Source organism: Elaeis guineensis, chromosome 16 (assembly GCF_000442705.2).
Source record: "Elaeis guineensis isolate ETL-2024a chromosome 16, EG11, whole genome shotgun sequence".
Taxonomy (NCBI): domain Eukaryota; kingdom Viridiplantae; phylum Streptophyta; class Magnoliopsida; order Arecales; family Arecaceae; genus Elaeis; species Elaeis guineensis.
In genome coordinates this window covers 41,332,509-41,452,352 of record NC_026008.2, presented here as the reverse complement: position 1 = coordinate 41,452,352, position 119,844 = coordinate 41,332,509, and the positions used below count along the sequence as shown (strand labels likewise).

Sequence of the window (119,844 nt, the reverse complement as noted above, 5' to 3'; positions counted from 1 at the left end):
ATGGGGCCGGGGAGGGGGTCGGTCGGGGAGGGAGGCAGGGAAGAAAAAAAGTGAAAAAATAAATAAATATGGAAGAGAAGGAAGGAAAGAAATGGAGAAAAAAAATATTAATCAAATATTTTATTATTTAATTAATAAAAATAAAATTTGGATCATGATTTGAATTAAATCGAGGTCGGGATCCGGATCGAGATCTCGATTCGGATTGGGATCCAGATCGAAATCTGATCAGGATTCGAGTTGGGATCCGGGTCGCGGGGGTGACATGGGGTCGGGGAGGGGGTAGGCCGATGGAGAGGGATGCAGGGGTGGGGTTGGATGATCAGGGGCGACACGGGGGCGGGGATGGGGTCGGGGGGCGGTCGGGGGCGATATGGGACTGGAGAGAGGGTTGGCTGGGGAGGGAGGAAGGTTGGCCAGAGAGGGAAGGGAGGAAGGTCGGTCGAAAAGGGAAGAAGGGAAGAAAAAAAAGAAAAAAAAAAGTGAAAAAAAATAAACATGGAATGGAAGGAAGGGAAGAAATGAGGAGAAAAAAAAATAAAAAAAATATTAATCAAATATTTTATTATTTGATTAATAAAAATAAAATCTGGATCATGATCCGAATTAGATTAAGATCGGGATCTGAGTCAAGATCCCGATTCAGATTGGGATCCAGATCGGTATCTGATTAGTATCCGAGCTGGGATCCGGGTCGTGAGGGGTTGGAGAGGGTGGCGACACCATGAGGGGTGGGTCGTGAGGGGTGGATGACGGCAGCAGCACCATGGGAGCGGAGGTCACGAGGGCCGAGTCCGGACGGCACGGGATGGATGATGGCGCCAGCACTGCAGGAGCGAGGGTCATGGACGGTCGAGTCCAAAGCTCGTTTAAAAGAAAAAATATTTATTAAAAAAATATTTTTAAATAAAAAATATTTAAAAAATAAAAAATTATTTATTATTTTTAGGTAAAAATATTTTAAAAAAATAAAAAATTATCGAACCCTCAAGATTGGGTTTCGTGTTATTATTTTATGTTAATATTATTTTACATGCTCAACTATTTATAATTTTTTTTATATTTATTGCATAAATTTTTTAGTATTACCGTTGAAATTTATAAATTTTTTATTATTCTACTAGCACAATGCATATTACTTTTGCTTATTACAATTTAATTATTTTGTGTGCTGTTTTGTATACTTTTATTTATTATAATTAAATATAAAAAATATTTTTATTTAAAAAAAATTACTGAAATTTTTGATAAAAAAATTTTAATGTAGAGTTACTCTTTTTTGATAAATTAGAAATCTATCTTTGAATGTATGTTCAGAGATGGTAGTTAAATTGTATTGAGTCATAGAATTTCATTCAAAAATCAATCTTGATCGAGATCGATTCTTAAATATCTCGTATTCGAATTTTTAAAAAAATAATAATTTTATTATTATTAATATTTGATATTTTATTTTATTATGTGATACTTAGCAGTTATCTGTCCATTGTTCTTCAGATATATGGTGGATAGGGTACATAGTCACTATATTCACATCGTATACTTAGAGAACCATGGAGAGATACTGTCGAAATTTTCATAATAATAAAATAAAATATTGAGTAATAATAATAATAAAATTATTATTTTTCTGAAAGGGATAGTGCCAACCTGCTAGTAATGATTGGAAATGGATATGATCATATATTTTTCCTTCATTAAATTGATGGAAAGAGATTTTTTATATTATTATTCAGTCTATATTCTTTAATGCGTGCTGTTTTGTATAAAATGATCTGTGTCTGGATCCAGATTGGGATTTGATCTAGAATTCGGATCAAAATTTAATCCAAAATCTAGATCGGGATCTAGTTCGGATGAATACCACTAAAATTTTTTTTATTTATAATGATTTTCGTGTTTGTTATTAGATGGATATCAACAAAAGTTGGATGAATATTAGATATATTTTTTTATCTGAATATTGAAAAAAATTTTGAGATTTTATTGAGTTTGTACGGTATAAGGCTGACAATGCTAGTCGGATAAAATATCCATGCAAAAGATGTGTCAATATAGTATATCGTCACATAACACTTGTTGAGAAGCATCTGCTACGTTACAGTATGGATAAGAAGTATATTTGTTAGATATGAAATAGAGAGGATGATCCGAATGAAGTTATGCACGACGATAATGATATTGAAGATGATAGTGATGCTGCTGAACCTGTCGAACATGGTAGTATAGAAGAACTATTAGATGATTTATATTAGGGTGTTTATTCAAATGTACGCATGAGTACTAGTACATCTGAAGACAATTCTAATCATGAACACAATATCTAGCTTGAGATAGAAGGGACTTTTGAACAGTTTGCAAAGTTTGTAAAGGATGCACGAGAGCTACTCTATCCAAATTATGCAAAGTTCTCCAAGTTAGAGTTTTTGATAAAATTACTTCATATTAAAATTGTGAACCGATAAAGTCAAAAATTATTTGATCAAAATTTGACATTGATTAAAGCAGCTCTTCTCGATAAAGAGAGACTTCCGAAATCATATTCTGAAGCAAAAATATATATGCAAAAATTGAGACTTAACTATATTCCTATACGTGCCTGCAAAATGACTATGTATTATTTTATAAGGATAACGAACAGGCAACTGAATATCTAAAATATAATGAGCTTAGGTACAAAACTGATAACAGAAAAAAAAAAAGAAGATACCTCAAAAGATTTTAAGATATTTTTCATTAATTTCAAGACTTCAAAGGTTGATATGTCCACAAAAATAGCTAAAGAAATGAGATGGCATTATGAGCAGTGGATTTTGGAGGAGAACATACTAAGCCACCCGACCGACTCCGTAGTGTGAAAAAATTTTAATATAAAGCATCCGCACTTTGCAAGTGACCCACGTAATATCTGGCTTGATCTAGCAACATATGAATTTAATTCCTTTGGTAATTTAAGTACTTCCTACAGCATGTGGCTTGTGATGCTAGTTATATATAATGTGTCACCTTGAAAGTGCATGAAAGAACCACTTATTGTTATATCACTATTGATTTCAGATTCGAAAGCACCAGGTAATAAAATTGATGATATCTATGATCGTTAATCGATGATCTGAAAGAGCTATGAAAAAATGGAGTATAGACATATGATTTTATGAGTTGAAAAAATTTTAAGCTACATGCTTCGAATTTATGGATCATAAATGATTTTTCTACATATGAAAACTTATCTGGATAGAGTACCAAAGAATATCTGGCATGTCTAATATACAACAATGATGCATCCTCTTTACATTTAAAGCATGGACAGAAAATATGATTCATGGGCCATCGGCAATTTCTACCTGATAATCATTTTTAGAAGATTTGTTATAACCAATACTTTAATGGTAAGTCCGATCGACGTCCGTCACCTAAGGAGTTAAGTGGATCAAAAATTTTAAAACAACTTGAAGTCATTGAAAATGTCCAATTTGAGAAAACATCGGGTACTCACAAGCGGAAGCATACTGAAGCTAAGCTGAATTGGACGAAGCAAAGTATTTTTTCAAACTACCATATTAGAAACAGCTACTACTTCATCATAATCTGGATGTAATACACATTGAAAAGTATATTTGTAATAATATCATCGATACTGTATCGAACATCTCAAGAAAAATAAAAGATAGTATAAAAGCTCGTCTTGATTTGCAGAAAATAAGAATCTGATCAGAGTTGCATTTAGTTCGTCGAGGTAATAGATTTTTTATGTCACCTAGATGTTATTTACTGTTTGACGAGGAAAAGGAGAGCTTCTGTGGATAGTTCAAAATCGTAAAATTTTCTGACGCATATGTTTCAAACGTATCGCGATGTGTTGGAAACAACGACGATAATATTTCTAGCATGAAAAGTCATGACTTCCATATGATGATGTAATGCTTGCTTCCTATGATCATGCGTGGCTATTTGGATGGTGATGTTCAAACTGCATTGATTGAGTTGGAAGTATTTTTTCGAGAACTGTATTGTCAAAAATTGAAGATTAACTTGAAAATTTTGAGAAGGATATCGTGCTCATTCTTTGTAAGCTAGAAAAAAAATTTTCATCATCATTTTTTGATGTTATGGTGCATCTGACTATTCATCTTTCAAAAAAAGCTCTTTTGATCGGATCGATATATTATCGGTGGATGTATCTTATTAAAAGGTAAAAAAATTATACGTACTTTGTCATATTAGTTATAAGATGTAAATATATTTTTAAAATTTAACTTTTTTTTATTTATAAATTTTTGTGTACTTTAAAAAAATATGTGCGCAATAAAGTATGACATGAAGAGTCTATAGCAGAAGCATACGTAGCTACAGAATGTATCACATTCTGCTCGATGTATCTTAATAATATCAAAATAAGATTCAATCGTACAGATCATAACACATATTGTTTAATGTTCTAAGCATCTTAGCATATTATTTAATATTCTAAGTAATTTTTTCATATCGATATAAAAGTAAAAATCATGACTTGTTACAGTGAGCACAAGAGTATACTATGCAAAGAGAATAATACGGATACTGATGATCGATATAAGAAAAAAATTATAAAATGATTTGGTGATCATGTAAGTTGCACTAGTAATACGTTATTTTTAATAATTATAGAAATAACTATTTGAATCAACATAATTTTTTATGTTATGGTGTAGATGAAATATAAGTATTTCAATAAAGAAGAGGGTGCGACCGATGAGTTGTATGATTTAACATGTGGTTCTGATCGAAGGGTTAACCACTACACATCCTGTATTATTGGAGGAATGAGATTTCACACAATGAAGCTTGAGATGCAATGACAAATTCAAAATAATGAGATTGCTACGATAGGATATGAAGGAGAAGAAGAGATTGAATATTATGGTATACTGATAGATATCATAGAATTGAAGTATGGATCTAGTAATTTTGTATTCTTGTTTCAATGTGAATGGTGGGATATTAGCAATAAAAAGATCAGTATTCACATCGATCCATACTTTATCAGTGTAAACTTTGCATAAATATGGTACCAGAATGAGCCGTATATGTTATCAACTCAAACGAAACAAGTAATATATTTGAAGGATCTAAAGTATCGAGGTAATTGGCATGTCATACAAAAAATAATATTTAGAGACATATACGACATACCAACCCAATTAGAGATGAATAAAAATTCAGATTTACATGAAGAGGAAGCTTTTCAAGAGAAAAAATAAACATTAGCCGAGCTTCTTGTGGATGAAGAACTTGTAACAGCTCCTTTGAATAGGGCTGATCTACCATCTAACGAAATTGAAGTTGATTTTGTATTTAATCTTGATGAGTTAGAGGGTGATGATTAGTTCATAAATGACGATGAGATAGAAGACGATACATTAGTCAATTATTGTGATTCGGAGAAAGACCTACACATCGAGAAATATATGAATATTGATAAGTAGATCTATATTCTTTGTTCAATCTTCTCTTGCAATAATAGTATGCGATATAATTCTATTCATTAAAATATAATTTATTTATTATTATTATTATTTAATATTATATTCATTTATATATCAAGAATTGTAAGTATGGCATCAGGAGATAGACGACGACATTCGTATTCGCAGTCTACCCCAAGGTTAAGGCGTTTTCACCCATTTTCATTGTCGCACCAGCTCCATCGCTAGAGGGTCTTGTACTAGCAGGTCCGAGTGAGGCAAGTACGAGTGGTATTATTATATTTTTTATATAATAAAATTTAATTTTTTTTATTTTGATAGCTATCATACTAATAATTTATTTATTATTGTTTCATATCAGTTTTCACCAGTCATGAGGTGAGGGTGAGGTCCATCGAAGAACCTCGCTCTAGAGTGTTGGAGACACGAGCATCCAGGACAGCATCTCCATATTGAGATACCATCCGACTACACTAAGTTCTTAGGGGATGGTGCGAGCTGTGGCAGACCGAGCTGGACATCATATGCCGTAACTATGCCTCCGTGATGCTTTTTGATTGACGTCACATTGTACAAACTCAGAGAGAGATTTTCTACACCCAGTTATAGATAAGATAAATTATACTTTAAATATTTAATTAGCACGATATTCTTCTAATATTTGTTATTGACAGGGTGTATTTGATATTATTGATTTTGAGGAGGATCACATGTGGCGAGCTGTGGACGCTCATTTATCTTTGCATTTCAAAGAGTATCGCCACCGCATCCATCAGTATTGGTACCATGTAATGCAGAATAATGGAATGGAGGTAGCGTGGCAGTAGCCCTATGACAGCATCACTATGGATGATTGGGTTCATATATACTGGCATTACGAGGATCCGGCATATCAGATTACACATCCAAACTTTTTTTTAGAGTTTAATGATTGAATCATTTATTCTTAAATTCAGTTTGTTACCTACTAATTTGACTGCTAACTGTACATGATTGGGTTCATATATACTGGCATTACGAGGATCCGGCATATCAGATTACACATCCAAATTTTTTTTTAGAGTTTAATGATTGAATCATTTATTCTTAAATTCAGTTTGTTACCTACTAATTTGACTGCTAACTGTACAGAGATGATGTGCCAAGAATACCGCGAATCAGACTAGACAGACCATATCACATTGTGGGGGTTCGAGGTCGTTCGCTCGTCATATGGAGCAAATGGTAAGTAATCTCTAATTTATATATTTTAACTCTCTAACTATTTAAAAAAATTTTAATTAATTATTCTCAAATTGTAGAGAGATGCAGAGAGTGACGAGCTTCCTGGTAGGATCGATATCTACTAGCGGATCCACCAGCGACGGTCAGGAGAGTGGACGATGGGGAGTCAGAAGCTTTTTATAAATTTTTTTAATTATTTTTTTTCATTCGTAGTTTGATTTTTAGTACAAAATTAAAATAGCTATAACTTTAATTTTCAGGACCGTATGATAGACATCAGATCTCAACCTACCCCTAAGGGCTCGACCGCACCCACAGATGATGAGATCTGTGATCATGTGCTTGGTATGAAATCTTATTATGTTAGAGATCTAAGGCATGGGATCAGTGCTTATCCTCACGTTCGTCCAGGACTGACATCCATGTTGCCTGTGATGCTCGACTGGCAGAGGTGCAGAGGCAGGCTGAGCAGCGAGCTGATGAGTTGACTGCATGCATCGACGAATACCAGCGGCTTCAAATTCAGATGATGGAGTGGATAGTACAGATGGAGCAAATGATGCAGCTGATGAGGTAGCAGTAGGCCAGTCCGAGCTTTGCGCTTTCCTTCCCCAGCCCGTTCTCCTTCTGCAGATGTCGATATTTGACGGTCTATTTATATAGCTTTTTATTTTTATTTTAGATCTTTTATAATTTTAATTTAATATAATAAAATGATAAAATTTATTTATAGATTTATTGTATGAATTTTTATTTTTATTTTTATTTTATTTTTTAATTTATAAAAAAATATTATAAATATAAATTAAATATATATATTTATAAATTATTTTTTAAAAAAATATGTTTAAATTGTTAGCGATGAAATTATTTTTAATGAAATATTGATCGCCAAAAAATATATTAGCAATGAAAATTGATCGTAAATAATTTTTTTAATAAATTTAAAAATATCAAAATTTTATATTAAATTAATAATGATAAAAATATTTTTATCATAAATAATTAATAATTTATTAGTGGTAAAAATTTACATCAAAAATTATCATATTTGTAACTAAAAATTTACATCACTAATTTTTTTTTAAATTTAATTTTTTATAAAAATTTTTAATTAAATTAATAGTAATAAAAATATTTTCATCGTAACTAATTGATAATTTATTAGCAACTAAAATTTATGTCAAAAATTAAAAATATTTGATATAAAAAATTTATGTCGCTAATATTTTTTAAATTAATTTTTCATAAAAATTTTTAATTAAATTAATTATGATCAAAATATTTTCATCATAAATAATTGATAATTTATTAACGATGAAAATTTACTTCAAAAATTTTTATATTTGTGACAAAAAATTTATGTCACTATATTTTTTTAAATTTAATTTTTATAAAAATTTTTAATTAAATTAATAACGACAATGTGATTCGTCATAAATAATTATTTTTTATTAGCGATGTAATATTTCATCATAAATTATCTTTTTTTAAGACTAAAATTTTTCATCATAAATAGTTTTTAAAAAAAATTTAACAATAAATTTTTTTATCTGTAATATCGATTATTGACAACGAAAATTTTTTTTTCATCATAAAATATTATCAATAACGTCATTATTTACAATGAAATATTAGCGACAATAATTTCATTGCTAATAACTATTACTGACGAAAATTCATTATTAGTGATAAATTTTTTGCATCGCTAATATCTTGTTCTATTGTAGTGTAGGCGACGGTGGGATAACCATCGAGAGGTTACCGGCAAGCTATGGGCGAAGGTGATAGGCAACCGTAGAGTTCCCCACCACAGAGGTAAGCATGAATATGAAAGCGACAAGATTTTTTATTTAATTATAATAAAAAATTAATTTTTTTAATAGGAAATAAAAATTAAACATGTTAACATGTACCATTAATCATGTGGTTATTCATCCAAAGCTATTCAATTTTAAAATGAATTGAAAGAAAAATGCATAGAAGGTACGACTAGGTCCTTGTATACAAAGAAAAATGCATCATAACCATATATTTATTATATTATTTTATTATATTAATATTAGTATAATATAATAATATTATTTCAGTATATTGTTATTATAGTGTAGCATAAAAATTATTATTATAAAATATTGTTAATTTTATTATTTTTATTATAATTTTTTTAAAAAAATATTACTAAGATATGAATACTGAAAATTATTAGGTGACTAGATCCACTGCAGATTTGGGATTAAATGAATCTACCTAATAATTTCATCTTCAGATGAAATAAATCCACTTAGGATGATTCTTCCTTGGATTCATAGTAGACTTGGTCCACTTGATAATTTCTTCATGAATATAGGTTTTTTGTCTAAAAAAATAACTTTCAAACACATTTCTAGTATTCTATAAAGAAAAAAAAGGTATCCATTTCAAGTTGAGCTTTCGTCAAAATTAATTGCTTTAGTAGGCCCTTTTCAACTTTGTAAGAGATTAGAAAATTATTTCAAAATTTTTATCGAATATCTAAAAATAATTTTTATCGAATATCAAAACGGTGGGAAGCATTTATGAGTAGAGGCGATAGGAAACGCAATGGAGCCCCGGCGAAAGAAGGATGCATCTTCCTTTGAAAGCGACCGGCGAAGAATTGTGAACCACGATCCCCAATGGTGCTGAATGATGTGCATGCCTGGGTGGCAGGCCATTATCAATAACCATCAAATCATGCACACCGTATATAATACGACGTGCATTCGTGAACTCCCTTGTTTGATGGCCATCCATTCATGGTTGTAGATTCGTGATCTGCATGGCTGATTGGGATATGGTTCAGCATGTGGTGCAGAGAAAATCAGCGCGCGATCCAATGGTGGATTCGTGCGCGCGAAGAAAGGAAAAAATCCTCTTTCGTGCCAAAGATACAACCCCTAGGTTCTGGGATGATGGCAATTGCTTAGAGTTTAGAGCTGGAGAGGGCCCGGGTTGCCGGTTGCGCGGTTGACTTTGTGCCAACGGAGACGAGAGTCTCGCTTAGGTTGAGCCGAATTATGAATCCGTTGTTTATTCCATGGGTCCACCCAATTGTAGTCACTCCTCTAATCGAGGTGACTTTTCACCACCCGTTGTAGCCATAATATGCTTTTGATACAATTTGATATGAAGTAAGCACCTTACTTCCTCCAGTTGTATTAACAAAGAAAAAAAAAAAAATCTGATCGAGTTAAAATATTTTTTTACATTTTGTTCATTTGCCAGCTTGACTAACTGGTGTCGGTGATTTAGAACAACCAGCAATGGAAGGGTGAACTCAACGAACAACCCTCATGCACTATTAAAAGAAATAGAACTTCGCTTTCGGAGGACCCACCACCCAAGCCCCATCCACCTCAGAGCGAGAAATTAGTGCATGCATCAGGTGCAAGTGAATCAAGATAAATCCCGAAGTAAATGTATGATGAATAGTGTGCAATCGAGAATTGATGAAATACAAGAGGTAGCATAGTGTGTTATTCATCATAAGATTTGATGCGGTCCAATTGCATCCAGTGGATGCAATACAGAGACGACTACATACAAATATTTCCTTTGTCTCTCTACGGATTACATGATGACTAACTATTAGGTGGACCATAGCTCTAGTGTGAAGTCAATCCATCTAATAATTTCATTCTAAGATGGCATGAATTCAAACAAGTCCATCTAGAATAAATTCATCCTAGTTCCTTGATGAATCTGATCCATTCAATAATTTCTTCTATATGCCAATTGGACTGCAAACAAACGACATATCATTTCAAACATTAAATGGCAAAGGACATTTGGGTTGACGAAGTCTTTTGATCTTTCTAACGTTGACGAGCTTTCGTGCGCAATCGGCAACTACTCCAGCCTCGATGGCGTTCCAACCGGAGAAAGCAAAAGGATTTCGTTCCGACACATGACGACGACGCTTGAACTAAAATCCCAGCTATTGCGTGTGGGTCTGTGTATGAATATACAGAACCAGCTATCGTGTGTGAGTCTGTGTGTATATATAACAACCATTAAACGTTGCAAGTTTCTGATACTCGCCATTGTTGGACCCCATCGTATTTTTCTTGTTCCGCCTTCCCCGACCTCCGCGCCCCTTGCCCTCGGCCTCCCTGCCACCCCCAATTTCCCCAATTGATTCTCCCTCCTTCACCTCCGTGCCTCTCTCGACCTCCCAATCACCACTGTCTCCTCCAAACCATCCGTACCACCCTTTGGCCCCGCTCCTGGGTATCCGCCTTGTCGAACCTGATCATGCTGTCTGCCTCGCCAGCACCACCCTCCATCGTACCCCCTCCTCCCCATCTTCGACCGCTTCTACATCCCTTGCCGCATAGGCAACTCCATTGTTCTTTTCTTTTTTTGCACATAAACACACTCTAGGATCTCTCGGATCCGGGCTGCCTATGCACAGTACTCGAAGGTCTTGAGGTAGAGGTCGGCGGCGACGATGGAGGCGACGTGGGTTCGAGCCTGGGAGAGAGAGGCAAGAGGATGGAGGTAGGCAATGCTGCGCTGTGTGTATTCGAACTCTGGCACCTCCCTCCAGTCAACTCGAACTCCGGTCATGCCCATCTTGACCACCATCTTCAAGCCCTCCAGCTGTACCAATAGCAGTGGAAGGGGGGCTTGATCAGTGCAGAGAAGATCAATGCCGTCCAAAGCATTGGCTAAAGACGTTCGTGCCACTAGGGATGAGGAGGAGGAAGGTGTATGGAGATCATAGAGAGAGAGGAAGGGGATAAGGAAACTATGGGAAGAATGAGAGGCGGAAGTTTCGAAGCCAAAAAAAAAAAGCAAAAACAAAAAAGGCATTGCCTTGGGAAAAAATTAAATACTTGGCGGATGGACTACGGAGGCTTTGTCAAGGCAGATACCGCAATTTTAATATATGCGCGCGCGCGTATATATATATATATATATATATATATATATATATATATTAGTTTATCATTTAAAAAAAACAAATGCTGATGGCATCAAATTTGTTAAATACAAACAATATTGATACGGTACGGTAGTAGAAACTAATTTTGTAAAGTTAATGTGTTTGTGAGAAAACTTATGTGGTGTCTAGCATCAATCAAGCAGGAAATAATAACAAAAAAAAAATGCAATGCCGAAAATGAGTGCATGAGGCAGCATGGGGCGAGGTGCTAGTTGTTGCTGGCAATGGCGTATATCAAAGAAGGACCAGGCCCGTGGGACATATACATGGCCAGGAGAGCTGGGCTTTGGTTGAAGCGGGGTAGAAGCCCAATCCAATCAACTCAACCTTGGAGCCCAACCCATCCTTCTGGACCAGTTTTCACTGGGCCTATATCTGTGGGCATGAGTGGGGAGCAGTCACCAGGTAGAGTGAGCCCTAGGCCCATTGAAGTGGGCCCTAACCATGGTGTGCAGTACTCGAGCTCTCCGGCCACCAGAGACCATCCCGACTGGAGGAGAACCTCACTGCCCCACTTTTCTCTTAGTCAGCCTCCACCCCCTTGAGGACCCTCTGGGCAGTGGCCAAAGGAGAGCTTCTTTGAAGCCTCCTATCTTCCTCCACGCATGCAGTTGCCTCTAATGGCCGCGAGGGGTCCTCTGATAACCCCCGACTAGGGGAGGGTAGCCGGTCAGCTATGCCCCCATCTGGTCATGTGGGACTTCCTTCGTGCAGCTATGAGACAGGGATCAAGGACGCATTGGGGAAGGAAGGAGCTCTGGTGGAGGAGACTTTGGAAGTGGGCCACGAAGCTACTGTGGGTAGGCTAAAAACAACCCTATTTGCTATGAGGGAGCAAACTGAGCCAAGTGTTGATTCTATCGATCCATCTGGATTTGGTGACATGGCAATTGTAGAGCCCCGGGACTCGCCATCAACCAACCATTGACTCTCCAATGAAGGTGCTCTTCTAGAACATCTGAGGTGTTGGTAAACCCTCCTTTCACTTGGCTCATAGAAGGATCTGTAATTACATAACCTAAATTTGTGTGCACTTGTTGAGACGAGACTTTATGATTCTAGTCTGGCACGTGCCAGCTATCGCTTCCCAATGAACTAGGGGTTCTATGCTATAGAATCTCAGGGGTTGGCAAGGGGATTATTGTTGTTTGGAGAACTAATGGAGATATGGTGAATGTTTTCCATCGCTATACCCAGCAAGTATCCATTGTCATTTTTGAAATAATTGATCCTGTTTGACTTTTATCTAATGTGTATGCTAGTACTGACTACAGAGAGAGGAGGATTATTTAACAGGAGGTATTGTGTCTGGTTGATCAGAGCATCCCCATTGTAGTTGTCGGTGATTTCAATTGCATCATCAGTTTCCATGAGAAAATAGGAGGGAGCCCTTTTGTGGATGATTTGGAGTTCAGAATATTCAGAGATTTCATTCTCTCCACTAGTCTTGTTAACCTCGGCTTTGTTAGCTCAAGGTTCATCTGGTGCAACAATCGCTAGGAGGGTGTCAGAGTTTGGGAGAGAATTGATAGAGTTCTTGGACAGCCAGCTGAATCCAGAGATTTTCTAATCACTTAGTCTGCCACTTGCCTAAGATAGCCTTAGACCATTGCCCGTACTTCTGATACCTCCCCCTCTTATCACTGTCCATTCTAGTTTGAGAAGTTCTAGCATTTCTACTCTCGATCCTGGGATATTGTGAGGGAAGTCTAGAGTCTTTCGATGAGGGGTGATGCTAGGTACCATGTGACCTAGAGACTCAAGCTGACTAAGCGATGGTTACGGCAGTGGAACAAAGTAGAGGTGGGGGATATCTTTAAAAGGCTCGAGGCTGTAGAGGCCACTATTACAGAGCTCCAGGAGCATGAGGATCAGGAGGGCAGGCTTACCAATTATGACCTAGCCAATCTTTGGGGTAAGCTATTGGAGCACCACTATCTTTTGAGACAATAGGAGATTCTATGGAGGAAGAAATCCAGAGTTCAGTGGATTAGGGATAGAGACTGAAATATGAGATTTTTCCACTAGCCCACAGTTATTTGAAGACTAGGAACCAAATCTATGTAATCAGAGGCGATGATGGGTAGTGGCTGGTCGAGGAGGAGGCTATCAAGTAGGAGATTGTGTACTTCTTTAAATCGAGATGGACCATGCCACTAAGAGGGGGTGGAGTCTTTCAATCAACCCCTCCCAGCATGGTGGTCATGGAGCAGGAGAACAGAGAGCTCATAGGTATCGTGTCTTTTGATGAGGTGTGAGGGGTGGTTTGGTCCATGGTGAAAGATAAGGCCTTGGGGTCTGATGATTTTCCATCGCTCTTCTTCAGATGGTTTTGACCAATCATTCAGACAGAGATGGTGGATGTAGTGTAGGACTTCTTTGCTACTATCCAGATGCCTATTGCTTGGAAGTAAATTTTTATTGCTTTTATGTCGAAAAGATAGGATGCATCTGAGCCGAGTCACTTCAGACCCATTAGCCTGTGTATGACCCTGTACAAGGTGTGTGCCAAACTGATGGCGGGTAAGATGAAGCTGATCTTTCCTCAGCTTATCTGTCTTGAGCAGGAGATTTTCGTTGGTAGCTGCATCTCCGATAATATCCTCATTTCTCATGAGTTTATACATGACCTTCATCGCATCTCCATTCGTAGGTATCTTATGGCTATTAAGCTAGACATGGAGAGGGCGCACGACCGCATGTGCTAGTGATTTCTTCAGCGGACCTTGTAGGGCTTTGGCTTCCGCCCCTATTGGATCAGATGGATCATGATGTGTATCTGTAGCCCTAGCTTTGCTATCCTTATCAGTGGGATGACATCATATTTCTTTTGCTCCATAGTTAGGCTGCGACAAGGTTGTCTATTATCTTCGTATCTTTTTATTTTGTGTTGACAACCACTCATGTGCTCTGCATGCTATGTCTTAGGGGCCGGATATGGATTCTTACCTGTCGACCTTGGGGGCCCAGTCAAGCTCGCATTTGCTCTTTGTAGATGACTACTTGCTGGTGGGCCGGGCTTCTATCCGGAATGCTGCTAACTTCAGGAGGGTGCTAGAGGAGTATTGCTTAGCTTCGGGTCAAAGTGTGAATCTCCTTAATTCCATAATATACTTTAGCTTGAAGATGCTAGCTTAGTTGCGGTAGCAAATCAAGGATGCTCTCAGGGTCATAGAGCATAAGAGGACCCTGCATTACTGAGGGATCCCTATATCCGACCGTAGACTCAAGAGGTCCGAGTGTGTAAAGGTAGAGCAGTTAATTCAGGATCGGCTTGAATATCGATAGGCAAGAGCTCTTTCAATGATGGAAGGAGTCACCCTGGTAAGGTCTATTCTTAATTTCATACCTATCTACTTCCTTTTGAATACTATTCTGCCCAGGACTATGGTGGTTAAGCTCGAGCAACATTTTCGAAGGTTTATGTGGAGATTGAGTCTTGGAGGTGGTGGTGTGCACTATTGGCCTTGTGTACCAGCCACTGATGGAAGATGGCTTGAGGATTCAATTCCTGACTACTAGATGGGAGGCTCTGATTGCTAGACATATAGCTCATTTTTTTCTTGATTCAGACAGTTGGTGGAGTAGAGTGATGAGGGCCAGGTATGATCCTTGGCCTACCATGGGAGAGATCCATGTACCTAGGAGTGGCTCCTACTTATGGAAGAAGATTTGTGCATGGACCCCTAAGGTGATTATCCAAACGAGATGGCTTGTGTGGGATGGTCGGTCCATGAGTGTCCTGTTCGACTCATGGATCGTTGATCCATCGTTGAGTCGTTGGTCGAGATTTATCAGCATAGCGATTCAGGATGAGATGAGGGTCTGTGACCTGCTCACCTAAGGGGGCAAAGGATGGGATGCGAAGATGGTTGCCCAGACTTTTGGTGGCCATTTGGCCGAGCGCATTCTTTCTCTTTTGATCCCTATCTAGAGTATGCAGGATATCGGAGTTTGAAGATCCTCTTACATTCTGAGGGCGGCGACTACCGATCTCTACCATCTGTATCGGAGGGAGAGCACTAGATGCTTGGATATTGGTTGGATATGGCGAACCGGAGTTCACTCATGGGTGAGTCTATTCATATGGAAAGTCGCTTGGGGGTGGCTTCCGACCAGGCTCATTTTGAGGAGGAAAGAGATGGATATCCAGTTTGTTTGCCCGATTTGTAGCATAATGGAGGAAACAGTTGAGCACGCGCTCTTTATATGCCCAAAAGCTTCTCAGGTTTGGTACCTAGTGAGTATGCATAACCTTGCCTTACCGACCGAGGCTCCTGTCCAAGGGTTTCTGGACATGTTGAGACGGTGCTCTAGGGCCACTTCGATGAAGGTTGTTAGTATTAGAGCTGCTTATATTGCCTATCGAATCTAGTTATTTAGGAATAGTGTGATATTTGAGACCAGAAGGTGGTCGACGAGAGTTATTCTGAAGAGAGCTCTGTCCTTGTTGCTGAGATGATAGATTTGACTTTGAAATCTTCTAAGACCTGAGGCTCCCACATTGCTTATGTAGCGATCTGGCGGGTGTTCATCACTTGGGAGTCCCCTCCTCCATCGTATCTCAAGATCAATTTTAATGGTAGTGTCAAGGGAAAGAGTGGAGGCATCGGCTTCATGATCCGAGATTCGGCATCTAGACTTGTTGCAACCAGGGGCACCCATCTCCATGAGCCCTCAGTCCCTATTATGGAGCTCCACGAGGCGTGGGCAAGAATCACTTATGCTTGTCGAACCCTTCATGCCGATCACCTGATTATTGAGAGTGACTCAACCATGGTGATTCATGGATTCAGGAGTGTATGAGAAATGAGGCCGTCCATCCCCTTCTGCGGGATATTATGACTTCTCTCTCTAGTTGTTTGGATCTATCTATCAGACACATCTTTCGAGAGGTGAACTCGATCGCTAATTAGGTGGCTACTTTTGTCACGGAGCACTCGAATCCGTCACTATGGACAGATATGAGTGGTATCCCTAGATCTTTGAAGGATGTTTTGTTTTTTTATGCTTTTAGATGTATTCACACTAGAATTGTATGAACGATCCATTTTATCAAAAAAAAAAAAAAGAAGAGCTTGACCATATCTTATTATTTAATTTTTTTTAGAAAATATGAGGAGAATATATTGAAGCATGAATTTTGAACCTTAATAAAATCAATGAACTATTGAGGAATTCATTATTACATTTCCTTTCTCATGATTGTGTAGAGATCCTAGGATGGTTTTGTGATTACCATATACGGGATCATCATATATAGAAATTTGGAATGTAGTACAATAAATAGGACAAAGAATGTCCTATCATTAAAAATTTATTCATGTTTGATATGGTAGCCACATAATGGTTATCAATTTTCATGTTTAGCAACATAGAGAGATCTATCATTTAATTTCTTTTGTCATATTTTTTCATAGTGACCCATAGAATGGTTTGTGATCACCATGTCAAAAGTAAATACATATTTTACTAAGATCAAAAATGGCCCTTTAACCTTGATCCTAATGGTTGGCAGCATCGAGTCCACCGACCGTATTTTATATCTTCTCTTTATTTTTTTTCATTTAATTTCTTAAATCCAAAAGGAAGAAGGAAAACTGCATCCAGTATGGCAGCTCGATGGGCTCATAGTCCGCCTATCCTAGACAACAGCTGATAACATGTTTGACTATTCGACAAAAAAAGGAGGATGAGGGGGGATGACGATGGGAAAACCATGAGCACATCATCCCCCTTCTTCGCTCCTCTATTTTTTTCAAATACCCTTTTTTCTAGTTTTTCTTTTATTGAATCCGTTATTTTGATTCTAAACCCCTACAAAATCCGAGTTCTGATACCATATGTGTGATTTTTTATGGATACCATGCAAGAGATTAGAACATAAAATCTATAAAAATAAAATAGAAAAGATCAAAGCATATTTTGAGAGCCCTGAGTAGCCACGATGATTGCTATGGTGGGATCTCTCAAGGGAAGAAAGCACAAATGCAAGTAAATCTTCCTCTCATTCTTCTCGCATGTTTCCTCAATGGGATAGCTGCCGCTAGAAGCATTGAACCCTGGATGTTCCAAGATTTCACAACAAACGGATATATGAGTAGAATCGAGACATAATTTAATTACTAATGCTAATGAATCCACCCATTATATAGCCCATTAACCAGTCCAGCCTATACCAATACTTACTGCACCACATGACTAAGACAATAGAGTCAAAAATAATTGTATTGTTACAAATTAATTCTGAGCTCCTTAAATATTCATTCAAATAATAATTTACCCCATATACCTAATCAAATAAAATAAAACCAGCCAATAACCAATGAAAATCCATCTTACGATAATTTCCAACAATTAATGTAGAGTAAATTGTTTGCACGTCACTTCTTTTCGTTAAGAGCTTTATGCATGTTGGAAGTTGCCTCAGTGGTCATCAAAAAGGTGGTTCGATGAGATTCCTCATCATTGGCACTGTTTGTCAGCTTGGGGATTAGATTCGAACTAGTGACCGAACGAAGGACTTAGTTTACACCCCCTCGGCCCTTCCTCCAATCAACCCGTAGTCTTCTTCCTGATGAACAGTGCTGCACATGCAGACCCCGGTAAGAGACCACACATCGGGCCGGCCAGCGCCCATTTCTAGCCTCAACTACCAAGAGCTCTACTAATGTCGACTCATACTTCGCCAGGTCGATACCAGAGTCTCATCCCCTTTTGAGCGTTTCCTTTTCTCAGGGTAGCCTTTCATAAGCCGTATATCTAAAACTTCATTATGTAAACTAGCATGCAAGAATATTTCCAAAAGAGTAGACTATTTGATACTCAAAATGCTGCAATTCTTTGAGTCAAATGTAAGATATTTCTACAGGTGATAATTCAATTTGGCCCATCCATAAATCATCCTATTCATATATTGACAACTAGCTAGGGAAGGTACAGTACATATTTTATATCAAGTACCATTCTATTATACTGTTAAGTACAATACATCGATCTTACCTTATTTTGCCTTATCAATCTACAATTTACAATCTCAAATGCACTTCTTATTAGCCCTGATATTTAGCTCAATAAATTGTAAACACAATGCTCCATTTTATTGCATTATTCAACATCAAGTGCTCTATTTATCATAACTATAATCCATCCCTGGTCACTCTATATTACCAGGACGCATGCGAAGTTTCACCGAGCTGAAGGTTGTGTGCTAGAATATGCTGCATTTGTATATGCTGCATTCGAAGCAGAAGAAGACTTGCTGGATGTCGAAGCTTCTCCGCGAACTCTACTTGTGGCATCTATGAAGATAGGCCTTGTGGGCTGCTGAACAATCCCTCCTTTACTCAGCAGCATCACCACAACCTCGGACATGGTTGGCCTTGCAGCTACTGTGGACTGAGTGCACACTAGAGCTATCTCAATGACTCTCTTCACTTCTTCTGGCTCATATTCATTTGGATCCAAAGATGCATCCACCAACTCAAGCAACATGTCATTCTCATACAGTTGCCATGCCTGTCCAACCAATAGAAAACAGAACTGTAAACATCCATCCACCTAACAGAGAAAAAGTTTCACTACATTAAAATGTACATGGTTAATGTTAAAGCAGCACGTAGTTGTTTTGGGGAAGGGGAGTGATGTTGCCAATCCACCTATGACTCGAGACTAATTCTAAAATCAGTCTTGCTAGCAGCAATTGGCAGAGCTCAGAGGTTTGTAGTCAGGTAAATGAATCCATAAATAAGGCATATGTTCCTCTACATTAACATATTTTACCAAATGACAAGAAAATTTTTGAGGAATAGATTGAAAGAAAACAGAGAATATTTAGTTTTGTAAAGTGATACTGAAGTTGATAATCTCTCTCTGCACCATTTCTTGCTAGTAGATCTACCATAAAATTAGTACATGGATAAATCACAAAGGGTGATGCTCTGAATTAAGTGAACCACTGTGGACTAGTCTTGCCATTGGGAAAGAAGGCATTTTTCATGTCATTGTCAATAACAAGCACCAAAGAGTCAAATCAAAGGAGCTTCAAGGGCAAAAAAGACAATTATTCTACTTCCATCTTACTAAAGTCTAAACACACCTAAGGACTGGTTATAGCAAAAACATAATAATAGATATTGAGCTTTTCCTTAGATGAAGAGTAAGGAGTAGCATATCGAGTGACAGGGAACGACCAATGATTTTTTTTTTTCTAAGCTACATACTATTTATTTTGAAGAAAACAGCCACGTTATACTTGTGAGACCCTACAAAGCAAAAACATGAATATGGGATAACCATCCAACACAACATGGATAAATAGGTGATAGGTATGACCTGTCTTGAAAAAAATAAGAAACAATACTGTGGAGTATGGCACTAAGTATGCATTTGAAGAAGCAGAATTAATTGCGATGCGTTATCTTAGTAACATAGTCACACTTCATGTTATATACAATAACATTTAATTCACAAACTCCATCAGGTCATCATTGTTAAATCTATAGACCACAATACATACTCTATATAGTAAAATCAATATCACAAACTTTAAAATTAACTATCTATATCTAAAAAATTACATATTAAAAAAAAAAAGAATAAAGAAATAAAGCCCTTCAACAAAAGAAGTACCCTGAGTGCATCTAAGAAGTACATAGAGCTAATCCTAATTCTTATAAATAGGACAGCATTGGATACGGCAATGTCATGCAATATAAGTATCAGCGCTTTCATGAGTAAGACCTAATTGATTACTAAAATGTGATAGATTCATAGTTATCCAAGAATCTTTAAATTCTTTCACACTAAATACAGTGCTGACAAGGAAAAGGCAACACACATTCTACCATTTGTACTATGGAAAGTTTGAATAATTCAAAGTGTTACTTATTTTTCAAATTTGACATGCTTCCATCTAAGCTTTGCATTTAACTTATTGACTTTTAAAATCTATTTTGAAAGAATTCATGTGAAACTTAATCTTAAATGATTACATGTCTATATAGTAAAATCAATATCGTGAACTTTAAAATTAACTATCTATATCTGAAAAATTGCGTATTAAAAAAAGAAAGAATAAAGAAATCAAGCCCTTCAACCAAAAAAGTACCCTGAGTGCATCTAAGAAGTACATAGAGCTAATCCTAATTTTTGTAAATAGGATAGCATTGGATACGGCAATGTCATGCAATATACGTATCAGCGCTTTCATGAGTAAGACCTAATTGATTACTGAAATGTGATAGATTAATACTTATCAAAGAATCTTTAAATTCTTTCACACTAAATACAGTGCTGACAAGGAAAAGGCAATCCACATTCTACCATTTGTACTATGGAAAGTTTGAATAATTTGAAGTGTTACTTATTCTTCAAATTTGACATGCCTCCATCTAAGCTTTGCATTTAACTTATTGACTTTTAAAATCTATTTTGAAAGAATTCATGTGACACTTAATTTTAAATGATGAGGTTTCCAACTTGCCAAGTCGGTAAAGTCATTAGAGATTATAACCAATGACCATATGGGAATTCTATCTACACCAATGTAGCTGAGAAGAGAGAACCCCTTCCTTTGCTCAACAAGTGAAAAAGAAAAGAAGAAGAAGAAGAAAAAGAAGAAGAAACCCAGTCCTCCATGACAAAACCACTAGTCTTTTTTTTGAGGTTGAGAAAAAAAAAAACCACTTGTCATTGTCTAATTTTCGATAACAACAACAACCCCATATGACTGGAGAGCAAAGGTTTTGAAGAATAATTACCCATTCGAGAAGGTATTGGGTTACAGGTTCAAGGTTCACATCATTGCTCTTTCGACCACTTATTATTTCCAGGACAACAACGCCATAGCTGTATGTGTCGACTTTCTCAGATAGCTGTCCATGGATTGCATACTCAGGTGCTGTGTAACCCCTGATCAACAATATCACAAATTCTGAAAGCTGAAGATAAAAACCAACTAAAAGTAAAAGATGATGCGAGCTGGTAAATGATGGAAACATTGATGTGGATGAGTAAGATTTCTGACATACAAAGTTCCCGCAAATTTGGTGCTGAGATGACTGTGATCGCCAGGTAGAAGCCTTGCCAATCCAAAATCTGCAATCTTAGGCTGGAAATTGTCATCAAGCAGTATATTGCTCGACTTTATGTCACGATGAATGATGCAGACATGGAATTCCTGATGGAGATATGCTAATCCTCGTGCTATGCCGACAATTATATCAAATCGCTGTTTCCAGTTAAGAATTCCACGTCTGTCACCTGTCAAACAGATGGCACAACTGTCCTTAAACACAAGAAGAAATAATACAAAGAATCACCAGGTAAATATAACAATTCAGTACCATATAAGACTTTATCAAGGCTGCTATTTGCCATGTACTCGTAGACAAGCAGCAGTTCAGGGCCTTTGGTGGAACATCCAAGAAGACGAACTAGATTTCGATGATGAACATTGCTTATAAGCTTAACCTCACTCTGGAAATCTATGTGTACTTTTCTGGCATTAGCTATTGTGAGTTTCTTCACGGCGACCGCTTTACCGTTTTTCAACACACCCTGTACACAGAAAGGCTTGGTTAAAACGCATAACCTAGTTTGGTGATGAATGTCCAGATTTATGATTTATGAAAAAGAAATTATTCAATATATAACTCATTGATTTTTGACAAAAAAGAAGGTTTTTTTCGAGACTTTCTTTCTTTTATATAGGTAATATAATTTTCAGTTGCGCATTCTATAAAGATGGAAAATACCTTCGGTTCCTCTTAAGTGCACCTGACAAGTTGTTGGCCTAACTAAATATTATTACTGGCTTGGCAACTCAATGTTCAACCATGCAACATGTATCACAGCAATTGTCGTGAGTCATACGTTGATCCTTTTGCGAGTTGCAAGATAGGCTCTCTATATTTACACTATGAAAAATGTCATGAATCTACAAAAAAATGATGCCTTTATAACCATGCAGGGACATGTTTTCTTCACCAAGCTAGCATTTCAAATGCTTGTCATCTTACCTTGTATACTTCTCCAAAGCCACCTTCTCCCAATTTGTTTTCTTCACTGAAATTTTTTGTCGCAGCTTTAAGATCCGCATAACGATAATCCACCGGACCTCTTAGCTCAGTTGCCCCCAATATGTCTCCTTCAAAGCCCAATTACTCAATAAATCACCTGAATTCATGAATAAAGACTGCAGAAAAAGAAATCACCAGATCGGAATCCTCACCTCTCTCAATGTTCCCAGGCTTTTTGGATCGTCCAATACAAAGGAATGCGGCAATGGCCAGAAGCAACAGAAACCCAACTCCTCCAGCAATTCCTCCAATGATGGCCCCTTTCTTACTTGAATTCCCTGTAAATTTCCAAAGTCCCACCATTTTATATCCCCACCTTAGACAGACCAGGCTATCCATGTTTATACTGATAATAACGGACATTGTATTGTGACCATTATAACCATTGTATGAGAGCAACTATCATTATTATGATTGTTATCATTATTATTATTATTCACTGTTCATAGAATAAAATAATATAAGCCACCCAAATTCTTCCAAAAAGCTGTAGTCAGCTAAAAATGATTCTTCCATCGTGGAAAAGATTACAAAAAACAATACTAAAAGTAAATCAAAGAATATCGATTTTTATTATTATCATTTATTATTTTCTCATTTAACAGCTATTCTAACAGGTATTATCCAAACCTTGATGAATCCAGAACTGGAGAAATAGAAAAATGGTAGGCATATATCATCACATGGTTCAACAGGTCAGTGTGGTAGATACAAATGGTGCATGGGAATAATAGTAGCAGGGCCCCACGTACTATCTAGCCAATCATTGACTTCCATGTAAGTTAGGATTGATGAATTGAACAGTGGTATGATGGTCATTAGTAGCAGTATTTTTAGAAATAACAATGGCCATTTCTATACCTATCAAACGAAAAGAAGAGAGAAAACTCAATCTCTCTTCAAAATCTAGAAAAATTAAAAAGAAATTCGTAGAAAAATCATTTCTTTTTAATTATTCTTGGAAGTCATGAAAAAAGAAGGATTTTCCTCTTCAAAATTCTGAAAGAAAAAAGAAAGAAATTTGTAAAACTATCGGCTCTTCTATTTTTCGAAGTCATGTAAAAGAAGGAATTTTGTGCACATATTTCTTCCATGCACAAAAATGAAAACATAATTCCTTCATAATATTTTCTCCACACATAAATTAGATTTTTAATGGACTCTTCAAAAACAAAATCTGTTTGTAATATTTTCTGATCAAAAAGGAAATCTACTCGTAATATTTTCTTCATGCAAAATAAAGGAAAAGCCCATGAGTAAATTACCATGCAAAAAAAAAAAAATCACGCACAAGACAAAAAAGTAACAAAAATTAACAAAACCACAAGTACATTAGTGAAAGTAAAAAAATCAACAAAATCATAAGTAAATTGGCGCAAATATATATATATATATATATATATATATATAAGTAGGGAAAAAAAATACTATATTTAATTCTTTCATAATATTTCCTTCAAGAGTAAATTAGATTTTTAGTTGAACTCCTTAAAAAGAAAAATAGAATATTATTCAAAAGCACACAAAAAAAATTGTCAGAAAAACCATGAGTAAATTAGCATACCAAAAAAAAAAAAAATCATACACGAGTAAATTATATAAAAAAGGGAAGTCAAAAATTATATATTCTTTTATTATATATATTTATATTTATATAATATACACCTATTTATTCATTTATTAGTTATTTTTTGTATATCTTATAGCAAAAGTTAACTGCTCCAATATGCCCTCAAAAATACTATAAAAGGTCATCATTATGGAGATCGGGTCGTAAATTTGTATCTTTCACGCGAAGAAAAGATTCATGTGAATCCCAAAACGACCGTTTAAACTAAAGTTTTAAATCCTGTGGGATAGAATTATCCCATTTTTTCATGAAAAGGATGTGCCTCCATCGGGATAGGAGATGTCTCGAGATAATCCGATCAGAATACTTGAACGCTAGCAGGACTCATAGGATGGTATCCTATCCCGACATCCTATTCAGACCTGGATCCTTGGTTTAAACCCAGTTCAAGGCAGAAGTGCACAACGCCAGTAACTCAGTTTTAACAAAGTGAACGTTTTAAGCCCGATTTGAGCTCGGGGTGTTATTGTTGAGACTACGTGTCATCTAAAATATTTTTGTGCAAATAACAAAATCTCAAAGAGGTCACCTGATTTCAAGTAAGGGGCGAGATCGACCGTCTGATTGGCAGGGAAGAAGGCTTTATCCGAGTACCTCATAAAACAGCCCGCATCAATGGCCCTCCCCTCCGCATCAGGCGGACACCCCTTGAGATTCCCGTACGCCACCTGGAGGCAGTCGGCGCACCCGCTCTCGCTCACCGTCATCACGCACTGCGCCACCCCGTACACCCCGCCCTCCTCCGCCGCCGCGAAGTAATCCGCTATCCGCGGCACGGCGGTGCTCAGATCCAGGAGGAGCTCCTCCGCCGCGGAGGAGAAGGCGCCGCCGTCTACGGCGGTGCCGTTACCGCAGAGTTCCCGGTTCCCGGGTTGGGTGGTCTGGCCAAAGAAAGGGGAACTCTCGTAGCGGAGGAAGCAGCCGTCGAAGACGACACGGCCACCGTTGGCGGTGGAGCAGTTGCGGATTCTGAACTCGGCGATGGCAAGGCAGGCTGCGCAGTCGGCGGCGGAGAGGTAGTCGCGGCACTGGAAGAGGGCGTAAACGGGGTCGGAGGCGGAGGTTTGGACCGCGGTGGCGAAGCGGGAGGAGGAGGAGGCGGAGAGGTTGGCGCGGAGGTCGGCGAAGGTGGCGTTAAGGTTAGCAAAGAAGAGAGAAGGGGAGGAGACCTTGTACTGACTGCAGCCGAGGTCTAGGAGGTTGGCCTGGGGGTCACCGGTGACGGTACTCCATACGGCGACGAAGAGGAGGAGGAAGGCGGCGGAGGGCCGGCGTTGCATTGGAAACGAAGGAAAGAAGGAACTAATGTTTCCGGTTTGCCGGCCTCCGTATGGGTTCGAAACGGTGGGGAGCTTTTTATTTGTAGAGGCGGTCGGGAAGGCAATCTTTCGTAAGAAAGAAGGGTCCACCTTCCTTCTCGCGAATCCACCGTTGGATTGTACATCGCACAGATCTTAAAGTCAGATGAAGAAATTATGAACCAGGATCCTGTGTGCACTTGAAAGTGATGTGCATTTTTAGGTGGTCTCCATCAGAAAATAAACGGCTATCAAATAATATACATTCTTGTATGATACAAGCCAAGCGGTTGGTTTAATGGGATTGTTTGGATTTTAGTGCTTCAGAGGGCCCCGATTGCCGGCTGCGTGGTTGACTTCTTGCCAATCGGTTGCCACTGGAAAGGGTTTCTTTTTTTTTGGTAGGAAGGGTTTCTTTGGAACATGAAATTTGAATTTGATTAGAGACGATCAAAGACTTTGCAAGTCAATGCAGCGATAGTACTTCAAATAACTATATATATACAACTAAAATATTTAACATAATTGTATATATAAAATCTTTTACTAACATAATTCAGGTTGATATGTATGCTCCTTGATAATTTAATTAAGTTGTTGAGTTCGATCCCAAATATTAAGCTTGAACAATTTATTTAGAATTGAGTGATCTAAGAACTAATCCAATGATACATCCGTCGCATTAAAAATCGATGATTCTTAAATTCTTTACTAAGTTTCCATCAAATATTAATCTGCATGAATGAGGATGAGCAATTCATGTAACTATAGTATTGGAGTCCTCTTAAGTAGGGATGAAATAAGTATGAATAATATCCATTCGGATCTACTTTTATATCCGAATCAATCCGGATATGAATAGAGATCTGAGAATCTAACTAATATCCGTATTCGTATCTATATATATCAAAGAAAAATTGATATCAATATGGATAGATAACTATCCACTCCGTATCCAAATATCCGAATTTATCTGTGATCCTATATAATTTTATATAGCACTTATTATTTTTTAAAATATATATATAATTATATAAATATATTATTAATTTAATTTATTTTTTATTTAATAATATTTTTGATTATGTAGTTATAAAATTTAATTATCCAATCTATGTTCATAATTATCTATATTTTCAATATCCGAATTGTATTCGTATTCATTTAAAATAAATATGAATATAAATTTTTACATTCAAATAATATTTATATTTATATTTATATTTATTAAATAAAATAAATATAAATATGAATAATACTGATATCCAATCCAGTTTCAATCTTATCCTCGAGTCAAACTCGAGTAGGATGATAAACTTGCACAATATAAAATAATCCCACTCAGGCTTGAACAAATCAGTCATAACAACAATAGAGGAATGCGATAATTGTTTACCAGCAGCCACAATAAAATTCCTATGTGGTCCATAATGGTACAAGCTCCAGTCGCTTTGTCTCCTCCTTTTTGTCCCATCAAAATATATCTTTAATACCCTAAGAGGAGAAGCCACCCACTATTAGAGAACATTTAGTATGCTACCAAGCAGATTATGAAATGCCCAGTTCCTTGACTGAGCATAAAAGGACATAATGGAATTGTGAAAATTCTTGTGACATTCTTAATAGATCATTGATTAAAATGCTGTGAACGAAAGATTCTTTGATTTCTAGCAAATCAGAAGAACCAAGCTATAGATGCGTAGGTTGCTTTAATACCTTTCCCCACTTCAACTTAGTCAAAAAGAATACAAAAGCTCATAATGATGCAGGCATAAAATCTAGTATATGCCAACAGTTACTTGCAAAAGAACATTTATGACATGCTGTGGATGTTCAATAAATTGAGGATTGAGATCACAATATAAATTCTAATTAGAACGAACATCTATATCATGAAGTAGAGTTTCGAATGGCAACTTTAACCAAGCTAGTTTCCACCAGAAAAAACTCATCCGCATTGGTGCCATCAATTTCCATATCCACTAGAATTGGGCATCAACTGGGGCCATTTCACGATGGTTAACGAGCTAGCACATTTCATTTGAAGAAGGATTAGAAGATTCGGAAGAGTTCCACATAACTGATCATATTAATTTCTTCTCTTTTTTTTTAAATACAATGAGAGGTCATAAGACCTCATGAAAGAAAGAAAAATACACAAATTAGTATCTAATAAATCGAATACAAATAGCATCTATTAGAACAAGAAATCTGATGTAATGGGATAACCGAGCTAAAGAATTGAAATCCAAATTACCATGCGAGCTAGTAGGATAATCCGCTGGTTCGTCATTACCGGATCAAAATAATAGGCTAACCAATGCAAAAATCCCATTCCTTTTCATAAGTAATAAATTTAGCCACTTTCATATTTGATAAATCATCATGCGCATTTAAGAAAGCTGGCCAATATCATCATCCAAGATTTCATATATTCAATTAAGTTTATACCACGCCTACATATTTTTGAAAATGATTATGCACCTTAGATCCAAACCTACATATTTTATTCCATATATCATAAGCCTTCCTTGGCTTTATATGGTGCAATTAAGATCCAACGAATTTGTACTTAGTATACACTATTTCTGACCATAAAGAATATGTTTTCAATACCACTTGGATAGCCAATTTGCAAAGCAAAGCATGTTGTTTGGTCTGAAGTATATATAAACCATGTCCTTTTACTTTTAGGCTGGCATATGGTTTCTCAAGAGAGTAGAGGAAGGCTTTTTCTATCAAGTTGATGTCCCCACTAAAAGGTTCTAAACTTATTTTCAAGAGTTTTTAATGAAGATAAACGCATAACCATAGAAGATATAATATAAATGGGGATAAAAGAAAACACTGCATTTGAAAGGATTGTCCTGCATGCTAGAGATAGAACCCTTCACTTCTATCTGGCCAATTTGCTAGAGCAAGCTGGCTATAACACCATCATTAAATTTGTACCAAGTGACTTGAAGATTGCACTAGTTTGAAAATCCATTGCTTAGCTCCATAGGATGGTGAAGATAAATTTTAAAAGTGTTTGCATCCTCTTTGTTGAACTTCCTCTCATTCCGGTTTTTCTTTACAGAAATAAAACATTATCATGCAAATTATCCGGTACATTTTGAAGTGCAAAATAGAGAACTATTGCTGGTACACATCCTATACAAATAGAGTAACATGTGCTGCCGACAATGTTAGGACCACTTCTTAAAATACATGCGTGAGACATTGACTTCTAGAAAAGATTTTTTTTTCTTTTTTTTTTTTTATTTTGAAAAGTTAACTAACTTGTGGTGATAATACTAATTTAGAACAACAAACAATGAAAGATTGGAACCAATAACGAGACTTTGGCATAAAAGAATGATCCCCCTTCCTTCATGCCAATTCACCAATAGATCATCAATCGATCACTTTGAAATTTATGTAAATGGATGAACTGCAGAGTTTGGATTATTTTGAGATTTATGTGATGGACGGTCGAACAGTGGATTCGCATAAAAGGTACAGCTTCAGTTCTAAAAAAAATAGAAACTTCTCTTTCAGAGGGACCATCAACCCATAGCTAGCTGTTTATTGGAGTTTTTCATTTATTCATAATTTTTATTAATTTATGCTTAATCATGACACATTAGGAATCATGACTCCGTAAATTTGCAATGACGCGAAACGGATCTTATCTACCGGACACTATTCCTCTTACCATATACTATGGATATATATATTCCTTTTTTGGTAAGACTTACTATATACTATATGAGCGACAATGGAAAGCCAACGAACGACTTGTCGTTTTAGTCGCATTAAATGCAAAGTAGAGACTTTTGGGTTGACGAAGGCACATTGTTCATCTCGATGCTGACGAGATAACCGTGCGTATTCTGCAGCCATACCGTGCGTCCTCTTTTTTGACACTTGACTATCGAGCTAAAATCCACTATAGCGTTCAACGATCTCACGTGTTGATAAGAGAGGCCGGTAAACTACGATTTTTTGGTTTGAATTCGTTCAACAATAGTGTTGCTTTTTATTGCGGCCAATCGCCTCGCCGTTCGATCATCAAAAAATATATACCTGTAAAAATGAGAAGTTCATATTGATCGAAGACGATTTCGATAGAGACCCTCCGACGATCAAATCAGAGAGGTGACTGGGCAACAATGAAATAAAGGCAGAGAGCTCAATCGAGAGAGGAAGGGAGAGAGGAGCGAGCCTGTGATTTTGGAGTCGAGAAATGGACTGATCCCTTGCACTGTTGCCTTCTCCGATTTATATAGTGGAGCACGGTATGGCGCCGTCATTAATGGCGCGGACAATTGAGGAACTGTCAACTCACTATAGATTGTCAGAGTCGCCGTGAAAGTGTCACGTCGCCGTGGGACTGTCAAATCACCAGGGTTGACAACGCCCTCGGCGAGACAATGCCCCTAGAAGTCCGTGCCGCATGTTGCTGTCAGGACAGACAAACCCTGGCGGCTGTACGGCGATTGGAGGAGCCGACCGACCCTAGGTCGGTGGCCAGCTGAGTGGCGTCGGGCCCCTCCGTTGGTCGGCGAGCCTTGCGTGAGTCAGCCATCAGACTTCTAGGTTCAGTCGGTCGGGAAAAGCATGCCCGGCCGACACATCCTCAGTCGGTTGTAGGCCGTTAATTGGCCAGTGATGGCGCCCGTCGGTCGGTCCCTCTGTCGGTCGGTCGGTCGGTCCCTCCGTCCGTCGGTCGGTCGGTCGGTCGGTGGGTATTCCCCAACAGTTGCCCCCCTCCACTCCTGAGTCAGACGGTGAGCTGGCCGATGTTTTTATTTGGGCAGCAACCCTAGGCGAACAGGAGTGGATTCGTCGTATGCAAAAATCCGACCGTACCGCCGGTTGATACGGTGTCAGACGTCTCATAAATGCCGAGCGATTTGCTGGCGTCAGACGTCTAGTCGGTGTCAGATGTCACATCTTGTCATCGTCAGACGCCACGTCGGCGTCAGGAGTTCGGGTGCCGGACGATTCGGTGTCAGACGATCGGATATCCGGCGCCTTTTGGGAAACGCAGACCGTCGTGGTGCGCTGTCAGGCATCCCATCGGGAACGCGAATCGGCGCAGGCACTTTAATGCGGAACCGCGGCCCCGCTTGCCACGTGTCGGAGGTGGTTGGGCCGCGCCCCCTGCATTTAATGGGGGCGGTGCGGCCGCCCAGGGATGGGGCGCACCGAATCATCAGGCCACCTGAAGCCGCCACATGTCGCACATCCGTGAGGCTTCGGTCGACGCGGAGACATCTCGGCCGTCGGACGGCCCTATATATATAGGACCATCCGGACCCAGGCCCCATTGTTGACATTTTGCTGCAGAAACTCTGTCCGGACGATTTCTCAGTCGTCGTGGGCAGAGCCTTTCCTCCTGCTTCCGGAAGGGTTCGGTGCCGGTTCGTGGTCTTCCCCTCCTCTTCTTCTTCCTCTTCGCTTCTTCCTCTTCTTGTTCGGTTTCGGTGCAATGGCCGGAAATCCGACTCGGGGAGCTCGGTCGGGAAATCCGACTAACGACTCCCGGTCGACTCCGGAAGTTGAGGTTTCCTCGCTTTCGGGGCCGAACGTTGAACGGCTTCGGAAGCAGTATTGCATCCCGGAGCAGTTTCAACTCTCCACCCCAGGGGCCGGCGGTCGGGTTAACAGCCCTCCCCTCGGCCAACTGGCGTTGTATGTCGAAGACCTTCGCGTGGGTCTTCGGCTCCCGATTCCGGAGTTTGTCCGGAATTTGTTGAATTATTACGGACTCTGTCCGGCGCAACTGGCGCCGAACTCCGTCCGTCTCATAATTAGCTTTGCGCTGTTGTGTCAGCTCTTGCCGACCAACCCTCGTATTTCGCTCTTTCGGGCCTTCTTTGTGCTCCGACCCCACCCTAAAGCCCGAGGGTGGTGGCTCTTCAACCCCCGGAAGGGCCTTTCCTTCATCACTGGTCTTCCATCGTCCATCCATGGGTGGAAGAACCAGTTTTTCTTTGTATCATCTTCATCTTCTTGGGGCTTTCCTTCCCACTGGGGCGTGCCCCGAACCGAAGCCAATGACAACAGCCGGGTGGAGGCGGACGACCGGGAGGACTTCCACCGACTCAAAGATATGTCGGTCCTGAAGCAGAGGGAGCTTGTTACCGAACAAGCTCTCTATGACGCCGGCTTGAGCTTGGTCCCCCGACTAGGTATCGCCCGATCCCCTGGTCTTCTTTCCATTCGGTCCTTGGTCCGGTTCTTTGATTAACACTTTTGTCGGTATCGCAGGGACACCTCCAAGAATGCGGCCGTCCGACGCCGAGATTCGGCAATTCGCATCAAGGAAGAGGCCGGCATCGGGGGCAGGACCTTCGCGTCCTCCGAAGAAGCCTGCTCCCGTGGCGCCGACCGTCGAAGCGTCGGTGACCGACCAATCGGAGCCCGTCATAGCGCTCGCGGCTCCGGCAGTGCCTGCGGAGGAGAGGCCGGTGGAAGGAGCGGCCGAAGGAACATCGGCTGCCTCACCGTCGGCGGTGGAGCCGGATGGCGTTCGGGAAATCGAACATCATCCGGCGGCGTCTGTGGCCGCAACGGGGGGTGCTGATTCGACCTCGAGCATCCCCTCGCTGCCGGTCCCGTCGGTCGGGGCGGCCGATCGAGGGAAGGCCCCGATGAACCCCGCGGACGAAATAAGGTCGGGGAGCCAGACTGCGCCGCCAAGCGCACAGTTCTCCGAAGGGGCATCGGCGTTGGCCGACCACAACTTGGCGAGGAGGTTGTGCCAGGGGATCCTCCTCCCGGCCGATGTGGAGTCGTTGAGGTCCCGGCAAGTGACCGAGATGCTGTCCAAGTTCTACCCGACCATGGTCGAGGTAAGCCTTGTTTCGCCTTCTTTTTCCTTAGAATTTTTCTAACTATGTGTTTCTAACGAAACACTTGCGTCGGCAGCTGGTCTACACCATGTCGGAGCTTGAAGCCGGTTACCGGAGGTTTGGGGCCGTCCGGGCGGCTTGGAAGGAGAGGTTGGCGACGGTCGAAGCCGACCGAACGATGTTGGTCGACCACCTTAAGCAGTCGGCCGACCGGGAGGCTAAGTTGGTAGACGAAGTCTCCCGGCTCGGGTCCGAGCTAAGGTCGGCCAAGAAGGAGGCCAGACACAAGGGCCGAGCCGTGCATCGTCTGCGGCACGAGCGGGATGGCGTTGCCGCCGAACTCCAAGGCGAGCGCGAGCAGCTTTGGGTCAGCTTGGAGAACCTTGCCAAAGCTGAGGAGGACTTGTCGGTCGCCCAGGCCGACGCCGACATAGCGAGGGTGGAGGCGGAGTCGGCGAAGGACTCGCTCGGCCAGGCGGAAGAAGAGGCAAGGTCGGCGAGGGAGTCGGCCAGTCGGGCGGTGGAGGACTTCCGGGCCTCCGACCAGTACCGGGAGGAGATGCTCGAGTCGGGCTTCGCCTCGTACCGGGTGGGGTACGAGGACGGTCGGGATGCGGTCCAGGCCTTGTACCCGAAGCTGGACCTCAGCAGCATCGTCCCACCGGGGGTCGAGGAGCAAGCCACCGAGGAGATGGCCGACCAGCCATCGGGAGGCGTCGTCGTGGCAGAGGAAGCCGTCCCGGAGCGAGTGGCGCCGACTGCCAGCCGCCGCCGATCGAAGGTCCTGCTTCGGCCGTCGACCCAGCGCCGATCGTGGTCGACACACCGGTCATCCCCGATCTTCCGTCGGTCCAAGAGATCGACTCAGAAGGATGATCGGGCCTTGCCGACTTTTGTTTCCTTTGTCTTTTTTCTTTTTGGAATACTCGTAATCGGACTTCGACCCGACTTTGTAAACATTCTTTGAACTTTGAATGAAAGCTTCTTTCACTTTATCCTTCGTCTGTTTCTTTCATGTGTGTTGCTGAATGTCTTCGTGAGTCGCTAACTTATGTAAGTCGCTAACCCCCATAGGTCGGTTAGGACGTTCGGCAACTCGTGCCGCCACGAAGGTAGAGTAGGTCCCGACTTTGGATCGGCCTCTGGTAGTCAAGGTTGTCAGTCGGGCACGTCCGTTGAGTCGGGAGCCGACCGACCGTGACAAAGGTTCGGTAGTCGGGTCCCCTCTGACGCGTTCAGTCGAATGTCTTCCGACGCATTCTGTCGAGGGAGCACCGATAAGTCAGACCCCGATACTCTTGTGTCGGGTATCCGTACTGCGCCTCACGATATGCGGTGGTAAGCCGGATATCTTCCGACCGGCCGTAGCCTGGTCGGTGAATCATGAATACGACTGAGGTCGTATTGTGCGATAGACGGTGGTAAGCCGAATATCCCTCGACCGGCCATAGCTCGGTCGGGAGTCGCGACGTCGGTCACGTAGGCATTTCGCCTTTCTTTGGTCGGGGCTTGACCGGCATGTCAGCCGGTGGTATGGCCCGAAAGTTCGACCGTAGAAGGAGTGTCAACTCCCGTTAGTACAGATGCACCGGTCCTTGTAAGGGTCCGATGTGTCGTCGAAGGTCGAAGGAGTGCAACTCCCGTTGACATGGATACATCGGTCCTGGTAAGGGTCCGATTCATCGTCGGTCGTCGAAGGAGTGTCAACTCCCATTCATATGGGTGCACCGGTCCTTGTGAGAGTCCGATGCGTTACCGACGATAAGGTCGTCGGTTTCAGGTGGGTACCAAGTCCAAGTCGGCATGTCGGGGGTTGGGCTTGGTGAGCTCCGTTCGTTAGTCGAAGAGTTAAAACTCCGAGATTTCAAACCGAGTTTGTATTTCGACTGAACAATTACAAAGTTCATCGGTAATACAACTTCAAGTTGTCGGCGTTCCAAGTTCGGAGAATGGGTTTCGTTTCAAGGGTCTCCAGTCGGTAGGCCCTCGGACCATAAGTGTCTGCTACCTTGTAGGGCCCTTCCCAGTTTGGAGCCAACTTTCCTTGGTCCAGAGGCTTCGAGACCTCTGCCTTCCTTAGGACTAAGTCACCAGCCCTGAAAAGCCTCGGTCGGATCTTGGCGTTGTAATACCGAGTGACCTTCTGTCGGTACTAAGCCATGCGAATTTGAGCCTCGTCTCGCAGTTCGGGGAGGAGGTCTAGGTCGGCCCTCCGACTCTCGGAGTTGTCTGGCTCTCGATACCGCTCGACTCTTGAAGACGGCAGTCCAATCTCGAGCGGGATCATCGCCTCCGTCCCGTAGGCTAAGTTGAAAGGCGACTCCCCGATCGGAATGCGGGGGGTCGTTCGGTAAGCCCACAGAACGGAGCCTAGCTCGTCAACCCAGAGGCCTTTGGCTTCGTTTAGTCGGGTCTTGAGTCCGTGGAGCAAGGTCCGGTTGGTCACCTCGACTTCGCCGTTGGACTGTGGGTGCCCGACTGAAGTCAGTCGGTGCGTGATGTGGAACCTGGCGCAGAAGTCCTTGAAGTCTTGGTTGTCGAATTGCCGTCCATTGTCGGTGATGATCGTATGCGGCAACCCGAACCTGAAGATGATGGACTTTTGGATGAAGTCCTCCATCTTCCGCTCGGTGATCTGCGCCAGGGGCTCGGCCTCCACTCATTTGGTGAAGTAGTCGATGGCGACAACTATGAACCTTCTTTGACCCGACGCTGGGGGAAAAGGGCCGAGAATATCGACCCCCCACTGAGCGAAGGGCCATGGAGCAACAATGGGAGCAATTTGACTGGCCGGTTGGTGTTGAATGTTGGCGTACTTTTGACAAGGTTCGCACCTTCGGACCAACTCGGCCGCGTCCTTCCTCATGGTAGGCCAGTAGTAGCCCTGTCGCAGGACTTTGTAAGCCAGGAACTTGCCCCCCAAGTGATTCCCGCAAATTCCTTCGTGAACCTCTCGGAGAGCGTAGTCGCCGTCGGTCGGTCCCAAGCACCTAAGCAAGGGGAGGGAGAACGACCTCTTGTAGAGTCGGCCGTCCATGATTACATATTGTGAGGTCGACCATCGGAGTCGCTTGGCCTCCGTGGGATCCTCGGGGCCGATCCCGTCGGTCAGATACCGAACGATCGGGTCCATCCAGCTTGGTTCGGCCGTCAGCTACTGTACTTCTTCGATCCGATCGACGCTCGGCTGCTCGAGGGTCTCCACGAACGTCCGACCCAAAGAATCGAAGGCCGAAGTCGCCAGTCTGGAGAGTGGGTCGGCACGGGCGTTCTCCGATCTAGGGATGTGAGAAATTTCAAAATACCTGAGGCGTGCCACGAGGACCTTCACTTTCTGAAGGTATTTAACCATGGTCGGATCTCGCACCTCGAATTCGCCCTTAACCTGCCCCACGATCAGCTGAGAGTCGGAGAATGCCCGGAGGCTGTCGACGCCCAGTTCCCTCGCCATCCTCAAGCCAGCGAGGAGTGCCTCGTACTCGGCTTGGTTGTTGGAGGCTTTGAAGTCGAATCGGAGGGCGTACTCGGTGACCACCTCATCCGAATTCGTGAGCAGGAGCCCAGCCCCACTCCCCTGAGCGTTTAAAGCTCCGTCGATGTGCAGTACCCAGGTGGAGACCGGGTCTGGCTCGGAGACCGCGTCTCATCCCGGATCTTCAGCTCCCGACCCTTGGTCGGTTGTCGGGCACTCGACGATGAAGTCGGCCAAGACCTGAGCCTTCAAGGCAGACCGCGGTCGGTACTGAATGTCGAACTCGCTGAGCTTCATCGCCCACTTTGCCAGTCGTCCAGATGTGTCCGGTCGGCGCAATATCGCCCTCAGGGGCTGGTCGGTGAGCACCACTATGGCATGAGCTTGGAAGTATGGACGGAGTCGTTGTGCGGAGACGGTCAGGATGAAGATCATCTTTTTCGTCTCCGAATATCTGGCTTCGGCGACGTGAAGCACCTTGCTGATGTAGTAGATAGGCTGATGGGTTCGGTTCTCATTTTCTCGGACAAGGACCGAACTGATCGCCTCGGAAGATGTGGCCAAATAGAGATACAAGGTTTCCCCGACCTGCGGCTTTACGAGCAGCGATGGGGAAGTCAAGTACTTCTTCAGGTCTTCGAAGACCCGTTGGCATTCATCCGACCAAGAAAAACCATTTGCGTGGTGCAAAGTTTTGAAAAACGGGAGGCACCTTTCAGCTGATCGAGAAATGAATCGGCTGAGAGCGACGATTTTTTCGTTCAGCTGTTGGACCTCCTTCTTGGTGTTCGGATGACGCATGTCGAGGATTGCCTTTATTTTCTCAGGGTTGGCCTCAATCCCTCTCTGAGAAACGAGGAATCCGAGAAATTTCCCTAAGGTCACCCCAAAAGCGCACTTGGTCGGGTTGAGCTTCATTCGGTGTTGTCGAAGGGTGCGGAAGGTTTTCTCGAGATCCCGAACATGATCCGGCATCTGCGCGCTCTTCACCAGCATGTCGTCCACGTATGCCTCCATGTTGCGCCCGATCTGGTCTTTAAAGACCTTATTGATAAGTCGCTGGTAGGTGACGCCGGCGTTCTTCAGTCCGAAGGGCATCACCCGGTAACAGTAGAGGCCCTTGGGAGTCACGAAAGCGGTATGCTCCTCGTCTTCAGGCGCCATCCGGATCTGGTTGTATCCGACGAAGGCGTCCATGAAGCTGAGCAGTCGAAATTCGGACGTCGCGTCCACCAGCTGGTCGATCTTGGAAAGTGAAAAGCTGTCTTTCAGGCAAGCTCGATTGAGGTCGGTATAGTCGATGCAGATCCTCCACTTCCCGTTGGCTTTTTTGACTATGACAACATTGGCGAGCCAATCGGGATACGTGGATTCTCGGATGAAGCCCGCTTCGAGTAGCTTGTCCACTTCTTCGTCGATGGCCCTCTGCCTCTCTGGAGCGAAAGACCTTTTCTTCTGCCTCACCGGCCTCATCGTCGGATCGATGTTGAGTCGGTGGGTTATTGTTTCTGGGGGGATGCCCGACATATCTGCTGCCGACCAAGCAAATATGTCGGCATTGGCCTTCAGCAGCTCCGTCAGTCGTCGTCGCTCGGGGTCGGGCAGTTGAGACCCGACCCAAACTCTCCGATCCGGATTTTCTGCTATCGGGATCGCCACGAGCTGCTCGACCGGCGAACCTCGCTCTTCCTCCTCCCGTTGGTCCAACTTGTCGATTGTCAAGGAGCCCTTCGACTCATCGCTTTGAGCGGAGATCTGGAAGCACCGTCGGGCGAGCTGTTGATCCCTGCGCATCTCTCCGATTCCATTTTTTATCAGGAATCGAACGAGGAGATGGTACGTCGAGACGATCGCTTTGAGGGCGTTCAGTCCGGGTCGTCCAAGGATGGCGTTGTAGGTCGAAGGAACTTGGACGACCGCAAAAGTTAAGTGGACTGTGCTTTGCCGTGGTTCGGTGCCGGCCGTCACGGACAGGGTAATTTCTCCCTCTGTCGTGACGGCTTCTCCGGCAAAGCCGATCAAGGGCATGGAGACCCTCTTAAGTCGGTCGGTTGACAGTCGCATCCGGGAGAAGGTCGAGTAAAACAAAATATTTGTCGAACTTCCATTATCAACAAAAATTTTTTTTACATCATAATTTGCTATTGTTGCTGACACAACAACGGCATCGTCATGGAGAGTTTGGATGCCCCGAACGTCTTCCTCCATAAAAGTGATCACGTCGTCCGGGCGTAGCTTTTTCGTTGGCTCCCCTCCCGCAGACGTCTCCGGGCCCAGCCGCTTGGAGATCATGTTGATGACTCCGACCGTCGGCTGATTAGTCGCCGCTTCTTCAGTCGGCTGAGGTCGTCGATCGGCAACGGGTTGGGTCGACGGACCCTTCCAAAATTTGCCGAGATACCCTCGGCGAATGAGAGCTTCGATCTCATCCTTCAGCTGGATGCACTGCTCGGTGTTGTGGCCGTGGCCTCGGTGAAATCGGCAGTACTTCCGTCGGTCGAGGCCCTTTGCCTTCAGAGGCGGAGGCCGTCGCAGGTATTGTTCCCCCTCAATCTCCATCAGAATCTGTGCACGAGGAGCGGAGAGAGGAGTGTAGGAATCATACCTGGGGCGTGCCGGCCTCGGAGTCTGTTGTCGGGGTGACTTTTGGATTCGTCGGGGTGGTGAGACCCGACTATCGGTCGGGGGTCTGCTGGGTTCGGCGGGTTCCCGACCTTTCCTCCACTTCTCCTTCGGGCCTCTGGGTTCGGCCAAGCGTCGGTCGGATGCCCCTTCATCCATGCGCATATACTTGTAAGCGCGCTCCAGTAGCTCGGCGTACGTCCGGAGGAGGGTCTTGTCCAGAGAGTAGGTGAATCGGGATGCCCTCAGCCCCCGCTTCATGGCTGAGATAGCCATGTCTTCGTTGAGGTCCCGGACCTCAAGCGTGGTCGTGTTGAATCGCGCCACGAAGTGTCGGAGCATCTCATTTTCCCCCTGTTTGAGGGAGAAAAGGCTGTCCGACGTTCGCGGCGGCTTCTGACTGGTGCTGAAGTGGGCCACGAACGAGTGCTCGAGCTGCCCGAAGGAGTGGATACTTTCCGATCGAAGATCGGAGTACCAGGCCCTGGCAGCCTTGCGGAGTGTGACGGGGAAGCCGATGCAAAAAAGAGCGTCGGTTGCCCCTTGGATCGTCATGAGAGCTTTGTAGCTCTCAAGATGGTCGATCGGGTCGGTGGAGCCGTCGTATGGCTCCACGTGCGGCATCTTGAACCGACTGAAAATCGGTTCATCGAGAACTAGTCGGGAGAGAGGTTGGGCGGTCTGGAAGTCGACATCGTTCGAAGACTTCTGGCCGTCCACCTGCAACTGCACGAGCCGGCGGTCGATCTCCTCGAATCGACGCTCGTAGTAGTCCGCCCGTCGGTGCTGGGAGACCCCAGGAGTGGCGTCTCCAGAAGATTCCGAAGGGGAGGCGAACGGCGTTCGCGGCCGCTTCTCCTTCCTCACCCGTTCCAGCAGAGAAGGAGAGGGCTGGTGGGACCGTCGGTCATCGTGCCATGGCCGTCCCTCCTCCTCTCCGTGGGATCGCTGTTGAGGGCGCTCGCGCGGAGGCGACGGGGACCGGCGCGGTCGTCGGCGGCTGCTCCTGGAAAGCATCGGACGGGCCGCCGGCTGTTGCTGGAGGCTCTTGACTGCATTCGTCAGTACGGTCATCTGCCGTACGATGGCCGCGATCTGCGCCTCCGTGGTCACTGCGGGGCGTGGAGAGCTAGGCTCCGCCGCCGACGGTGGCGGGGAGGCCTCTTCCCGGCGGGAAGAGCACCTCGCCGACCCGGTGATCCTCGATCGTTGGGCTCTTATCTTCGTCATCGTGCTCTCCCCTACCTGGTGCACCAATCTGTCGCGGCCAATCACCTCGTCGTCCGATCGCCGGAGAACGTGCACTTGCAAAAATGAGAAGTCCACACTGACCGGAGGCGGCTCCGGCGGGGACTCTCCGACGGTCAAGTCAGAGAGGTGACTGGGCAACAGTGAAATGAAGACAGAGGGCTCAATCGAGGGAGAGAGGGAGAGAGGTGCGAGCCTGTGGTCTCGAGGTCGAGAAGTGGAGAGCCCCTCGCACTGTTGCCTTCCCCAATTTATATAGTGGAGCACGGTATGGCGTGGACAATTGAGGAACTGTCAACTCACTGTAGATTGTCAGAGTCGCCGTGAAAGTGTCACGTCGTCGTGGGGCTGTCAAATCACCAGGGTTGACAACGCCCTCGGCGAGACAATGCCCCTAGAAGTCCGTGCCGCATGTTGCTGTCAGGACTGACAAGCCCTGACGGCTGTACGGCGATTGGAGGAGCCGACCGACCCTAGGTCGGTGGCCAGCTGAGTGACGTCGGGCCCCTCCGTTGGTCGGCGAGCCTTGCGTGAGTCGGCCATCAGATTTCTAGGTTCAGTCGGTCGGAAAAGCATGCCCGGCCGACACATCCTCAGTCGATTGTAGGCCGTTAATTGGCCGGTGATGGCGCCCGTCGGTCGGTCCCTTCGTCCGTCGGTCGGTCGGTCGGTCCCTCCGTCCGTCGGTCGGTCGGTCGGTGGGTATTCCCCAACACTTTTCAAAGATCCTCATACTTTATGTTGGGATGTATGTTTAAAACTCTGTTTTTTTTCTTTCTTTGTTATGTTCTTATGAACCCTGTATTCCACCAAAAAAAAAAAAAAAAAAAGGATCTACGATTATTTGGTTCGATGGTGGCCGGTTGATTGGATTTTTAGTTCGACAAGTTTGGTGATAAGTGCTTAATTTTTCATGGCCTAGTTTTTGATGATGTATATGTAAGCTGAAACCAAGGTTTCCGTGGCACGATAATTCCATCATGACAGCCAGGAATGGAATATTTGGTATGGGGATTGGTTTGTGGAATTTGTGGCTCCCATTCATGCTCTCTCTTTGGACAAAATTCACTATGCTATTTTCTTACATCATGGAACTAATTAATCTTTTGAACGGGATGCGTTTTTTTTTTTTTTTTTGTGTGTGTTCTTCCAAAGATATTAGCATGTCCTCAGAAAGGATCTTATGGTGCTGATGGATACCTTCCACAAAAGTACACTTGATATGACATGGATTAATTTTGTTTTGGTTGTTGAAAAAATAATCAACTTGTATGGGTCCTGTTGGGATAAATCGATCGACTTTCATAAATCGACTGATCTCCAGTGCAGATCGATCGATATCTAATTCTGACCCCACAAACAGACATAATCCTGAAAGCGACTATCGACCGAACATCGACCAAACAGGCCGATACTACTCTCAACCGACCAACCGAACACACCTCACCGACTCAAGATCGGCAAGCGATCGATGTTCGAACACTACAGACAGCAGACTACTTCGACCATCGGTATTTCAGAGTTCTCAACCGATGGTTAACCTCCGACGCACAGTCGGCCGACTCATTCGACTTATCATAACTGTCATGGACGGTTATCCCTTAAATATCACGGCGTAATCTGTGAAAAATAATAACCCACCACGAGATTATAGCCCAATGATTCTACGTCATAAAATGTGGGACCATATCCGATGGTTACAACTATCTTTTCTATAAAAAGATGGTAAGGCAACAGCATCGGTAAGCCACTTTCGAGCTGAGCTCTGCTACTTTTCTCATTCAAAAATATTGTTGTCCAGTTTTTTTCTCTGACTTAAGTATCAGAGGATCCCCGTCGGAGACAACTCCAGTCAGTGTGGACGTTGTTTTGCAGGTTCTCATTCCCGACGACAGACGATGAGGGAGTTGGCCACAACAGATTAGCGTGCTAGGTAGGAGAAAAGACAACTCGCAATGATGAAAATTAGAGCTCAACGGTCAATAGCAACTGGATTAGCGAGGCACTCTTCCCGTCGAGAAAAGGCTCCTCTCTTGCCTCCGGTAGCAGGGCCCAATTTTTCGCGACCCGTGGTCACCACGGACATCCAGATTGCTGCGATCATGCAGCAAATTAACATTCTTACGGAAGTGGTCAGAAGCCTCTAGCAGCAGCAGACCCAGCCACCACAGTCACCGACGGAGTAATCGGTGGCACATTTGATGCCATTCAGGCACAACCACCGTCATCCACGGCAATCTCCATCTCTTCCTCCAGAGCGGCCGTCTCGGCTCTCTCATTGGAACGAGCACGGCACTCGCGGCGCTCTCGACGCGCCACTCACCATTCACGGTGCCCCTCTCTTTCTCAATTAGATCAGATAAGGAAGGAAAAGCGATCGCGAACACCGTCTGCTTCTCCCTCTAACTCATCGGGAGGTTCAACTCCTAGAGTTTTCCACCACTAGCGGCTCGAAGACTACGAATGTAAGTTCGAGAAAATTGACCGCCAACTCGCCCAACCCAAGATGGACAATCAGAAATCTTCAAATGATTTTGATTTCCATGCTGCCCAACCTCTCTCTCGACATGTCTTGGATGAACCGATCCCGACTACGTTCAAGATGCCGCACGTGGAATCCCATGACGGTTCTACCGATCCAGTTGATCATCTTGAGAGCTACAAGGCTCTCATGACAATCCAAAGGACAACCGACACCTTTCTATGCATTGACTTTCCGATCACACTTTGAAAAGCTGCTCGAGCTTGGTACTCCAGGCTTCGATCGGGAAGCATCCACTCTTTCAAACAGTTGAAACATTCTTTTGTGGTCCACTTCAACATCAGTCGGAAGCTGCCGCAAACCTCGGATAGTCTTTTCTCGATCAAACAAGGAGAGACCGAAATACTCCAGAATTTTATGGCCCGATTCAATGCGACCACGCTCGAGGTCAAGGACCTTAACAAAAATATGGCTATCTCGGCCATGAAAAGAGGTCTGAGAGGATCTCTATTTACATATTCTTTGGACAAAACTCTCCCTCAGACGTATGCTGAACTCTTGGAGCACACGTATAAGTACATACGCATGGACGAAGGAGCCTATAACTGGCGTCAAATCGAAAGCAAAGGTCAAAAGAAGAAGCAGAAGAAGAATGGGGCTCTGATCGAATCAAGTAGGCCCCCGACTAAAAAGCGAGCCTCATCCCGATGACGGAGTCCAAGGTCGACGTATAACAGATATGACTCCTATACTCCTCTTTCTGCTCCTCGTGCACAGATCCTCATAGAGATCGAAGGGACAGAATATCTACGGCACCCTCCATCGATGAAAATGAGGAACCCCGATCGAAGAAAGTATTTTCGATTTCACCGTGATTACGATCACGACACCGAACAATGCATCCAGCTCAGGGATGAAATAGAGGCCCTGATACGATGAGGCTACCTCAAAAAATATCAGAGGGATCCACCGACTCAACCACTAGCCAACTGAGGAAGCTGTAAATAATCAGCCGACTGCGAGAGTCGTCAATATGATCTTCGAACGATTGAACTGAGGGATAACTCTCAAAGAAGAGTCGGCGAAATGACAACAACTCAATGTAATAACTTTTTCGAAAGAGAATATTCGGAGAATTCAAACTCCTTACGACGATGCTGTTATTGTTTCGATAATTAGCTAATAAAAGCATGACGGATATTTTATTCTGCTTGACTTCCTTCCGAATGCAACTACTCGAAGAATCAACTGCTTTAGTGTCGACTATATTTCGGTCCTCTTGCAAAAATCGACATCCTGACTATGATTTTAAAGCGACATCAAGTATGCAGGCTTTCACTGTAAAAGTCAGAGGATCGACTATCTCGACACCGAATATACTTCGGCTTTCACTGTAAAAGTCAGAAGATCAACCATCTCGACATCGAATATATTTTGACTTTCACTGTAAAAGTCAGAGGATCGACTATCTTGACACCGATTACATTCAGGTTTCCTTGTAGAACCGACTTATCGACTTCAACTGGAGGGCAGTGCCAGCGATGTAGACTTTCTCCACAAAAGCCACGCTGCCCTCATAGTCGGCTCTCCATTGAAGCAGCTGACTAATTTGCCGACTTAGTATCAACTAAAAAAGGTAAAATGCCAAGATGACCAAGGTCGGATTGGAACTATATCGACATGGCCACGTTCAGTCGAGGGATATTCGGTTTGCCACCGATTATCAAACAATACAACGTATAAACCCGATCAAGCTTCGGATAATGGATATTCGACTTACCATCATTATCCTAACTAAATACGTCGAAAACTATGCGACTAGATTCTACAAAGTCTGCGAAATGGTCGGATCTACGATCTACATTCAGAGATTATTCTACAAATAGACATTGCAGACTCGACGATACAGAGGAGTATTTCAGAAGAGAAGTACTTCTTTCATTATCAAAAAAAAGAGATTATAAAATTGAATCAAAGTCCAATTACATATTTCTTTACAAAAAGAAAAATCAAAGAAAACGCCGACTAATCTTCATCGCCGCCCTTCGCTCCACTGAAGAATCGGCAGGCCCACCTTGAATCGTCTTGTTCGACAAACTCCACCTTCCAGCTCGGGGGATGATATGACTCGAGTTGAGCTGTGAAGATGATTGATCGATCACATTATTCAGCCAACCATATCAACAGCTTGACCCACTCATACAGGAACAGAAAGGGTCTCATCCGGTCGACAACCACACCCTCCTCGTATAAGAGCTAAAGGAGGGCTTCAAATTTTCATCCACCATCAAAGATGACCTTGATCGTGCAGTTGAGACGGGGATGCGAGATATACAGTAATGGGTCGTTGACCCCACCATCGGCACCAAGAGTGAAAAGTTGACATCGGCCCGAAGCACAATGCCACTTCCGAAATCGACCAACAATCGGATTCGAGAACAAGAAAACTCTCGGGCTCGACAGGGAGTCGTTGGCCAGAACCTCTGACCAACCACCCCCTGCAGGAATCTTACCCATTGGAAGAACTATAGAAAATCCAAAGGAACTCAAGAAGAAAACGATAAGAAATATTTTTGCACGAAAGTAGCTCTCTGGCAGAGCTCTCCCACCAGAAGAGATAAAATGAGGGATGGATACCTGGCTGATAGCAGTCCTTTATAAAAAGAAACTCAAAGAGAAAATGACAAGAAAAATTTTTGCACGAAAGCAGCTCTCTGGCAGAGCTCTCCCACCAAAAGAGACAAAATGAGGGATGGATATCTAGTTGACAGCAGTCCTTTATATAGAGGAATGCCCAACAGCCCAGATAAAAGCAGCTAGATCGAGATCACGCCGGATGATGATACGTGGTAGCATCTGGACCCATCATCGACCCAACGGTTCGACGCACCTGCATCAGATTAAACTACGTCACCTCCATCCGCGTGTACAGCTCCGACCCAATAACATCCCGACACGTGATAGAAATCTATATGCCAAAATCAAATCGCACAATGCTGGTTCGTCTTCCCGATATAACGCCTGACGTCGGCTCACCTTTCGCAAATGATGCCTAACACCAAATCTTTCTGTTGATATGACAGCTCAAAGATGCAAAGTGGTTGATCGGCCGTACTCCAAAGAATGTAGCGGCAGAGTCAGGATTCGACATGACAGACAACAACTCCTTTCATCCAAGACAACTGACCACATGACAATGCACACGATGACTCACCATTGGACTCAGATGTGGGGGGGCAACTATTGGGATAAACCGACCGACCCCCGTAAACCGACTGATCTCCAGTGCAGACAGACCGACACCCGACTCTGACCCCACAAACAGACATGATCCTGAAAGCGACTACCGACTAAACATCGATCAAGCAGGCCAACACTACTCTCAACCGACCAACCGAACACACCTCACCAACTCAAGATCAGCAAACTATCGATGTTCGGACACTACAGACAGCGGACTACTTCGACCGTTGGTATTTCAGAGTTCTCAATCGACAGTCAACCTCCGACACATAGTCGGCCGACTTATTCGATATATCATAACTGTCATGGATGGTTATCCCTCAAATATTGCGGCGTAATCCATGAGAAATAATAATCCACTATGAGATTACAGCCCAATGATTCTACGCCATACAATGCGGAACTATATCCGATGGTTACAACTATCTTTTCTATAAAAAGAGAGTAAGGCAACAGCATCGGTAAGCCACTTTCGAGCTGAGCTCTGCCACCTTTATCATTCAAAAATATTGTTGCTCAGTCTCTCTCTCTAATTTAAGCATCGGAGGGTCTCCGTCAGAGACAACTCCAGTCAGTGTGGACGTTATTTTGCAGATTCTCGTTCCTGATGACAGGCGACGAGGGAGTTGGCCACAACAAGTACGTTGCTTTTATTATGATAAAAAATAAATTATTAAAAAAATAGAAGATTGAAAAGTCCTTGCTTGGATTAAGATGCATGAAAACTTCATCCTAAGAACATGATTTACCACTTACATACGGATCTTCCATAATCTTATCTTTCAAATACAATAGTCTTGATTTAGTCCGATCTTTCTCTAACAAGCATAGTAGGTAGGGATGCTTGATCCAAGAGACTTACTTCATATGTCCAGTTAAAAAGAAAAAAAAATAAGAGAATGGAAAAAGAGGAAAAATAAGGTTTATGTCTTAAAAAAATCCCAGACAAAGCACAAAAAGCAAGAGAAAAAAGATCAGTAGTTTTTGGAGTTGTGTTTAAAATAGTCAGATCTAACACTATTTACAGGCCCTATCTAACGGTGGAGAAGATATTATATGATATTTCAGAAACATTATATTTATTTAGGAATCAATATTCTCTTTTAAAAAATTATATCTTAAAAAAATTAATTAAAATAAAATTTAAAATTTTAAAATAATTAAAATTTATAAATAAAAATTTAAATCTTTTTATTTTCTAAATAAAACACCAACTCTTGTCCCTAAAAAAGAAGGCCTCCTATCAGCTTGAGACTTCCACCCCATAAACCTATATTTAATTTTATTTTTTATGTTCAATACGATGAACATTGATCAATTGGATCAAGCCGAATTTTTGTTCAATGTCTGCTATAACTTTTGATAATTTAATACCCTCTTTTTCAATTTCTCAATGGATTTTTTTTTAAAAAATAGGGAAGGGGGATAACTTACTACAAAGGGGATACTCCTTCATCTGCTCAAATGACAGTATGGGTGGTATTCTACTAACTAAAGAGGCCGTTTATGGGTTAAGCTTTTTAAGCAAATTGCTCAAAATTCTCGCACCTTATTTATGGCCCATCAGGAGCCCAACTTGTTATTCAAATAGCAAGCCCAAAACTCAAGCAAACTCAAATTTTGGGCTCCAAGTCTAGACTATGGTCGACCCAACTGCCACGAGTCCACCAACAGACCGATCCCAAAGTAGATCGAAACGCGCCCTGACTATTCCTTCTCACACCCAAATAACAGTAAGATTTTATGATCAGAGCCGTCCAATCGAGCAACGAAAAAAATTTAGTAATCCACCGGATCGTAAACGGTCCAGATCTTCCCGCTGGACCTATAGGTACTTCGGCGCAGCTCTCCATTTCCTTTCCTCTCGTGAGCCTAGGGTTTTTTCTGGTTGCGCAGCGGCGCGAGAGGGGGAGCCGCAGAAAGATCTCCTCGGAAACAGTCAGCTTCTTCCACTTCCCCTCCCTTTCTCCTCTTCGATTTCAAAACCCTAGTTTTCGATCTCCGAGGTTTTCAGTTTAAAACGGTTTTTCTGCTGTCCATATCGATGCCCTTGGTTATTGATACGACGTGTTCGATTCTTTTTTTTCATTGTTGGATCTTGGTGATGCTCCTTTGAAATCGAGGGGTTCTGCGGTTCTTGGTGATATATATTCCCATTATGTGCTTTTTGTTGAGATCTGATGAGAATCTAATTCAGTTGATATTGTCGGCTCTTTTACTGTAATGTAGCTGTGAGATTTTGTAGCAATTTGGAATAGGTTATTTTCTATCTTCTTTTACAACTTAAAATAGGAATATGAGTGCGAAATATTATGGCATGGATTTTAGTTCCTCTTATTTACTGTCAAAGCTAGATGCGTTTTCAAAGGTTTAATGATGGGATCGGAAAGTCTACTGCTGAATATTTATAATTACGTATTAGGATATGAGGCATTTCTTTAATTTTTTTGAACAATTTTAGGAGAAAACTTAGGAGACCTTGTGTGCTATTAGAGCCATGTAATTATACAGAATTTATATCCCTTGCATTTTAGTTTTCTTGGTTACATGCAGTAGAATAAATAATTTAATTGTAAAAAATGAGAACTATTTCGGTCTCCATAAGCAAAAACTGTTTGATGAGTACCTGGTTATCGATTTCAATGTTGATACTTGTAGTTATTTTAATAAGAAATTAGCTATTGAGAATTTAAAGAGTTAAATGCAAGCAAGATGATATAAAAAAGTTGTTTTGTTTTCTTCCAAGAGCTATTCTTGAGTGAACTCCTTTTTTTTCGGGGGGGGGGGGGGGGGCTTTTGGAGTGGGGGTTGGGGAGGGTAAATTGGAGCTGTTTGGTTTTCATTGAGGTGAAGTGCTAGGTTACAAGTTTCTCCTTGCTAATTATCTCCTTAAGCGTTGAAGGGGTGTTTTGAAACTTTTTGCTACTCTGACTGTGGCACTGAGTCTGTCTGCTGCTCTGTTCTGTATAGAAGGTGAGCTGGCTAATTAGCTTAATCAGCAGGTGCTCTACTCTAATTGCTGCATCCTTGTGATTTGCGTTTTGTTGCTCTATGTTATATGTAATTGTTGCCATCTAAGCTAGTGGTCTTGTGTTCAAAGTTTTAAATCTTATGAGATAGGGCTATTCTGATTTTCCCATGGAACAGGATGCGTCGTCGTCCCGTTCCGTCCCGACATTTGGGACAGAGAATGTCCCAAGGGGTTCCGATCGGGATGCTGGGACGCTAGCAGGACGGCTTGTCCCAACACATGGGATGGTATCCCGTCTCCGTTTTTCTCGGGACGTCCCGCTGGGACCTGAATCCCTACTTGTGTTCACAATTTTTTCCCTCTTTGGTGACTCCACACTTGAACAAATTGTTGCATCAGATAGGTTTTATCAAGAAAGCAAACCATTTTTATCTTTTTAAGATGGGGCCACCCATGTTATGCCAGGTCAGCTGGAACTGGTGCATATTGGTTCCAAACTGCTATGTATCGGGCGTATACTGGACCGCTAAGTACGGGAAGCATAACAAGTGTTAATAAGCCAAATCGATCTTGTATCAGACATATGGACACTACACCGAGATGGTTCCAACATGGGGTCTGATATCAATACGGTGAACCTTGGGCCACTACTTCCTGTGCACATTGGATAAATAATAAGAACTTTTTTATGATGAGTGATAAAATTAAGACAAGTGAGATATGTTCGATCACCTTTAGTAAAATTGCTGCATATTGAGAAAAAATATGCACGGCAATGGTTTCACAGAAAAGTTCATTTCTATCAGAAGTAATCATATTAGGAAGTTAAGCATGATTTGAGAATAATAAAATGAGGATGCTGAGCATACATGCATGGTTAAATTTCATGTTGAAGTTTGGATGACGCCATCTATTCACTAGGTTAGTTGCTTAATTCAATTTTGCATGAATGTGGTTTTATAGTTGATACATGACTGTTGATGTTAGAGCCAAGAGCCAAAACTGATACTACTATCAAAATATTTACTATATTATTTTAATTTTTTTGAAGTTATATATCTGTAATATTATTTAAAGTTTTTGGTAGTTTTGTATGAACGTAGAAATTCATTTGGTTACCTTAGTTTGGCTTGTTTTACAGACCATGGAATTGATTTTGGACTTGTTTTTTGGTCCATGCTTGCAATCAAGAAGAAGTTATTGGTAAAATGAGTATTTGAAAAGTTCATTTATCATTAAGTTTTTGTTCACGATTTTTTCTGCAAAATTTTTTTGTCCTGCTGATATTCTCGTGTCCTCTGTTCTCTCTTCTTTAGTTAATATTATGCATTTTTTCCCCATTCATTTGGTTGTGTTTCTTATACCCTATAGGCTATAGGGTATCATACTTTGCCTAGGGAGTGGTTGGTCATGTGGCCCTCTCCTATCCACAAGGCCAACCTCTTGTTTTTCATTATCATTTGCTTGGATTGTTGAGCTGAGCTTAGATTTGTATCCTCTCCTGTCTTTCTCCATTCTGTTTTTATTCGCTCTCCGTATTTGGCTTGGCTCATCACACATGTAATATCTAGTTTGCGTGGTGAATTATTGTCAGAATGAAATTAGTGGATGTTATTTGGGTAGTGGCAACAAATTTATTTGTGGCATTCGTGCTTATTGTTATTGTTGGGTATTTTTATGTCCGAAGGAGACTCTTGCATTTGTGCCTTGATGGATCCTTAGCCCAGATATTGATGATGCATAATTCTTGTTGTATGGGGTATTCATTATTGGAAGCAAGTTATGTCTGTCTCACTGCAACCAGATAGGTAGTAATGATGTGCAGAACTTTGGAGAGAATGCTTCCACCTTACTTCCACAAGTACCTGTTGTTTGCTAATCTTATCTTCCAAAATGGCTATGAGATTTATCTTGTAGGAAGCCATCTAATCTTGCTGAGTATAAATAAGTAAATACTGAATGATTTTTTCTCCTTAAAAAAAATCTGCATTTATTGTCGTATTTTGTTTCTCATTTACTGTTTGTGAAATCTACCAATGGTTGAGCTGCATATTTTATTCTATAGTGAACAAATGATTTGGTAAAGGTTATAATTGTCAGATTAAGGAGTCTTTTGAGTTGTGTGCATCATGTTGCTGATGCTCATTTGCCTTTTTATTTGCAGTTAGTTTACTTACAGAAGTAATTCTGCATTACTAAATGGCCCCACCAGCTAAAGGTATGAAATTTCTAAAACTTAATCAGATAATGCACAAATTTTATTGTTGCACAAATACTTTTTAACCATGTTACTTATATAGCCGCCCATACTGCATTTGTTTGGATCCTTAAATGCTGTTAGTGTTTGTCTATTTTGTAATTGCATTTGTTGCTTCATATATAAGATAGTTCAAAGGTAAGGATTTATGATCAGTTCATTGAATCAAAAATCACAAAGTAGTAAACATTGGGATAATGTCGAAATATAATTTCAGTTAGTGAGAATTATATGACAAACTTTCAGTCAGTTTAATTTGTGTTCTGCCAACAATGTCTATGTAATAAAAGTTGTTAAACAACAAATCACCTTTATATTTCATTTGTCAGAAACATCGCCTGGAAGAACTTGACCATTTGAAACTGAACTAAGTTTTTCTTATACCAAGGAATATAGTGAGTGGGAAGTCTAGGTGATTATCTAGGATTCCTCTTGGTTGTTAGGTATCTTTCAGTTCTAGCCAAATAATAATATTAGTTTGTTGGAGTAGCACCTATTCTTGTTCTAAGTGCCTTTGTTTTTGAAATGATATATCAAGACTGGTGCTGAATAAAGTGCTGATTGCATATGATTGCAAATTTTAACAAATGTGAGTATGTTACCTTGATTCTTTAAGCTGAAGATATGCAGATGAGATAACCCTATAACTACGTGATATATTGAATTTCTCAAAATATGGCTTTGGAAAGTTCATTATTACTGTAGGTGGTAATGAGTTTCTAAATGTTTGGATTGTGGTCATGTGTTACTGTTGTTTTGTCTAGACACTAAAATATTTCTACCTGGCCATGATGGTAGCAGTTGGGACACATCAGTTTTGATACTTGATGAGTCCTTTCATATTTCAAGTAAAATATGTTGATTTTAAAGTGATCATAAAATCAGTCCGATTGGCATTAAATAACTGCATATGTGCAGTTACTTTATTGCTATACTTAATTTACCTGATTACTTGAAGACTGGGTTTCTAGGTTTGATTCTAGGCCTCTCTCTTGCCTAAAATTGGTCCGGCCACAAATTGAAAAACGATGCAAAAGAGTTGACATTGATTGAAATGGCAGTCATACTTGTTTTTGCATTTTGATGGATTCTAGCTTGATTCATGTAACTCATACCCATTTAGTGGAAGTAAAGTTTGTCGATTAAGGTTTTTGCAACAAAAAATATTGTCATGAAACAATGGAATGCAGTTTTAATAGGTTGATAGCTTCAACTTAGGTCAACCTTGTTTCCTGTTTGTTTTCTTTTGTGGGTTAAATATGCCAAGTTATGGGCTCAATTACTAATAAATGTTTCACATAATGCATGCTATCTGTTTTCTGCATTTTTATTAATATTTGTTCCTTGAATGTTGATATAATCGTTACATATGCAGTCATATATAGTCACCAAATCCTATAGTTGAGTTCTTGGAATCTGAGAGGGCTAATAGTAACACCCATCTTATTTTACCAACATTGAATTGGATGGTAATGCTTGTTTTTATAATGGGCAAAAATTATCATGCATGACTGCTGCATTGATTGTCATCTTTTTTACCCACTTTATTATACATGTGTTGAAGAAAGACCGAACCCTATTTTTTAAACTAGAATTTGACCAGTATATCACTCAAGGGAAAAAAATTATATGAAACAGAATGGCTTAAGTGATTTGTCAAAAAGCTTGAGAGTATGTTCTTAAAGCGATTGTATCAACAACATTGTTTGGTAATTCTTTTTTTTTTTTCCAAATAATGTATTTTGAGGGAGTAATTCCCTTAGGCATTGATGTAAAGGCTACTTTATCTGCAAAGTCAATATTTTCTTGCATATGGGATTGGAAGTTCCTTGCTGCAAATCTTACAAGCTAACGTCATCCATTTGTTTGATTTTTTCTTCCCCTAATGACTGCGATAAAATCATGTCTGAACTTGGTTACAAGATTATTATAAATTTGTAGTCTTGCTTGGAAAGTAATGAATTGGAGACTGGGACCAGGGAGGAAGCTCCTTGATTGAGAATCAAATAGGCCAACTTCATTGGTATTGTCATCTCTTCATTCTAAAAGGAGGATGCGAGCTTGTTTGTTCCATGTGCTTGATTTCCATCGGACAGACTTGATGACTTGATGCCCAGACTTGATAAAGGATACTTTATAAATTTTGCAATTTTGTTTGAAATTTGAAAAGCAATATAGTCAGGTTCTGTAGATGTCTTACTCCAGTGCACTACGGTTGCAAGTCTCATGAAAATTGTTGATTGTAAATCATCACTAGCTTTTATCTTTGTATCTTCGTTAGTTGCATTTTCAATCTTTGAGCCTCTGTTGTTTGAAAGTATTTTGAAAGTATCACCAAGTTTCAAGCTTTTGATTTTCTCTCATTTTGTACAATTGCAATTTTATCGTTTAGCAGCTACTGCAAAGAAGCCTGATGGCAAAGCTCAGGCTTTGAAGGTTGCCAAGGCTGTGAAGTCAGGGGCTTCTTCCCTGAAAAAGAAGACCAAGAAGATCCGTACTTCTGTAACTTTTCATCGTCCCAAGACATTAAAGAAGGAGAGAAATCCAAAATATCCCAGAATCAGTGCCCCTCCCAGAAACAAGCTAGACCAGTATCAAATTCTCAAGTATCCCCTCACCACTGAATCTGCAATGAAGAAGATTGAAGACAACAACACACTTGTCTTCATTGTTGATATCCGTGCAGACAAAAAAAAGATTAAAGCGGCTGTAAAGAAGATGTATGACATTCAAGCAAAGAAAGTTAATACCCTGATCAGGTCAGTAGGTTCCATATTCCTCATGCCGCCTATCTATGCATATTTTCGTGTGAACTGAATGAGTTAGTGATATCCTTCTGATCTTCTTTAATCTGAGACAGGCCTGACGGGACAAAGAAGGCGTATGTGAGATTGACTCCAGATTATGATGCCCTGGATGTTGCAAACAAGATTGGTATCATTTAAGCCTGAGATTCAGCCGTTAACCAATATGTTTTGCTTTCAGCTTTGCATTTTGTATTAGTGTTTAAAAAGCTTGACTTCAAATCCTCAGTTTTGTTTGCATAACTTCACTTTCTAGTTGTTTTGAACATTCTAAAGACAAAACTTGAAAGTGTATTCTAGAGTAACTACTTTTTTACTTGAATCCCTTTTTTGGCAGCAGTATTATTGAAGTGTTTCTCTCTGCTTTATATAAATGCTTGTCTTGTGCATTGTGGTCCCTGTGAGGCATATCAGCTGTTTAGATCACTGTGTCTCCTTGTGTTTGTGCTCAAGTTTTACCCCCAATAATAAAGGGTTGTCTCGCCATCCCAATTGCGCGGGTGCTATTTGTTTTGTCGATGATGTTTTGGATGGGTAAGGAAAGATAGTTGTAGTTTTGGTGGCAAGTATCCTTCCAACGTGCTGACACCCTGGAGTTTTGGATTTTGTATCCATGTATTGTGCTTTTCCTTGTGGAAGCGCATCCCAATAATGGTGCATCAGCTTGACTTGGTAATGCCTTCTGACATAATCTGTTGATAGTTTAATATTTGTATATTGGCATCACACTTTTTGGATTGCATGCTTGGATTCCCTTTACTTAATACGGGTCGAGGGAAGTGCATGGTGGAGGAAATTCTAGTTTTGTGCCGCATTATGGGAAAGCTTTGAACGAATATTAAGCAGATAGAGCTTGGATGATTGCTTTTCTACTCCACTTTTAGACCTGCCTTGCAGAGAAAGCATATGGTGGACTGAAGTAAGCACGTGTGAGCCTGCTATTGTGGTCGTTGTGGGGTCTGCAGTCGTGATTCTGACGTGTCTCTTCGTGTCACCTACTGGTGGGGGTGGAAGCCGGACGAGGATGGATGACAAAGTTGCCCCAGAGGTGGATTTGATTTCATCCCAATGGATATTCTTCAGTCTGGCTTGTTCTAAATTTTTATTTACCTCTTGTGGGTTTCCATCATTTATTTTTGGGTGTCTCTGTCACTTGGAGGGTTGGCATTCTTCCTTTCTATCACTTTTTGCTCATATCCTTTTACAGAACTAAGATTTTCTAATGCAGTGCGGCACTGGATTGCAAAGACGTAAATGAGTGTTCAGATCTCATACCTCGTTGGTCGCACTTCAACTTTTGTAAATTGTGTGAGAGCTGCTGCACTTGTTTTCCTGATGGAAGTATGACTTCTCATCATTTATGTGATGTTTATCGTAGAGTCAGTAGCACAGATCGGTTTGCTCGTCTGGAATTTTCTGTAGTTGAATTTGGATGGGATCATGGTCTCAATTGTAGATGATGCAATAAAATGTATTTACCTGTTGTCTCAATGAGAGAGGATTTTCAGTATTTTTGTCGGTAAGAATCTGTAGGATAAACTTCAACCCAGTTTTGGAGCCTCTGTTATTTTAAATTTATGGAGAATGGACAATTTCCTTCAAAAAAAAAAAAACAATCTATTACTATGCTCGATAAGGTTGTAGGTATGGTCTTGTGGACCACTGTTAGCCAGCTGGTGGAGAGTGCGTGCGGTGTTCAGAGACCCATCAAACAGTACAAGCTAAAATGGGAAACAACTCATCCAATCATATCACTATGTAATCTTTAGTCAATTCGAGAAGAAACACTGAAGGCAAGATGAGATGCTTGGCTTCAATTGATCGCACATCTAATGATTAGTATGCGCTTTTCAAAGATCTCATACATTAGCAACAGTTCTTTACAATAACTTCCTAATGGAAGTTGATCTATTCTCCCCACTAAACAAAGAGGTGGAATTTGATATATCAGACACAAGTATTGGGAAGAGATTGCGGATCTGTAAAGTAGAATCTTTCACCCCAGAGAATCTAGGACAATGGTCTAACATGGAACCATGGTCCACCAAGTCCACAGCCCCTCCCTCTAGAGATCACCAAGAATCCAAGTCACTGTGTGATGCCCCCCCACCCAAGACCATGAACTAGTGGTGAGGGTTACTCAGTGCCATGGCTCCCCATGCTTAAAAAATGTGTTGTTGTTCTAACAAAAAAGAAGTGTGTTGTTCTGCTGTTCCTATTGACATCAACTTCGCTCCTTGAGGGGCTCCAAAGTTCCTGTCTGAAACCAACTAATCAAGGTCCCTAGTTCCAGACCGGGAAAGAGGGGCTCCAAAGTTCTTGTCTCAAGCCAACTAATCAAGGTCCCTAGTTCCGGAGAGGGAAAGGAGAGAGAGAGAGGGTTGTTCTGTTGCTCCCCTGTCACGATCTGCCTTTATTGCTGCACCTACTCTCCCTTTCTCCCATCCTTTACGACCAACCCCCTATCGACACGTGTACACCGTCCATTGGGTTTTTTCGTCGTTTCCTCCAACCATCTCCTAAGCTAGGTGCTCACCTTTCACCTTGTCGTAACCTCGCTTTACCGAATTGGGAATGCCAACCGGGCTTCCGTGCAAGTACACGCTAGTACGGAAAATCTTAGACTTCCCCCTGTACGACGCCCAGCAGCCGGAAACTGAAGGGACCCACGTGTATTGATTTCAAATTCTACGATATGCGTTGTAGAAGATCCGGAGTACCTTTGGGGAAATTGGTAGTGGAGGAAAATAATAAGAAGAGCGCCCATTTCTTAAGCCGTTATTACATCCTTGTGCTGGATTCCGATCACCTTCCCGTCAGCTTACCGAACACCACTCCTTCGTCTTCAGAGATTTCGGGCGGTCTGGGATTCCGATTTTTCACCGTTCGGTGACCGTAGACAGATTCAAGATTCCCTTATCGGCTAGGCAGAATTTTATGATCCCGTTATCCTTACCCGCGGGTTATCCTGATCCAGAACATTGGATCACACCGTCCAACAGCGATCGGAGAGGGACAGATCCAACGGCCGGTACCTTTCCAATCCTGGCACCAGCAGTCAGCGTTGGAATCGGAATACTTTGCCGCCAATCGGCATTCTCGTAATTAAAGGCTAACGCAGGGTCGATTGCGTGCTAAGCCAACTAAAGTAGGCTAGGTGGAAGTTGAACGGGATGGGCACTACGCCAGTTGCAGAGCTCTCTCACGCAGAGAGAGAGAATAGGAGAAAACTTGAGAGAACCTGAATAAAAAAATAGAGATTGGAGAGAGGGAGAAGGATCTAATGCCAGTGCTGGGATTCGTTCGGCTTCTCTGAATTCCAAGGATCCTCCGAATTTTATTTATTGCCGCCCTTCGAATAAGGGGAGGCCTTCTGCTCTCCTCCCATTGGCATCAAGGAAAGAGCGCAGGGTAGGAGCGAAAGGGCACGAATCTTGTTGGTGTTCTCGTTCTCCGTGTCCCGGAGGAGGAGGAGGAAGAGCGTGGGAGAGCCAGGTGAGTATCTGAGAGCGGTGTTCTTTTTTGGTTTTTTGTTTGTTAATGAGATGTTCTTGATTCTGTTTGGTTCTTGGGGTGCATTTCTTGGGGTTTGTGTGGTGGGAGGGTTGTCTGAGGTGGGTTCTTGAGAGTGGTGGGTGAAAGTTAGGGTTTTGATTTGCATGCATCTTGAAGGAATATAAGAAGTTTGGCGTGCCGTGGGAATGGGAATTTTGGAGGATTTTGGGGTTTTGTAGAGGGGTGAGTTCTAGGGCACGGTGAAATGACTTCTGTGATATCTGATTGTGCTCAGGAATTTGAAATGGTCGTTCGATAAATTATTTGTTCTTGAGCTGAAATTTTGTGATTTTGCTACAGGAAAAGAGAGGACTTGCTTCTGGGATTTTGTTGCGGAGGGATGATGCTGGCATCATTGCATCATTGATATCTTGGATTTTGGATGCTTCGGAGCTTCCTAGGTGGTCAAAAACAATGGTTGCCTTAGATGCTATCCCAAATATTTGTTGAATTTATGGTTTTTCTCGGACCGTTCTGTTGTGATCAGGATTTGTTGTCTGCTAAAAAAGTTTTTATCTAGTTGTGAAATTATAAGCTTGAGGGCCCTGACTGTTCCAAAAAGAAACGGGGCAGCGATCAGTGTAGGTTTCTTTAGGGTAGAACATAGTGTAATCTGGACAGGGCAAAGTAAATTATTGTCTTAGTATATCGATGGCAGCTGATTCGAATATGGGCTTTCAGCAAGGGACCATTCCATCCTCCTTTTACAATCGACACATGGTCTCTTTCCAGTCAGGGGCAATCAATAGTGCCACAGTGATGATTTCTGGGGGCATGAGCAGGTCAGGTTTGAACAGCAACACTCCTGGGATGTTCCTGCCTGGTAACCCCAGCATGACTAACACTATGCCTGCAATAAGTACACCTGGAAGCTCTTCAAGCAGTGTTCATCTCGATCATGTTCATAGGTTTAAGCCTGGTACTGTGTCTGGTTCAGATTGGTCTGCTCAAGAAGTTGCTAAATTGAATGAGGGTATTATCAAGTATGTGTAATTATTGGCTTGATTTTCATTTTTCTACCTTCTACTTTCCATATCTGTTGTGTGCTGATGTTCAAATCTTAGCTACCTGTAATCTTTATTATTGATGTTTTTAATTCCAGTGCTAGTATTGTAGTTTGGAAAACAAATAATTCCATAGAAAGCATTTGGTTGTCTGAAAAATTCATTGAAGTGTCTAGCGTAAATGAGACAAATGTTGGAGATATGACATTTGAAATATTTCAATAACTTCATATTGATTGATTACATTACTTGACTAATGTGATGAACCAAGTTTTCGATCTTTCTTTGATCCAATGTTATCAAGCAGATTCATGCTTACCGGTAGTGTTTCACTCATGAAAGATTGCAGAAGTTGTAACTAATTCTCTTGTATCTGTGCAGTTTGGCTACTTATGTGTCTTTGTGGTTTTATTCTAATGAATTGTCACTACAAGTATATGAATTATTCGATTATATGAATTGTTTTATTTAAATAGCTTGTGCTTATCTGATTCAATGATTTATATTTTCTTGCTTTTCTATACTATCTAGTATTCCTTTGAACATGTGCAGAATATAACCTCCATTTCTGCTGCTTTTTTTTCCCCTTAAGTTTTTGGACCAAGAAATAATTTTTCTTTTAACAATTTCAGATATGCTCACGAACCGAATTTTATGAAGTATATAAAGATAGCAGCTATGCTTCCAGAAAAGACTATAAGAGATGTTGCATTGAGGTGTCACTGTACGAGTGTAAGTTCTTCGGCGCCAACATTATTGATATACCTTATCCATAAATTTCCCTCTAGTAAATTATCTGGACACAAGTATGGTCCTAAACTAAGCAGAATGGAGGAGAATAATTCATGTAGCCAACCCCAGCTAGTTTGGGACTCAGGCTTAGTTGAGCTGACTTATAAATTCTTTGGACTTATTTTATTATTGTACTGCATAAATATTATAGTTTATTTAGTCAGATACTATATTGCTGATGCTTCTATTTATCTTGTATTTGATTATTTCACTACCTGTTTGATCAAAAACTTTAATGTTATTGGCACTTGTTGATGCTGATTTAAATATTCATCATGTGTGCCTTGATTTATCCCAAAGATTTCTGAATAATCTTTTTTGAGACACTATACTGATACATTGGTACCTTTATAGAACAAGGAAAGTGGTAAACGACGGAAGCCTGAAGAACATTATGTAGGAAAGAAAATAAAAGACACAAAGGTAACCCTTTTTACCTTTTGTAGTGAACTTTTCTGTACCTTTCTTTATGAAGTTCCTGCTTTTATATTTTTTGATTATCTATTGAAAAAATTAGCTTAGCAATGCATGTATTAGGTTTTTATGATTATGTATGATGATTAGTTTTGAACTAACAATTTCATAGATCAAGGCAGAATCTTAGTTTGTCACTGGTGGCTTAATAACTTTAGGGCGTGGTTATATGATAAATGCCATATTTTGGCTTTTGATTTCTCATGATTCCTATCCTAAAATCCTTATATTCTTTTTCATATTGAATTAAGGGGAAAAATTTATTCAGATATTACTATATTTCTATCTTTAAATTACTCGTTAAATTTTCAAATATTTAGAACATGCAGTCTTCATACAAACTCAGTCTCTTAATAATAATTTCAGGGAAAGATGGTGGCTTCTTCCCCAACAGCAAATATCCGATTAGACAGCATGTCCCCCTATTCGCTTATGGTGCATAATATGAACTGCAGTGATCAGTTTGAAGGTGAGCTCATATATTATGAGGATGTTTCATTTACTATGAGGATCTTGCTAACTATTAGGTTTCACCTTTCATGTTTACTTTTTCTGTTATTCTAATTTTTCACCATTTGTTCTTAGATAAGGCTTATTTATTTCCACATGACAAATGATGTGGTCGTTATAAGTACTAAGTGCAACTCACCGAGCAAGAAGACAGTTTACCCTTGTGAAGTATTTAGTGGCGATTAAGCATATACAGATGACAACCAATTATTTCAAACTGTATTAACCAACTTCAACAAAGGCTTCACGCCTTCCATTAGTAGATTCGAACTATTTTATTGAATTATGTCTGCTTGCTTTCGCATATTTGTAAATTCAATCTATTCAACTAGCAATTTACAATGTTCAAATGGCAAACCACTTTGTTTACTTGATATAGCAGACTTGTGTGGGAACTATAACTTGAAATCCTCTATTGGAGTAAGTGGACGAAGCGAGAAGATGAGAAAATTTGAAGAGGCTGTTGGTCTTACAACCCCAGGATTATCTGAACACCTCAAATCACCTTTTAAGCCTATTTAGGATCCCATATATAAATACCATTGGAATTTGAACTCCTGAATGTTAACCAATAATGTAATTTAGGTCCAAAGTAGGTTTAAATTTAATTATTTTTAATTTTTGAGTTTTGTTTTCACTTAGTTTGCCATTCTTATCGAGTTCTAGGAGTCTTTCATCTTTTTCTTTTTAGTGCAAGTCACGTATTTTTATTGCATTGCAATTTTCGTGCTAATTGTCAGGACTAATTTTCTAGTGGTTTTTCCCCTGTTATGTGTACAGCTAGCCTCTATAAATTATACTGTAAGCTTCGGTTGGCCTAGCCTTTGTTTGTGGTAACTAGGATTGTGCTTTGAAGTATTTCTGATAGTTTGTGTGGTGTTTGATAAAAATATAATTTTACAATTTTTGGTTATATTTCTTGGGGTGGTATTCAGGGAAGGTGCTAAAGTAACACAAAAATCTTACAGTAAAATATTACACAGCTGATGTGTCAGGTACTGGCTGTCATGAGAGGTCCCGGTAGGAGAGTTACACCATACTATGTAATGTAACTGTTTTTGTACAATTGCTGACATTATCTTAGAATTACCGTAGCACACTCAAGCACACAATCTTAATGTTCATGAGTTTCAGGTTGATTAGACATTCAATTTTGGGTCAAGCTATGTATGTTTGAGCTCAAGTTTGTTAGAGATAAGTTGGGAGTCCTATGATTAAGGAACATTGTTTTAGGTTCTTTAAGCGATATAGATTGAGCCCTGCAAGATTAATGAGTTTTGTGTGATTTATGATTTATGCTGAATAAAGTGGCAGGTGTGTGCAATTTTTTACCATCTGCTGGTATCTGTTTTGTCTGTGCTAATCCAACTGTTCTTTTCCTTTTCTTTTTTCTTTTCCTTTTGACCACCATTAAAGAAGAATATGCAGTTATGTCCAAATATGAAATGTATTTCTGCACATTATTAACATTATTGTGGCCTCTAGCACTAAGGGACGAAATTGATCATACAAGTACCCACCCAACATTCCATTCTTTGTACATTATCTCCACATATAGGTAATTTGATGCAGTGATGTCAAAGGTGCCAAAAGGCGCAGCTCAAGTGCTCAGATGAGGCGCTAGAAGGGGTCATCATCCCTTGATGCTTCAGGCGATGCCCCTTCACTCAGGCGCACGTCTTTGGCGCCTTTTAGGGCCTTTCTTAGTGAGGCGAGGTCCTTGCCTTTAGTGTCTCAGTGAACTTTATGATTATTTTTTTTAATGGTTGAAAAGTGTAAAAAAATCTAAAAGGCTATCCATTTAACTTCTCAACTCTATTACTAATAGGGGTAAAGTGGTCAATTAGTATGAAAAAGTTAGTTTTGAAGAGATAGAGGTTGATTCAGATGAGATAGAAGAAGATGTTGAAGGATATAAATCCAATAAAGGAGGAGAAGATGAAAGTGATGACAACTATGGAAGTAAAACTGAATCTGATGATTCCATTGATGAACTTTAGGCTGTAGGACTGTTTATCTTTTTTGTTTCATTTATATGATTCCACTTTAGGGTTGTTTATATTTTCTGTTTTATTTATGAGACTCTATTGATGAACTTTAGGGTTTGTTATATTTTCTATTTCATTCATGAATTTAGAGCTGCCTATGGCTTGTTATCATATATTTTATCTTGAACTAATTGAGTATTTTACTGTTTTATATATGTTTTATGCTTAAATTATTAATTATATGGTAATTCATGTTATAATGATTATCTCTGGTTGTTATTTATTTATATATCATATTTTTTGCTTTTTTCCTCAATTTTAGCGCCTTCATCCGGATGAGCACTTTTCTAGCGCCTCTCGCCTCAAGGTGCTAGAACCCCCAAGTGCCTTAAAGGTGCCTTTCGCCTTTGACTATCTTGATCTGATGGTATTAGTAGGCATTTGAATGAACCCTTTAGAATGTTTAGTTGAGGCACAGTAAACATATGATAAGTATTCTGCTTCCCAAGTTTTTGTTTTAGCCATGGGTTCACCCTGAAGCTTGTTTGGTTGTGTTAAGATGAAACAGGCTGCAATCCAAAAGATTGGCTGGAATAACATGCTCCTTTCTCTCAAGAATAACTAATGCCACACCTTTCTGTGGAATAAATAATCCCGAGAAAACCCGAATTACATGGAACAAGTGGCATGATAAGGGGCTGCATCTTTGGCTGGAGTACGGCCTATCTGGTTGTTTATTCTTGGCCTTATGTTTCAATTATGGATGTTGCATTTAACAAATGGTTTGTTTGACACGTTAACAAGTTCTATGAAGTTATTCAGTATGTATGGTGGTTGCTTTGTCTAGAAAGCAAGCTCTGATGATAACATTGATGATCCACTTTGAAAGAGTTTGTGCAACATATTATTCCAAGTATTGCAATTATATTAGAAATTAAGTGGATTCAAATTGTAATTCTGCTATTTGAATATGAATAATTCATGCAGGAAACAAATAGAGTCATCATCATCGGCATTACCATTCAAGCCTTGTCCCATTAAATGTGGGTTTGAGCAGATTGTATGACTGGCTATCAGCCTAATGTCAAACTCTCCAAATTTGGCATAGAATTCTTGGCCAAGGCAAATTTAGGCAAAAGATAGGCCTGCCCTACCTACATGGCTAGTTGGCAGGTTGTAAGATATATTTTATGGACCAGGTAAGCTTATGCAACTAATGCGTGGCCCTCCATTTTTTTAGACTTGCAAAGAGTCTAGATGAAGGGTTAAAGTGATAACTTTTTATGTTGGTGGCAATGTTTATCTCAGATACAAATAGGCCGATGGACCAAATGAAGGGCTTGTTTGGACTCTCCGATAAATAGTATTTGGAATGTATCCATATATGGCATGGCTAGTGTGAGGACAGGTTATCAGTCGAAGCTATGGAAAGAGAGAGAGATTTTTTATGTAAGGATATGTTTTAACTCACAATCCTAAAAAACCACAAATATCACAAATCCCCTTGTAAGAGGAACATAGCATCCTGATCTTTTGCATATTTTGTGGTCTTGGGGCTCCCTTGCTTCATCAATTTCTTTGCAGTCATTAATTCTCTTAACTTTCAACTGTTAAAGAAGTTATCTGTGTGATAATATATCAGGGCATCTAAACAGGCTCTAAATGCAGTCTCATATGAATACACATATAAATTTCTTGGGAAAAATGAGTTGAGATTAGATTTTAAACCAAAGTTTGTACAATCAGAAGCACAAACACACCAGCGAGAATATGTACTTATAGCGATGAACTTTTTTGGAGGATTGGAGAACATAGAAACTGGTGAGGAAGACTCGGAGTTCAAGAAATGTACTACTTAAGACAGTGTTGGATTGTTTGAATATTTATGAATTTTATCTTGCAACTGGTTTGGTGGAATTTCTTTTTCGCAGTTCCCTCCATGTGCAGAACCAATCGATGATTTGGTCTGCCATGTTAGACGAGATAATTTCTATTATTTCATTTGTGCCTCAGTTGATATTGTTATTCATGTATATGCTTATTTATTTGTGATTAAAAAGCTCCTCCCCTTCTGATATGCATACTAGTCGTTTCCCTCTTGAAAAGTTTTTGTAAAGAGAGGGATGAAGTGCAAATATGCATATAATAGAAAAAGGTGATATACAAAAAAGGTGATATGTACCTTTTTCTCAGTTCCCTATAAGTACGGAACCAATCAATGATTTGGTTTGCCATGATGGATGAGATAATTTTCTATTATTTTAGTTGTGCCTCAGTTGATATTGATATTCATTTATAAATTTATTTATTTGTGATTAAAAAGCACCTCCCCTTCTCATATGCATACCAATTGTTTCTCTCTTGAAAGGTGTTTCTAGAGAGAGGGACAAAGTGGAAATTTGCATATAATAGAAAAAGGTGATATACAAATTATAACAGAATATTCGAGCCCTTCCAAGTGAAGTCTTCTTCTGGTGAATGGTGATCGTTTAAATGCCAATCTTCTACTACACTGGCTAGATTAGCGCACATGATATGATACTTCTGTCACAACTTGTTAGATAACCTTGGGATCAAAAAGATGCGCTTTCTGAACATACACAGTTTCTCGGATGTACTTGGTAATCTTAACTACCTAATAAGATGGAGTTCAATTTATATTCTCTAGCTTTATTCCTTGTTGGTGAAACAGATTAAATAGCCATGACCATAATCATCTAGCCTTTTCCCAACTATATAGAGTTGGTAATTATGATCCATTTCATAGTTATTGACATATTTTTATGAATGGCTATCAATCTGATATCATCCCTGGACCTTTCTCATTTGGGCTTGAGATTGGCCCTAGCAGTCATTTTCTTAAACAGTTAAATACTTCAAAGATCATGTCCGTGCAAAATAAGTTAATTTGAGTTCTTTTGCTGTTTGTTTAATTTGATTGATTATTTATTGTATATGTATGGGCTAATGTTCCTCTGGCAACAAGATATCTTGATATGCTATTTATCAACCTATTATGTCTCCAAGTATATGAGTGTAACCAGAAGTATGCTATGCCAAGCTTTTTCCCATGAGATGGGAAAGGATGTGCGTGATTTCAGTTTGCCTCCTTTTAGTATAGTTCTTCTTTAACAAATTATTCGTTTTTATTCTATTACTGAATGACTAAAACGTTTACATTGTAAAAGTCCATTGTACCCTATTTATCTACTGCTGCTTTTTTTTTTTTGTTGATCAGGCTCAGCTTTTGATGGTGCAATGCAGCATCTTCTGGATGAAAATGTTCAAGTTTTAGGCCACATTTCAGCAAATCTTGCTACATTCAAGGTTAGTAATTTAACTGTCTTCTTTGTCTAGGTTAGTCCTTATAAAGGGCTCATTCTTCTTCATACCATTAGAGAAACAAGTCATGAGCTTCTGGGTGTTGGTTATCACATAAACAATTTTGCAATGACTGCTATTGTTGCAAAGGTCTAGTTTTTTCACCATCAAGATTGTTGGATGCATATTTTTGAATAGGATGTAGGTTAGAAGATCATATTAGACACATTTCCCAAATTTGGAAAGCTGTTAAAAGAATTAATCTGACAACAAGGCTTATTTCTCCAAGTTGTTCCTATTGGCTCAGCTATATGCCATGGAATGCCATATACACAAGTGTACATATATGAGTGCGAACAGCACATGCTTTAGGTACAAGAACTTTCCTTCATGGCATGGAAATATGGAAAAATAGAGGAAACAAAAAGTAAGAAATGTTGAATTATGAAGTTATTCAGGAAATGTTCAAGGTTTACAAGGAAGAAATGTAGGGCATGGAAGTCTTTGTTTTTGGGTAGGATAGAACAATTTTTGGTATTTATATCATTCTTTTTTTTTAATGCAAGCAATGCTAATACATTTGAGAGCTGTGGCAAGTAAATAAGCATTCAAGGTTAAGATCTTGCATTGGTGCAAGGCATTCCAGCATGGGAGTCAAGCTAGGGAACTAATTGGAGGGGACTCTTGGATGGAGGATTGGCAAGCCATGCAGCCCTCCACAATTTTTTGGGGTTTGTTATGCATTTGTGGTTAAGGTCCATTTAGAAAGATTGAGTAGAATATATAACATGTACTCATTTGTTCAGACTGATAATTTTTGAATAAGATTGGTGCCATAAATGTGACTTTAGAATGAGAAACGGTGAAAAGCTTAATGAGAAGGAGCCTGAGAAGGCTGACTCATGCGAAAAATGAACTTTAAATTAGGGGAAGCCAAGTTCCGCAGCTTGAACTTAGGAACCCTCAGATTACCCATTTGCTTAACTTCTTGCACATGAAGTTCTGTCTTTTAATCATTTTATAATTTTTCTTTAACACTCAATACACATAATGTGCTCTATGGTAGATTTCCTCCATCATATTACTCTAGCAAAGAACTACAATTCAAAGATCAAATGCCAAAATCTGGATTAAAGTAGCCACATGAAAATAGTATCAGTTTGGTATATGGATAAAATAAATTGAACAGATAGAGTGCTTATGTTCCTGATCTTAAAAATGCAAAATATTTTTCTGGACAAACTTATTGCATTAGGTCAAGATTTCTCATACTTATGGTGTCTTTTTTTGAATGAAACTTATGGTGTCAAACAGAATAAACATACCATTCAGAAAGTGAGCCTGAAAACTGAGAGAAAAAGGAGAGTGCAAAAATAAAACATGGTTACATGGCATAGTCATGACTATATATTGCAAATGAAGTGCTAGGTCACCGAAAAAGGAAATGCAAAATAAAAAAGAACACAGATTTAAGTTAGAACTCTCATTTTCATCTTTCTATGTGTAATGTACCCATGTCTTCTATCCCCACTGCCAATCTTAAACTGAAAATCCTGAGCTATAAAACTTGCTCCTTGGTAAAGCACAACCATCAAGCACCAATTGCTCATTTTGCTCCATCAAGCACCAGTTGCTCATTTTGCACAATGTACTAAAACTCTTCTCTCATATGGATTGCTTTACATGCTAATGTTATGGATCTAGATTCTTGTCTATTCCCAGCATTGTAGCAGTGTATTTCAGAATGCTGGTCTATAAGTTTGTTTCTTGTCCTGTTTTCTGATATAATATATCTAAATGGAATGAACGTCTCTGACAAATGTCATGCTTAGCTTCTGATTACTATTAAAGTCATCCATATCCTGCAGATACAGGAGAACATCAAGTTATTTCTTCACACAAGAAACAACTTTATATCCATTTTGCATAGGTACGACGCCATTCAATTTTTTTGAAAAATTGTCATTGTTAATAATAATTTTTATAATCGCCAAAATATGTTAATAATTATTTGCATAATTGCCAATGTTGATTTTGTGCAGAATAAGTGAGATGCCTCCAATAAATAATCTGGTACCTGGGATAATGAGACCATTGCCTCCTTTGCCATCGTCGATCAATGAGGAACTTCTCAAAGCTGTTGTCTCTTTTAACAGAGAGGTAAAGATTTTGTCTCTTTTCTTGCAGAAGTTAGATCATATCATTATCTGACTTTCTATTGATCTTTCAAAAATATGGGGCATTAAAGAGTCCAATATTTCCATCTCTCTCTTTGGGATCAGGATGAACCTTGTTACCTCAAATTAAGGGGGAAAAAGACAATGGCTACTTTGCTATAAGTAAACTAAAAAGCTAATGCTTCAATTGTTTGACAAGATGGAAAGGCCTCCCTGTGAAACGTACCAATCCTCTCTAAGTTGTTAATTATTTTTTTATTTGACCAATACCTAGGATTTGAACCCTGGACCTCCTCCAAAGGCAAATCTTAGGTGCTGATCGAACTAACAGTTGTTGGCCCGATTATCACTTATCATCATGTAATAAGGTACTGCCTACAAATCTGAAGGTAGGTGGTAGCGTCCACTCCCCTACTTATTATGTACCCTGTAGCAATGCCAACGGATTACACCATCACATATTTCATAGAAAACCACTTCTCCAATAGTTTGGCAAGAGCAGAGATCTGTGTTGTGATTTCAACCTTCATGAGTGTTTCCTGAAAAGTTAGTGAGTGATCGACCATTTCTGGTAACCAGAGCTTGGTTGCATTCCTGGATGGTGTTACAGATGTGCTCTCAGGCTGTTTTACTTTATGGTCTACCATCCCCTGGCTTTTACTTGTATCAATGGGCAAAGAATGATGAAAATCACCGCCATTTCACTCAGTAAATCAAATGATCCAAGGGGGAGGGGGAAGACCTGAGGATGGTGGCCTCTCAATTTATTGCAAAGATGTTGTTTGTTGAGTTTACCAGCTCTCTGTCTGTGGTTTTCATTGGTTGTGCTTTTATGAAGGATGCTATTTATGGTACACCAAACGGCATGAATTCATAGCAGGAGCCAAGATGCTGACAACCAACCGAAGGATGAGGTATGAACAGGTTCGTGTAATTACTCAAAAATCTTCTGTAAATTTAGCCGAGTGGTGAGAACTTTCTCTATTATGTAAAAATATCTTCCAAGAGGAAGATCCCATTACACAATGGAGAAATACATTATGCTGACCCGAGCACCACGTAATAAAAGGCTCTGCTGACCCGAGCACCGGAATCAAAGGCTCTCCCTTTTCTGGTCATTTGAGTATAACCTGATTTTGTATGTACGGTATCTTGTATGAAGCTTGTATATCTATGCTTCATAAAGGGAGAGAAACCTTGGAATGAAAACATTTTTGGTGCTTTCATGTCATCAATTCATTTACATTGTTATCACATTCTTTGCCAGAATTGCTCATTATATTGATAAAGTACCATTTTGGAATCTAGTTATTGTCTGTGCTGAATTAATCAGAATAAATATGAAATCATGAATAAAAATTGTTAACCATAAATATATGACAATCGTCATCTTGCTACCGAGTTTCTTCATACGATGTCTCCTATCTTTTGTTTGGACTAGGACTCCCAAATGGGGATGCAAAATTTGAATTATGGTTCCCCTAATATTACAACCATATTTTACACGAACATGAAATAGCTACGGTAGCAAAACAAATTTGCAATCATAATTTGCAATCTTCTTCTTCTGTTGGTTGCAGGCTGCATAGCTATAACTGCAGGTGTGGATCTAGCATATTGCCTCAAAATGTTACAGTAGGTGTCAGATACTATTAGAAACAAATCTGATGAAACATATAACAACACCACCGTCGCTAAAAGAGCTAAAATAGAAACAAAGCTTTCAGACAGCAATATCCACATTCTGCTTTGCTTTCCTGAATGCAGTCACTATTTACATAAAGATATCGCCACTGAAGGCATGCCTTTTTTTCCTTTTTTTTTCATTTTTCTACTCAAAAAAGAGATCAAGAAAGAAAATGGAAACTGGTTGGGAGATATTTTTCTTCTTCATTTCCTCGTTGTGTTACTAGAGTCCACTTTGGATCTAATGAAGTGACATGACCACTTCCTGCAACGCAAGAGCTGCATCATTGTAACGGACCTGTGTAAGAGGGATGCTTCTGCTCTTCACAGCCTGATCCAGCTGCCATCACAAAAAACCAAGAAAACTAAAGTGAACATCAGAAACTTAATGTATCATACCATCTGGCGAACTGACTAGTTAGCACATCATTAATTTATCTCGTAATGTTCATGTTGTTATCATTGCCATTTTATTATTACTAGCACCACCACCAGTGTTACCTATCTGTCTCTCTCTCGCTCTCTCTTTTCTTTTTTTCTTTTTTTTTTTGGGAAAAAAGAAACAAAAACTAAGAGGAAATGATAACCAACTGAAAATCAAATAACATATTCAAAGACAAGTCATATTGATACCAATTCCCAGTAAAATTTAGCAAAAAGACTAACTGCTTTATATTATTTATGTTCAGCAAGACTAAGTCACTCCAATGCAATCTTTTTCTTCATGTCTTTCTCAGAGAAAAAGTAGGGCAAAAGGTCTGCGAAATTTCATAAATGAGGATTTAGCTTACAAGTAACTAAATTGGTCTGTTTTGTTGGTGAAAAAATGCATCCAAGAGGTTATTTGAAGCTGAAACTTTTATGGAACTAGAATTGCCAAGTTTAAGGATCAAGAGTGGTAGTGTTGTTATCAGAATGTGTATTTTGGTGTATGTGTTCAATTTTGGACTTATTAAGAGTTTTTTTTAAGATAAAATTTAGGGAGAGAGAATTGAAAAATTGGCAGCTTCTCATCGCTTATCCATGGCTTTAAGACATATAGTACTTTGAATTCTAAATGCAAATTTTGTTGTTCACGTATTGTCCATGGAGAAGGATATCAAACAGAAGATTGTTCAGTTCTTCAAATTCCGATAGATAGAGCCATTGGGAGAGAGCTGGATTGCCTTTCTTCCTCCCGGGGTGGTGGTCTCAAAGGAGCAAAATAGGTATCTAGTGGAGAATGTTCCCCTGAGGAGGTGAGGAGGGCTCTCTGGACTATGGCTGAGGATAAAACCCTAGGCCTGGATAGATTCCCTCACTCTTCTTTAGAAGATACTGGCCGATAATTCAGGCCAAGGTTGTTGCAGCAGTATATGAGTTCTTTACCACGAACCAGATGCCAGATGCTTGGAGCAAACTTTCATTATCCTGATTTCGAAGAAGCTAGATGCCGCAGAGCCTCGTCACTTCAGGCCGATCAGCTTATGCATTACTCTTTATAAAATCTGTGCTAAGCTGATGGTGTGCAGGATGCAGCCCATTCTTCCTCGACTGATCTGTTCGAAGCGGAAGGGATTTGTCGGAGGATGCAGCATCTTTGACAATATTCTGATGGTCCAGGAGTTCATGCATGACCTACGACGAGCTTCTCCACGTCGGGGGCTCATAGCGATCAAGCTGGATATGGAGTAAGCTTATGATCGCATGAGCTAGGATTTCTTGGAAAGGGCATTAATGGATTTTGGCTTCCACCCCATCTGGATCGGATGGATTTTGGTATGTACCCGAAGCCCTTCCTTTGCTATATTGCTCGATGGGACGCTGTCGAACTTCTTCTATTCTAGGGTCAGACTGTGCCAGGACTGTCCTCTGTCTCCTTATCTTTTTATTATATATGCTAACACTCTTTCGTGAGCTATTCATGTTGCGGCTCGGGGGCTAGTCTTAGATCCCTATATGCCAGCATCTGGTGCCCAATCGATCTTGCATCTCCTTGTTGCAGATGATTGTTTGCTGTTTGAACGAGCTTGTGCTCAAAATGCGATTGGCTTTCGGAGGATCTTAGAAGAGTATTATGCGGCGTCGGGCCAAAGAGTCAACCTCCTCAAATCGATAGTGGTTTTTAGTTCGAGGACCCCAGCTTAGAAGCAGAACACGATTCGGGATATTTTGGTGATCAACGAGCATAGCGGGACTTTGCTGTATCTTGGCATTCTGATTATCGAACATAGGCTGAGGAGGGTGGAGTGTGTGGATATGGAGCAGACGATCGAAGAGCAGCTGGAGGGGTGGCAGGGCCGAGCACTATCTATGATGGGGTGTGTCACCTTGGTGAGGTCCGTTCTAACTTCTATTCCTATTTATCTACTTTCACATGCGATTCTCCCTAAAGCTATGGTGGCGAAATTGGAGTACTTTTGGAGTTTCCTCTGGGGTTCCCATTAAGAAGGAGGGGGTGGTGTCCACTTGCTTGCATGGGACATGGTCTGTCAACCCTGACGGGAGGGTGGCCTAGACATCCAGTCTTTAGCTGTGAGGAGGAAGGCATTGCTTGCGAGGCATGCAGCCTAACTTCTGCTTAGTTTGGACTCTTTATAGTGCTCATCATATTGGCCAGGTATGGTCCTCTGCCTGTTAGGAGTGAGGCCCACCCACGGTGGAACACCTCTTTCCTATGGCATGAAATATGTGCTCGTGCCCTTGATGTTTTCCCCCAAACAAGATGGTTGGTAGGGGATGGGTGTATTTTAAGCATTCTTTATGATCGTTGGATTGGAGATCTACCGCTCAGCTAGTGGCCGACCTTCGTCAGCATTGAGGTGACAAATATTATAAGTGGCTGATCTTCGTCGCTCAGATGGTGGAGGGTGGGATCCAGTGATAGTGCATTGACTATTTGGTAGGCAGCTAGGGGATTAGGTGCTGTCCCTTGCGACTCCCATCTTTGGCAATTCAGATGTCAGGGTTTGGGGCCGCTCCTGTATTTCGAGGGTCATGATGGTTGATCTCTACCAGATTTACAGAAGCAAAGTAAGTAGACATAGGGAGCTTGGATGGATTTGGAGGATGGGAGTACATCCGAGGGTGAGTCTGTTTCTCTGGAAGGTTACTTTGTGTCAGCTTTCGATCGAATCCTCCTACGGGGCTGAGGTATGGATATCCAGTTGGAGTGCCTTTGCTGTCTGACTGAAAAGAAAACTATTGTTAGGATTTAATACCTCGAGATTCGATCCCTAATAAACCCATAATAAGATCCAGGATGATGAATGGAGTCCAACGAGCTCAAGAACAGTCCAAATGGAGTCCAGACGGAGCAGATATGTATAAAAGAATGTGGCACGACCCACAGAGTGGCAAAGACTGACAGTGGGCCAGCAGAGGCCGACGGTGGCCGCTGCAGAACGAGCGTGCGTGATGGCGCGCGGGCTAGCCGCGAGCACACGGCCCAGCGGGCGGACACACGATGCGTGGCCCAGGCCCAGGTGGGCACATGCAAGCACGGCCCACATGAAGTTCTTATGCGGTCCACGTGCGGTGCATGGACCGACAGTCCATGGGGGCGTCGCGTGGACCAATAGGCCATTTCTCATCGATTTCTCATGGTCCACGATGGATCGAACGGCGTTTCCCCACATTTCTCACGGTCTATGGGCGGTCTACGAGTGTAGTTTTGGTGTGGGAGCTCGATCGAATGGCTGGCGGCGCATGCGGTCTTGATCGGACGATTTAGGGGCTGATTTGAGTTCTAATTCAACTCTGTTTCCATGTAGGACTCGGTCTTAGGCCTTTAAAATCCTGTGGCCGCAACAAAGAGCTATGGCGTGGCTTTGGTGTTCGGTAGAAACCCAAAAGAGGTGGCAGCAGGCAGCAGCTGCAGACCGTATGGGGTACGGCAGAGAGCAGGGGTACAGGATACCTTGGGCAGACTGTCACACAGCGGTCGTTCCAGAGGTTCGGAGATCTTCTTGGATTTTAGTGAGAGCTTTGTAAGGGTAGCTTCTAGTTGAGAGAGATTGTGTATAAGGATTGAGAGTGTGAGGATCTCCTCTTATACTTATTCTTTTTCATAGTGAAGCTTTTCATGCCCTGTGGAGGTAACTTTTGGACTGATCCATGTACTTGATTTTTTTTCTCTTATCTTTTATTTATTTTTCTTTCTTTCTTTCTTTCTCTTGCTGATCGAGTACAACGTAAGTAATATCGAAAAGATCCTATGGTAGTGGTGTCCTGGTCAGACATCCCCAATAACTGGTATCAGAGCTCAGACGGTATCAGCGCAAGGTTGCCCAGATCGTGACAGTGTTGATCGAGATCGAAGAAGATAGAGAAGATAAGTTCAATCAAAGTGGAGATCGATAGGTTTGATGAAAAGAGTAATTTCTCCCTCTGACAGTCGAGAGCGAAGGATGTGCTCATCTAGTAGGGGTTGATCGACGCTCTTGTGTGCGAGGAGATGCTAACTACTATGGAGGTGACAGTTTAGAAGTGACTACAGATACAGATAGTGAGTACGATCCGTTTGTACCTAGCGGATGATGTGGCGATCCATATGCTTGACGAGACTTTTTTGATGGTGATGTGATCGAAGCTCAAAAAATTGTACATGACGAAGTACCTCACAACACTCTCTTCCTCTGAAGGCAGTTTTACCAACTGGAGATGATCGAGGGACAGAGCGTGCAGGAGTATCTAAGCAACTTTTAGAAGATCCTCATCGATCTCCTCAGTATTGGTGAGAAAGTTGAGGAGAAGATTAGCACGTTGGTCTTGCTATCATCCCTTCCTTCCTCTTTTGAGTCCTTGGTGACTACTCTTTCAGTAAAAAAAAGCACCATCAAGATGGAAAAGATGACTTCTGCACTTCTTCAGAACGAGATTCTCAAGTGGAAGAATTGAGCTTTAAGTTCAGGTAGTGACTCAGCTTTGGCAGTGACTGGAGGATGTCATGGCGGAAGATGAAGCGACAGAAGATTGCGATGTGGGCGGTCCAATTTCAGGACGAGAGACTACAGCAAGATCAGATGCTATCGATGTGATGGCTTGGGGTATTACGTCAGAGATTGTCCTCAACTCAAAAATCGGACGATGGCTATTATGACGGCGGCTAGCAGTGATACTGAGATCATTGATGTGCTTATGGTCTCAGATGAGATATCTACTCCTTCCCAGCAGTAGATTTTAGACTCTGCTTGTTTCTATCATATCTGTTATAGAGAGGAGCTGTTTGAGTCGCTGGAGAGCAGTAAGGGCACTGTTCATCTATCAGATGGATCGAGCTGTGCGATCAAGGACATCAGGATGGTCAGCATAAAGATACATGATGGAGCAGTGAGAAAGTTGGGTGAGGTCCGATACATACCCAGCTTCAAGAGAAATTTAATTTTTCTCAGCAGACTAGATTCGACCGACTACAGGTGGAAAGTTGATGGAGAAATCCTGAAGGTCATGTACGGCAATAGGATCGTGATGAAGGGAAAGCAGTATGGAGAATACTACCTCTTGATAGAAAATTCAGTGCAAGGTGGAGCTCCAATAGCAGATGGATTGGGCACGAGACGGAAGACTCGGAAGGACGAGAGACAACGTCACAATGTGAGATTCCTATTGCCTTAGAAGACTATCCCGAGTAGGTCTCAGATCAAAGAGGACACAGTATGTGATAGAGATGGGATCGAGCAGCCTAGCTCAACTTCCATATCTGCCCATCTATGAGCAGCAGGCATTTGCCCTAGGATATGGGGATGAGAGATGAGCTCTCAAAGTTATTATGGAGGTCGAATGTCGAGTTGAAGTAAAGATTATTAGGATTTGATGTCTTGAGATTCAGTCCACAATAAATTCATAGCGAGATCCAAGTCGACGAACGAAATCTAACGAACCAAAGAACAGTCCAAACGGAGAAAATACGCATAAAAGAAGAGAACACGATCCATGAAGCGATGGAGGCTGTAGCGGAGCAAGCGTGCGGGCTGGCTGTGAGCGCACAGCCCAATGCATGGACGCACAGGAGGGGCCTAGGCCCAGGTAGGCAGATGCGACCCAGGCCCAGGCGGGCGTGCACAGGCACGGCCTGTGCGGAGTTCTTACGCGGTCCACACACGGTGCATGGACCAACTGTCCATGGGGGCATCGTGTGGACCGGCAGGCCATTTCTCACCAATTTCTTGCAGTCCACGATGGATCGGACGATGTTTTCCCACATTTCTCGCAATCTACGGGCGGTCTACGGGTGCAGTTTTGGTGCAAAAGCATGATCGAACGACTGATGGCGCATGCGGTCTTGATCGGACGGTTTAGGAGCTGATTTGAGTCCTGATTCAACTTTGTTTCCATGTGGGACTCAATCTTAGGCCTTTAAAACCCTGTGACCACAACAGAGAGCTATGGCGTGGCTTTGGTGCTCGGCAGAAACCCAAGAGAGGCAGCAGCAGGCAACAGCTGCAGACTGTATGATGGTTCAATAGAGAGCAAAAGTACAAGATACCTCAGGTAGACTGTCACACAGTGGTCATTCCGGAGGTTCAGGGATTTTCTTGGATTCTAGTGAGAGCTTTGTAAGGATAGTTTCTAGTTGAGAGAAATTGTGTATAAGGGTTGAAAATATGAGGATCTCTTCTTGTACTTGTTCTTTTTCATAATGAAGCTTTGCATGCCCCATAGAGATAAACCTTGGACAGATTCGCAAACTTGATTTTTTTTTCTCTTATCTTGTATTTATTTTTCTTTCTTTCTTTCTCTTGTTGATTGGGTGCAATGCAAGTGGTATCGAGAAGATCCTGTGGTGATGGTGTCCTGGCCAGACATCCCCAACAACTATGGAGCACACTCTCTTCAAATGTCTAAGGTCGACGAGGTCTGATCCTTGGCCGGGGTGGATTTGCGGGTTGCTCAGGTAGAAGACCCCACTCAAGTATTTTTGGAGTTTATGCAGAGCAGCACTAGAGGTGGCCAGACCAATGTGGTAGGGGTTTGTATGGCCTACCTAGTTCTTCATATTTGGCTGGCTAAAGACAGCCTTGTCTTGACTCTAAATAGTCTTCGACGAGGATGATCTTTGAGAGAGCCTCAACATGGCAGTGGAGATCATCGATGTGGTGGCTAGGTCTTCGAAGATCTGGAGCTCCCATCCTGCTCGTGTAGCGACCCATAAGGTGTTCATATCTTGGGAGCCTCCTCCTCTAATGTACCTAAAAGTCAACTTCGATGGGAGTGTTAAAGGCAGGTATGGTGGGCTAGTTTTGTTATTCGAGGGCCTGGCTCTACTTTTGTGGTGGCTGGGGGACACCATCTCCGAGAACCCTCAATCTTCGAGGTGGACCTTCGTGCTGCTTGGGCAAGGATCATCTATGCCAGGCGATTTTTGAGGGTGACCCAGCTCGTGGTGGAAGGTGATTCAACCATGGTGGTTGCTTGGCTGCAGAGATGTACTCCTACCGGGGGCTTCCACCTCTTTTTGCATGATGTCGCAAGATTGCTAGGAGGGTACAATGCACTGATCATCAAGCATATCTTCTATGAGGCAAATTCGGCGGCTGATTAGGTGGCATCTTTTGTAGCAGAGCACATGAGAGAAACCCTTTGAACTGCGATGGAATTATCCCAGAGCAGCTTCGGGATATTTTATTTTCTGATTATTTTGATTGTATTCATGTATGATTTGTTTGAATGAACCGTATTATCCAAAAAAAAAAAAAAACTCTAAAATTTTGAACTTTCACAGTAAGCATCATCCAACTTTGAAGAGGAACCCGATAGTATCTTTCCTATCAACTTTGAACATCCGAGAGCTTATTCGATTACCAATAAACAAATGTCTTAACATTACTTTGTATCAGTAATGTTAACCTTATCGATATTCTATGCAAGTCTAACAAAAAGACTCATCCTACAAAATAACATCCATAGGTTGAACATCAAAAACTGAGTATGTTTATCACTGAAAATAACTATAATAGAAGGAAAACAAGGAGCTAGCTTACCTCTTCCATGAAGTCAAACAACTTATTGGCAAGGTCAGTGAGGGTCTTCTTGTGCTCATCACGAGCACTTGAGATAACATGGTTCAGATCACAGTACAAGAAGGTCGACTTGAGGCGGAGATCCCTTCCCATCAGCTCCCATGAATCCTCACTATCGTCTACCATATCCTCCTCCAGTGAAAGGAGATCACATGCACACTTCTTAATCCGAAGGACGCTCCCTTTGTAATCCATGTCCTCCATTGCTCCTCTTAGCCTAAAAACACAAAGAAACCCACTAAGAATTCTGATGGTCTATACTCAATTCAAAGATGCATATTGACAAGGTGCAGACTATTCAATTTTAATAGCAACATAGGTAAGTAGTGAAGAGAAGCACCTCCTCAAATTCTTTCAGAAGCAAACAGGGTTCGGTCTACACTAAGAAAACAGCTATGCAATAGGGTAATCTGATCATTATAAAATTCAAAGTTGCAAGATAATGAGCTATGTGGTCCTCTAATGCATCCATGACAAATCATGAAGGCAAGCCACTATTTAGAAAGGTACCAAATTGGAAGGCCATAAGTAACTTTCCATCATAGAATCTAGAGGGGACATGATCAGAAACCTAGTTATGGAGGAAGGGATCAAATGCATTCCCTTGCCTATATATGGAACACTAGGAGGGCCTCTGTTTTTGGATGTAGTATCTGAAACATTATTAATACAAGAGCAATCAACAAAGGAAGGTATTGGAACTTTGTTTCATGGGGAAAAGGCAACCCGTTGAATCAGAGCCAGAATGGAGATCCATTTCTATGCGCAAAATTGTGACCACAACCATGGACAGCACTCACTCTGAAGGAAAGAGTAAGAATTGGCACGAGCAATGACAAGAATTAAAACAAGCAAACTTTTGCAGATGATCTAAAGATAAAAAATTTGGAATCCTATGTAAGAAATTAAGGATGAGTTGGTTATCTTACTGAAATTTTAGAAGGCAAACTACTTCCTCTCTTACGAAAGTTTGAAGAGGCAAAAAGAAAAATTGAGGGGAAACCTCAGATATATATCTTTTAGTCCAAGAACTTGAGGGCATCAGTAATGTCCCCAATGGATTTCCAAAAGTGCCAACATTACTCCCCATGGCACAAATTTCTCCAGTAAATCATTCATAAAATCAAATAAAAATTTATAATACCAAAAAAGGAAAGAGACTATGAAAAGAAGGGGAAAAAAAGAATCCCATAACCCCAATTTTTTTGATGGGAAAGATGCAACTAGAGAATACACCACCTAACAAAATTCTATATTAAAAACTCTATACCAAAGCCCAAAATCCAGATAGAGGGACAAGAAAAAGAAAGAAGACAAAATAAACAAAATAGAACAAAAAGAAAGGATTTACATAGATAGTAGGTGCTTGGGTCTTGTAGAGAGTATCAAATCAGGAAACGTTATTCCTTCTACCAAACAATAGATCGAAAATCCAATAAATCCAAACCAGCTGAAGAACAAGAATCCGTATTTGATATCAGACCCCAAGAAAAAAAAGTCAAAAGCACCACAGAAATTTAACTTTTGATACATAACAAACAATCTATAAATTAAAAAAAAAAAAAAAAATCCTCCCTAGGATTGAAAGTAATAAGAATCAACAAGTTAAAGAAACCCACCTCGGCTACCTCAAAATCTACTGGGTTTCCCTGTTTCTTGTTAATGGATTCCGTGTTGTAAGACTCTCTAAATGATCCTGATTCATGATTGGTATTAAATTGGGTTTTTTTATTTTTTTTTAAAAAAAAGCAGTTGTACCTTAAAGGAGATAACCAGTGAAGGGAATTTTTCCGTACAATTGGAAATAATATAAGACTATTAATACGTTTGAGAAAGCGGTTTGGTTTGTGGCTGTGTGTTCTTATAGCGGGGTGGGGCCCTTACTTTACTGGCCGTTTTGTTGCGGTTGCTCCCGAGGCCGTCGCGTCGCGTTCGCTCGCTCCCGAAAGCCCCTCCTTTCGTTTCCTCCACCGAAGGCGAAGCCTGCAAAAATTTCCCACGGGTAGTGGTGGATTCTAAGGTCTAGTCTGGTGTGCTCTCCACTCCACGCCCGCGGGTGGGCTTCATCCTTTTCTTCTTTTTGTGTGGGCCCGGGATACGTTAATATGTGGGACCCACATAATAAAAAAAGAGAGAAAAAAAGGGGAAAAGCTGCTTTCGCCTACACGTGCGAGTGAGTAAACACAATACCTGTCATCACAGTATCTTACTTTCTTGTGGGCCAAGTTTCATACTGTTTGGGCCGGGCCTTCGGGCCCGGCTCGTCAAAATTTCTGCAAATCGTTAGAGAGATGTGCATGAATGATTTCAAGGAAAGAGTAGCCAAATTGATTGCATTCTTTCTTTCTTTCTTTCTTTTTTTTGGCTTGGAACGTCGTGTATTAATTGATGCATTTACATTTTTGATTGCCGCAGTCGTTATCTTTTCTTTTGTAGGAATAGAAAGTAACAAATTAAATTGAGAAAGGTGCATTTAAATAAGATATTTCAGGAAATATAGAGATGGATACGAAGATGTTGTCTCTTCCCCTCCTTTATTCTCTCTGATGGTCCAGACCTGAGATGATTTTTCTGAGAGTTAAATAAGAGCCAAGTGGCCATTAGCGTCTTAATACAGTTTCTACCATGTATCAGCTGAGACTTAAATTTCGGTCTTATTTTGGTATGACTAGAGATCTTACAGCAAAATCCTTTTCGAAAATTTCGAAAAAGGATTCATCATATATCATATTTCCACACTGTCAAATCTCTCCCATCTGTGCATTCCACTTTCCCACTGTACTGCCACCTTGCTTGAGTGCTGTAGATTGGAACAAAAAGGCATGCACGGCTGGGAGTGATCAGTTCCTACAAGATTTTCTTAGCAGGTTTTAATAAATTATTTTGCTTATGTGATACAATTGAGTCGTCCGGTGTCCCTTGATCAGATTGCCTGAATATTGATAGGCATCTCTAACTATCATGGCTATGTTCATGATTTCTGATCTGAAATATTACAAACCTATTTTGCAAGAAACATTCGAGGTTTTGTATTTTTTGGGGTGAGAAGTATGCTAGAAAAATTTGAGATAAACCTCGAAACATCAGTTATCATTGTCGTCTGTGGCTATCGATGCAACCTCTTGGCTGGATCTTGTGTCCTTTTCTTCAGGAGGCAGTTGCAGACTGATTACAATGCGTGATTAAGACGCAGCTTACATCCGACCCGACCCCATCCAAACGCATCTCAGAAGGGTAAATATCCCATACTTCATTATACCACATAGCTCTGAGTCAGACTATATGACAATCTCATTGTGCTACTTTTGTCTCAGGCTTGTAAACGTGAGGAAGCTCCACTGGATGGGCTCTGGGTCGGGTCCTGTAAAACCACTGTTCCATCATAATCTTAAACTTTCTGCCTACCATCAGCAACAGATTTATAATCCAATGCTTGACATCGAACCATAGACTCGGAGCAGTACAAAAATATGTGATGCAAGTTCATACATATACAGTATGCATATTTTTCTAGGAGTCAAGATTATCAGGTAATAATAACATGTTGCAATATGGAACAAAAGTATACCTGAGTTTATAAGAATTGCAATTATTGATTCATCTAACAGGACTTTCTAACTTCATGTTACCTGTGCAAACCAGTCACTCCCAATCTTCACAATAGACACACAAAAAAAGGGAACGGTACTCAACCCAACCACAATACTCAAACCATCCAATACAAACCATATTACATCACAAACATGGAAAACATGGCACCGTGTCCACCAGTTCCCCTATTTACACAAGAATCAACTAGCATGTGGATCAAGTTCTTTCTCATCAGTCTCTCCTCCAGGCAGCTCTTCGACAGTTGCTAAACTGCTCTTGACCACATTCCCAGAAATAGAGCTCATGTTGTTTGCTTTGTAATTACCACTACTACCATCAACTGGGGAGGTGGGAGTGGATTTGCCAGAACTCGAACTTATTTCATGCTCCTCTGGCTGTCGTGAACCATTCAGTGCACCACAGTGTGGGCAGTAATATGTTATGTACAGAAAATCCTCTTTCCTGGCCAGTCCTGCAAATATATTTAACCAGCGAGTCAGTGCTCTGCAATGTACTGTCAGTAAAATGAAGAAGGTATATATTCAACCCACCATTATGCATATGGCAGTTGCCACATATAAGCGCATAGCACTGTGTCGGATCCTCTCCTACAAGCAGGGCAGCAATTCGAGCAAGCCATCCCCCATCATGAGGGCCCGAACCTTTGTAATGCTCAACAACTCTCTGACTTGAAGCAGAAGCTTCTTGGGCATCAGCACCATATTCATCAAAGGATTCATCAACAAACCGAGGCGTTGGACCACTCCCAGTGCTATGGCTTCTAGCATGTGATGGCTTTCTATTCCGAAGCCCGGTAGGTTGCACCAGCTCAACGTCATTACTTTTACCCAGTGATGAGCTAATGTTAGATTCATCTCCCACAAAGATCTTCAAGCCAGAATCTGACCCCAGCTTAGAAGCCAGAACAGTTGCTGCTGCAGCTTTTGCAGCAGGATCAAGGTCGTATCTCTGGGTTCACAGAGGTCCACAGTCAGCAAAGAGTCATTTGCATACACAAAAGCATGCCTGCACAAGGTTCAATGTACTCAAGCGTGCAGAAAAACAGAAATACAAAAGTAACGAGAGCTGGAGAACACACCTGGATAAGCTGCTGCGTGGTGTAATAGTTTGTTCTCTCCTTCAGCTCATCAATTTTTGCTTGCCTTTCAGCACGGAGCTTTTCAAGCGTTTTCTGGTCCTTGTGATCAACTGCATAGCAAAATGAGGTATGAGTTTTTGACTGTACTATTAACAACTCCAGCCCACAAAGAGAAATCTAAAGTGTTTCACACCTGCATCTAAACATACATCACATAAACTTGGCACAGAGTCTAGATGAAAGCTAAATGAACATAAATTGATATTATAAGCTATGTTATAAATTGGAAAAGAGGAATACCATAAGTTACTGAAAGTAACAGCAGCTGCTTTAATCATGAATGCTGATGTTCTGTTATGTGCATCTTAAACTCTGATAGTGGTGATATATCAGATATTTTAGAAATAATATAGCAAGAAATCAAGTACATATGTGTACACATAAAAATAATTCTTTTGTAAGATTGGTTATTTTTTTAGTATAATATGCTATTCGTATTGTGTATGAAACTGAAAAGATCCTATAATAGAAACTGAATAGGAAATGCTCCTTACATACATGACCATGAGATCATGTATACAGGTATATCAAAACCATCGTGCATCAAAACTTGCTATATAATATCTATTCACAAGTCAAGTCCTGTCTCACCATTCAAATCTCATGGAACAGTTTTCAGCAGTATAAATGAATTGTACCATGCATAAGGGCGTTGAAGTGAAACAGCAGAAACTTTAAGCACATTAGATTAGCCTTAATCAGAAAACAGAATCAACAGGTTTCATCATATGCATCAAGGACAGTGGTAGGCATGGAGAGGTGCAGAATTCTCTTTTCTATCAAAACCATTGAAGTTAAGCGGACATCAAGGAAAAAAGAAAAATGGGATATAAGTGATACAAAGAGTCAAGCACAGTGCATATAGCTCTAGATAGAAAGGAATGGCAAGTGGCAAAGCAGGGGGCATAAAGCTAAACTCGTATATGGTTGAGCTGAAGATTTAGTAATATAAACTTCAAGGGGCCTAACCAAGAAATCTTATGTTTTGGGAAGTCATTATCACTCTAAACTGAATTTTTCTTCTCCACATAAACATGAAAGAAAAATACAGATAGAATTTCAACAAAATCAACCCATATAGCTAACATAAGAAGTTTATTGCAACAACCTAGCAATGCCTAGCATCCCCTCCCCACTCCCTATTCTCCTCAATTTTCATGATTGTACTGATTCATCTAACTTGCTAATGATATTTGATTCTGTGGAGATCAATCAACACCAACTATATGCAAATTGATATTTCAATGACATGACATCAGCCTTCTGTTTTGCAGCACAGGCCCCACTCTAGATGACACTAATTTCAGGAAATGAATGTCAGATTAATTATATTCATTACAGTACATCTTGTTGCATGTAAGAATGACGAACATTTCCCCAAGCAAAAACCTCTTGTTGGTTTTAGATGTATTGGACACCGTACTCCACTCTTTCTTGTTGATAATCCTACTCTCTGATCCATGATCATATCTTTGAAACCCACTAAGTCGGATTTTTATGCAATAAAGCAGTGCATCTGATGGTGTGACCATAGGTTGAAGAATCAGACTTTGCTAGAATTTTCTTAAAAATAGATCAGAGCATAAGAAAATCCAGGTTGCTGAGAAAAGTAGGCCTCTATTAAGCTAACTGGTTTACCAGTAATATCATTCTCATTCAAAGGTAAGGGGAAGAGCACTCCGCAAACCAGATTTCTTATTCGTCAAAGCAACTAACAGCTTGAAAAAATGAATCAAATAAGCTGGAGATTTCAGAAAATATCATGTACAAAACTGTTATGCCACAAGCCAAAATGATAGAAGCTGGCAAGCCTTCAGAAAGAAAGAATTTTTTCCCAGAAGGGTTGACATCACTCATGTTAGCTTACCTTTTATCTTAATGAAATTTTTGAAATTTTACAGAAAATTACTTGTCTACTATGGTAGAATAGAGTTTATGTTTGGAAATGGAACTTTTACAGAGATTGCTTGACAAGTATAACAAGAAAGACAATTAATAAAAATCATTCGCTAAACCATATTAGTGGAGAATATTTGGCCTCCATATTTCTCAAGTAAGCTTTCCTTTCATCTTGAAGCACAATTTGAAATGTCACAACTCACAAGTAAAATGCTCATTTAATAGAGCTAGCAATATTTCTAATGCTTTTTTTCGATGTTAAAGGAAGCAAAAGAAAACACCCAGCTTTTATTAAAGATCCAAGAGTATTTACAACAGAGATGAAGAACAGATGATAAGTTACAATGTCAGGAAGAAAAACAGGTGTGAAAAAGGAAGGCTAAAAGTTCAAAGACCGAAGTGTCTGATAAATGGAGCAGAGGATGAGGATGCACACAATAAGAAGCGGGGAACCCTGAACCATCATCTAGGCCATCTACCAGTAACAAACATAGCCAAGTAATTTCAGTCAATCTCCAAGGGTTCCCAGTCCAACTCTGCCACGTGAAATGCCAGCCTCTGTTGGGCATAATGCTTGTCAGTGGAAATTTTAACAATTTACTTCAAAAGCATTTCTAGTCATGCATAACCAATGAAAATCATGTACATTATCTTTAATCTGTCAAGTTGATATGAAGCAGTTCAGTTTGTCAGCTTATTCATCATGATAACTGTGGTTTTGGACTTCACAGTGCCACTATCATCTGCCATCCAAAAAATTGTCTGATAGGAATGGATAACTTCCTCAGAATTAAGTCCTTTCAGTGGTAACGTATAAGTAAAATATAAGAAAATAAAAAGTCGCCTAAGCATATATTTATAAAGCATGATTTAAATTGCTTCTATAGAATACCAGCAAAAATTAAAGAACAATCAATAAATGGGAAATCAATATACAAATTAAGTAAAAATTCATGTTGGGTATCGAGTTCATGATATTTACACATTCTTGTGAAGCTTACAAGTGTTGAATAGAAAGCAGCTGACAAGCCAGGTAAAACAAACATAGGCAACACTCTGATTGCCCTCATCTGCCAGTTCAAATCCACTGATCTGGTTGTCGTGACAGCATAAGCCACTGCTAACACCTGGTAAAAATAGCAACCATCATAAGAAACCTAGTTCAAATAGAAAATGTATCTCACAACCACCATCCAACTATATTCAAAGATAAAAAGGATCATGCCATTATCAAAACCAAGGAAATATAGAGACTAATCGAGCACTAATGACAATGTCTATAACTGGATAAGCACTAGACCAGCATACACAAATTTGTATAGTGCAACAGCAAATCAAACATGTAAAACTTCAGCAAGCAATAGGCCAAGGATTTTTACTAGCACAAGATGTCCCTATACTTTTCTAGTTGATGTTAAGTTCAAAAGTTACCAGGACTGCCATTTTAATGGCACCACTCCTGCACTGCTATTGAGGATCAAGAAGAAATAAATCGGGAAGAAGGACAAAGTCCAAGCCATAGTGGCCCACAAGTTGTTACAGACCCCTGCAGATGGAAAAATCTCTGATCCCACTGACATAACCATTAAAGGGGTTGCTCAAAGTATAACATCTAACGAATGGGAGAAGAGGAGAAGACAACTAGAGGCAACCGTTTACGTTCTATAAGAAGGTAAGCTCAAATAAGACAACATGATATGTTTAGGCTAAAAAAAAGGAAGAAAGTAACTGATTCGGAACACATTATAGCATAAAAATAAAGAAGCTAACATACTCACAAAAGATAATGAGACTATACAAACAAGCGATACTGGCTAGACTTGTTAATAGGGCAAAGAGCAATAAGATAGGCTTCAAACAATACAGGAGTAAAGAATAAGATCGTAAGTAGCATTAATAATGTACAGAGTTGGGGAAAGAGGTGCCTAAAATAGTTCATGTATGTAAAGAGCACACTCAAAAAGACTCTTTTAGGGAAGCTCTTAAACAATTGATTTGAGTAACAAGGCGACATCAAAGATTAAAAACAAGGATAGAAGCAACAAACGATAATATATAAATAATCTTTCTTTCATATTAATCAATCGTGCAAAGAAACATATTGCAAAGAAGGATTCATGTCATACATAGAAATCTGAATTTTCAGCAAAATAATTAGAAGAACAACCAGAAAAAATCAACGATCTCATATAAAATGGCAAACTTTAATCAGCTCAATTATTTCCAAGAAGCAAAAAAGGGAATCCAACCTCAAGAATGACCGAGAGAACAATAGTATTCCTGGCCACCTTCCTCGACGTCTGAGCCCTTCTCTTGAGCCTCGCGTGGACCAAGGCCTCCTCTTTAGAGAGATACTGCAATCGCTTCTCGAAATCCTCTCTGGTTCCAAAAATCCCTTTCCACAGGCGAGAGACGAATCCCCCGCGCTGCTTCTTTAGGGTCACGACCGGCTCGCCTTCTTTCTTCGAATTGGCCGCGGATTTCACCGGATCGACCCCCGACGCGGGGCCGGCATCCTCCGCCATTCCCTGAAGCAAAGAAGAAGGCAAGGATCGGATCGAACCGGACCAAATTAAGAACCAAAATTAAAAAAAATTAAAAAAAAAAAAAAACAACCGATCGAAGAGCAGTGAAAGAGGAGATCCGATCGAAGAATGTACCGATTATCCGATCGAAGAAGAAGAAGAAGGGAGAGGGGTTTTCTTTTTTAGATAAATAATTCTGACGGATTCGTTGCTCCCGGAGGAAGGGGATTTGGCAGGCTTTTCCACCGCCTCGCTTTTTGGAGAAAGTGGCGAGGTCTCGGGCGAGGCAGGGTGAACTAAAAAAGGTACGCGGCGGCGAAGGGAGGACCGGGAATAGGATATGCCGTGTTCCGAGCCCAGCCTGCTCGATACGACGCTAGTTTGGGCTTGGGCAAAGAAACTCTCTCAATAAAACATTTGAGTGGACCCTCGGCTGCTAAATTTTGGCGCAGCCCATATGAGGCCCAGCCAGCTGGATCCGAGGCAAGTTTGGGGAAAAAACCTTCAGTTGGCTTAGCTAGGAGATCAAAAATATCTGCTCTCATTTCACATCATGGGAGTACTTCCGTTCGGATGAACGTCAAGGAACGGGTTAGATGATGATGATGATGAGAACCCACCTCAACACTGCCAAACATCTTTAGACTCTAATCTCAATCGGAACCTTACCGCTGGACATGGAGGTTTAGACTCTAATCTCAATCGGAACGATACCACTGACATGGAGGTTAGCAAAAGCTTGAGACCAGTGGATCCAGAGTCCATGGAGAGCAAGGATGTCCATTTGGGGGGTTAGAGACTCATAAAAGCACCAGTGAAGCTCCAAAGGCAAGGAGACCAAAGAGAATCCAAATATGATTGAGGGAAGTTGGATGCTAGAACGAGAATAAGATAAATTAATTCTCATTCCAACCATTTAATTAAAAAAAATTGAATTGAAATACCCCAACCCCTAAAAGCCAATCTCGACTCTTTTTTAGTATTCAAGTTCATTCCAATTCTAATTTCGATTCCAATCACAAGCTAAATACATCAACATCAAGAAATATGGTTATAATTCTTATTTCAATTCATTTTGATTTTTATTCCAATTGCAAATCAAATGCACCCTAAGAAGCATCGCCACTTTCTCTGGTACAACAGAAGTATGAATCTTCTCTGCTGCGGTATCTCTGCAAGACTAACATGGCTTGCTTAATAATGGTCAAAATTACTCTAGTGCACCACAAAACCAAAGAAAAAAAAGAAAGGAATTAAAATAGAATAGTGGATATTTGTTTTTCTACAAGGTTTCATGAAGTGCCTCCTGAGAAGATTAGAAATGCATCATCAGTTTATAGAACATCATCATCGTTCTCCAAAAGTTCAGCACTGTACAAAGCATTTAAAAAAAAATTACATCACAAGCAGCAGCATTTCGGGCACATGCGCTAACAGGAATATCTATCACTCGACATCTTTGCCGGCCCAAATAAATCGAGACACTCGTACCAAAAGAACAGGTAAATGTGGGGAAGGCTTTGCAACCACCAAGAAAGAAAAACAAAAGAAGGGATGCGCTCACCACTTTTCCATCTAAATTTACAATACAGCTCTTTGCTTTTCATCCAAGCTAAGCAAAGTACTGCTCCAAACCTGCGGAAGTGTACACATTTGGTGCTATTTGGCCAGGGTCCATTGGTGAAATGAATAAGTGGTGCCTGATGAATCGCCGAAGGGAGGATACGGTCATTAAAACATCAGCAACACAACAACAAAATAAAAACGAGTAATGAAAAAATAAAATTATGAAAGGAGCATACAGATAGTTGAGAGATTATATCAAGATTTGTATCAATATGCCAATCTGCTTCCAATTGTCGAACAAAAGAACTCCGCCCACCCTCGGTGCTGCAAAAGAGGACCTGGAGAATATTAACATGCATCTTTTAATCCAAAAGAGCATCAAATTAGAGAAAAAAAAAAAAGGGATTCTACAGTAAGCAATACTAGGAGATTCTCAAAGGAAGCAGGAAAATTTCACAAATCAGCAAACAATATCAAGCAGCGATTTTTTAATACAGCTGCAAAATACAAGAATAAATTGATAGATTAAATCCTAACATCAAAGATTGAGACTAATGTATGGATGAAAAGGAAGAAAACATGACAACAGAGGCAAGAGAAGAATATGAGAGACAAAGGACACCTAAGATTCTAGACAGCTTGCAGGGGAATGTGTGCAACAGCAAAAAACAGTCAGAGATTGGTCTCAGCCACCTACAACTCCATTTTATTTCAAATGAATCTATTTTCAACAATCTTCTGTATCTTCTGTATCTAGATTTCTTGAAGAGAGAACATGTTAGGTCCTACACTACTAAGTACTAACAAAGTCTTGATAACGTTCTTCATGGTTGAATTTTGCTCCTTGAATCCATTCTTCCTAGTTCCACTTGTTACATTTTCATCTCTCTTTTCCTGGCACAAGTTACTTACAACTCCCATAGAACAAGCAGGGCACTGTTTCCTGCAGTTGTTAACTCAGATCGATGGTTGCATTCCTTAGCTCCTAAAGGGTTCCTTTCTTATTGAATGAACCTCCAGTGTGAAATGCCCAGGAAGTTATACTCAACCTCCAACAACTTTTTAATCAGGCAAGTCAGTATTATAAGCTGATCAGCTCTGCAGTTTCCCCTCTCTGCTCTCATCCAAAAAGAGGAAGAAGGAAGAAGAAGAAAGAAAACACTTCAAAGAGAAGGAAAAAAACAATCCAAGGATACAACAGAGATGTGGATCAAGTTTCAAAATTAATTATGTGTACCTTGTCCTTGACCAAGCCACCAGTCTGGAAAAGTCCAGCATTTTCCAAGGCTGAAAGAACTCTTTCCTGACACCATCAACATCTTCACATTATACATTTGAATAACAAACTAAAATAAGAACCATTTGCAGTTTTTCACGCACCAAAGTTTGACCATGCTAACATCTTGCATTTTGACTGCACTAGGTAACCGAAATGCAGTCTAAAGGTGTAACAACTAACAAACAACACACTCCATGGAAATAAAACAACAAATCCTTCTCGTCAGTCCACCAATTATGTAGGCTTGTTATTTTGATAATGAATATGATTGCAATAGCTATTAATACTTGTTTAAGAACCAAAAAAAATAATCGAAAAAAGATTTTCAAAGCAGGAAAGAAAGGTTAAGCATTGTTTCTACGGTGCCTTTATTCAGTTTGTCCATGACACGTGAAACCATCTAAAATTGAAAATTCCCCACTAAACTGTGCTACACCTTGCATGTATTTCATGCAGGCTCCACCCTTGACTACCAAAAAATTATACCCAAAAAGAAGCATATAATGATTTATCGGGTCGTTAGTAAAGCAATAAGTGAAGTAGAAACCAAAAGTTGTATCTTGAAATGTTTTCTCAAAGACACGATAGCATGATTAAAAGGTCATTATGAAAGATTTCAACATGATCAAAGCTTGATTATCAAAGCAGCAGATGAAATTAACATCATCAGTGATACTATGCAGTTTATGTTCGTAGGATAAAAGGATTCACAGATAGGATTGAAATTATATAAGAAGAAAAGCCGCAAGATGCCTGTAACAGGGTTTAAATAGATGATATAAAAATGAACAAGGTCACAGGGAAATCAAATTTGACTTCAAGGGCAACTAAGAAATTTGCAGCTAAGCAGAGATGCATACCTCATTTTCATCGTCAAGAACTGTCTCCATCAAATAAAGATCAGAACATTTCGCAATTTCGAGAATTACTTCTATCACAGAGGGCCTAACAGTGGCATGTTTCTGCAAGAACGATCTGAATATAGTCAATTTACTCAGGCATTCAAAAAAAGAAATGACTGAGGTACAATCAAGTGTAAACCTGAAGCTCTTCTGCACTTTTCTCCTCCAGGATCACACCAAGCAGCTGGCATGTCATCTGCATAGGCACATACGAACATTAAGAAACAATGTATAAAGAAAACATCAAAATACTCAATAAGCAAAATAGAAGGTAGTAAAATCTCCTTTCCCAAAAGAGATGGTGAGATTATACATAAGTGTCATATGCAAGCCCTGCATATAGAATGAAGAGGCTTCCTAATTCTTTTCATCTACCACAAACCTACCAATCTGCACACATAGATCCCAACCAACAAACATGGCCTGAAAGAGAAGACAAGATCACCCAATGACCTAATGTGAGGTTTTGCAGGCACTCATCCCTAATATGGGGCCCAACCCACATTTGCAAGGCCAAATACGAACAAAAGCTTGCTTAAGACAGACCATAACAGACTTGCATTTGCACATACCTGAACTACAGTGAATGATCATAAAACTAGCTAACATCGCCTTAAGCAAGACTTTATTGTTCTTACTATATTAACCGGCTGAACTCTCAACCATGACCATTGAAACCATGGTGCTGATCAATACATCATACCATATACATATGTCAAAGCAGCATGCATGTATTAGTTTTAGAATTAAACATAATTTGCAATTCGACATACATAACATGTGTGTATGTACATGCATAACGCAGTTGTTTGCCCGTTGCAAGTGGAAGGCATGTCTTGGACCCCTAATTTTTCTAGGTTTCAACAAAACAAGCATACTTCAACATAAGCATTCATATACATGCATTTCGACAAATTTATGTGGGATTTTAACATGCAAAGTGCCTAAATACAAATCCAAAGTCGCCATACTAGCTTTTCAGTCAAAACCAGTCTTAGATATAACAGGTTTTATTTTTTATTGTTTGTCATTCTTTGTTTCATTGTATACCACAGAGAGGTAGAATGATCATCAATAATGCTTACTCATAAACTGGAATGAGCATTAATCTTCTAAAAAGGGTGAATCAATGTATCATGAAACCAGGAGAAATTTTGACCAAGGTATAAGCTCATAGCTATGGGAATGTGAATTTAGAGTAAATCAAGAAATCCAATCACAAAATCCCAAGAACAAGATGTCACAATAAAGATAAACCATGAAAGCAGAAAGAAACTTAAGAGCTTAACTAAATAGGTTCTGAAATCAGAATTGACCAGTTCAGATTGCAAAAGTGTTCTCGGAGAATATAAAGAAGCATACATGTAAAAAGCCTGCAGTGGAGTGGTGAAATAGAGAAAAAAAGGTTCCTAGTTCAATAATGCAAAGAAGTAGTGGCTTAAAAGAAGTCGAAAAACAGAGAAAGGATAAGAAGAATGTTAGAAGTTTGTAAGGCTACTTATGCAGTTTAAGATGATAAAGGTCCTGGAGAGAACAGCAAAGAAACATAAAAGTCTGCTAGGGAGAGAAAAGGTAGAGATAAATTCTGTGCGATGATAGTTCACATAATATGACCATATGAAAGATGGCAAGATCAAAAGCACATTGAAAGGTTGGTAATTTTCAGAAATCATTAAAGGGCACTCTACACAAGGAGCTTATTTAAAATGATGTGTATGAACCCGACATGTGTTCTATCACTCGTCTTCAAAGTACAAGTAGCATAACACAAATCTAATAAGAATACAAACAGTAAGCATTAAGAGCAGAAGAAAATTAGATATGATAGAAGAATTCAGCTACTCGGTGGACTAGTATATACAAGAAGGTATTGAAACCAAGAAAATGCTAAATAACTGGACTACTCCTCTATACTAATAGGAGTGATGAGGAAACTGCACCAATTAAAGCAAAATCATCAGCCACATTATGGAGTCAAAGGAAAGGACCGTGGAACAGAGATTAAATGTAATGAAACGCCAAATATATAATCCAGTTACCAGCTGGGGTTCAGAAGTATATATAAAAAAGCTCCCATCACAAATCCAGTGGCAGCCCGAGATAATTTTGCTCATTAGTAATTTCTGAGGAGACATGTTAAAACATCACAACCATCATGAATTTTTTGCGCGGTCTTCGGATAGCATACCTTTCGGCAGCCACTCAGTTTCTTCTTCACCATCTGTCCAGGGCTGAGCTGCAGACGTCGATCAAAATAAAAAAAATTAAAAAAAAAAAAAAACAAGCATTAACCATGATATGCCGCACTAATCTCAATTCTTTGACCAAAATCCACGAAATATACCTGAATTGGAGCACTGATCGCCTCGGCGGCATCAGATACCTTCATCTCCAGCACCGGCGCAAGCACTTCCGAGCTGGAACCAACTCCACTCGCCGGCTGACTCGTCGATGGAGTAATCCTCCGGTTTAAAGCATTCCTCTTCCGTATGCCCGGCGGCGACCGCTCCGACCGACCCCGCCGTCTTAAACATTACGAAGAGGAAAAAAGACAGAGACGAGTCATGTATGTATTGTTTCATCATCTACCCCGGCAATGGAATCGAAGTTCGATTCAATGGAGAAATTTTAGGGTTTTTTTTTGGGGGGTTTGGGGGGTTACCTTGTGGTTGAAGAGGAGCATGAGGACGTCAGAGACCTTGCGGTTGAGGAGGCGAGAGAGACGCCGGACGAGGTTTCCGACACCGGTCGTCGCGAGAGCGGACATCGTTCCGGGGATCGCCGGGAAGTCTAGTAATTCCGACTCCGGTTCTCTGTTGAGCTGGTTGGATGAGGTGACTCGGCCGGAAGAGGAGCCCGTTCGATTTGGGCAACTTGTCGAAGTTGATTATTTCTAAATTAATTCTTATCCCGCCTAAATTTGCAATTCTAATAGCCAATGGAGACGCTAGCGCTAGGAAGGTAATTGTCATTTGTTTCTCGTACCCCTTCTATTGCTTAAAAAATTCAAAATAATTATTTTCATAATTGTAAAATTTAAATCACTTATTTTTTTAAAAAAATATAATTTATTTTGGAGTGTACTTGAATTTATATTTTCATAACGATTTATAAGAACATTTTTTTTCATGTACATCAACATACAAATTTCCAATTTGTATATACATTGGTGCATGTCTTCATGTACATCTCATAATTAGGAACCAGTGGCTAGTTAAAAGTTTTTAAAATACATTATGGATAATTTTTTATAAGCAAATTTGATGAAGCACATGAGCAATTTTCTACCACCTTTACATGATTATTGTAACTTAGTGATTTAAAATAATTTAATTTCAATCATTGACTTATTTGTTTTGCATCAACATATATTCTCTATATTTTTTTTGAAGGATTTGTATGATTATATTCAATTTTTAGTTTCCGTTCTAACGTGGAAAGGACAAGAGATAGTTGTGTTGAATATAACTTAAATAATTTGGCAAATGCTTGGCTAATTTTACGTGAAGTTTATAGCTGAGTAATCTAGAAATAATTTGAGGTGAAAAGTTGGATTTGTAACTAATTTCTTGGAGCATGGACCAAAAGCTTATTGACTTCATATAGAACATATCACATGAAGACCCCCGAAAGTAATTAACATTTACTAAGGGACTAAGAACTAAATTTTGACAATATTAACTCTATATTAAAAAGACTCAATATGAGATACCAACTTTACCTGAAGTTTATCCTACTTAACTAAAATGGCAAAAATAGACCCCACCAAAAAAGCCTCTACCGAGACTAACTTTATTTGGATCTTGTTCAAATCAAGTGTTGTTTTATCTAGGATCATATATGGACCAAATACTCTGGCTTGAATTTAAATGAACCGGAAATGGGTCAAAACTCTAACTTGAGTCGAGTCGTAAGATTAGGAATATATTTGGATCAAAATAATTTAAGTCGAGTTGAATCATAATTTTCTATAAAAATATTTTGAATGATTGGTTTTTAAGACTAGTTGTTCAAATTATTTTAAAAATTAGTTAGTAAAATTATAGAAACTAGAGTTGATAGTTTGACTTAGTTGTATTTGATTGGGCTAGAGATAAATAAATGATCTCAAATGATCTATGAGTAGAGTTGTCAAGACAAGTCGGCCCACCTCGACCCACCTCTAAACGGATCAGGGTGAACTAGCCTATTTAACTGACGGATTGAAAAAATCCCAACCTAATCCGTCATGGACCGTGGGTTAAAAGGGCCAATCCATCAAAATTAAAAAAAAAAATCTGTAAACAGTAATATAAACTGAAATTTATATTCAATTTGAGCTCAAATCAACCTATCAAAATCTCACGTCTCAATTCTTAAAATCATAAAATAAAATTATCAAACTCAAACTAAATATTTAATACAATCCAAACTTAAAAGACTTTAAGTTTCAATTTTTAAATTAATTTAGAGGTAAATCAAAGTTTCAAAAAATTATCCTCTATATCATTATTGTGGTCTTCATCATTCAATTCTTTATTTTTTTTTCTCCTTCATCAATTATCTCTTCAATAATATTAAATTTTTTTTTAGAAATATATATATATATAAAGAGACGGATCAATCCGTTTCGATCCGTCGATCCAAACGAGATGGGTCATTTAATCTACTTTTAAACGAGTTGCTAAAATATAAACTCAACCTGACTCAATTATATGGTAGGATAGGCTAACTCGATGAGTTCAATCCAAATTGACAACTCTATCTACGAGTGGATATGAGTTGAGAGATCTTAACCTGTCTTTTGTTTGGTCGAGCCTGAACCAAGATTCTAGATTTTGTACATCAATGGATCACACAACCTGAACCAAATCGAACACATTGCCAGCCTCCGAGACCAACCTTTTGGAAGCGTCCCGAGTCCCAACCCACCCCACACCCTCCCTGCGAGTCTCCGCGCGGCGGTTTTCTCCAGTCTCCCGCGACCCTTCAAATGCGGCGGTTTTCTCCAGTCTCCCGCTTTCTCTCTTCCCATGGCCTCCGCATCCGGTCCCTTCTACTATAGCTGCGAAGGCCCCTTAGCTTTAGTAGCATCGTCTCTCCTCCAACGATGCACCTCTCCGGACACCCTTCGCAAAGCTCGCCAGCTCCACGCCCTCATCCTCATTGCCATACCACCAACATCGCCCCCGTTCCTTCGCAACAACCTCCTCTCAATCTACTCCAAGTGCAGCTCCCTCGGCGATGCCCAAAAGGTCTTCGACACAATGCCGACGAGAAATATCGTCTCCTACAACGCCATGATCTCTGCTTATTCTAAAGCTCCTCGCCACGCTCACTCTGCTCTCCATTTGGGCCAAAAGATGGATTTTGAGGGACTCAAACCCAATGCTTCCACTCTTTCTAGCCTTGTCCAAGCCTCATCTTCCCTTCAGGACCCATGGACCGGTTCTGCCATCCATTCCCGGGTCGTAAGTTGTGGTTTTTCAAATAATGTGTGCGTTCAAACTTCACTCCTTGGGATGTATTCCAATTTGGGAAGTGTCGAAGCTGCGGACCGGGTCTTCAGTGAGATGGGCGAGAGAGATGTCATCGCTTGGAACTCTATAATTCTCAGCAATGTGAAGAATGATAGTATCGAGAGGGGCTTGCAACTCTTCAGCAGCATGTTGGAGACTGGGTTAGTGCCTAATAACAGTACATTTACCATAGTTTTGAATGCTTGCGGAAGAATAGTGGATCAAATTAGAGGGCGAATTATCCATGCCCAGATGATCAAGTCCGATTTTTTACTAGATGTCCCATCACAAAATGCCCTGCTTGACATGTACACCAGCTGCGGAGACATAATGACTGCACTATCAGTTTTCGAGAGGATCGAGATACCTGACTTGGTCTCTTGGAATTCACTGATTGCCGGATATTCTGACGTCGGTGACGGAGAGAAGGCCATGGAAATGTTTGTTCAATTACAAAAAATGTCTCTGTATGGAGGGCCCAACCCAGATGAGTATACATTTGCAGCTGTTGTTTCTGCTAGTGCTTCTCTACCCTCTATATATTATGGGAAACCTCTTCATAGCCAAATTATTAAAGTAGGACTGGAGTTTTGTATATTTGTAGGAAATACACTAATTAATATGTACTTTATGAATGATGAGCCAGATTCTTCTCGAAAGCTATTTAATTACATTCCGGAGAAAGATGTCATAATCTGGACCGAAATGATTGTTGGTCATTCAAGATTGGGCGAGGGTGAGTTGGCCATCAAGTACTTCTATCACATGTTGGAAGAAGGGCACAAAGTTGATAGCTTTTCTCTTAGCAGTGCCTTGAACTCATCAGCTGATCTTGCAGCACTAAAACAAGGTGAAATTATCCATTCTATGGTGGTGAAAGCAGGATATGAATCAAATATGTGTGTCTGTGGGAGTCTAGTTGATATGTATGCCAAAAATGGTAACATTGAAGGTGCTAATTCAGTGTTTTATAGAATTGCGAACCCAGACTTGAAGTGCTGGAATTCCATGATTGGAGGATATGGCAACCATGGAAATGCTGAACAGGCCTTTAAGCTATTCAATGAGATGGTACGGCGAGGACTGGAGCCTGACCATGTTACCTATGTATCTCTTCTTTCAGCATGTAGCCACTGTGGTCTGGTTGAGAAAGGAAGGTTTTATTGGTTTTGTATGTTGAGTGATGGTATAATGCCCGGACTAAAGCACTATACTTGCCTGGTGAGTTTGTTAAGTCGTGCAGGACTTTTGCAGGAAGCAGAGGAGTTGATCATGAGATCACCTTTCATTAACAAGTCCCCTGAGTTATGGAGGATTTTGTTGAGTTCGTGCATTGTTTTCAGAAATTTGGCTCTGGGTGTCCATGCAGCAGAGAAAGTCTTAATATTGGAACCAGCTGATTATTCAACCCATATATTGCTTTCAAATCTTTATGCTTCTGTAGGAAGATGGGATGCCGTGGCGGAGATGAGGAAAAAGATCAGAGGACTAATGCTTGAGAAGGAACCAGGGTTAAGCTGGATTGAGATAAAAAATATGGTTCATGTTTTTTCTGCTGATGATGATTCCCATGTACATGTAGATGATTGCCGAAATGAATTATTAAGACTTCAGAGAAATTTGAAAGGATGGGAAACATCAGAACTTTATTTGCTTTGCAGTGTGTAAGTGGTGAAACAGGTACATTCAATGTGGCTTCATTAAGAAGTTGATTGACTATTGTACAAGAAAAGGACAATTCTTTGCCATCAAACATGGTATTTGGACTGATTATGGATTTGCATGGAGTGTCTCATTCAGTAGAAAGAGTTTGCTCCTAGGCTCTGCCAATACTTCACCAAACCATCTATGGTTAAATTCTGGTCTCTGCCCTTTCATTGCAATATTGTTCCATTGCGCAAAAAGGATGACTTGAGCTAACTTTGAGACATCTCATAGAATGTTTGAATGGAGACCATGAGCACAGACTGAATCCAAATAATTATGACAGAAGCAGAGCGGAGCGGAAAGAAGAGGCACGCTTAATTTAGGGAGCAGACACCAGGTCCTCTTTTTTTTCTTTAAGAAGTGCTAAATTCTGAACAAATGTTGCTCTGATGCTGCAAATCAAATACTAGAGCTCATTTTTTGTTTTGGCAAAATAGCCACTAATGGATGCTCGGCTGACTACTCTGAAAAGGTATATGCATACCACAATAATTCATCATTTCACATCTAGCATGATTATGGTGGTGATGAGAACAAGTTATTCTTTTCAGGTACTAATTCAGCTATGGGCCTACAAATCAATTGGACTGGAGGGTTGCATATATTGGAACCCGTATGGTATAGATCAAAGTTGAAACTCTTATATGATGATTCCATGAGTTGAAAATATTCTACATGTTGCATGACACTAGTAACTGTTATTTTGCCTAACATGGACCATCATGTTGATTTTTAAGTGAACTGGTTCCATGTAGTCCTCTGCATCTTGATGTTTGTATAGATTCTTTTGATGCTGATTTACTTGTGTGTAGCGCTCATGATATCATAGGTCTGATTGCCATACCTGCCATAACAAATTATTTCCATCACTATGTTCTAATGAAAATTTGTAAGTGCATTTTTGGCTGCAGAGAGAAGAAAAGATGTTCAATCTATTATACTGTAACATGATATGGGAGAGAAACGTGCATACAAGTGCAACGTACATGGAGGAACTCAACAGGTCCAGGAATCATTATCTATAACCCGTTTAGATTCCAAACACATCCAAAGAAGTGCATGCATGCTTAGAAATCGAATATGGGCGCAGGGTTGTGGCAGGATGGTTTACTAAGCATTGGCAGCTTACCGTCTTGTGAGGTTTCTTTTAAGTTTGTTATGGTAAATTCAACATTATATTTCTTGTAAACTTAGGACTTTTTTTAAAAATTATTGTTAAGTAAAATTAGCTCTTATGGCCATCAAATCGGGACCACTCTTTTTATCCAACATATACAAAAATATATTTTCATGTTTACACATATGATTCGCTGGTAGCTTAAAGAGAGTACAACTGTACAAGGGATTATCTAATAAAGTAATACTCTATCCTAGTTTTGAAATTTTTATCTGCAAGAAGATTTTGTTCCTTCTAATATTCTTGTCTAATTTGTGGTTTCTGTTTCATAGTCTGGGGCTTCAAGCTTCTTCTTCCATCGGTTTTCCTTATTATTATTATTTTTTTAATTTGCTGTCAACGCACTAGGGTGCCCTACAATTTCTCATTTGGCTATGCAGTTTATGGTTTCTTTCCAAAACAATTCAGTTTAATAAAATCAAAGGTTGAGTTCTACCGTTTGTATTAAGATTTTATTTTATGGAAAAAAAAAAAAGGAAAAAAAAGTGCTACACATCGGGGATGAGAATCTGTTGCCTTTACGCAGAGATTTGTACCTATGACTTGGTTTATTTGAAGGACTCCTCTCTGAGTGGTTTTATAGACAGAATCTAACAAAACATGAATTGGCTTTTATCATGATATAAAAGAGAATGCAGAGTACATCTGACCTCAAATCTTCTTCCTGATACTTATCAGCCAGATTGATGTCCAATTACCAGCTTCAGCACCCCTACCGCGAACATCAAAGCTCTGAACAACTCCCTACGAACAGGGAGGCCGATAGACTGCTGGTTTGATGGTTTACAAGTTCCAACATAAGCAGATAATATAGCTTTAACATCATCACGTGACCCAAGGCATCTACTGAAACCTCGTAGTTGCCCTCTTTGCTGTACTAATCCCTTGCAGAGGAACACAGTGGGGGCTTGTGACGATACCTACCCGCAGCATCCACAGGGAAAAATCCTGGCCTATGTGATTGCCTTGCAGGTCGAGCAGCCCGGCAATGGTATCACCATTAAAAGCAAAAGCTATGTCAATTCTGACCGTGCAATCAGTCATAGATCAACTTTTGATCAGATGTAAATGTAAACTCAGTAGACTATGGTATAATTGAACACATCTAACCATGCAAACGAATATATCAGTTGCCAAGAGTTACATCGGTAAGTAGATGGATGACTGGAATATTGACACCTGATATATCAAAGACTGGAATGTTAATGGTTAATAGTAACGCATCATTGTCGCTGCAATATAAACATCCACTCAAATCGAGTCAGTAAAGAAGCAAAAGTCATCAGCCTATATTTATACATGCTGTCCATCAAACACGCACATCTTGACATCTTGACAAACTTCCAAAAGCAAAGCCAGTCATGATCTCCTTGCTCCCAATCACCAGCAACCAGAAAGTCTTGGTTTACATAAAAATGGCAAACCTTACCATCACCAGAACATGGAAAAGAACATCCCTAAAGAGAAATAGCTCCCTGGTGTCTCCCTTCAGTACCTGCCTTGCATGTAAGCTTCTTATCATCTGGTTTTTCAAATAAGATCTGCCACATTCATTGGCATTTCATCGATCTGAGTACTATAATATTGTTCAATATCTCTTAATATCCTGATGTCATCCTTGCGCACAAAGTTTATTGCCACACCCTGCAAAGCCCCGTATACAGTGATTATTTTAACATCAATAGTTCAGTCCAATAATGATCAGATATACAAGCTACCAGACTAACTGCAGCACAAGGAACAGGCGGAGTGATGAGAATTATTCAACAAAAACGGCCAAGTACTGATCTACAATGCGAGAGGCTAACCAGTATAGAAACCAGAGTCTCCATTCATTAGCCACAAGGCCAACATATGTAATGAGCAGACAAAGGCAGCTCCATGAAAATTAAACCAGAACAAAAAATTATAGCGAGGAACTCTGATGTCAAATCCAGAACACAAAAAGCTAAAATCCATATGTATTCAGAAAAAAAGGCTTAAGACAACAAACACTAAGCTACTTATCCAGTAAGGGGACTGAAAGAAAAAGATATACCTTACGACCAAAACGACCCGACCGACCAATCCGATGTATGTAAAGTTCTCGATTGTTTGGAAGATCATAATTTATCACTAGAGAAACCTGCAGAAAAGAAACTCATGGTCAAGCATTGTACAAGTGTAGTAGCTGAAAAAAGGGCCACAAAAAAAGCCTCAATTAAAATTAATGAGGCTCGTATTAATGTGCTCATCCATCATTAAAGTTCATCGTTAAATATGCAATAAAGGTTTGGGTATTGAAGCTTTCTATCTGTGAGAATTTGTTAATTTGTCATACTCTATTTCAAAAATAGTTAAAAAAGGAGAAAATATTCTATCCCACACATCACATGAGGCCGATGTTAATGATGCGAGTAGTGTTAATAACACAACACAAATGTTTAGCTTGTGCGGAGTTCTCCATTTACCATCTCGACGGAAGTATGTATGACACTTGCATTGATAATGGAAATTTTTCCTCAGCAATTATTAAAGTTCATTACTTGATGTGCAACAGAATTTTGACTATTTAAGTTTTTTATTTACTATAATTTGTTATATTGCTATATTGCATTTCAAGAATAATTGAAAAAGGAAGAAAAAAATCATACCCGCGCATCGCACAGGTTATATGCTAGCACATAGCTAAATCCTATTTAAAATTCTATTTCTTATCTACATAATTCCAACTATTTAATTCCTCTAATTTAAGGAAGGGAAAAAATGCTGACTCCTAAAAAAAGGAAAGAGGAAAAAAACTTGGATTCTAAAACCTACTGTCAGAGAGCCAACTTTCTGGAACCCTCTCTTCCTCTCTAATTTGAATCCAGATCAAATCTGATCCTTTTTAAGGAAAATAACATAAGGGAAAAAAATATAAGATTCTCTCACTATTCTTTTCAGAATTTATGTAATTTAATTCATTTTCCTCAAGAGTCCATTGTACTCATCTTGATTGCTACCTTGCCAAGAATATGGATATGTTTTAATCAGGTACACAGTTAATTGACAGAACAATACACCGACTCAAAGTATGTGTATAAAAACTTGCCTGCTGAACATCAAGCCCGCGAGCCCATACATCTGTTGTAATCAACACACGGGTTGCGCCTGACCTGAACTCTGCCATGATCGCATCCCTCTCCTTCTGAGGCATGTCACCATGCATAGAAGATACCGTGAAGTTATTGCTGCGCATTTTTTCAGTCAACCAATCAACCTGCCAAAAAAACAATCAGCTAATGCAACAAAAGAAGATAAAAGAGAATTCAATCTGAATTGAAGTTTTGTAAAACAATTATTAAAAAAAAAATCACTTCCCAAGAGAGATTAAGAACTATTATGCTTTATAGCAATATAAACCTGCCCTGGCAACGGAGCATTGATTAAGAACTTTAACTCAATGACCTGTATATGATTTACCATCCTAGAAGACAAACTTTTTACTATTTTAAGAAGTGACTCTACTCTTGGAGTTAAGAAAGAAAGACGGAGTCCCTGTGGATTTTTAGTTTTTAAACTAGCTCTATGTTCATGTCAACATTTGCCAGTGACTAGGGGCCCTAAGGCCAGTCCTTAGTCACCTAAAGCATTGCAGGTGTGGGAGTGTTTGGGTACAAGTGTGGGGAACCAGATCTCTCAACAATATTTTGCATAGGAACTGCCAAGAAAGCAGGTACAAATGTGGTTACCTGAAAGATTCTAAAGCAGGTGCAAACAGAATAGTTCAAAGTGGGTGTCACCCCCCTGAGCAGCAGATTCCAGCTAAGGACCAGTCCATGAACAACATTTCTTTTGGCCAATGCTGGGGAAGAAAATGCTCATTGACTGTTGTTGGCAAGACCAAAATATTCATTTTGCAAACAACTGCTCTTTATTCTTTAGCTGCAACAAGTAGATGGATAAGTGTTTCTTAATTGAACCTACAACATTGCCAAAGCTTCCATGACTTATTATCAGTAATTTGGCTGGTCAAGATGTGGCACTTCTTATTAAGATTTTTCCCTTTCCTCCAATATTAGTCATTTTAGGCAGAAAAGTGGGACTCCATCCATTTCTTGGTCTATAAGCTAATTTATCGATGAATATTCTTTCATAAAAATAGAAACTAAGCAGTATGACTTGGAGTAGGTAGAAGCTGTGAAGTATTGCTGTTTTCAAGTGATTTACATATTCTTATGGCACTTCTTATCAGTGGTCCTCTTGCCTTCTATTTACCTTGAACAGAAGACTCCCTGCAATTGGTTGACAATATAGATGGAAAGGAATTTCAAGTGTTTCAAAAATTGTTATCTTATTAAAATGAGTGTTAATATATGAAAAGCAACAGTCAGCAGCAATCTGTTTGGGCAAGTTATATGTAAAATCTCATTATTCTGGGATTTTCTTGATTATGCAATATGTTGCCATTTGATTGTTAGAGCAGAATAATATTTGCACTAAGATTTTATGTCCCGGCATAACAGGGGGCATCTCAGCTGTCCTGTCATGTTCCTATGAGAAAATGAGATCAGGACACCAAAACCCATCCATATAGGGAGAGAATAAAAAAGAGGAAAAAAAAAAGGAAAGATGAAGAAAAATAAAAAGTGAAAGAAAAGAAGAAGAAGAAAAATAAAAAAAAAAAGGAAGGGAGAAGAAAAAGAAAGGAAGCAAAGAAGAAAGAAAGGAAAGAGAAAGAAGAAGAAAAAGGCAAAAAGAAAGTAAGGATCAAAAAAGAAAGAAAAAGGAATGGAAAGAAAGGAAGGTAGAAGAAAAAGAAAAAAAAGAAGGAAAGAAAGAAAAAGAGAAAAAAAGAAAGAAAGGAAAGGAAAGAATAAGGGAAGAGAAATAGAGGATATATACCAAGATGCATGACGGAACCGCTGTTGGAACAGAACGGTAAAACAGGAGCGTCCCGTTCCATAGAGAAAATGGGATACCTCCAGCCCATGGGATTTAAAACTTTGATTTGCACCACCAAGAAAACTAATTCTACTATTATTTTATGTTTCACAAATAATTGCACCTTTTCCTTTTACACATTAACTACTTTCACTTGTCTTCATGCTCCCCTTCAAACGGATTAGAACATTCCTTCTTATTGATCAAAAGCATGACATCTACTTAAACCTAGATCTTTCGTCTTATGGCATTGGGTGGTAAACATAAGAGCTAGCTGCAGCAAGGTATGTCAAATCTATTGTATAGTCATCAGAAGATGCACACTTATCTTCGAAATTTTAATGCCTCAACTTTTTTATATACGGCACAAAGCCCTCTATGTTGTTTTTTGTTTTTTCACAGAGCCATTCTTTAAAGTGAAGAACTATTCTATTATTGTCTATTGAGACTCAACAAATAATGAAACTAAAAAGGAGTAATTAGAGGAGTGGCCAAGAACAAATGACATGAATGAACTTAAAGCTAGTAAACAAAATGTATAATTTTTTCAATGCATAGGCAAATGAATGGTTACTTCATTTAAATATATGGTTTCCACTGATCAAACAGGTTAAATTTAGTTCAGAAATCACTTGAGTCATAAAGGAAAAGAACCATGGATGATTAGAAATTATGCGTAGACATAATGTTACTTGCTAGTGTAAAAGAATTTTTCCAGTTTAATCACAATTCTCAAAAAAACTCAATGAAATGAAGTTAAAAATTCAGGCAAATTTTTGCAATATAGTCAAAATTTGGAAACAAAAATAAGAGGCTAGTTGCTAATAACTGTAAACTGTCAAGAGAAGAAGAAAGTATCTGCTGAAATAATGCCACCTTTCTTTTTGTGTTACAGAAAATAACAGCTTGAGTAATTGTGAGGGTGTCATATAGATCACACAATGTATCAAACTTCCATTCCTCTCTCTCGACAGCAACAAAGAATTGTTTGATCCCCTATACATAACAAAAAGGGCATGAGTTCAGTATTCAAAACAACCAGGTGAAAATCATTAGAAGGAAAAAAAAAATACAGCAAATAATTTACCTCCAATGTCAACTCATCACGCTTGACAAGTATTCTAATGGGATCAGTCATAAACTTGCTGGTCATCTCCAATATTTCATGAGGAAGTGTTGCAGAAATCAGAACAACCTAGAAAAGTAATTCAAACACATTACAAACATCTGGCATTGCTTAAGAAGCACTAGGTGATCTTTTGAAATGTCAACTTCATGTTTTGTTTTTCAAAAGCTGTAGGATAGGCCTATTATAAGACAGATTCTGCGCCTATTTGGAAACTCATCCACCATATATGTTTATAAATACCACAAGGATAAGGAAGGCTAAGGAGAGGAAGCAGAAGGATAGATAAGTGAGAGGGATCAAGGGAAGCCATTGTTTCCTTATCTCAAAATCAAGTAAGATGATAAACAAGATATCACATATGCTACAGAGATAGAAAATCAAACAAAATATCTATTGGCAAGCCATAATATAAGTACAAATAGCCACCTAGAAGGATTTAGAAGCAAAAAATGCAAAAACTATAACAAGGGCTAGAACTTTTAATTCTGATCATACCTGAAGTTCTGGAGGAAGATATCGGTATACATCATATATTTGGTCCTTGAAACCTCTGCTCAACATCTCATCAGATTCATCCTATTCCAATGACACAGTATTATTTGCAACAAAATCTACAATAATGCAAACTTGCAAAGAAGAAATGTTATACTCACGAGGACTAAGAGCTTGATGGCTCTTGTGCGTAAGGTCCTTCTCTTGATCATATCACAGACTCTGCCTGGTGTCCCTGAAACCACATGAACTCCATACTCTAGTTTTCTAATATCCTCGCCTATGCTTTTCCCACCAATGCATGCATGGGCTTGTACATTTATGTAGTCACCAATAGCCAATATCACCTTCTCAGTCTGGGCAGCAAGTTCTCTCGTTGGTGACAGGATCAATGCCTGAACTCTGGGGAAAAAAGACACCTACTTCAAGTTAACCAATCATAATTAACAAAAAAAACAGAACCTTATCGGATGTCCACAATACAGAAGAATCAAACAACATTCTTGCAAAAGTGAAAGAAACAAAATACAGGTTAAAAACACCAGAGAAATTTGACTTGGGATGTGATGATTGAAATATTGAATTTTTTTCTCTGACAATACAAGGCCTACTGCTCTGTAAACACTAAATACAACCATCCTATATCCTGCTTATTTACTTATACATGCAAGACGATATCCAAAACTCCATGCTCATACATTAACCATGATCAAGCTTCAGGGATAAAAGGTTTGATGTGATGGATCACTAAAACCAACTTCTCATTAAACTAATGTAATGACCACTAAAGCATTATCCAAATTATTCATGGCCAACTCTGTGGATCCTTAATCAAATAATTTCTATTAAGGGTGACCCCACTTGTTACAGCAAGCTTTTCAATAATCATTTTTCACACAGCCATCAATGCTAGCTTCGATCTTCCCCTCCTTGTCTAGACCCTTAACAGATCCAAGCACAACTCCTTGTCAGAGCCTCCTTAGATCTTCATTACACATGTCCATACCATCATATAAATCTCCCATCATTTTGCTTTATTGTGCAAGTCTCACTCCTATGAAAATAAGTATTCCAAAATCCATCCTTCCTAATTTCACCTAGCATCCATCTCAGGGTTAGGGTTTCTTTACATTCATCCTATGTGCTGGAGGCTCTTTTTTCTTGGACATTTTTAACCAGACAACTTTGTGGGCCTTCTTGCACCTTGAAACATTTTCCTTTCTAAGCCCACGCACGCATGTGCGCGCGCACACACACACATCTACACACATGCGCGCGCACACACACACACACACATATATATATACAAATAAAGAGGGTACAGGTAGCCTAGTTGCAACAGTGCAGTTACCATCATATATGATTTTGTGTACTCATAAAAACATCAATAAGGGCCTGTTCAGACAGGAGAAAACATGCCTATATAAATCCTATGAATAGGTCTATAGTTCCAGATACAGCATAGGCAAGAAAAAAAGGGAGTTTATGATTCTTACATGTGTTTTAATGTGTAACTAAAAAAGAAATTGATGCTAAATCAGAAAGTGTCGATGTTAACTAGAATATAGGTCTATGTCCACCATGTCTCATTGCTGGGCATAGAGTTGCAACTACAACCCAATAGGAGATGCACACTTTTGCTTCCCTTTCAACAGTCATGGAAAAGCAAATATGAAGATTATGTCAATTAAAAAGAAAACTTAATCAAAGCCATAAAGACAAATCATCCAAGATAACTGTTTATAGTAGCATAAACACATGCAGCTAGTGCTCAACATATTTTTAAAATTTTTAAAACCTAAAACACCAATGTTCTCATCTCAACCTTCCAACAAATGTGCACTCACTGAAGATTGAAATAAGAGTTTCATGGCAATTGAATGGGTTGATATGTGCTATTGACAGTGAGTTAAATTAATAATATTGGTGTACTCCAAGTCTATGGATGTCAAATTACAAGTGAGATTGAGGAAGTACCATCCATCTTGAAGCAGTGAGAATCAAAAAAGACATCAGGGGATGTTGCAATGTATGCTCAGGTGTAACTTCATGTCTAGAAGGTAGGCGATTGTTGACAATAGAAAATGGAGCAAACAGAATGGATGAGAAGGATGGATGGAAGGAAGGAGATGAATCCATGAGAGCGATGACCAAGCATATATTAATTAAACTAGTTAAATCAATCTTTTAACCTTTTCCTAGAAAACTAGCATCCATTTACTTAACTTTCACACATGTTAACCATATATCCTTAAACAACCGAGTAGACAGCTCATGCTTCAGTGGTATACTCAATAGTAATATATGGGATGCTTGGAAGAAAACATCTCCTTATTTTAACAATGATCAACTAAATAAGTTACATGAAAATAAGAACCTTAGTTTTCTAGCATGCTTAAATCAATAATTTTAATTTGCTCAGTCAGGCTTGGCAAAGTTGAAGAAAACCCACATCACTGAAATGGTGATTTTAGCCATTAAAAAATCCATTTTCATAAACACATCCGACTTTTAGGGTTACAAATCCCAGACTCTAATCATCTCAGCTTGATCTGACAGAAGACCAAATAGTTCCAAGTCACACTAGATTGCTCCTACAATATATAAAATATCCTAAGACACGACCACTTTGAGTTTCTTGCTACCCAGGAGAAGAAAGAAATCATTATTGCAAGCATACACATCTTCAATGCAAATCGAATTACTGTTGCTGTGGAGTGAAATTTCAGGTACTTTGCGGCTGCCTAAGCTCTCGGAGCTCAAACCAACCTTCTTGTAAGCTCTCAAGCTTTAACCACTGCATCTGTGTTCTAAAGTCCTTTCTTTGCCAGGCAAATATGCAACGAATACTTGAAGAACAGTTGCATGCCGGAATTTCTACAGGTACATTGTGGCAGATCTTTGTGATTTTAATAAGTATGCAAGTGATTCTGCTCAAAATGCATTTAACTCAATATCATAACAGTTTCTTCAAAACGATACTTGGGGTTTATAACAATCATCTCCACAAAGAAACCTAGGGTCCATAACAATAATTACTATCAAGAATCTTGATAAGCAAAAGATTCAACAGGCAAAGAATCAAGAATGCGATTTACGATACAAAGAACAATCAAAAAATCAATCTTTTTATCCAAAAGCATGAAATCAACCAAAAGAGAAAGAAAAATATGAATTGAAATATCGTACTCCCTCGAGGTGGTGTCCACCATCTGGCAGACGGAGAGAGCGATCATGGATGTCTTTCCGGTACCAGATTGGGCCTGGGCGATGACGTCGCGGCCCTGGATAATGGGAATCACGGCCCGCTGCTGGATGGCGGAGGGCTTCTCGAAGCCGTAGGCGTAGATCCCCCGGAGGAGGTCGTCGCGGATCCCCATCTGGTCGAAGCTCGTGATGGCCTCCACCCCGGGGCTCGTCTCGAAAACCAGGTTCTCGTCGTCGACCCCCCGGCCCTGGGGCTGCCGACCCCGAGGGGCCGCCATCGCTGCTGCCGCCATGGAAGCTGAGAGAGAGCTCGCGGCAACAGAGCTTAGGGAGTTGGGCGAGGGGAGAAGCACGAACCCTAGGAGGAATTGTGGAGCTCGGAGATTATTAGAGCGCGGGGTTTTCGAGCCTATGAGAGGGGAGAACCTGGGAGGCGCAAATGTCTTATTGCTAGTATTCCCGTATGCGGATGCGAAGTCATCAACCGTCCGATCTTCATCATCTCAATCACCTCCTAAATGGACGGAAGAGATCGCATGCCGCTCGTTGAATTTAATTATAGTAAGTCCTCAACACCTTTGGTTTCTGGTGTCACGTTTTCCGTTACGTTTTTTCTTTTTTCTTTTTCTTTTTTTTTTTGCCAGGGGGTGAGTATTACATTAAGTTCCAATCTCCATGCCAATATATTTAAAAGAATATGTGATATAAAACAAAATTAATTTTGATATTTTTTATTAAATAAATATCTATAAAATTATTGCATTTATAAATATTTTAATTTTTAAAAATTTATCCACATGCTTGATTGAACTAATCAAAATTATTATTTTTGTGGAAACAATGGATTTTGTTGCTGAGTACAGCGTCCGCATTCCATATGATATACTAATTTATGTTTTTAGTATCTTTTTTTAAGGAATATGACATTATAACATGACATCCTTAGTTTGTTAAAAAAAAAAATTTCATTATACTGGATGGATCATACGGGATGAAATTTCACTCAACTTGATGTTATCTAGAGCCTAACTAGATGAACGATATATACTTTATTAACTTATAAATATAACCATATGTATTAATCAACTATAATTATCGATTCATCAATAGAGTATATTAAATATGTTCTTTGTGTTAATTTAAATTTACATGGTGTTACCAATCTTTTATCATCCAAGTGATTTTCAACTTTTATATATATATATATATATATATATATATATATATATATTATCAAAGCCCTTCATATTGTCCGTAGGTTCAATGGGTTATTATATGTTGATTTTTTGGATAAAAAAGTACATTAAAGCATGTCTCTGGGAATAGATCCAAGATCATATGGTACTATAGAAGCAGCATAGAAGGAGTTGGTTGGAAGGTAAGGATAGCATGACTTGCTAATCCCCTAGAAACTAAACTCATTCGGCTAGCATGGAAGGAGTTCGTTGGATTATACCAGATGGATCATGGTAGGCCAAACTTCACTCAACTTCATGTTACCTATAGCCTACCCAGGTGAACTGATAGATACTTCGTAAACTCGTAAATGCAATTATATATATTACTTGACTATAACTATTGGTTCATCAATGGAGTATGTTAAATTTATTCTTTATGTTAATTTAAATTTAAATAATGGTACCAATTTTTCATTATCTAAATAATTTTTTAACTTATATATATATATATATATGTATGTATGTATGTATGTATAAGGTCATTCATATTGCTCGCAGATTCTATGGATCATATGTTGATTTTTTGGATAAAATATATATATATTAAAGTATCTCTCTTGGAACGGATCCAAGATCATATGATACTGTAGAAACGGCATGGAAGGAGTTGGTTGGAAAGTAAGGATAGCATGACCTGCTCATCTCCTGTAAACTGAACTCATTCAGCTAGCAGCCCTTCACCGCATTCTATCAAACTACAAGAATGAAGTATGTATTTATGTTGATTTATCTATATGTCGATTCAAAGAAGAGGTGATACTGTTCATCTATTGATCTATCCAATACTAGTTCTGACAAGTGCTGTCAATTGGTGATAGATTTTAGAAAATATTGTGTAAACCAAATGGTTTTCGCTTATAAATTATAGCTAACACGGAATTTGATAGATTTTAGAAAATATTGTGTAAACAAAATGGTTTTCGCTTATAAATTATAGCTAACGCGGAATTTGACGGACATGACAGAAGTCGGATCCAACCCTGATGGGTTGCGTCGGTATAGTCCGGCTCGAAAGCTGCGAATCAAACTAAGAGCGATTGGTTCTGCGCACGTGTAAATTAAAAATAAAATAAAACAAAATAAAATAAAAAAGATCGCGTGCCTTTCTTTCCCGCCATAAAATCACAGACGTGGAGAGGGAGAGACAGATGCAGAGGAGTGGAGCGGCGGCGCAACCACGGGATGCTCCAAGTGCCGGACGCCCGGCGACTGATGGCGAGACTGCTCTTCTTCTTCTTCTTCTGCGACCAATCCCAGCCCTAACCCTAACCCTAAGACCCCTTTGTCCTCATCCAACTTCTCTCAGGAGCCAGCCTCAGGGGAAAGTCAGCGCCACTGCTTCAACCACCACCAAGAAGGTTCCGAGGACGAGGCCGAAGCTCACGGCGGACCTTCTGCTCTCCGAAGATGGCCTTGTCTATGTCCTGCGCCGTTTCCCCCGTTCCTTTAAGTATCATGTCTGTGGTCACGAGGTGAAGCTCCTATCTTGCCTTCGATTCCGAGCCTATATTTGTGGATTCTTTTAAAGTACTTTCTATATCTCCATTTCTCGTAGTGGTTCTGCCAGTCTAGATCCCTCCCAATTCTCTATTCTATCGTTATTTGCGATAATTCTTTATGTAGTGGATAGTGGGCCCTTCTATGGTTTCTGAGTAATGGGTTCTTTATTCTCCCGCATCGGATTTCCCTTTGTTTATTATATTCGAGCAGTTAAAGTCTTTTCTTCTTTGGTAAAGCCCAGTTCTGTATACGAAAATAGGTATTCAAATATCTATGGTTAATCGACTGTTCATAGGTATTCGATAAGATCTCTAAGTAGATTTGTGCAAATATTGCCATTTAAAAGACAAAAATTTAGTTTCTATTCATTGAATGTTCATCCATCATGGCTTTTTTTTTCTAATCGAGATGTGGAGTTTGATAACAATTGACATATCAAGAGATTTTTAGTTACCTTTCACCATTTTCTGGCTGCCATGATTTATTTTAGATTAGGATTTATTGAGGTCGCATGTCCAGAGCGTGCAGATCTTCCCCACGTGAGGTATTGTCCGTTTCGAGACAGCGCATGCCTGCTACAGGGATCACTAAAACGCCATCCCTCACGGTTTTGTCCCACAAAAGGTTCCTCACGTGGGAAGAGGGAACCCACACTTATAAACAGCAGACACTCTTGACTGTGATTGATATGGGACTTTCGAGGCTCGGCCTCCCAATGCCTAATCCACATCACGGCCCCCCCAGTCGAGTATGGCTGCTGCGAATTGGGGACTAAGCCCAACCCACATCACAGCCCTCGCCTAGGTGGGACTACTGCGAATTGGGGACGGGTTCCCCTACCTGGTGCGCCAATGTTGAAGTCGCATGCTCAGAGCATGCGGATCTTCCTCCACGTGAGGTATTGTCCGCTTCGAGACGGCGCGTGCCCGCTACAGGGATCACTAGAACGCCGTCCCTCACGGTTTTGCCTCACAAAAGGCGCCTCATGTGGGAAGAAGGAACCCACACTCATAAGCAGCAGATACTCTCGACTGTGGTCGATATGGGACTTTCGAGGCTCAGTCTCCCAATGCCCAACCCACATCACAGCCCCTCCAGTCGAGTGTGGCTGCTGCGAATTGGGGACTAAGCCCAACCCACATCACAGCCCTCGCCTAGGTGGGACTGCTGCGAATTGGGGATGGGTTCTTCTACCTGGCGCATCAATGTTGAGGTCGCGTGCCCAGAGCGTGCGGACCTTCTCCCATGTGAGGTATTGTCCGCTTCGAGACGGCGCGTGCCCACTACAGGGATCACTGAGAACGCCGCCCCTCACGGTTTTGCCCCACAAAAGACGTCTCACGTGGAAAAAGGGAACCCACACTCATAAGCAGCAGATACTCTCGACTGTGGTCGATATGGGACTTTCGAGGCTCGGCCTCCCGATGCCCAACCCACATCAAGATTCATGGTTGCTAGTTATCTTTGGCCAGATTTTATGAATATAAGGTTTATTTTCTAGCTGCAAATTTTTTGTAGGTTATGTTATTAACAAGTTGCAAGTCGGTCTAGGAGTTGCTTCAGTGGCTTTTTATGCGAGGATAACCATGCATATGTGTGTCAAATTTTTTTTGAATGTTGAATCTGAATAAAATAATAAAATGTATGCAACTTGTCAATTGTATTCTTATCCCAGCTAACCTCTTGATTGATTTTTTCAGGTTCCAACTAAAGCTTGCCTACCTGTTTATGCATGATCACTTATTCAATGAATGGATGTAATGTCTCAATAAAATCTAGAGAAACATCTGTCTTTTGTTCAAACTGTGAGAAGAAAAATCAGTTGCTTAGGAAACACCTATTTGATTTTATTTTTTTTTTTTTTTAAGTCTGCTTGCGAAGTCTGAACAGTAAATAGTAGGTATGAATCATCATCTCTACTATTATAATGTGAACTCTAGGACAGTGACTCCAACCCCATGTTCTCTTCTCCCAGTATTGCTTGATTTTCTCCATTATTTTTTTTTTTTTCTTGTTTTCTGAAGAGATGCATTGCAGAATTGAGAGATAGAGTTGCCAAAGGAGGAGAACCCCCAAAATTGCATGAATCACCAGTTGAACAAGTTGCTCCAGAGCGTGACGTAGGTATGTAACATAATCCATGTATGAATCCTTAATTTAAAATAATATTTTATCAACACTATTTCTTGGTGATCGTCCTTGTTTAAACTAGCTTATTGTTGCAAAATCTGAAGACATCCCACCTAACTATTGCTGCTTGAAGCTGGTTTATAAGATTATATGCTGTGTCATCTAACTATGTGCGTGTATTGATGCACAAACAGCTTTCTTCAGAGATTATTTGCAGTTTAGACCTGAAAAAAGGTCAATATTCCATATTATTAGCAACCACCATCATATGGCATTTGGTTGATCATGTTTTTAGTCCTAGTTTAATGTCTGATAGAAGTTATAAACAACAGATCATGGAAATGTTCATAAATCTTTTATAAACAATCTATTGCCACAGAAGGTACTGCTATGGAGGACCAAGTTGCTGATATGGTAGATCCGGCATTCAATGGCCATGAATCATGATGCTGATGATATACGAGAAGAAATGTTTTGCTGTTTGATATTCTGAACAACCCCTACACTATACCTTGGGCATCATATTTGTGCAATATAATGGAAATGATCTTGAATAGGTAGGTACCGAGATGAGCAATACGCAGACTGAATGGTAATATTGTGAAACGCATGAGGGTGCCTTTGCTTGTGGAGGATTTCATCTAGGATAAGAATCAATGTCATTGAAGAATGTGTATGAACAAGTAGCTCTCTCCAAATAAAAATGACAAGGCTTGCCTTCTTATTTTGCATGTAGATCAATAATCCATGAACAATTTGACAACCAGCCATATTTTTTGAAGCATTTTTTTACTTTTCAGGTAAAAAAATGAATTGTCAGACCGATCTTATTCGAAGTTAGATGGCCCCTTATTCTGCATGTAGTCAATGGGGAAGTTGAACAATTGTGTAAGCTAGAGTTCACTTTTTGAAAGCTACTTTATGTTCAATGACTTTTCTTGCTACTTGGCACTCTTCTTTTACTCATACTAGCAGAACGTCCCAACTTTAAGCATGTAAAAGCATTGGTGATCAATAATGATAGCAATCATTGACCTTGCAGTTCGAGTTGCATCTTGGAGTGAATCTTTCGTCCGCAGGTTAGGGAGTAAAAATTTTGCTATTCTTACACTAGCCATGTCGGGTTCACTTATCTGTAGTTTTTACATTGTGAAGGTCGAAACAACTTGACTGGCACCGGAGATATGTACTAACTTTCTGTCCACCATCTATAAGCTTGGTCTTTTACAACTTCTGTTGCCTCATATATAGGACACTGGACACTGCAGATTTCAACTTGCATGATGATTGCAATCTCTTCGTATCCATCGTTCAGACTCAAACACCTCTGTTTCTGAAAAAGCCATGGTGAACTGCAGGAACTGCACCATTACTTGCAGCAGGAACCTTCTCAAGCTTCACAAGGCATAGGTGCTTTTGAAGCAAACCCAAAGCCTAGATCTCTGGAAGAGCCACAGTATGAAGTATCACACTTAATACTGTAACATTGCCCAGCAAAAGTCAGATTACAGAAGAGCAAAGGACCCACTCGCATGGAAGCCAACCACTTTAAGAGATTAGAAAGAACTGCCACTCATGCTTGTCTCTCACAGGATTCTAGAATGTTTTCTTCCTTTTTGTAATATTTGGTGTGACACCAATTTGCTTTGTCCAGCCAGCTCAGCCTGCCCGATTGTTTATACTAAAATTTTTAATTTTGTTTGCTTGTGATATCACATGGAATTAAGCAAATGTTCACAGACCGGCTAATCTGAAGTAGCGAAATTATGTTCCTTTTGGTTGTAATTCCTGCCAAGGATTTCCTAGTGCTTTTTTTTTTTCTTTTTTGTCTGTGCTCCGACGCACATCATCACTCATTTAGCAATAATCTTCCCTATCCTGGAGTCATTTTTCTCGCCATTATAGTGCATGATCGGATATGGATATCTTTATCCCAGCAAACTATCTGTATCCTCATCATTCATTCAGCGACTCTCTCTCTCTCTCTCTGTGTCCTGGAGCCGCAGCCGGTAACTATCACCCCTAAACTACGTTGTAACATTGACATTTTTTTTTCCCTTGGCCTTGTTGCTGTATTCTTATTGCTCATTTGAGAAATTCTTTGTGCACCGTATGCGGTGTAGAAAATTCGATGTGAAGTATACTGTCTCATTCGATTGAATTACGTAGCTATTACTTTTCAATGTATATTTAATATTTATTTAATATCTATAATTTTATTTTTTTTATTTAAAATTTTGAATAATAAAAATATTTTTTACAAAAATATTATGATATTTTATGTTGAAATTATGAATTTTTACAGGATGTCATAATTTAATTTTTTCACAGGATGTCATAAAGGAGGAAGGATATTTTCTCATAATATCAGTACAGTGTGTTATAATTTTTTTGTTAAAAATAAAATATTTTTATCATTCAAAATTTTTAAAAAAAAATATTTAATATTAAAAAATAATAATTACATAATTCAATAAAATGAAATGATGTTCTCCGCATCAGATTTTGTATGCCATCTGTACAAAGAATTTCGCTTGCTCATTTAGCCACTCAGCTGGAGTACCAGTCCGTACTGCCTATTATTATCGTGCACAGATGTGCATAGATTGTTTTGTTTCGCGCAACATGGCCGCATTGTCTGTAGTATCTAGCAATTATCTTGCTCTTTTCTGGAACATTGGTCCATAATTCACACTATACGAAATACCACTTGCTCAGAGATATCCTTTTCCAGCAAACATGGCTGTCCCCTTGCAGGAACAGGAAGACAGGGCATTATGCTCCCATAGTGTATCATGCACCCACAGTATAGTCCCCTACAAAGTTTCCAAGGGGCCACCTATCAGTTGGATGTATCTGTTTGTATGATAATGTTTTTTTATATATTTTTTCACATCAGATCAATCACTCTAGTATGACTTTCAAATATCAGCTTTTGGAGAGATTTCTTAATTCTTATTCAACTTTGTCAACTCTTGATAGCCACTAATGAATCCAGGCATAGAAATCAAACAGCCACTGTGTCATAAAGAACAGAGGAGGCCCAGACTCCAATAGGAAGACAAATGAAGGGGAAAAAAATGATCTAAAATCTCTAAAATCTCAAGATTTACACCACACCACACCAAACTTCAGTGACTCTGGAACTTGACCGTTGAGGAGAAGAATCATTTTAAAAGCCAAGCGAAACCCCGAGTCAATCCCTCTCTCCAAAATTCAAATGTTCGGAGCCGTAGTCCCTCGGCAAGCTCTGCACCGTGTCCGACCACCGGCCGGGCGACTGCTCGCTGCTGTTGGACGACACGATGACCTCCACTCGAGCGTCCCGGATCATCCTGAGGACCTCCTTGGTGGTCGGCCGGCGCTCCGCGTCCACCGCGACGCACGCCATTGCGACGTTGAGCAGCGCCGCCAGCTTCTCTTCCGAGGCCTCGTTCCCGGAGGAGACAGGATCCTCGCCGGACTCCGTCTCCTCCTTGCGCACCGAGCGGACCCAGCGGGGGATGTCGGCGCCGTGCTCCTCGACGAGGTCGTGGAAGGGGGTTTTGCCGGTGAGGAGCTCGAGGAGGAGGACGCCGAAGCTGTAGACGTCGGAATGGGGGGTGAAGGAGCGGGACCGGGGGTGGCGGGTCTCCGGGGCGCGGTAGAAGAGGGAGGAGGAGGAGGGGAGGTGGTGGTCGTCGTCGGGGGAGGGGAGGAGCCAGGGGACGAGGCCGTAGTCGGTGAGGCAGGACTCGAAGTCGGCGCCGAGGAGGACGTTGGAGGTCTTGAGGTTGCCGTGGACGACGGGCGGGGAGGATTGGTGGAGGTAGACGAGGCCGGCGGCCACGTCCTCGGCGATCTTTAGGCACGACGTCCAGTGGAGAGGCTTCCCACTTCCAGAAGGCCGAGATCCTGTCGAAATAAATCACAGCCGCACATCAATGACCCACCCTCTATTTCGTTCATCAAGCTTCATCCAACAAACAAACTTAAAAATTTTTCCACCAGGACTCGCAGAAAACAATATCTTGAACCAGAAGGGAACTTAAATTCTTAAGTATTATACAGGTAAAATATCCTTGTAATTTTCTTTCTAAATGGCATTATACTATCTACTAGATTTGAAAGCAATAGCTCTTTTAGAAAAACTACTAGATTTGATGTAGATTATTTTGCTATTAAGAGCATCTAGAGAGATCTATATGAATCATTTTGATCACTATAGATATCTAAAATTAAAAAGATCGATAAAAATCTTTCTCCTCGATCGGAGTAATAGGATTGTAATGTACTTCTACCCCTACAACTAAATAAATAGAGAGTGAAGGAAGAACTGAATCCATGTTTTACATCCACATTGACACAATAGACTTGGCCAATTCAGTGAATTGACACCATTGAAAGGAAAAAAAAAAAAATGTATGTTCTCAATTTTCACTCTTACAGATAAGTTTGTCAAGAAGACAATATGTGCCTTGCTCGTGCTTTATTTTTTACCCTCTTTACAAAGGAGAAAAGTAAATAAAATTTACAGTCAAATAGAAAAAAAAAAATAAATTATGAACCAAATATGAAATCACAATCCTTTATAGTTGGCCGTGCAATCACATGCCTATGTAATAATTTGGTGTTCCGTAAACTGCGTTTCACTCGACCATTTTTTTTTTCTCCCATTCCCATGCACTTCACCTGGATTGTGGAGGTGGGGAAGAAGAAATAGGCTGTCCTCACCAACAAAGAAGCATCAAGGAAACAGAAGAATGTGAGCACCAAAGCGAGTGGAGCAAACCAACAAAAAGGAACGAGCCAAATCAGTGGAAGGCTTCCAGTGGAGTAGAGACCAGGTAACACATGGAGGGACAAGCCACTAGTACTGAGTGGTGTAATGCATGAATCCCACAGACAAGTCCAAGCACCGGCCTTGCTCATTATAAGGTTCACGAGAAAAGGCAGGGAACCAAGGGGTTATTTCAAACAACAGAGCTGCAACAGCCCAGACCAAACAAAGTATTACCAACCCTTACTTTGATGCAGGTCATCTAATGATAACGATCATGGATCTTAATGTTTTAATTCGGTCAGATAACTAGGCAAGGACAGTACTATTCTTTGACTCAATGCCCCACTCTGCTACTTTGTGGACTTGGAATATTACTCGTGATTTGTTTCAATTGTATTTTATCTGGAGGCACGAGCAAAGAGCACTGTTGCTCTATCGCTGGAGGAATGGTTTAACGTACGTTTTCTGAGACTCGTTGGGAGAGATCATTGATCGGACGGTAGGACTCTTCGCCCCATCGCTAACAGAAACCAAGGAGGAAATAGGAATGGAGGATGTACTCTTTTTTTGTAAAGAAATCCTTACACATTCTAAATTGGTGAAAACAAGTCTATCACATTAAAACTTACTCCTCCTTGGAAACCTTACACTAGAATAGTGGAAGGTGGTCATGCATTGCGGTTAAAACACCTAAATCTATGTCACACATTCTAGGATTCTTGCTAACAAAAATGAATCATGCAAGCAGACGGAATTTAAGGTTACAATATGTATAACTTAACACCTCTTATTAGGTTGATTTAACGCAAACATATCGATGCGATGCATACACGAAGATTAGATTCATTGCCCCATTTCTTGCAACCTTGTTATGGAAATTCTCACTAAAGTGCTAAATTTAATGCTCAAAATTAGAATAGATTTATTTCTTTTCATTATACAAGGCCACATATCTTAGTTGTTAATATATAAGTTCTTTTAAATTGATAATTTCTAAGCTTGTGAACATGCAAGCAAATCTGAGTCCACCGTGCACCACACGTAGGGCCTTTGCAAAATAATGTTAACAATAATAATAAAGGTGGCAATGCGTTGCGTGTCTCACGTTGCAACACTGCATACACCACATGGATGAATTTAATTCACACAGTGGAATTTCTTCAACCAAGTATCTCAGGCAGCATTAATGAGCCTCCAGAGTCATCTCTTATCATTCCACACCCATCAAGACACCAAATATATTATCTCAAAACATTTTACTTATTATGAAAAACAATTCTATGCCAGACCACCAAATTCCCCATCCAAGGTAGCTCCAAGAGGGAAAAGAGGGGTACCAAGTGAATGCCCAATCACCTCTTGCCACGTTGGTTAGGGAATGGGGTGATGAACATAGTGGTGCACCATCTTTGATCTTAAAAAGAGAAGGCGCCAAACAAAAAAGTAGAATTGTTAGGGTCTTTTGTGAAAAATGAATGAGAGAGAGCATACCATGGATGAGGGAGAAGAGGCTGCCATTGGGGAAGTAATCGTAAACAAGGAGGCGCTCCTCCTTGGCCTGGAAGTACGCCCGGATGGGCACGAGGTTGGGGTGGCGGAGGCAGCCGAGCTCCTCCATCCGCCGCCGGAACTCCTCCACCCTCGGCCGGGCCGAGTCCTTGAGCCGCTTCACCGTCACGATGAACCCGGACTCCATCACCGCCTTGTACGTGCTCCCCACCGTACCCCTCCCCAGCGTCTCCGCCGACGCCTTCAGCAGCTCCTCCAAGCTATACATCTCCCCGACTCCCCCACAAAACGCTAGCTTTCCGAGTCCCTCCTCTTCCCACGAGAACCCCGGCTTCGTTCCTCCGCTGCCGGCGTCGCCACCTTCCACTCCTCCTCCTCCTCCTCCTCCGCCGCCGCCGCCGCCGCCTTCTTCTTCTGAGGACTTGTCCGCTCCAACTCCCCGAGTTCTACTGCCCCCTGCTACTTTTTGCTGTTTTCTTCTAAACACCAAGCATACCACTAATGCTAAGCAAGTGGACAGGACTAGAACTCCAGCAATGGAGCCGGCGACGATG

General features: G+C 40.4%; 8 protein-coding genes and 1 pseudogene across 14 annotated transcripts in view; 3 read left to right on the top strand and 6 right to left on the bottom strand.

The window, feature by feature from the left end:
* Positions 1-18,522: 18,522 nt before the first annotated feature.
* On the bottom strand, positions 18,523-25,711 carry LOC105037335 (cysteine-rich receptor-like protein kinase 2). Its single transcript, XM_073250176.1, has 7 exons — positions 24,899-25,711; positions 22,892-23,017; positions 22,680-22,807; positions 22,005-22,218; positions 21,690-21,921; positions 21,420-21,570; positions 18,523-19,176 (listed from the first exon to the last, which is right to left on the bottom strand). The coding sequence occupies exons 1-7, from the start codon at positions 25,647-25,649 to the stop codon at positions 18,847-18,849; spliced, it is 1,932 nt and encodes a 643-aa protein (XP_073106277.1). The 5' UTR covers positions 25,650-25,711; the 3' UTR covers positions 18,523-18,846.
* Positions 25,712-47,373: 21,662 nt separating this feature from the next.
* LOC105058922 (large ribosomal subunit protein uL23) lies at positions 47,374-53,930 on the top strand. Of its 2 annotated transcripts, none has more exons than XM_010942006.2 (4): positions 47,374-47,514; positions 50,712-50,765; positions 53,200-53,563; positions 53,665-53,930. In XM_010942006.2, exons 2-4 carry the CDS (start codon positions 50,747-50,749, stop codon positions 53,747-53,749), a joined length of 468 nt encoding a protein of 155 aa, XP_010940308.1. In that variant the 5' UTR covers positions 47,374-47,514; positions 50,712-50,746; the 3' UTR covers positions 53,750-53,930. The 2 variants fall into 2 exon arrangements, with proteins under 2 accessions (XP_010940308.1, XP_010940307.1); XM_010942005.4 differs by having other exon boundaries at positions 53,197-53,563.
* A 2,844-nt stretch (positions 53,931-56,774) lies between these two features.
* On the top strand, positions 56,775-68,683 carry LOC105058921 (uncharacterized). Of its 2 annotated transcripts, none has more exons than XR_012137455.1 (9): positions 56,775-57,103; positions 57,464-58,146; positions 58,800-58,899; positions 59,314-59,382; positions 59,800-59,902; positions 65,170-65,258; positions 67,104-67,182; positions 67,295-67,412; positions 68,268-68,286. XR_012137455.1 is itself a non-coding variant. In XM_010942004.3 (9 exons), the coding sequence occupies exons 2-9, from the start codon at positions 57,815-57,817 to the stop codon at positions 68,304-68,306; spliced, it is 912 nt and encodes a 303-aa protein (XP_010940306.1). In that variant the 5' UTR covers positions 56,776-57,103; positions 57,464-57,814; the 3' UTR covers positions 68,307-68,683. The 2 variants fall into 2 exon arrangements, 1 of the variants encoding a protein (XP_010940306.1); XM_010942004.3 differs by having other exon boundaries at positions 56,776-57,103; positions 67,121-67,182; positions 68,268-68,683.
* Positions 68,684-69,046: 363 nt separating this feature from the next.
* On the bottom strand, positions 69,047-79,162 carry LOC105058920 (photosynthetic NDH subunit of lumenal location 3, chloroplastic). Of its 3 annotated transcripts, none has more exons than XM_010942001.4 (3): positions 79,000-79,162; positions 77,077-77,332; positions 69,047-69,455 (listed from the first exon to the last, which is right to left on the bottom strand). In XM_010942001.4, the coding sequence occupies exons 2-3, from the start codon at positions 77,317-77,319 to the stop codon at positions 69,357-69,359; spliced, it is 342 nt and encodes a 113-aa protein (XP_010940303.1). In that variant the 5' UTR covers positions 77,320-77,332; positions 79,000-79,162; the 3' UTR covers positions 69,047-69,356. The 3 variants fall into 3 exon arrangements, with proteins under 3 accessions (XP_010940303.1, XP_010940304.1, XP_010940305.1); XM_010942002.4 differs by lacking the exon at positions 79,000-79,162 and adding an exon at positions 78,874-78,953; XM_010942003.3 differs by lacking the exon at positions 79,000-79,162 and adding an exon at positions 78,735-78,867.
* A 1,505-nt stretch (positions 79,163-80,667) lies between these two features.
* Positions 80,668-86,589, bottom strand: LOC105058919 (uncharacterized protein At2g24330). The gene is made up of 6 exons (XM_010941998.3): positions 86,425-86,589; positions 86,014-86,292; positions 84,747-84,891; positions 81,806-81,915; positions 81,258-81,675; positions 80,668-81,178 (listed from the first exon to the last, which is right to left on the bottom strand). Exons 2-6 carry the CDS (start codon positions 86,287-86,289, stop codon positions 80,907-80,909), a joined length of 1,221 nt encoding a protein of 406 aa, XP_010940300.1. The 5' UTR covers positions 86,290-86,292; positions 86,425-86,589; the 3' UTR covers positions 80,668-80,906.
* A 938-nt stretch (positions 86,590-87,527) lies between these two features.
* On the bottom strand, positions 87,528-92,951 carry LOC105058917 (peroxisome biogenesis protein 22-like; annotated as a pseudogene).
* A 1,839-nt stretch (positions 92,952-94,790) lies between these two features.
* Positions 94,791-98,639, top strand: LOC105059205 (pentatricopeptide repeat-containing protein At3g50420). 3 transcript variants are annotated; one of them, XM_073250019.1, is made up of 3 exons: positions 94,791-96,270; positions 96,373-97,713; positions 97,793-98,639. In XM_073250019.1, exons 1-2 carry the CDS (start codon positions 95,049-95,051, stop codon positions 97,200-97,202), a joined length of 2,052 nt encoding a protein of 683 aa, XP_073106120.1. In that variant the 5' UTR covers positions 94,791-95,048; the 3' UTR covers positions 97,203-97,713; positions 97,793-98,639. The 3 variants fall into 3 exon arrangements, with proteins under 3 accessions (XP_073106120.1, XP_073106119.1, XP_019711034.1); XM_073250018.1 differs by having other exon boundaries at positions 94,792-97,713; positions 97,793-97,859; positions 98,153-98,639; XM_019855475.3 differs by having other exon boundaries at positions 94,792-97,713.
* An 844-nt stretch (positions 98,640-99,483) lies between these two features.
* LOC105058916 (eukaryotic initiation factor 4A-3) lies at positions 99,484-108,581 on the bottom strand. Its single transcript, XM_010941992.4, has 8 exons — positions 108,134-108,581; positions 105,106-105,346; positions 104,948-105,028; positions 104,411-104,518; positions 104,200-104,319; positions 101,492-101,659; positions 100,457-100,543; positions 99,484-100,062 (listed from the first exon to the last, which is right to left on the bottom strand). The coding sequence occupies exons 1-8, from the start codon at positions 108,442-108,444 to the stop codon at positions 99,949-99,951; spliced, it is 1,230 nt and encodes a 409-aa protein (XP_010940294.1). The 5' UTR covers positions 108,445-108,581; the 3' UTR covers positions 99,484-99,948.
* A 7,355-nt stretch (positions 108,582-115,936) lies between these two features.
* Positions 115,937-119,844, bottom strand: part of LOC105058915 (inactive leucine-rich repeat receptor-like serine/threonine-protein kinase At1g60630) — a 5,443-nt gene continuing 1,535 nt past the window's right edge. Inside the window, exons 1-2 of the mRNA XM_010941991.4 lie at positions 119,273-119,844; positions 115,937-116,913 (exon numbers count right to left, since the gene is read on the bottom strand). The exon at positions 119,273-119,844 is cut by the window's right edge and continues 1,535 nt beyond it. Of these exons, the coding sequence (XP_010940293.1) occupies positions 116,216-116,913; positions 119,273-119,844 (1,270 nt within the window). The 3' untranslated portion in view covers positions 115,937-116,215. The remainder of the gene's footprint in view (positions 116,914-119,272) is intronic.

Excerpts from the sequence above, each read along its gene's own strand:
- LOC105037335 (XM_073250176.1), bottom strand. The coding sequence starts at position 25,649 with ATGCAACGCCGGCCCTCCGCCGCCTTCCTCCTCCTCTTCGTCGCCGTA. Across the intron at positions 22,219-22,679 it reads GCTTTGGAGAAGTATACAAG|GGTGTGTTGAAAAACGGTAA; the intron begins GTAAGATGACAA and ends TTCTGTGTACAG. Across the intron at positions 21,571-21,689 it reads ACCAAATTTGCGGGAACTTT|GGGTTACACAGCACCTGAGT; the intron begins GTATGTCAGAAA and ends ATTGTTGATCAG.
- LOC105058922 (XM_010942005.4), top strand. Across the intron at positions 53,564-53,664 it reads AAAGTTAATACCCTGATCAG|GCCTGACGGGACAAAGAAGG; the intron begins GTCAGTAGGTTC and ends AATCTGAGACAG.
- LOC105058921 (XM_010942004.3), top strand. The coding sequence starts at position 57,815 with ATGGCAGCTGATTCGAATATGGGCTTTCAGCAAGGGACCATTCCATCC. Across the intron at positions 65,259-67,120 it reads CAAATCTTGCTACATTCAAG|ATACAGGAGAACATCAAGTT; the intron begins GTTAGTAATTTA and ends CATATCCTGCAG. Across the intron at positions 67,413-68,267 it reads TTGTCTCTTTTAACAGAGAG|GATGCTATTTATGGTACACC; the intron begins GTAAAGATTTTG and ends GCTTTTATGAAG.
- LOC105058920 (XM_010942001.4), bottom strand. The coding sequence starts at position 77,319 with ATGGAGGACATGGATTACAAAGGGAGCGTCCTTCGGATTAAGAAGTGT. Across the intron at positions 69,456-77,076 it reads TGTTTGACTTCATGGAAGAG|CTGGATCAGGCTGTGAAGAG; the intron begins GTAAGCTAGCTC and ends TTGTGATGGCAG.
- LOC105058919 (XM_010941998.3), bottom strand. The coding sequence starts at position 86,289 with ATGGCGGAGGATGCCGGCCCCGCGTCGGGGGTCGATCCGGTGAAATCC. Across the intron at positions 81,916-84,746 it reads TGTAAGCTTCACAAGAATGT|TTGATCACAAGGACCAGAAA; the intron begins GTAAATATCATG and ends TTTGCTATGCAG. Across the intron at positions 81,179-81,257 it reads CAACTGCCATATGCATAATG|GACTGGCCAGGAAAGAGGAT; the intron begins GTGGGTTGAATA and ends ATATATTTGCAG.
- LOC105059205 (XM_073250018.1), top strand. The coding sequence starts at position 95,049 with ATGGCCTCCGCATCCGGTCCCTTCTACTATAGCTGCGAAGGCCCCTTA.
- LOC105058916 (XM_010941992.4), bottom strand. The coding sequence starts at position 108,444 with ATGGCGGCAGCAGCGATGGCGGCCCCTCGGGGTCGGCAGCCCCAGGGC. Across the intron at positions 105,347-108,133 it reads GTGGACACCACCTCGAGGGA|AGTTCAGGCATTGATCCTGT; the intron begins GTACGATATTTC and ends TTTTTTCCCCAG. Across the intron at positions 104,519-104,947 it reads ATCTTCCTCCAGAACTTCAG|GTTGTTCTGATTTCTGCAAC; the intron begins GTATGATCAGAA and ends TTACTTTTCTAG.